General features: G+C 42.2%; 1 protein-coding gene across 1 annotated transcript; it reads right to left on the reverse strand.

Annotated features, from left to right (window-relative positions):
* Positions 1–11,194: 11,194 nt before the first annotated feature.
* On the reverse strand, positions 11,195–101,050 carry GPR139 (G protein-coupled receptor 139). Its single transcript, XM_069735403.1, has 2 exons — positions 100,595–101,050; positions 11,195–15,425 (listed from the first exon to the last, which is right to left on the reverse strand). The coding sequence occupies exons 1-2, from the start codon at positions 100,704–100,706 to the stop codon at positions 14,491–14,493; spliced, it is 1,047 nt and encodes a 348-aa protein (XP_069591504.1). The 5' UTR covers positions 100,707–101,050; the 3' UTR covers positions 11,195–14,490.
* Between the last annotated feature and the right edge of the window lie 43,129 nt (positions 101,051–144,179).

Consider the following 144,179-nt stretch of genomic DNA (forward strand, 5'->3'; position numbering starts at 1 on the left):
CATTAAGTGAGAAAGCAGAGAAGGAATATAACCAGCACAAACATTACAGAAGATTTATTGAAGATCAGATGGAAGATTAATACAGATTGATCAACGATCATCTTCGCTGTAGGCTCAATGTGATGGAGAAGCGAGAAACAGTAATGTTTTTGCACATAGATTCATATTTCCGTAGTCCTCCACCTGCTACAGTATAGTTATGTATGCACATGGTAGCAGGGGACAAAAAAATGTCATCTGCGGCTTGAATGAAGGACAGATTTGCCATATTGCCTAATACATTCTGTTTCGGGGTGGAAGACCCATTACATATCAAAGTGAATTCAAGAACAAGTATATCTTATCATTAGGTCAGGCGAGGTCAAGAAGCAAAGGCAAAAGATATATGAAAAATGGAAATGTCACAGTTTCCTCAACAGTATGTCCATATTTTAGGATATGCAGCATAGCTTTTACTCTCTGAGATGCACCTGCATTGGGAAACGTTTTCGATTGAGATTTTTTTTTGTAAAAAGGAAACAATTTAGGAAACACATTGGTAATTGGAGAGGTGTGCACAACCTCGGCTTTACTTAGTTTTATATTGTATGCTTGGTAAGAAGTAAAGACCTTTGAGTGTAAGATTCCTTCAGTCTGGATGAACAGTGCACTGGAATACGATGCGCCAAATTTATTAAGGGGTATGCAACACCTTTCAACAGGAGATGTTCTCCATGGAGAGGAATAAATACGATTAATTTGCTGGCCATGCTCGGCCACATTCTATCCCGACAAAGCTCTACGCATCCTTCAAAATGTATAAGGAGCTGGTCAAGACTTGTCTAAAGTCGCCAAATGTCACAATTTGCACAATTAATTTTTTTTTTAAGTAGTTTTACTCCAAAATACTCACAAAATTTTCATGACGATTCGGGGCCATAGTGCTTGTCCTACCTAGAAAGCTTCTTGTGTAAGTAAGAATCAGCTGGTGATCAGTTGATCAGTTGAGGAAGCAGCAGATCTATACCTATATTAACCTATATTAGGCATTGTCTGATGCTATGAATGACTCGCTGAGCGATACAGAATGCAAGTTTCTCCTTGCAGCGACTGAGTGGTTCTCATACTCCCGTGAAATTGTCAGACTGTCAGCATCCACAGAAAAGATTCAGTTGGCTAGCCTATCCCGCTACCTAAATTAAAGAAGCACTCACATCAAAATGTTGATCCTCTTAATATATTGCTGTCATCATATTATGTAGCAATATGTACTTACAGCTTCTCATTTTGCCTTTCTACCCACTTAATTCTTCTCTTTTCAATTAGGTCTATGACATCACATGATCAAAAACTGACTAGCTGAAACCTACTAAGCGCTATGTAGAAAGAGAAAGTCGATTTCCCTGGATTATCACTGCAAAAGTCATTGGCAGGGGTAGAATGGAGCAGTTGGGTCAGGAGTTGAAGAGGGAAAAGAGACTTCCTGTTTTTACATAGAGCAGAGGAAAGAGAAGAATAACTGGGTAGAAAGGCAAAATGAGCAATTGTAAGTACACAGTGCTGTATAATATAATGATTGCAATATATTAATAGGATAAAAACTTTGATGGAAGTGCTTCATTAAATGACTAAGACAAAGAGTTTTGTTGGTACCTCCTCTGACCCCCAGCATCCAGTGCTCCTGACTCGATGGTCCTCCTAGCTCCATCCCTGCTCATAGTCCTTATACATAACTCTGATAAAGTGAATGAGGTCCTGTGAAAAATAGGGAGAGCACTATATAACCATAGTAAATGAGTAAATCTTGCTTGGTGAGAAAAGTACAACTTGAATCTTGCTCACCTGGTGTGGTTGTGCAAGGAGGCACAACACTGAGAAACGTTTGCAAGCAAGGGTGATCCTTCGACTGGTATGCTGCCCGCCTGTAATAACATGGGGATGATTTTACTCTCCAAGAAAAAAATTCCTCCATGTGCATGAATGTAAATAAAAATGTTTCAGGGTGCTTCCTTCAGAGGATCCTAAACCAAATTTTGAATTAGAGGGTTATAAAGCCAAAGAACCAAGTATATCTGATGTTGAATCAGATGATATTTTATTGGCTAATCATTTTATTATACACCTGATGAAGGCCTAAAAGGTCGAAATGCGTTGTGTTTTTTTTAAATAAGTTTTTATTGTCTTTTATAAAGTTTTTTATTTGCTGCACATGCTGCGCCCCCACGTAAGGGCAATTGGGTACTCGGTACCGGGTCCTTCAGTTCCCTCAGCTGGGATGTCAAGGTGGCCTGACCTGGACCGTGGCCCTATGAGGGGCGCCCAAATAAAAGGGGGGATTAGTTTGTAGATAACGGTAGTGTTCGTGATGCCACCTGTGGTGTTCGGTCAGGGTGACCGACGCTGCTTAGGGGTCCGCTTGGGTGATGAAATGGCAGCTAGATGGTATACCTTCCCACAGGTGAAGTATATCCCCAGGGCTTCCCAGAAGTGTAGATGGTGATGGTGGATGGTGCAAGGCGCGGTGAATAACGAGGACACAATGGGTGCAGTCTATTTACCTTTACTGAAGGCTTCAGCATCCACAGTCCAGGGTGCCAGATGACAGGGTAGACAGAGTCCGGCCGGTCTGATGGCAATTCCAGAGTCCCTTTATCCAGGTGGAAATCAGTAGCCTTCCCCTTGCGCACAGTAACGTAGTAGGTCCTTACTTGCATTAGCTACCATAAGGTCCTCACTCTTGTTACTCTTATCTCTCTGTCCCTCAGATGGATAGGACAAACCCGTATGATGGTGGTGGCCTGAGGCTATTTTATAGGGACCCTAGCATCGCCCCTCCTCCGCGTTGCCACCTTGTCTGCTTAGGTTCTTAGGTCGGACAGCCAACTTGGAATCGACTGTCCTTCCGGTCTCTGAAGTAAAGCGTAGAGTCTATTACTCCCTCGGTGTTCCGGCCACCGGATCTGCGCTCAGTGGGAGGCAGCCTGCTTCTAGCTGGTCTCCCACTGGTGCTTTACTCCTGTTGCTACGACTTCTGTGCTCACTCACTACGGCACACTTCCTTTCTTGTCCTTTCCTAGGAGGCTGCCGCATGGGTGGCAGGCGCAGCTCCGTGTCCTTCTTTCCCTTTCCTGGGCCGGACCCGGTCTGCTTCTCTCCTCTCCTCCTGGCTCCAACTCCGACTCAAACTGCTCTCACTTCCTAACCAACCCCCAGTTTTACCCAAGTGTGAGGAGTGGCCTAATAGATAGAACCTTTTGCTCCCCCTGGTGGCCGGCATGTGAAGTGTGTGTGGCTGTGATACCTGGCAGGGTGAACTCCTTTGGTGCCATCAGACGTAACATCGCTCCCCCTGGTGGAAGAACGACATCACTGCAACGACCAGGACTCTGGGGCGCTGCACACATAGTCAATAAATATCACACGATTCAACATCAGAGATACTTGGTTCTTTGGCTATATAACCCTCTTATTCCAAATTGCACCCTGAAACATCTTTCTTCACATAACTCTGCTAAAGTTTTATTTCATTCCAAAAGCCACAGACTTCACAGCAAATTGGGATACGATTTGACATAAATCAGCCCAACAAGAAATTTCAACCATTGCAAATGACCTCTTCTGTAATTCTATTTATACATTTAACCACAGTCTACAGCCGGCAGAATTCTTTGGAGACTTTGACCAATTTTTCAGTGACAGTCCTTCAAATGCACCAGCACATGTGGTTGCCTCAGGAGTCTAAAAGAAGTAATGGTGCGGTTATGCCGTTCTACAGAAATAGCTACACATTTCTCATATGAAATATTTGAAAATCCAACGATCTGAAAACAACTATATTGTCAGGATGTTAAATTGAATGCCGTGGGGATTGGAATGATATGTAAGGATTTACTCTCCTGTTAAGACATTGCGATGCTAATTGTTGGGATCCAGTTAACAAGTACATGATATATATATTATGTTCTATGGCAACATGGAGGAAGGGGGACTATATAGCAACACCGGGTTGATAATCGTCCAAAAATTACTAGACTTTCCATAAAAAAGGACCCTTCTTTCCCCCCTATCCATAAAAAAATAAAAGTAATGGGTCCATGAATTGTTTGGAAGCTGGAGAAGCTTGTATAGATTATTATGATATCATTATCATTTTACAGTAAATGCAGCTAAAGTGTTCATAACTGAATTTTTGTTGGACAGACATGTATCCCTTTATTATGGTTTTTCGAATGTATCAGTAGAACATGTTGGCTGTATGTGATTTTTTTGTAAGCTGCCCAGAAAAACTGTAAAATCAAGTTGACAACAATGGAGGAGAAGGAGACCCATGAGGAGGAGAAAACCAGCCCCAGTCCCTTAAATGGAACTTGTCACCGTGTTTTTGCCACCTAATATGAGAGCAGCATAAGGAGACAGAGATCCTGAATCCAGTGATGTGTTACTTACTGATAAAATAACTGATTTATCAGCTATAGATAATCACGAGAGGACTAGTAAACCTACTGCCATGTAGTTCTCCATATTAATGAGCTCTGTATAACTCCGCCTCCATCACTAATTGACAGCTTTTTGCCTATGCATGGTGTACACAGAAATCTGCCAATCAGTGGTGTGGGCGGGGTTATACAGAGCTCAGCATTTAGAGAGCTGCTAAATCTGCCACATAGAAAACAATGATTTTATTAAAACGGCAAAAAGCAACCCAATAAGTGATTAATCTCTGTCATCGGGATCTCTGCCTCTACATCTTGCTGCTATCAGATGGGGTAGCAAAAATCTGGTGAAAGATTCTCTTTAAGTGAGATCATGGACGCTGTATGGATCTCCTCCATTTAATACACACCCTTACAGTATGTCCTACGGCACTTTAGTGAGACGTTTCATAAGTCTACCTTTCCTATCATAGCAATATCTGTCTATTGATCATCTCCTACAGCTCTGCTACCATAGCCAGATGGAGAAGATGGTAAGGATGTTTTCACATTGCACTTTTCTGCACGTTCGTGGATCTGTTTGGGATTGTGTCCGAACCCCCCAGCAAGATGGGGCCATAGACTATAATGATGTTGGCAGATCGAATGTGTGCTCTGAGTTGCATAATTTTGTGGCACATATTCCCTACTGGAGGCGGACACCGAGATATAGTCTACTACATCTGAGTGTCATGGACATGGAGATAAGCGCAATGTGAAAGCATCCTAACATGCTGTGGGCATTGATTAGGGAGACTCATCAATGATAGGACATAGAATAGAAACTGTTAGGTTGGGTATTTAGGCACCTCTTGTCGCTAGGTAAATGGACTTCATTCATCAGCTGTTATTAACCATAACTTTGAGATAAAAATGTTTATAGCTCAGGAGGACACAGTGCGGCCATGCCAGCATGGTGACAGCTTTCTCCCTTCAAGTGATTGTCTAGGATTTATAAAAGCTGGAAATGTGTTCAAATAATAAAATAACCATTACTTAACTACTCAATCTCTCGTTAATCCAGTGTAAGGGACAATACTGGCCGATGGGTGTTTCTGTGACCTTAAACATCGAAGCAAAGGGTACCTGACTGGGTGCGTGTTGTTATCTTATTTATAAGCATCTGCCGATTTAGGTGGCAGGCCAGGACCCAACGAATTCCAGAAGAACGAGACAAGGATAAGAAAATAAACTTTGCTGTACTGGATAAATTTGTAAAACATGAATTCAACTGGTAGCAGGAATTACACTTTGCTAGGTTATCTTCTGTAAAATACAGTGGTACAATCTTGATGGTTAGAACTGGTAGCACACAACTTCTGAAGGACGTTACAGTTGTACGAGTTTCCCTAAACACCTCCATCTTGTCGTTATAAGAATTACACCAGCCAATGTGTGTCGCTGTGACGTCCTACTCACAACCTTTCTTTATGCGTATATAAGCTCTGCTCTTCCACCTGTTGTTCTTTATATAAATGTGTCCCAGCCCGGCCGGTCCCATATTCCTTCACTAAGACCTCTATGTCTGGAAAACACTAAGACTTTCTTTTGTACTCTTTTATCTTTAGGTGCCCATGTGCCTGCCGTAGGAGGAACTTCTGCCACTCTTCAGTTGGTAGCTTTCAGGACTTGCTACCTGAGTACTTCTGACTGTTCTCTCTTCTCTGCTACACACAACCAAGAACTTCGATGGTCAGCAGTATGGAGGCTACTTTATCTTCAGAACTTTCTTACAAATTTCCTAGAAACAGGAACTCAGTTCCTAGTGCCCACCTAACTCCCAAACCATGGGCAGGCATTACAGTGAACCTTGTTGACTCTGAATCTCAAGAAATTACAGCCTACATGAGGATAAACACATAAAACAACATTTCATATTAAATACTATATCAGGAGTCTTTAGAGAGAGTGTTGAGGCATCTTCTCCACTTTTCACCAGTTCTGCCTCTCCTTGCAGCTATTTTTTAAGATCCATCATTGACATGATCTGGGCAGTCAATCACTAGACTCAGGGAGAGGGAGAGGGACGAAGGAGCTTACCACGCTGACAATGTGTAGCTGGAAATTTAGCTCGGAGTTCCTCCTGAGGGTGCCGTTTCCACTGGTGATCACAGGAAAGTAGACAAAACATGGGGAAAGATACCGACACAACCATCCAGGGATAAAATGGATACAGTGCCGGAATCTTTCCTCATTTTTCACACTAATCACTAGAGACGTGTGTTGTACATGCCAACATCACCAATGGGGACCAATGATTGGCTGCAGTGGTCATGTGAAAGACTGATGTGATATTGAATCTGAAGGACCGGTGAGGACAACTTGAGCAGAGGTGCAGCAGGGCTTCGGTTCGATGAGTAATGGCTATTTTAATATTTTAACACATAAACAAATAACAAAATACCAGAAAACCTCTTTCATAAAATCATTTATCCTTGAGAAGAAGCTCAAAAATGTAGAAAAATAATTACTCCTCAGTTTAACGTTACATTCTGCCCATTTTCTCTAAATCTAGCGAGTCCTTTGAAGGATGCTTATCACAGAGTTAGGCGTACAATCTACAGTCATTGAGTAGCCTATTTTCAAAAACTGAAAGACAGAGGGGACTGTAGTCACAAGGCGTCTCATGAGGGTCTGAATTAAAATGTTACAAAACAGAGCAGTTGAACTGAGACTTCTCGAGTGATTTATTTCTTCTTTGTATTAATGTAATTAGAATGCTGAACTTGTTGCCTTATCCCGAGGCGCCCGACACGTGAAAATGCAAACACGATTCCTATAATAAACTTTGGGAACCATGTATGAAATTTGCTTTTGGTTTTGTTGCATACAGCGGAAATCAGAACTTAATTGTTTGCTATAGGCAACAAGAACTTAATATTCATGCCTATCCCATTGTTAATTAAGGGGTTTGTAATGACTTTGTCACTACTAGCCGCAAACATATGGGGTCTCATGACACAATCTGCACTTGCTCTGTATGTTATAGGTTAGGTCCACATTTGCAATCATTTTTATTGTTCCAAAGCGATTAAAAGAAAAGAGTAATCGACAGTGCAATTAGACTTTGTTCAGAATATTCTCCCGTTTTGTGTATACAGCTACTGTCCAGACATACAGTAGGTGTTATCATGGTAACAAACTATAAAAAAGGCAATAAAATAATCTGTGCACATGGATACCACAATAGTGATATTCATTTTGACGGATATCACTTGCTTCCCATGTTATTCAGCGAGACCATGCATGTGTCTGATATTAGACGACTTCATTCTTCAGGTTGGTCCAAAGAAAAAAATCGCAACATGCCCGAGTTAGATCCGATAATTGTCAGATCATACTCAGCCATGAACTTCAATGAGACCGTAGAAACCCGTAGAAACCCTCGGACTATGCCCCAACGTGGCTTTCTCCTGGCCATGGGTGCTCAAATGTTTGGGCATCACTGCACTCCACCTCATCATGACCTTCTTTAATGGTGCACGTTGAGGGGCCTTACAAATTACAAGGGAACGTAACAGTTCCTCAGAGTGGCCAGCGTTGGGGTCATATGTCTCTTGGGACTCTTGATGGTGGGAGGAAGGAGGACCAGGTTGAGGATTCAGAGGCCCAGCCTCTTGGCTACTGAGACTGGGCCATGTGGAAGACTTCGTGGTGCTGCTTGTCAACACACTGGAGTCTTTGTCTGCTATTCAACCCAACATTATTCCCAGATACCATATGTGAGTCAGAAAGGCATGCAGGGATTTTCTCCTTGCTGTTCCTATTTAGTTGTGGCACTTTCCCATCCATTTCAGCTTTTTTCTCAGGCCCCCAGACCTGTTTGTGGGGTCCAGCAGAAAACTGGCTTTCCCATTGACTTGCATTGGATTCATTATTCGGTATGAATACACGGATATTAGAAATTATTCGTACCGCTTTTCCCGAATCCGAATATTTCACTATTCGATCATCACTATGCATTATAAATTTTGCACCATTTTCTTTTTTCAGGCTTTTTGTTTTTTGCACATACGTCTTTAATCTGGTCTGTGGCCATAAAATAGCTGAGAGGAGCCCTTAAAAAGGCAGATAAATAAAGTTAACAGACTGTCGAACAAGCTCACTGACTTATTCTCAGATGGCAGACACTTTCTCTCGTTAGTGCAGTTTTCCTCACACACTGACCAGCACTTCTGTCCATAAAATGGCCGCTGATGGAGGAGCATGTGACCAGACCTGTCCATCAGTCTCCTCCAATTGAAAGAGATCTCATACAGAATCTACTTTTCTATTGGACGATGTTCATGGACAGATCTGGTCACATGTTCCTCCACCAGCAGCCATTGTACGGACTGATGTGCCGGCCAGTTTGTGAGGAAAGCTGCAGTAAAAAGAGAAAGTTGGCCGAGCTCTTTGTCAGAATGAGATCACTGACTCTCAGGTAGTCTTACAGGAAAGTTTGTAACTTTTATGTTTTTTTCTCTGGGATCCTTCAGCTGATTTGTGGTCGCAGACTAAATTAAAAGGGTTGTCTTGGACTTTATCCTTAACGGCCTTTCCTTGGGAAAGATCATCAATGTCTGTGAATCTTAGCTTCCCCAGTGATCAGCTATTGGCAGTGCTCGCGGCTGCTGGAAGTGCTTATTTGTGGAACTTCACAGCACAGCGTCGTCATCCATGTAGTGTTCACAATGTGGAATTACATGTCCGCCCTTGAAAATTGGACAGCACCTAGATGTCATCTGAGTGCAGTCTGATTTTTTCCACACACTCATTGATTTGTATGGCCAAGCTTGGTCTGAGGAAAATATCAGACATGTGCACTGCCTCGTAGAATAACATTGGTCAGAGTGTGATCTGATGATTAGACCTAAAATACAGAGGAGAGGCTATCAATAAAGTTCCGGACAATCTTTTACAGTCATGCGCATGATCCCTTTAGGGCTTGTCCGGGACTTTAAGGCTATATTCACACTTAGCGGTTTTTACCGCGGAACCGCCGCGATTTTGATGCTGCGGGTCCGCAGCAGTTTCCATAGCGTTTACAGTAACATGTAAACCCTATGGAAACCGCAAACCGCTGTGCACATGCTGCGGGAAAAACCGCGCGGGAACGCAGCGGTTTACAACCCGCAGCATGTCACTTCTTTGTGCAGAATCGCTGCGATTCTGCACCCATAGGAATACATTGAACCGCTTACTTCCCGCATGGGGCTGTGCCCACGTTGCGGGAAGTAAGCGGATAATGTGCGGGTGGTACCCGGGGTGGAGGAGAGGAGACTCTCCTCCAGGCCCTGGGAACCATATTTGGGGTTAAAAAATAAAAAATCTGGTTATACTCACCCTCTGATGTCCGGAGCTCCTGGGCGCTGCACGCGGCTGTCCGGTCAGAGTTGCTGTGCGACCAGGACCTGCGGTGACGTCGCGGTCACATGACCGTGACGTCACGAAGGGTCCTTCTCGCACAGCATCTCTGGAACCGGACCGCCGGGTGCAGCGCCGAGGGATCGGGACGTCAGAGGGTGAGTATAACCAATTTTTATTATTTTTAACATTACTATTGATGCTGCATATTGCTGCATATGCAGCATCAATAGTATAGGCGGAAACCCGCAGCGGAAAACGCGGAACAAACCGCGATAAATCTGCAGGGAGAACCGCAGTTGTTTTGCCCTGCAGATTTATCAAATCCGCTGCGGGAAAACCCACAGAGGGATGCCGCAAGGTGTGAACATAGCCTAACATTGAAGACCTAACCTTAGGGCTTGTGAACATGACCATATTTTCAGTCCGAGTGCGATCTGACAAAATATCGGATCGCACTCGCACCAATGTTATTCTATGAAGCAGTACACCTGTCCGATTTTTTCCTCAGACAGTGTCTGTCCAAGGATGGAAATTGCAGCATGTCCGAGTTGCATCAATATTTAGATCGCACTTGGCCATGCAAGTCAATCAGTGATTGGGAAACATCAGACTGCACACGGATTTCCGTGGCCTTAGAGTACGGAGAAGAATTTTTTCCCCATCTGCTCCTTATCCGAGAGAATTAGATCAAACTATGTTCACACTCTCATGAAACTCTGATCAGAGTCTCATTTAGCCCAATTCTCTCGGATAAGAAAAAATATGATTTTGTGACCCTAGCCTTAAAGTTGAATGTGCCAAGAAACAATAAACCTGTAAAAGCCATATAGTACAAAACCCAATTTCAAATTTTTTTTTAATTCAAAATACCTGCATTTAAGGAAAAAAAAATTGTTCCCGAAAGTTGTCCAACCCCCATTAATGGTTTTATGCACTTTTTATGATTTATTCTTTAGAAAAACCTTTTGTATGTTGTACACCTGTTCTATATGGGGTGATAGATCATGGAATATGGTCCCCAAACTTATGTGTAATTTACACATTTGCAAAAAATATATATATTTTTTTGCCCTAGTGTTTCTAAAATAGAATTATTCTATAAAGAAACTTTGAAAATTTTCTTGATTAAAAATTTTCCACTTTTGTGTATGCAGCTCCTTTGCCGGCTCATGTGTTTCCATAGTATCAGACTACAAACAAATCCTGTGTGTAGTCGTATCCCGCAGTAACAATACATGGCTAACTCAACCAGTTCTCATTGAAATCAATGTCCTTATATTTTTAGTCATGCCATGTCCTCTGGAGCAGGGAAGAGTCTCCAAATGATTTACAGATAATATCTGAAGCAGGATCTCCTGTTAATTATAAGGAAATAAAACAACCATTACTCAACGTCTATTATAAAAGTAGATTTTTATTGTAATTCCATACATACTACTAAGCTCACACGATTGAAAACAGGCAACATACTTAAGCCCTAAATTCCCTGAAATTAATAAAAGAGTCTCTAAGGAGAAAGTTTTCAAGCTAAAATCCTCGAAAAAAAAAACAAAAAGTTTAAAACACTTAAATATATTCAATACAAAAAAAGCATTTTATGAAATCTTTAAGAAGAAAGAAAGAGACTTGTCAAGGTTTTTTATAAGATTGCATTCCATCTCGGTAAAATTGCACATCATACATTAACTTTTTTTTTTTTTAACGTTCCTATTTTATACAGAATAAAATTAAAGTGTAGATACATCATTTATAATTACTAGGTTATACGGTTTACAAAACTTGTCGTCAGTGCAGAGATATATTGCACTGAATGTAATAAGTATTTACATCTAGATAACATTCACATTCTCATACCTAAATACGGCCCCTATGACGCTGTCGAATAGCTTATATTCCATCAGTGAAGGGCATGGGTGCGACGATTCGCTTGCACTCATGGTGGGAAATGTTACATACACGTTTGCTGCTGAAGGTGAGATGCCGATGCTATAATTAGGCGATATGTTACTTACATGGGTGGGTATAATTTTTTGCAAAATGTATTATTGCCAGTATTTCAACGCCACTCACAATTTTTATGTGCACTTTCATAGTACCGATGCTCATTGGAAGCAGGCATTTTTATGTCGGTAAGAAAAAAAAAACGAAAACATCAGCTCTCCGGTTTAGGAGGTTTTCCATAAATAGGTGTGGTGCTTGATGACCCTAGTCTAGAAGCATGGAGGAAAAGCGTGGAAGAGGATCCAGCGACAGCAAAAATTAGGTAAGTTAAAGCATCACATTTATTTAGAACATTAAAACCAAGGAAAAAACAAAATCATAATGAATGGGAGAAAAAAAGAGCGAGACACCGGCTCTACACGTTTCGAGTGACAAGTGTCTCTCTCTTTATTCTCATTAATTATGATTTTATTTTTCCCTTGGTTTTAATGAGTTAAAAATGTGATGTTTTATCTTACCTAATTTTTGCTGAATCCCCTTCCACGCTTCTCTCTACATTTTATGTCAGGACATACCAGCTAGAACATGTTTGCCTCTACTAGATGATGTGGACATAAAATTAGTAAAGTGATATGTGACATTCACCTTCACTGGCAGTTTAATAGTCCCCTTATTATCATTTTGCCTTCAGTGCACTGCTGAGTTTGTGTATATACACGTCAGCCAATCAGAAAAGCCAGAGCTTCAGTCAGGAGGCAGAGGACAGCATCCTGAACCAATCATAGCACAGGGGGTGTGTCTCAGACTATTCAGGCTCTCTGTAGGCACTGCAGCTATAAGAGTAGTCACAGATCACAACTCTGCTCTAATGGATGAACTAAAACACAAAGAAGGTGCAAGCTTTCAAGAAAAAAAAAATAATAGCAGCTCTTCCTTATGGATACTGCCTTGCACATCTTGTTTAAACTCACGACTGAACAGTCACTTTTAGAATTGTTAAATTATCTGACATCCACATCAAATACATTACCACTGGCTTTTCAACTACATATCTCAAAGTGCATTTCACTGTTTTGGTTTGCAGCACATATAATGTTCTAAAGCTATAATGCATGTAATAATAACCATTGAAACTTACAGCGCTAATTTGCTCTTCAAGAACTGCCAACAAATAACTAAAATTGGTAAAAAGGTTAAGAATAAACAGAAGTACATTAACGTTGCTATAGGGTTAAAATAAGGCTCCCATAAATATTAAATTAGCAAATTGTGTTGCCCCAAAAGCCATTTGGTTGTAAGTAAAAGAAAAAAAGTGGTTGGTAAAGAGCAAAAGGATGAAAAGAGCTCAAATCAATAATATAAGTGAAAAAAAATAAAGTATAAGGCAGAGTATGCCGACACAGTAAATGTAAGGCCTACATGGTAAAGCCTATAGATTGCACATAAGTTACTGTAAGACCTATAGCACAAGTAAGGCCTATAATATAGCTATAAAGTAAGGCCTATAGCAGTATTTTCCAACCTTTTTTTATGTCTACTCTTCTTTATTTCGTAACAAACAAAAAAAGCAATCATCGATGTATTGTCCATGGATGAGAACCAAAAAGAATTACCGTAAATGTCAAAAATATTTAAAAAAAAAACAAATGCAATGTGCACATATTAAACCTGACTTCCAAAGAAAACAGTACCAGTTAATTGTGGCTGCTCCACTTACAGGGCTATGATCATAGTTAGCCCTTATGCTTCAGCTTATAATAATAATAGTAAAAAAAAATATAATCCTAGAAATACACCTAGAATAGATATTGCAGATTGTTTTCATTGAAAAAAAAGCTCATATTTTGCTCGTTGTGCTTGTGTTTTTGCAATCACTATTAAAGAGAAAGAGATTGATTTTGACCTTACTAAGGCATGTTTAACAACCAGTCGAAATTGTACTGTGTATGCATCAGAGGAAGTAATGAAAAGTGCGGCAACATTAATGGATTGCACTGAAGTAAATGTCCTTCCCCCCCTCCCCCCTTTGTTTTAAATAATACCTTCATGAATAATTCAAGTCGATAAAATGTACAGATGATTGCACTGCTGAATATTTTCTGCAGGTCGTATGCACACATAACTTACATTGGGTATTGTACAGCATAAGTAGCAGGTCAAAGCATTCACAAAACACACTGTCACATCCGACATGTCAACAAAAAGCTGCCAAAAGCAATATACTAAAGCATTAATTATGCTACAGAAACATTCCAGAGGGTTTACAGCATATGTTCTAGTTGCTATATCAGTGTTAACATCTTGTAATGCAAGATCACATAGCTAACTAATATTTCTAATTCCAAATATTCACCTGGTTAGATAGAATAAAGGAAAGTAGCTGTTAACTCTATGGATTTATTGGTTAAACTAAGCACCATCAAGTGTCTTTTCGAGAACTCTCGAGAACGTTGTATTGCACTACTTCATGTAAATGGCATAAATCTAAATAATTATGCAAGCCATCTAACTCCTGTCACTTAATCTACTGGAGTAATGCTGGACTTCAAACATACATTCCACTTAGTGCCCTTAGCCTCGTACTGGATCTCAAGATCACTTCATCCGTCACTCACGCGTTTTCTGCCACGGTGACGTCAAATGATATGGCCTTTGGAAAGCGCCTACGCACTTGAGTGCAAAAAAAAACAATTGTAACAAGCTTTTTCAATCAGCTATATCCTCAAACCAGCAATTACGTCGGCGCGCATCAAGGCGAGACTTTCACCGGTTTACCGTTCTTGTCATACTGATAGACGAACATTTTAATACAGTGAGAATTGGCAGGTGAAATCCAAGGGCTACTAGTTATAGAGAAGTTATAATTTGTATAAAACTGAACCGGCTGTTTCTGGCACTTGAAAAATGCCTTGAGTGTCCCGGCGGCCATTGTGCGAAATCTTTTACTTATAAAACAATAGAGAAAGAAATTAATTGCAGTGTTTAGAAGGGCTAACATGTTGGCGATGTCCGTTACTATGTGTACAAGCCAACTATTGTCTATCGGAGATACATAGAGATGGTAAAGTATCATAATTATTCGTGGTGCCCAAAGGATGGCAAAGATGGAAGTTATCGTAAATAAAATAGCAGTGGTTTTTCCCGTGGAGTATCCTCGAAGTCGAAAGTTGCTTTTCCTACGGAGCTTGTAGACAATGATGGAATTCAGAACAAAGAAAATGGAACATGGAACCAAGTAGACTGTGAAACAATGTATCCAGATTAGGATGTGATGTAGAGATGTGCTTGTGTAATCCTCGGTCCATATGTTGGGCCACCAATAGTAGGGGATGCTAGTCAAAAAGCAAGTGATGTACACACTTACAATGACTTTCCTTGTACGAGCTGGGAAGGAAACAGTATGATATTTCAGAGGGTGGCAAACTGCTATATATCTATCAATGGTTAATGGGACTGTAATCCAAATGGATGTATGGATGGAAGAAAACTCCAAGACTTCAATCAACTTGTTCAGTACTTGAGGCATCTGTTTGTTAAGGATGAAGTCCTCTAAAAGAAAGTCCACAAACACAATGAAGAAAAGTACCATGATGTCCGCTGCAGCCAAGGCCAAGAGATAATTGTAGGAGGACTTTTGTCTTCTGGCCACAAGCTGAGATAAGATGATCACCGTCAGGATATTTGCTGTGGAGATAGAATAGAAGATTTGTTTTAGTTTTATACAAAATTGGAACACATTCAGCTTTCAACACAAAAAAGCCAAAATGGCTCACCACACCTGAAATCAATTCATCAATTCAGGGCGCTCAGCAGCTCGAGCGAATCATATTGATATCAATGAATAGGAAAAGCCGGCACTCCATCCTTCTTGAGAAACTCCATGTCTATTATAAGTTTAGTCCATGTGTTAAGACCATTGAAACACAAATCCTCAAACCCTGACGCGTTTCGGAAAACACTTCCTTGGTCATAGGTTTGAATAAGGAAGTGTTCCTGCGAAACATCTCAGATGTTTGAGGATTTGTGGTTTAGTGGTCTTAGTACATGGATTAAAAAGTTACAATAGACACGGAGTTTCTCAAGAAGGACTGAGTGTTGGCTTTTTCTAATCATTGATATTCAGCTTCCAGTATATGAATCTATAGGATTCCATCTTAGTCATTTCCATACAATTTGGTTATTGAAGCCTGAATCCTGATTTTTTACTTATTGTATTACTACCTACTCAATTATTTTAATGGAAATTTAAACATTTTTATCTATAGGGAATGAGGGTAAAAGCTGATCATGCCATGTGCCTCATTGATGTACAAGAAATAACATATTTGCTTGTTCAAACCTCAATGTTCCGTGCAGTTTTATTCCTGGCTGCCAGCTATATTGATTTCTATTGAAACCTGTAGTGCAGATGTCTCCAATCTTATGTAGGTCATGAGCCACTTTCAAATACAATAGTGTTATTTCACAGTTAGTATTATAACAATATTTATTAACTTTGTATATATAAACATGCAATTATGAAAGTTATTCATCTTGATAGTGATAATGTGCATGTATCTTGTGTTCTAGGAGGAGTAAAACTAGGAGGGTCACTTGCAGAGAATGATCTGGGTGTACTTGTAGATTAAAGACAAAATGACAGCCTGCAAGGTCAATGAGGTGCTTTTAAGGTCAACTTTCCTGGAGTCAAAAGAATAGGGATGAGTGGGGAGCCAGGGGAGCATTGGCATTGAACAGAGACCGGTGGGGAACCAGGGAAGCATTGGCATTGAACAGAAACTGGTGGGGAACTAGGGAAGCATTGGCATTGAACAGAGACCAGTGGGGAACCAGGGAAGCATTGGCATTGAACAGAGACCGGTGGGGAACCAGGGAAACATTGGCATTGAACAGAGACCGGTGGGGAACCAGGGAAACATTGGCATTGAACAGAGACTGGTGGGGAACTAGGGTAGTATTGGCATTGAACAGAGACCGGTGGGGAACCAGGGAAGCATTGGCATTGAACAGAGACCAGTGGGGAACCAGGGAAACATTGGCATTGAACAGAGACTGGTGGGGAACCAGGGAAGCATTGGCATTGAAGTGACATGGAAGTAGTAAAGTATTACTCTTTTTGTTGTTTTAAATGATTACTGTTGATGACCGAATGTGCTGGGATAATGCAGTAGCGGGGACTCGAGCATATTATTCGAGCATGCCGAAGACACTCGATTAGCCCCAGAGCATGCTCTGATAACAACTTATCCCAGCAAGTTTGCTCATCACTGATGATTAATTGTTTTTTTAAAACAAATAAGTTGGAAAGACCTATTAGCAACTACTGATTTAATTTGGCGCCATTTGAAGTACTACTAACATCATGCCAACACTGTAACATTAGACTGCAACAGTATCTGCATCTGTCAACAGATGGCTGAGTCACATACATAGGACCCAGAGACTATTTGTCGGGGAAAAATTTAGTATGAAGGAAAGAGTTGACTTTTTTATCTCTTCCTGGCGCTATATTTTAAGTATATATTTTTTCATTGCTTATTTATTTTTTACTTTTTCCTAACTTTGAATAATTCCTGATCAGATGAATACATTTGCTCATTGGTGCCAGTCGATGATTCAGACAATACGGGCACCGTGAAAAGGCTCTAGTGATGTTGAGCTTAGCTCATTTTACATTTTAACCTTATCCTGGTTGATCACTAGCATGTGGACCTTACTATTAAAATATACCACAATAATAACTTAATGTTAGGCAGTTATACTTAAATCTAATATAAGGTGAATTTTACGCTTGTATCGTATAATACTGTATACCTCTACAACTGTATATAGGACTCCACTATGAAAAATGGTAGGAAGGGCATTATGTATTTCAGACTTTCTTCTAAAGAGGATCTATCAACAGATTAGAAGCAGCCAGTTTTTGCTATTTTTTTTCTGCTGATCCATTTGCATACATATATCTATTTTTATGACATCCTCCATATGGTTCCATAAATATGTTCCTTTTAATTCAGTGCTAATTTTTATGATCGTTACCAAATAGGGGTTGCTCACAGGGTAATAATGCAGAACAGCCTAAAGACATGCTCCCAGAGGATCGAGTTAACAACACCCCCATGGAAAAGACCATAAAAAAACTAGCACTACATGAAAAAGCGCCTCTATCACTGGAAAAAAATTTGGGTTTAAAAATACCCCAAAAGTTGAAAACTCAGGGGAGCAGTGGGAATAAAATAAGAGTAAAACTGGTCATCTCAAATTGGTGATATTTTCTCTCTAAAATGTATAATCTGGGAAAACTTTTCATAAATTGGTGGGATCCATTAAAAACAGGGCAGTACATTTTCATGAAATCACATTCACTTTACTGGAATTGTTACACAATAGATTTTCTTCTATGGCTATGTTCACACGTTGCATTTTTGCCGCGCTTTTTAATTGCTTTTTTTTACGCAAATTCAAAGTAGCTTTTTACAGCATCAGCAAAAGCTACGAGATATCAGAAATCTCATTCACACACTTGTTTTCTCTTCATCACTAAATTGGAGAACTGCTGAGTTTTTTAAATCTGCAGCATGTGAAATTCTTCCTTTGCAGCAATTTTTCACCTATAGAAAACAATGAGAAAGTGAAAAAAATCAGCAAAAATTGCAATTTCGCTGTGTTTTCACTGCTTTTTTTAAGCATTTATGGTAAATAAAACTAATTTTATTAAACATGTTCTGTAGACAAAGCACATATATAATCCACACCCATAAAATGCTTCAAAAGATGTAGCAAAAACGCAGCAAAAAATGCTGTGAGCATGCTGAAAAACAGGCGTTTTGAACGTAGCATTATTCCTTCCAAGGGAGCTGGTTTTGGATGCAGAAAAAAAAAACACAAAAAACATAGCCTTACTGATGCAAGTAATATGGATGATACAAAATTTTCCTATATTAAAAATAAGGCTGAAATATCATTAAAGTGCATAATTCTCCAATGTACCCTGATTAGATGTAATTGGTGGTTTTTTAATGATTTGCCTTTCCTTTTGTTATTATGGATGAGCTGATCGCCACTGGTCTACTGACTCATTAATCAGGGATGGCAAATACTAATAACATTTAAAACTATCTCATTAGTGAAGCTCCTTAAGTTGCATATTAGTTATAGCCTAGTAATGGTTTTAATTACTGACCAACATAGTGATACATATTAGGCTCTCCATAAAAAAACAGAACAGCATTTATACTTAGGGTAAACTGAATATACTTTCATGGCCATGAATGTGGAAATTGTATATGTTATATATAGATATCAGACATCACTATATTACAGGGATGCAAATATCCCCTTCAGAGAGAATGAGAACTGGAACTGTAGGGCCACCTATTGGAAGTAGCAATCCTAGAAGTCAAAAGAATTTAACACATGACTTTTATAAGAAGCCAAACCAGGACACAGACACGTGTTTCAGGGTTTTTGCCCCTCATCAATGCAGAGCGGGAAATCTAGTTGGCTGGGTGAGAGACTTTAAAATGAACCTGTCATGTAAAAAAACACTATTAACCTAGACATGGGGTTAATCTGCAGGTTATTAGTGTTTTAAACCTGCCTGCTGTCTGCACATAGACCCTCACTGCCGGGAGAAAATTAAATGTATTCCTCCAGTTTCAGTTAAGGGTGTGGTGCCGGCACGGGTTCAACCCCCACTCTGTGTATAGAGAGCTGCAGCTGTAACCGCTCCTCTGGCACTGACTGTCAGCAGCTCAACAATAGGGCTGGCTGTCAGTCAGTCCAGATTAACCCCCTTAACTGTTGGTTAATTGCGTTTTTTCATTTGACATGTTCTCTTTAAGAAAGAGCTAAGAGATAAAGTGTTATGTACTTTTTTGTGGAACCACTGTGTCACTATACGGGGGCAACTTGGTGGGGCGTTACTATGTAATAGAGTGCAGGGTTGAGTATGTCACCATGGAACAGACAGACCAACTGTTGGGGGGAATTTATTAACAGGGACAATATTCTCCTCGCAGGGAGAAAACAGTAGAATATGAACTGAAAAGATAACGGTGCAAAATATGGGAGTCAAACAGTGCAACAGAATTAAGCGGGATTTCTTGAGAAAAAGAACACTTATCAGTCTGGTGAGGACTTGCTTGAAGGGTCGTCTTTTCCAACGTAGGCACCGAGAAACAGCGGCACTTGTCGTCCCTCTGTTGTCTCTGTGGGCTGAGTAGTCTCTAGGAGCCCGCTGCCTGGGGTTTCGGTGGTTAATGTGATATGCACAGGCTCTGAATCTTTATCTTTTACAGCACAGCCTATCCCAGGAAAATGATGGTCAGTCTATTATTAAGTCTCTTAACAGGAATCAGGGGCTCTGCACTGATACCGTGGGTACCAGGGGTTACAGTCTCTGCATGGCCACTGCCTCTGCATAGGTGTCAAGGCGCCCCTCTCTAGTCACAGCAGAGTCTGCTTTCATGTACTCACAAGATGCAGTCTTTCTGGGCAATCTCTCTGCATTTGTCCTCTGACTGGGAGCCCTCTCTCCTCCCCGAAGCGCAGCTGAGTCCTGCCCTGACCACTGCTCATGCAGCTCTTCCACTTGCTCGCGCCTTTCCCGCTCTCTGCCCGGCTTCCTTCCTGTCCCAGTCTCTAATTCTGCCCCCCGGGGAACCTGTAGCACAGCTCAATGGTTCCAGGCACGGAGCAGAGAAGGTAACCGCCCCCAGACTCTTCTTGTGTTCCACCTCCTTACAACTAAGCGACCACCTGGTTCTTCACCAGAGCTCTTGATGATGTGGTTAGACTTTAACTCAGGGGGATGTCAGGTGCCACTTCAGGACAGATCCCAGAGCAGTAGCAGCTGCCCCAAAGAGGCAGGGAAGCAGGACCGGTTAGAAACTGGTTAACTAAAGGATGTGTGGCTGGATAGAAAGAACAAGTTCAAGATAGGGTTGCATGGCTGGTAGACAGAACAGGTCCTGGATCAGGAACGTACAGGATAGGTTCAGGGACACAGGGCGAACTTGGTTGCAGGATCACAGGTGCTGTGAGAATAGCGGTACAAGTGAAGATAAGGCGGAGTAGGCTCAAGACTTGGTAAAAGCAAGACAGGCTCAGGAACAGGATTAAGATCTGACAGGATGGACAGAATCAGGTGCAAGCAGGACGGACAGGGAGCACAGGTAAAAAGGACCTTACAACTATGTAGCAGGAATACACACTTATAGCTAAGGTTGCTAAGGCACCTCCCAATAGGGAAGGTGCCTTAAATATCAGACGTCTCTATCAGCTATTGGCTGGGGTAATTTTCAAAAGTGTGCACTATGCTCCTTTAAGCGGCAAGAAAAGTTCTCCCTAAATACACAGCCAGGCGACCTGCTTGTCATGCGCAAGTCCTTGGAGGAAGCAGGAGCAGCATGGCAGTGTATGTGAACACGCCGCCATCCCAGCTAAGAGGAGGAAGGGGACTCGTGCAGGGGTGCTGATGCTGTCCTAACATAAATCTCCAAGTAGAAAGCGTCAAGTCAGCGTAGGGAGACTTGTAGACAATTCAATGATCCACTGGCAATTTAAATATGCAAATAGCCATTTTAGAGAGAATAATGATAAGAGCTCTGGTTCTACCTATTGTAGCTGACAATCCAAAAAGTCAATATTGACCCTTTAACTCCTTTAGGGCTTGAAGATTTTTCATTTTTTTGTGCTTTCCTTTTGCGATGGGGAAATCTTACCCACTAATGGTAGAACATAACTGAGAATCACATTTTATAAGGACCGTAAATCATTTTTAGAAATAGCTTGAAGCTATCAATAAAGCTGTAGGAGCCAGAGGTTGCTATAAGGCACCCTACGGCCCCTCTGAAAAATAAATGGACAGCTACTATATACTGTTTGTCAAGGCTGGTGTCTCTAAGACAGGTTTTGCTTTGTGGTCCAGAAGTTTCAAGTTCTTTTCATACCTCAAAGTCAATAAGAAAATGTAAGATATTTGGTGAATAATTGGACATATTTCCAGTCTTTCTTCTTATTACGTGGTCCATGTTTTATAATCGGAAGGAAAAAAAATCAAATATTATGTTATTTAAAAATAGGAAATTAAATAAAAAATCTATAAAAAAAAAATCACTAGCAAGTTTTTGATTTGTCCTTTTTCCTAAAAATCATATTTTTCAGATTGATTTCTCTTCTCCTTTTTCACTTCTTGACATATTGCTCTTGGAATTTGAAATATTAAAGTCATACAAATACTGGGTGAAGAAAAATCATTGTAGCTCATCATGACTTATTGATCACTGTGCAGTATTTCCTTAAAGTAGTTGACCCTGAATATCGCCTAGCAGCAAACCCTACCAAATTAAAATGTCAGTGATGCCCAGCTGACAAGTTAAGTGTATTGCTCCCTTTACTTATGCCGGCTTCTGTTCAACCTTTTAAATCTAATGCTTCTTTTGAACAAGGTCCAGTCTTCCTTTCCACGTCTGTACTTGCATTAACGACAGTGCGGCGCTCATCTCTGGTTTTAACTTAGGCTGCAAAATGAATATTCCCTCTAATTTTGTTGGACAAGTGAATTGGACAAAGGGGAAAAAATTGTGTATTCTAAAAGCTTTGCATAACCAAGATACGGGATTATTAATTTTGCACTGACATAAATGTGGTCAAAAGTAAAAGCATAAAGGGTTGTTAAAGGGAACCTGTCACCCCGTTTTTTGAGATTGAGCTATAAATACTGTTAAATAGGGCCTGCGCTGTGTGTTCCTATAGTGTATGTAGTGTACCCCGATTCCCCATGTATGCTGAGAAATAACTTACCAAAGTCGCCGTTTTCGCCTGTCAATCAGGCTGGTCAGGTCGGGAGGGCGTGGTGACATCGGTGGTTCTTCCTCAGCTTTACGTTGGTGGCGTAGTGGCGTAGTGGTGAAGACACAGCGCGCGATATGCGCTGTAATCCCTTGCATCGGTGGGGGCGGCCATCTTCCTGGGGCCGCGCGTGCGCAGATCGAGTGCTCTGCTGCACGGGGCTTCAGGAAAATGGCCGCGGGATGCCGCGCGTGCGCATTAGAGATCGCGGCGGCCATTTTCCCAAAGCCGAGTTTGCATCTCGGCTTTGGGAAAATGGCCGCCGCGATCTCTAATGCGCACGCGCGGCATCCCGCGGCCATTTTCCTGAAGCCCCGTGCAGCAGAGCACTCGATCTGCGCACGCGCGGCCCCAGGAAGATGGCCGCCCCCACCGATGCAAGGGATTACAGCGCAGATCGCGCGCTGTGTCTTCACCACTACGCCACTACGCCACCAACGTAAAGCTGAGGAAGAACCACCGATGTCACCACGCCCTCCCGACCTGACCAGCCTGATTGACAGGCGAAAACGGCGACTTTGGTAAGTTATTTCTCAGCATACATGGGGAATCGGGGTACACTACATACACTATAGGAACACACAGCGCAGGCCCTATTTAACAGTATTTATAGCTCAATCTCAAAAAACGGGGTGACAGGTTCCCTTTAAGTAATTGCAGATAATTGTATTATTGCTGAACCACTAATTCCATTATATACAGTATATTCATCCATTGTAGGCTACTGTTGTCTGCATCCGACAGGAAAGCTTCCAGTACATATGACAAACATATCCTTAGGCTACGTGCACACGTTCAGGATTTTTTGCGGTTTTTTTCGTGTTTTTTTGTCCGTTTTCCATGGGAAAAACGCTTAAAAAATGCATACATAAGCATCCCATCATTTTTAATGCATTCTGCAATTTTTGTGCACATGATGCTTGTTTTCTGCAAAAAAAAAAAACGCATCGCGGTAAAAAACGCAGCATGTTCATTAATTTTGCGGATTTTTCCATGTTTTACCCGCTATTTAATGCATTGGGAAGCTCTGGAAAAAACGCGCAAAAAAGTGCAAAAAACGCGTCAAAAACGCATGCGGATTTCTTGCAGAAATTGTCCGGTTTTGTTCAGGAAATTTCTGCAAGAAATCCTGACGTGTGTACATAGCCTCAGGCTCTCACAGATACACTGAATACCATGGGTGGAATAGAACTAAGCAACAGCACGTGTGAAAAAGACTTGGGTATACTAATAGATCACAGACTGCACATGAGTCAACAGTGTGATGCAGCAGCAAAAAAAGCAATCACAGTTCTAGGATGTATAAAGAGTAGCATACAGTCTAGATCACGTGAAGTCATTATCCTCCTCTACTCCAACTTGGTCAGACCTCATCTGAAATACCGTGTCCAAGTCTGGGCACCACATTTTTAAAAAAAGCTCTGTTTACACCTGCATTTTTAGTTCTCTGTTCTGTTTTAGGTTCTGTAAATTATTATGTTCATTCCTTAGTCACCTAATACTTCAAACCTTAAGGGAGAAGTTTGCATGCAAAGACACAAGATAATCCAGTTCACCCTCAAAACGGCTTTCATTTGTTGCTTGACTTAAAGTACAAACATTCCAAACGAGATGTCCTGATGATTTAAAGGGAATCTGTCAAAGGGTTTTTGCTATGTATTCTAAGAGCAACATGATCTAGGGGCAGAGACCCTGATTCTAGTGATGTGTCACTTACTGGTCTGCTTGCTGTCATTTGGATACAATCAATGTGTTCTTCGCTGTAGATCTAGCAGTGCTCAGAATGCTGAGCTCTATGTAACCCCACCCCCACCACTGATTGGCAACTTTCTGTGTACACTGTACATTGACAGAAAGCTGCCAATCAGTGGTGGGGGCAGAGTTACATAAAACAGGAGGCATGAGAAACCTAGTCCTGTAGAGATTACCTCTTGCTGATGAATCACTGATTTTATTGACACAATAACATACAGCCTGGTAAGTGAGACATTACTGGAATCAGGGTCTCTGCCTCTTCATCATGATATTCTCAGATTCCATAGCAAAAACCTGCTGACAGATTCCATTTAATACTCAGTTATATAAATCAAATAATGTTACACAATTTGAATCTCATAGTATGGGTATGTAAATTGGGTTTGTGCTGTATTTTTCCGACCATAAGACGCATCTAAGTTTTAGAGGAGGAAAAAAGTCTGATGGCACTGCGGGGATATCTGCTGCTGGAGGGTCTCAGGTTGTGCAACACTCTGGTATGGGAAGAGCAGATTTGTACAACCTTTGTGGCTCTGCAGCTCTTGCCAGACTACAGCTCAAATAATCACAACCTGTCCAAGCATGATGGGAGTTGTGGTTTGGCTACAGCTACAGGCCTACATAGACAGGTGGCCCTGCAGTGGAATTTAAAAAATGGGGCCCATACAAGTCATGATGACAGTACCTGTCATCATAATTTGTATGAGCCTCCTTCTTTAGATTTTGCGCTAGTGCCATCCTTGCCATGGGCGGTGCTTGCCCACATCCATGCTCCGGCATTCTCCAGTGAAATGACACTGGGGCGGCGAATGTTCAGATTAATCTCCATCAGTTTCCAGCAAAATGGAGCCAAGATCGCAATCTGCTCATGCGCCGCTGCCATTTTACTTGGGACAGCCAGCGGCTTCCTACTCCTGCCTCCTGTGACCCCGCTCCACCACCGCCACCACCACCACAGAGAGCCCGGTAAACTTCATTTGGACTATAAGACTCACCCCCATTTTCTCGCCAAATTTTGGGGAAAAACATGCATCTTATAGTCCGAAATATACAGTATATACATACACTGCTATGTGCAGGAGGTTAATGAATGTGAATTGTGAAGATTGAGATTAGTAGTGAAGAATTTTCCCCAGGTGTCATCACTTCAGCCTTTCTGATGGCAGCCTCGCTTTTCTCGCTCTCTTCGCCCACCTAGGCGTGGGATTGTCCTCTTATTTTTCTACATAAATGAGCTTTGAATTATTGGAGCCCATGCAATGGCTAAGGACAGTGTTATGTCTGAAATGCGTAGGTGGATCTTTTAAAGCCAGTTTCACTGAACCTGAAATTTCAAGCTGTTGAAATAAACATGGTGATCAAGTTTTAATCTTAAAGGGATGGCTTGAAATAAATTTTCATCCTAAATGCATATCTCTTTATAGCCATAATCTAATTTATTTTGTAACATACATTTATTAAAAATTCCTGGACCTTCCCTAACTACATTATCTAACTGTGTTTTTTATTTTACAACTTCCTTTTTTATAACACTTCATTTGAGAATCGCAATGCATGCTGGGAAGCAAAAAAAAGTGTAATCAGGAGGTATTTGAGCCAAATCTGCTATTTTTAATTTTGAATTTTTATCAGATAAGATCCTTTTGCGCTATTTTTCTTCATCATATCTACATCAGGGGACATTGCCGCAGCCTCTGCTCCCTGCCTGAAACAAAGCATCATCATTGACCCTCATATCAGCAGCTGGGCTAGTTCTTGCTCTGTCACTGTGCGATGTGAGACTCAGTAGTAATAAGCTGAAAACACCGCACAGTGTCAGTGCACGATGTAAGGCAAATAACCGGCCTACAAAGACCAGCGTTTCCCCCACTAATGACGTCACTCGCGGGGCGGCGCTGGTCTCTGCACGCTGGGTATTCTTACAATGTGCACTGACAGTGTGCTCTGTTGCTGGCTCAATACTACTGACGTGAGCCAGCGAGAGGGTGCACTGTCATTGTGCACATCGCTTGGAAAGTTATGACATTTTTAATAAAAGTATATTAGAGAATAGATTAGAATATGGCAATAAACAGATAAGCATTTAGGATGAATATGAATGACTGCTAAGTTCAGTGATTGGTTGCCACAGTCAGGTTAATAAAACAGACCAGAGACATCATAAGTATCATTATTTCATAGCATTTCCCATGTTAGGACTAATTTTGCAAAAATCTGAAACTGCTCTTTGAAGCTCATTCCTTTGTATCACCAGTCAAAGTTAAACTATTGGACACTGCACAAGATCATTTTCTATCTACCAGTATATAAATGGCTAATCATGTAATTTGTGCATTGGATTTTAAAAAGACCTTTCACTAGATTTAAAAAAAATATATACTGAGTGCCTCGTCAATTTTTTGCTTCCCCGATTCTGGAACATTTTTTTTTTCTTCTGGGCCCCTCCGTTCCAAAGTTATGCCCCCCTAGTAATAAAAATGAATATGTTCCCTTTAACAACTGGGCATATGCCACAGAAATCCCTATGGGCGTGTTCTTTTTCTCCTTTGACACTGGCCAATCAAAACAGAGCCCCGCCCACAGAAAACTTCTTTGGTATCCACCCCTTTGGTTGAAGGGAAGTTTTGGAACTATACTAATGGGGGGCACAACTTTGGAATAGAGGGACACAAAAGAAAAAAGAGAAACTGTTCCAGAATCAGTGGACCAGTAGCAGTAAGGTCCTTTTGTCTGGGAAAGACTTTTTTTAATGCCTTTTAACTCTGGGTAATAAATGGACATACTGTGTTAGGGACCATCTCTGTCCTAATATTACTTACGGACAGAGATTGTCGCGGTGACAATGTGGCGGTAATGTTTTAATTGGCATGTAGTATTTCGACAGAACATAGACAAGTAGAATTCAATGTTGTGGTGTCAAAATCTTGTTCATTTTTTACGATAAAGGAATCTAAGACTTTTTATTTCCACATCTATACAAGTATATTTCAAAGAACTTGTAAGAACTATTCAGCAGTGCACTTTTTTATTGTACTTGGTGGGGGAAAAATAATAGATTGTCTTGTAAGCCGAAGCACATTAGTTCATGACACTTCTGTGCTTGAAGAACTTTTCGAACGTCCTTTAGATGTTTTTAATATTCTCGCTAAAGCTGCCATTTCTCTTTAAAATGACTTAAATGGCCCATTTAGAACATAGGCACAAGCGTGTAGCAGCTGGACACCCTCAGTAGTTATTAGACTCAACAGGAGAAAGTGGCCAAGAATGACCTTGTTGACTCAGGGGTCCGTCTACTAATGTTTTGGAAGACAGAAAGAAAAGCAACAAAAGCCTAAAAAGCACCAAATCATTGCACAAAGCTTTAGCAAAAGCATCAAATAAAAGGAATCCAACTGAAATAAATTGTAGTTTTTCCTTCTTGTAAGACCTTTGCCCAATTTTTGCCCCCGGGAGACTAATAAGTGTCACAGTGCGTTAAACAAATGCTCTGTTTGTAGCATGCATTAAGGAACAAAACATAGGAAATAATTGAATGTATATGTGGAGCCAATGGCTCCTGCTGGCTGCATTTACTCCAGTGCGGGGGTTTTCTGCTAAATAGTTATATCAGTTTCACATTTGACATATTGTGTCATAACAGCATGGTGTACTCGTCTGGCGGTAATCGCATGCTTACGCTTTGCGAAGGTGTTTTCCCACAGTTGATTAAGAGTCATTGTAATGATTCACCGATAGAATTGATCCCAAATGCCTTCGTAAATTCTCTGCCCGTAGGATGACAGGAAGAGAATGACCATGGGGAAGAATAATGAGTGTCATAACGCACCATTGGGGGACAGAGAGGGTTACAGTCATTTTTTCGGAAATGCCAGTGCCACATTATTTCAGTAGAAAGTACAATAACTAAGTTCTACCTAATACAGCACATAACAAATAGCAGGATAAGAAAATAAATTCAAGCTTTATTCCAACAAGATTAAAAAATTGACATCCCAGAGTACATCCCAAATAATATTGGTTTTCCTTTTCCTACACGTTTCGGACTCAGTCCAGTAACTCTGTATTGTCCATGAATAAGGACTGTCTTAAAAGGAAAAGGAAAAACACAATTTTTGGGGATCTACTTGGGGATGTCAATTTTTTAATCTTATTGGAAAACTTATATTTTTTTTATCGGGAATATGGCTGGAGGATTTCTTACCTTGATCATCATTTTACCATGCCGGGCAACAGTGCCGAGGACTGTGCCAAGGACTGTACCAGCCTCGTAAGATGAGTTGGTTCGTATGCTATATAAACAGGTATTATTAACTGAAGGAATAAAATTGATTATTTGCCTTATTTGGTAGAAAAACTGTAGGGGAACAAAAGCACACAAGACCATTGGGTGATAACCTTTTGGGTACAAAGGTAAATATTGTCTGACAGCTATTCTTCTTATACACAATAATGCTTGGACCATCCTAGTATTCATGTGTTCTTAATAGGGAGAGGGTAATAAGCCACTACTAGGCACCACTTATGGTGGCTTATCTACACCGAAGAACAACAGGATTGGCCATACTAAAATCCAACTCCCTGTCTCCCTTGACACTTGGCATTAATCAGGAGTCAGAAGGTCCTCATACACATTATATGATCAGAGGGTCCAGCATAATTTGGTGGGTTCAAACCCCGAATTCTGGATTTTGAATTTTTTTCTCGTTACACCATTTAGCAATCGGGTTAATTCTTTTTTTGTATTCCTAGATCGGGTGATTCTGAACACGGCAGTACCAAATATGTGTGTTTGTTTAATTTTTATTGTTCAATTTTGAAAGGGGACGAAGGGGGATTATTTGAACTTTAATATATTTTTTATTTTTCTAACACTTTTAAAAACATTTTTTTTTTTACTTTTTGCATGCTTCAATAGTCTCCAAGGGAAGCTGCAGTACTTTGATAACTTCTACTACACACAGGCGATGATCAGATCTCCTATGCATAGTAGAAATGCTCGATTGCTATGAGCGCTGCCTACGGAAGATGCTCAATGCAAACTGGAAATTACAACCACAGAGGTCTGCTGCAGACCTCTGATTGTCATGACGACCCATCGGTGACCGCGATCAAGTGATGGGGTCACCAATGGGCAGGATTAGTGACGAGTTTCCTGCAAACACGAGTTAAATGCCGCTGTCAGAGATTGTCAGCAGCATTAAACTTGTTAACCCATTTACCCCCAAGGGTGGTTTGCACGTTAATGACAGGGCCAATTTGTACAATTCTGACCACTGTCCCTTTATGAGGCTATAACTCTGGAACGCTTCAACGGATCCTGATGATTCTGACATTTTTTTCTCATGACATATTGTACTTCATGATAGTGGTAAAATTTCTTTGATATTACGTGCGTTTATTTGTGAAAAAAACTGAAATTTGGCAAAAAATTTTGCAATTTTCCAACTTTGAATTTTTATGCCCTTAAATCACAGAGATATGTCACACAAAATAATTAATAAGTAACACTACTTACATGTCTACTTTACATCAGCACAATTTTGGAACCAAAATTTTTTTCCGTTAGGGAGTTATAAGGGTTAAAAGTTGACCAGCAATTTCTCGTTTTTACAACACCATTTTTTTTAGGGACCACATCACATTTGAAGTCATTTTGAGGGGTCTATATGATATAAAATACCCGAGTGTGACACCATTCTAAAAACTGCACCCCTCAAGGTGCTCAAAACCATAATCAAGAAGTTTATTAACTCTTCAGGTGTTTCACAGGAGTTTTTGGAATATTTAAAAAAATTAACATTTAACTTTTTTTCACAAAAAATTTACTTCAGCTCTAATTTGTTTTATTCTACCAAGGGTAACAGGAGAAAAGGGACCCCAAAAGTTGTTGTACAATTTGTCCTGAGTACGCCGATACCCCATATGTAGGGGTAAACCACTGTTTGGGTGCATGGCAGAGCTCGGAAGGGATGGAGCGCCGTTTGGAATGCCGTTTGACTTTTCAATGCAAAATTGACTGGAATTGAGATGGGACGCCATGTTGCGTTTGGAGAGCCCCTGATGTGCCTAAACATTGAAACTCCCCACAAGTGACACTATTATGGAAAGTAGACCCCCTAAGGAACTTATCTAGATGTGTGGTGAGCACTTTGACCCACCAAGTGTTTCACAGAAGTTTATAATGCAGAGACGTAAAAATAAAAAATCATATTTTTTCACAAAAATGATGTTTTCACCCCCAATTTTTTATTTTCCCAAGGGTAAGAGAAGAAGTTGGACCCCAAAAGTTGTTGTGAAATTTGTCCTGAGTATGCCAATACCACATATGTGGGGGTAAACCATTGTTTGGGCACATGGCAGAACTCGGAAGGGAAGGAGCGCCGTTTGACTTTTCAATGCAAAAGTGACTGGAATTGAGATGGGGCACCATGTCGCGTTTGGAGAGCCCCTGATGTGCCTAAACATTGAAATCCCCACACAAGTAACACCATTTTGGAAAGTAGACCCCCTAAGGAACTTATCTAAATGTGTTGTGAAAGCTTTGAACTCCCAAGTGTTTCACTACAGTTTATAACGCAGAGCCGTGAAAATAAAAATTCGTTTTTTTACAAAAGTTTATTTTTAGCCCCCAGTTTTGTATCTTCCCAAGGGTAACAAGAGAAACTGGACCACAAAAGTTGTTGTCCAATTGGTCCTGAGTACGCTGATACCCCATATGTGAGGGGGAACCACCATTTGGGTTCATGGCAGAGCTCGGAAGGGAAGGAGCGCCGTTTGGAATGCAGACTTTGATGGAATGGTCAGCAGGCGTCACATTGCATTTGCAGAGCCCCTAATGTACCTAAACAGTAGAAACCCCCCACAAGTGACCACATATTAGAAACTAAACCCCCCAAGGAACTTATCTAGATGTGTTGTGAGAGCTTTGAACCCCTAGTGTTTCACTACAGTTTATAACGCAGAGCCGTGAAAATAAAAATTATTTTTTTTCACAAAAATGTATTTCCAGCCCTCAGTTTTGTATTTTCCCAAGGGTAACAGGAGAAACTGGACCACAAAAGTTGTTGTCCAATTTATTCTGAGTACGCTGATACCCCATACGTGGAAGGCAACCATCGTTTGGGTGCATGTCAGAGCTCGGAAGGGAAGGAGCGCCGTTTGGAATACAGACTTGGATGGAATGATCGTCAGGCGTCACATTGCGTTTGCAGAGCCCCTAATGTACCTAAACAGTAGAACCCCCCCCCCAATTGACCCCATATTGGAAACTAGACCCCCAAGGTACTTATCTAAATGTGTTGTGAGAGCTTTGAACCCCCAAGTGTTTCACTACAGTTTATAATGCAGAGTCGTGAAAATAAAAATTCTTGTCTTTCAGAAAAATTTATTTTTAGCCCGCAGTTTTGTATTTTCCCAAGGGTAACAGGAGAAAGTGGACCACAAAAGTTGTTGTCCAATTTGTCCTGAGTACGCTAATACCCCATATGTGGGGGTAAACCACCGTTTGGGTGCATGGCAGAGCTCGGAAGGGAAGGAGCGCCGTTTGGAATGCAGACTTAGATGAATTGGTCTGCAGGCATCACATTCCATTTGCAGAGCTCCTGATATTCCTAGACAGTAGAAACCCCCCACAAGTGACCCCATATTGGAAACTAGACCCCCCTAACAAACTTATCTAGATGTGTTGTGAGAGCTTTGAACCCCCAAGTGTTTCACTACAGTTTATAACGCAAAGCCGTGAAAATAAAAAATATTTTTTTGCCCACAAAAATGTTTTTTTAGCCCCCCAAATTTTTATTTTTCCAAGGGAAACCACAGAAATTGGACCCCAAAAGTAGTCCAATTTGTCCTGAGTATGCTGATACCCCATATGTTGGGGTAAACCCCTGTTTGGGTGCACGGGAGAGCTCGTAAGGGAAGGAGCACTGTTTTACTTTTCCAACGCAGAATTGGCTGGAATTGAGATCGGACGCCATGTCGCGTTTGGAGCGCCCTTGATGTGCATAAACAGTGGAAACCCCCAATTCTAACTGAAACCCTAACCCAAACACACCCCTAACCCAAAAACACCCCTAACCCTAATCCCAACTCTAACCATAACCCTAACCACACCCCTAACCCAAACATGCCCCTAACCCTAATCCCAACCACACCCCTAACCCCAAGTACACCCCTAAATCCAACTCATCCCTAACCCTAATCCCAACCCTAACCACACCCCTAAATCCAACACACCCCAAACACTAATCCCAACCATAACCCTAACCACTCCCCTAATCCTGACACACCCCTAACCCTAATCCCAACCGTAAATGTAATCCAAACCCTAACCCTAACTTTAGCCCCAACCCTAACCCTAACTTTAGCCCCAACCCTAACTGTAGCCCTAACCCCAACCCCAGCTCCAACCCTAACCCTACCCTAGCCCTAACCCTAGCCCCAACCCTAACCCTAGTCCTAACCCTAGCCCTAACCCTAGTCCTAACCCTACCCCTAGCCCCAACCTTAACCCTAGCCCTAACCCTAACCCCAATCCTAACCCTAGCCCCAACTCTAACCCCAATCCTAACCCCAACCCTAGCCCCAACCCTAGCCCCAAACCTAACCCCAATCCTAGCGCTAACCCTAGCTCTAACCATAGCCCTAACCCTAATGGGAAAATGGAAATATATACATTTTTAAATTTTATTATTTTTCCCTAACTAAGGGGGTGATGAAGGGGGTTTGATTTACTTTGATTGCAGGTTTTTTAACGGATTTTTATGATTGGCAGCTGTCACACACCAAAAGACGCTTTTTATTGCAAAAAATAGTTTTTGCGTCTCCACAATTTGAGAGCTATAATTTTTCCATACTTGTTTTTTGCGGAACGAGTTGACGTTTTTATTGATACCATTTTTGGGCATGTGACATTTTTTGATCGCTTTTTATTCCGATTTTTGTGAGGCAGAATGACCAAAAACCAGCTATTCAAGAATTTCATTTGGGGGGGTGTTTATACCGTTCCGCGTTTTGTAAAATGGATAAAGCAGTTTTATTCTTCGGGTCAGTACGATTACAGCGATACCTCATTTATATTATTTTTTATGTTTTGGCGCTTTTATACGATAAAAACTATTTTATATAAAAAATAATTATTTTTGCATCGCTTTATTCTGAGGGCTATAACTTTTCTATTTTTTCACTGATGATGCTGTGTGGTGGCTCTTTTTTTGCGGAACAAGATGACGTTTTCAGCGGTACCATGGTTTTTTATATCCGTATTTTTGATCGCATGTTATTCCACTTTTTGTTTGGCAGTATGATAATAAAGCATTCTTTTTTGCCTCGTTTTTTTTTTACGGTGTTCACTAAAGGGGTTAACTAGTGGGACAGTTTTATAGGTCGGGTCAATACGGGCGCGGCGATACTAAATATGTGTACCTTAATTTTTTTTTACTTAGATAAAGAAATGTATTTATGGGAACAATATATATATTTTTTCTTTATTTAGGAATTTTATTTTTTTTTAAGCGTCTGAATATTTTTTTGTTAGACTATAACATTGCCCCGGGGGGGGGGGGGGGGGAAGGGGGACATCATGTTGCTCCGAGGGTCTCAGGGAAGCACGCAGGGAGCCCCCTCCCTGCGCGATGCTTCCCTATACCGCCGGAAGACTACGATCATGTATGATTGCGGTGTTCTGGGGGTTAATGTGCCAGGAGCGGTCCGTGACCGATCCTGGCACATAGTGACGGATGTCAGCTGCGATAAGCCTCGCTCCCTCTGTGAGTACGGCCGATCGCATATAACGTACTATCCCGTCGAGACGGGATAGTACGTTATATGTCAAAAAGGGGTTAACAGCTTTGAGTGGATCGCAATTCCACCCACACATGTCACCTACGCATGTCAGATGTATAGATAAGCTATTATGTGCCTGGAAAGGTGAGCCCGCACCAAACGGGGAGTCTGACGTGTGCGTACTATTATGGCACATGTTGGAAAGGGGTTAATATCTTGCAGTTATCATATTCTACAGCTCTGCATTTTTCCGGTGAAAAAGCCAATGTGTAGTTAGATAAATAGGCATGTTGACTGTTTCAGGCCACGTTTATTACCAAAATCAGTGACTGGAACTTCTGTTTTTTCTTCCATGTTTCCTCTTTGTTCCGTAATTAAGAATCCTAATCCATGCCTAGGTGCCGACGCGGCTCGCAAAGGACTTCAGACCAAACATGAACTTCTTTTTGTTTCAAGTTAGAGTTTTTGAGGAACATTATAGCATGGGATAATTGTTCAATTCTTATAGACTTGGTTTACGGCTAAATAGCCGTCGCGGTTGGTTGACTGTTAGGGTATTTTCGGTATAGTTGAGTATAGACTATTCCTCTGAGTTCATTGAAGTCACATCGGGACTGGGAAGGGATATTTGGGGGATAGAGGTAATTGATTGTAAGATTATAAACTGTTGTGCTGTACCGCAGGTGAGCCCGTACGTTACACTCATGTAATTGTCCCAAGGTGTTAACAGGTAACAGATGGCCGGCTTAGACAGGCACGCCAGTAGGTAGATTTATAGAAAGTATGGTAGGTACAGATTGGGTGCCATGCTCTACAGCACAAGGGTCTCAGCTTCCTGTCTGAATGTCTGTATAATGTTTTGAATGTTTTCTATTTTCTGGTTGAGTCACCCACATAACTAATTAAAATAATTAGAGTGAGTGAACTGTGTAGGAGTCGGTATTTTCGCCCGTGACTTTGCTGAATCCTGAGGAACACACCCCGGTACACGACTTACAGTATGTCCACCCATTTTAGGATGTTTCCATCAATCATTTAATTTCCTCCTGAACTTCTGTTTCCATATCAAACTCTAGTGGTCACGTTTCAGCTTTTGAGGAGGATGAGGAGGCCCCCATGGACATCAAACAGACATTCCCACTTTCCCTACTTCTCTTCTAATGAAATATTATATTGATGAAATTAATTATTTAGAGAAAAAAAATAAGCAACACGAAAGAAAAAAAAAAGAAAAGAAAAAAACGCAAGGAAATTCTACGTATCCTGCACTTCCTGATCCAAAGATAAGTATAGTAAACGCATTGCGTAAAAATCTGAAGAGACATTCGCTTTTGCAATAAAATCAGTTCTAAATGTAAAAGATGATGAAAGAAAAGTCATCCTATGTTATGGATCATCCTGCGTTCTCACACATTAATAATGTTATTTTAGGCTGTTGCTGCACATTTTTGTCTTATGATTGACCATTTTAAAAGCTGTAATTCATTTTTTATCTATTTACAGCTCCGATTTTATGTGTCTGTGACTTTACTATACACTCGAAAGTACGCTGTCCATCATGTTTTATTTCTCTTTTGACATCATTGTCTTTTGTCAAGTTGGTAATTGTACGCCATGAAAGTTTATTTTCAGATGCTTAACCCTTCGTCATGCGCACCTCTGAGTTCAGGCGCAGTGCGCGTGACGGGAACAGGTTATAAAACCACCTATAATGTCTAATTATCTCAATTTCTCTAAAACTAATCATAAAGATGTATTTAAAGAGAGTACACAAAATTAGATGACAAAAATAACATTTAATAGCTATAAACAAGTTAAAACAAAAAAGTACCAAATTTGTCAACTACTGCCAAATAGTCTCCAGTTTTCATCTCCATGAAATTGCATTGATTTCAATTTGAAACTGGGTAATGCTTCATGTTCCTGGTGGTGGCGCTACAGGGAAATTGAGCACTTCCTGCCAGCTTTCATCACAGATTACCGCTGATCACTTGACGCTCCAGCAATAAGAAACACAGTGGTAAATGTATCATAAGGTATCCCTTGTAGCAAGAAGATATTGTCCAAAATGGAGAACTTTTCATAAAATGCCTCAATATGTTAATTTGCTGCTATATTTTAGGAATTGTCTTCAATTCATAATCATTTCTGAGTCTGACAGCCTTGTTGTCCAAGATGATTTTTTTACTCAGTGGATCACGTGGTGTTCAATTTGCGGGCAAGCTGTCAAGTGCAACGAGATACAGATATAAAATGAATGGGAATTCTATCATTTACAGAGAGAGGCTCTTGTAAACTTTCACAATCTCAAGAGGGTAATTAAACTGAGGCTTGGAGAAAATCACTGGAAGCATTTCTAGAAAGTGGAATGACCTTCTTCTTCCCATCTACTTAACAACTGAACACAATAAGCTGGAAATTGTAAGCCGTGAGATACAGATGCTTTTGACACTGTTGCTGTACAGTCATTTCCTTGAATACTAAAGCAGCTGTAAACAGGTGTGTAGATGCAACGGCGCAGAAGATGAAAATACAGTCGTAACTTCACCAAAGACTATTTATTAATCTAACACAACAGTTTAAGAGATTAGGCGATTATATATATATTGTGAGGTCACTGGTAAAATATTGGAGGGGATATATGTGTCACTGAGGATGTTAGCTTCAGTGATACGAACCTGGAAAAATGCTTCACACACTATGTGCTGAGAGGGGATAATCGGCCATATTAATGGCTGGGTTTTTGTGAACAGCTGAAGATTTGGTGGGATGCTGTTTACCATATCTCCACCCCACGGTGTCATCCAGAAGGTAAATACGCAGCCTTTTGATTTATTCAGTGTTCAGTGTGTTTGGAGACTAGATCTCCCGAGCTGTGCTCGTGTTAAAGAGAACTGAACCTTACATTTTTATTCCCTGAGCGAGCAGATCCCCGCAGCCACACAGACTGTACTGTATACTATTTTGTTTTTCCCGTTATGCTAGAAGGGTTGTGTTTATTTACTGAACTTTGCACTGGTTTATGCAGTATGCTTTATTAAATCAGCTGAAAACTTAAATGGAAAGCATTCCTGTGACTACCTTTTTGAGCCGCTGAGTGAACCAATCTACCACTTTATATATACTACATACACCGTGTTCCAAATTATTATGCAAATTGGATTTACGTGTCATAAAGATTTAATTGTTTTGTTTTTCAAATAAACTCGTGGATGGTGTTGTGTCTCAGGGCTCAATGGATCACTGAAATAAATCTTAAACACATGTGATAATTAGTTTTCCAGGTGATTCTAATGAAAGGAAAACTACTCAAAAATTATGTTCCACATTATTAAGCAGGCCACAGTTTTCAAGTAACATAGGAAATATAAAGGATCTCTCAGCTGCTGAAAAGCATCAAATAGTGCAATGCCTTGGTCAAGGGATGAAAACATTAGATATTTCCCGAAAACTTAAGCGTGATCATCATACCGTGAAGAGATTTGCGGCTGAATCTGAGCACAGACGTGTTCGTGCTGTTAAAGGCAGAATGAGGAAGGTTTCTGCCAGGCAAGTTCATCGCATTAAGAGAGCAGCTGCTAAAAAGCCATTACAAACAAGCAAACAGATATTTGAAGCTGCTGGCGTCTCTGTAGTCCCTCAAACCTCAAGGTGTAGGATCCTTCAAAGGCTTGCTGTGGTGCATAAACCTACTATTCGGCCACCCCTAATCAGTGTTCACAAGCAGAAACGGTTGCAGTGGGCCCATGAAGACTAATTTTCAATCAGTCTTGTTTACCGATGAGTGTCGAGCAACCCTTGATGTTCCAAATAGATGGAGTAGTGGATGGTTGGTGGATGGCCACCATGTCCCAACAAGGCTGTGACATCATGTTTTGGGCCGGAATCATGGGGAAACAGCTGGTAGGGCCCTGAAGGTGTGAAAATGACCTCTGCAAAGTATATAAAGTTTCTGACTGACAACTTTCTTTTCTGCTTGTGGTTACTTAAAGGGAATTTGTCAGTAGGATCAACACTCCAAAGCCATTTATATGGGTACGAGGGTCATAAAAAGTTCAATAAAATGATGCCTTGATATCTGCAATCCAATTTCTTATTCCAGAAAAATTCTCACTTTTCTTAATATGTAAATGAGCTGTTAACATATGACATAGATCTCCATGAGAATCTGCCTCCAGAGTCTATTTTAAATGAAAGAGGGCATTATCAGTGAGACATGCAATGACTGACAGTCTGCTCTTCTGATCTACATGTCTAACACTGGTAATCCCCCTTTAATTTAAAATAGACTCTGGAGAGAGATTCTGAATGAGATCTATGTCCCGCTCATAGATCTTAACAGCTTATTTACAGATTAGGAAATATGTGGACTTCTTTAGAATATGACATTGAATCATAGATATCAAGGTATCATTTTGCTCAACCTTCTGGGACCTGCATGCTCATTTTTTGCGTTTTTTGCCGCTGCGTGTTAACGCATATAAAAGTATGAGTTTTTTTTCTATATTTAACATTAAAAACCCATGCGTTTATTTTGTACGCATTTGACGATGCATGCGTCGTTTCTATGCTTGCGTTTTGTTGCGGAATTGCAACATGTAGTAATTTCTAGAGGCGTTTTTTTGCCGCAAAAAACATATTGCTGTCTATGTAAACGCATGCGTTTTAAGCACATGCATTTGGTTGCGTTTTTAAACGCATGCATTTCAATAGAGAAAAACAAGTCTACACACTGATAAGCCACCCCCCACCATCAAGGTGATAAAGGGATCCAAACCCTAACCCTAACCCTAGGGATCCAAACCCTAACCCTAACCCTAGGGATCCAAACCCTAACCCTAACCCTACCCCTAACCCTAACCCTAACCCTATGTATCCAAACACTAACCCTAACCCTAGGGATCCAAACCCTAACCCTAACCCTAGCCATTTCTATTTCTAGTGGGTTTTCTAGTTGATTTTTATGATTGGCAGCTGTCACACACTAAATACGCTTTTTATTCCCAAAAATATTTTTTGCATTACCACATTTTGAGAGCTACAATTTTTCCATATTTTGGTCCACAGAGTCATGTCACACGCCCTCTGTAGTCCCATTGGCGGTGTCTGGATCTTGATTTTTCTCTTGTGAAATTTCTCATCATGCGTATCAAAAACGCAAACGCAGGAAAAAACGCATAAAAACGTGGCTTTTTTTACCGCATGTGAAAACGCATGCGTCTAAAGAACGCAGTGTTTGTACGCGTTTACTTGCGTTTTTTTCACCACCTGCGGATGCGTTTTAAACGCTGCGTTTTTAAACGCAAATGTGAAACTAGCCTTAGCTGGGTTTATTCTACAGTCAGATTACATTTAAGTTACAGCAGCTGGAGCTTTTTACCTGCTGTTGTAACTTAAAAAAAAATCTGAATGTCGGCAGACCCTTGTGTTCTCTTACATAATTTCCCCCCCCAAAATTTAAAGTTTAAGATTAGACTACTAAATTATTATAAATACAAACTCGCACAGAAATATAGACTCACCATCAAAGTCAACATACATTTTTTTGGGAATAAAAAAAGTTTTATCTGCCAAAACTTTTTTTTTTTTTTTACTGTCAAATAAATTTCACTGTGGAATTGAGAAGTCACTTTTGTGGCATTTCCAATAAATGGACTCTTATCTATTGGTAAATCTTCTTTTTAACTAAAATGTTCTTCGCGTCCAGAAAAGCTGAGTCATATTTTTCGTTGATTGTTGGAGTGGAAGATGGATGTTATTTTTACATGGCCTTAAGGACAGCGTGACTGCAAGTGAAATAAGCTCCGGATTCACCTGATTTCTCCATGGCTTGAGACTTATCCTAATCATCTCACTGGACACGATTCATCTAAATGATGCAGGGCACAGATGGAAGTGGATCGAATACATTGAACCTCATGTTTAGAAAATTCTAAATTTATGAAAAAGAAGTCTAAGGTTGAAAAAGAAGTTAGTAAAAAGTGTACTTGTTTAGATCTTAATGTATATTTGTAATTTTAGATGGCTTTTTAAAAAAAAGCTTTCATGTGTGTACATTAGGAATAACATTAGGTTTAGTGGTTATATAACTTGTATCGTGAATTTTTCACCAGTTTTTCTTCTGTACATCTAATGTTCAGCTGTCTCTGAGCTAGTGGATAGAGACTAGCTACTTTATTATCTCCAATACACAGTACACCGAGACATGAGGGATTTCTGCTACAGCACTACTGAGCAGTGCAGGGTCCAACACTGGGGTGTGATAAAACACTTACAAGAAAGCGGCATCACTATCAATCTGCTTCTCTCACTCTTCTCCTCCGTATTTCTTCCCCCTTACCTCACCTTAAACTTTAATAGACAGCTGTAATCTGATCCCTTAGTCATCTGTAAACCTATAGAAAGGGCAATCAAAATAAATGCCCCCCGAGGAAGCAACACTTGCGAAACGCGCGTCGGGGCCTTCTTTTCCACGCATGGCAGCAGCAGGTTGGTGTATTTTGCGTTTGATGTTCCCCATCTCTTCCCCATCTGCTATTTTGGCTAGCATAACTTGAGCTCGGTTTTTCTTACACATGTATATGGGACCTCCCGGGATTTTATTTAACATATATTTGTATTGAGCCATTAGGGGTGGGTCATTACATAACGCCTGCATTTGACACTTTTCTATATGGCAATTTATTCTCTGAACCTCCCTGCTGTTCGCTAATTATTCTGGAGCCTTCTCTCTTGTGTAGTTGCCCACCTACTGGTATTAGTATACTCTACGATCAGATTGAATGTTGGGCTAACATTTTTACCTATTTGCAACATTCTTATATGATCTTATACATATATATATATATATATATGGTTTTTTGTATATTTATTATCGCTGATTTGCTCCTTATCTGATAGCTGTATTTGTGCGTGGCACTAGGTTTGCCTCTCCTCTTTCCATTTGCATCTTATTTACTTGGTTTTTATTGTTGTACTTATTTGTAACATTTTAGAGTTGTCTCAATAAAGTTGTTAGTTTTAGCTCTTGTGTCCATCTTCTTTTGGTTTTCCCTTAGTCATCTGGCAATATGTCATGTTTTAAGACGGATATTAGCAGTAATTCTGAATAAATGATGATGGGGCAAAAAAAGAAGTGACTCATAAATAGGGAATCAAACATATTTCTGTAATAAGATATAAAGTTTTTTTTTTATATTTGTTTGTACTATTGAGGTCCAAGGGGTAACGTCTCTCCTTGTGGAGAGTGACATGCCTTCCATGCCAGTGTAAGGAGACTAATAGGCGATGCAGTTCTCCTCTAGGAAATTAATTATTTGAATTCCTTCTTCAGAGAGGAAGAAGCACTTAAACTCGAATCCTAAAAGTCAATATCGAAACTTTAATGAGTCTTACTACATGACTTGGGATAAAAGCCAAACATGAATCTATATTTGCAGACACATGTTTCAGGGTTTTGCCCCTCCTCAGTGCAAATAAGAGATCTGATTTGGCTGGACGGGAGGCCTCTGACTGAAGTTTAAGGGGTAGCATCTCTCCTTGGAAAGTGACAAGCTTGACATGCCAGTGTAAGGAGACTTTTAGGCCAGGCAATGCTTGTACTATTGACTAATTATCTTTCCTGGCAAGCCTAACTTACTAACCACTTGTATTTGCTAAAAAATTATAATTTTGGATCAACTTTCCTTAGAATCCTGCAATTGTTCTCTTCCATTGTTCTTCCTTCTAAATATTTATGTTTAAATTGACAACTGGTTGTTTTCATTCACTTGACAATTGGGCGTGTCCCTCTCTCTGTGTCAGCACTACTTCAGATTGTTTAGTGACACATGCCAAATTGATAAAACTCAATTGTCAATGTATTCATAATTTTCTAGAACAACAAAAAGGAGAAATGATAGAACATAGATTATGAGAAAAGAAGAAAATTAAGTGGCACTCGCCACTCACTATCATTTTGTGCTTTCCTATTGTAAGATCACATGGGAATACAGAGTACAGACAGACTGGGCATCGGCTGTTTCGCATCTACTTACGCTTCATCTGGCCCTCATCTTGCCAGATGAAGCATAATTAGATGCGAAACAACTGTAACCCAGTCTGTGTATCTTCAGTCTGTATTCTCATGGGAACTTTGGATGAAAAGCATAAAATATTACAGCGGTGGTGAGTGCCACTTATTTTTTTTCCTTTCCTGTCATTTTTGAAGATTTTATTGTTGCACAGGTGAGCGCCACCATGTTTGGTGTTCTCTTTTTACCCGCATTACATACTCCAGTGGTTTATATCTTTTGAACCAATAGAGCATAGTGTTAAAAGGAAAAATGCTTCAGAATTGTTTTTTTCATGGGAATTACTATTTATTTATTTATTTATTTTTACTAAGTAAGACATGTCAGAAGAGGTGACAGGTCCACTTTAAACTATTCCCTTATAATATTTGACTCCATTAAAAAAAAAAAGATAGAGAAGATGCTTTATAAACAACTCAGCTATTCGTATGGATTGGAAGCCGTTATTATTTGCGTTTCCATGCTTTTATAAGCGCAATCAATATTTCTGTGCATAGACCAATGTTTCAGCGGTATTAAACATGGCCGTGTTTCTGCCCATTACTTTCAGGAACTGCGGTTAATGCATCCTGTGAGCACATAAATATGCAGCGATAGTGAAATAAGGAGGACACGGGGAAGGTCACCCAGTCTATACAACCAGATAAAATGGACTGTCATGCTCTACTTAGAGGAGCAGAACTGCAATGAAGAATCATTATAGAACAAATTCCATCAGCGCTACTTACTGAACTAGGAATGAGACAGGCACATTTCAACTCTTCATAATCTATTATTTGATCATTTAATCTGAGATTGAAATTTTGTCTGATCCAAATCAAAAGAAGACAATGTAGAATTCTTGAAGGAGTAGGTATGTGGTTAACATGGCCAACCCCTTCTTCACTGAAGTAGTCCCCCTTGTAAAATGAGAATAACAGATAGTCCCCTCCTATACTAGCACCGTTCCTTTGATATCTATGATGGCTGCTTTCTCGCTTCTCTTGGATGAAGGTCGAGAAAGAGGAAGAAGTAGGAGAACAGCAGCACAATAGCGAGTCCTGATGAAGCCCAGTCTTGGCGAAACGCGCATGCACTATATAGGGTTTCCGTTGCCGCATACAGTTTGTTTTCTAGGCATACGCTTACATCGGTTTACATTGCCATAGGATTTGTTCTTATACATTTTTATTGAGCATATTATTAGGAATTTAGTCTATATCTTTTCATGCGTATTCTCTGCCAGTGTTTTCTATATTAGGTTGATTTATATGTTTCTTGTGTGATTCATATATACTCTAACATTGGAGGGGTTTTTCTTGCCTCTTACATCAGTGATTTGGGGTTTGATCATGGATCATTACTACCATCTATAGTTTCTGATGTTTGGCTTTTAGTCTGACCTACTACTATGTATTTACTTGTATATTCACTTTTCCTATTTAACTGTTATATGTTTGTTTTCCAATATTTTCTTCATTTTTTTTCCATTATTGGGTACCTTACTTCTACTGCTGTCATTGTCCCAATTGGAAAATTATTTAGGTTTTATAAAATATTGGCCCACTGAATGGCTGGAGGGCTCACGTGGCATAACAATGTCATGGCATCGGGAGACTGGCACCGACATCACTGGAATGGCAAATATGTACCTGTTATTTTTATTTTATATGAGTGACTACGTCCTGTACAAAGGGGGGTGTCCAGGTAGTAAACGACTGCTATATATCCTCTCTTTATGGATGCATTTCTATAAATCACCTGAGTCCTGATGGGTGGCACCAACGCAAGAGAAGTGTTCACATTTTTATTTTTGATATTGCTAAAAATTGGTTGCAAAAACTTCATTGGTTCTTAGGCTTTAATACATATAATAGTGAAGTATTTCTCCAGAATGATTGCACAATTATATAATCCACTTATCTGTAATACAGCTGCTCCTTGATAACAGGGAGGTTGAGGTCTCGCCAGGCCTAAGCTCAAGTTTCTGAGTATTTTAATAATCTATATTTCCAAAACACAAGCTACAGTACTTTTTTTTAAGGTTATGGCTATGAAAATTATGGGAGGAAATGTGCACCATTATCTGAATTTCTGACAGTTTTCCACATAGGAAAACACTTTTAAAAAAGGAAAAAAACATTGATTAATAATATTGGAGTAACCTTGAAACCACCATTGGATGATTGAGGAACCCAAATATCTAAATAGAAGATAGGACATTATAGAGAACCACTATTCATACGATTAACCAAAATTAAGGATTTTTAAATTTTTTTACAAGGAGTGCAACTATTGTTTAAAAAGGTTTGACATGTTATATTTACATGTCAGAAGTTTGGATCAGTGGAATGTGACTCACCGAGAAACCCCCACAAATTGGTAAAATGTAGAAGCAGAAGTGTTCAGCTGAGTGCTCTCCTCCTCCATATCTGAGAGGCTTTACTTGTACAGAATTATAGATAGTGTACAGACCTTTTAGGAATCGACATACCTCTTGCTGTGCTTTTTGAAGAGAGATGAGCAGAAATGATAGGATGCATTATTACAGGAAGGGGCCAGGATGAGGGACAATATTACAGGAAGGGGCCAGGATGCGGCACAATATTACAGGAAGGGGCCAGGGTGAGGGACACTATTACTGGAAGGGGCCAGGATGAGGTACAATATTACAGGAAGGGGCCAGGATGAGGGACACTATTACTGGAAGGGGCCAGGATGAGGGACAATATTACTGGAAGGGGCCAGTATGAAGGACAACATTACTGGAAGGGGCCAGTATGAGGGACAATATTACTGGAAGGGGCCAGGATGTGAGACAATATTACTGGAAGGGGCCAGAATGAGGGACAATATTACTGGAAAGGGCCAGGATGAGGGACAATATTACTGGAAGGGGCCAGGATGAGGGACAATATTACTGGAAAGGGCCAGGATGAGGGACAATATTGCTGGAAGGGGCCAGTATGAGGGACAATATTACTGGAAGGGGCCAGGATGAGGGACAATATTACAGGAAGGTACCAGGTTGAGGGACAATATACAGGAAGGGGCCAGGATGAGGGACAATATACAGGAAGGGGCCAGGATGAGGGACAATATTACAGAAATGGGCCAGGATGAGGCACAATATTACAGGAAGGGGCTAGGATGAGGGACAATATTACAGGAAGGGGCCAGGGTGAGGTACAATATTACAGGAAGGGGCTAGGATGTGAGACAATATTACTGGAAGGGGCCAGAATGAGGGACAATATTACTGGAAGGGGCCAGGATGAGGGACAATATTACTGGAAGGGGCCAGGATGAGGTACAATATTACTGGAAGGGGCCAGTATGAGGGACAATATTACTGGAAGGGGCCAGGATGAGGGACAATATTACATGTTGTGAATTCTGTTATCGAACTCCCTCCTGTGGTCATGAATGGTACTTCGGCGAGTTCTGTCCATGGACTCCCTCTGGTGGCTGTGTGTGGAGCTGCTGCTTCTGAGGTTCCTTCCACAGGTGACGTAGTTTATTCTTTGGCTGGCTGCTTTATTTAACTCCACTCAGATCGTTACTCCATGCCAGCTGTCAATGTTCTTGTACTGGTTCAGTTCGCTCTTGGATCTTTCTGGTGACCTGTCTACTCCAGCAGAAGCTAAGTCCCTGCTAGTTAATTATTTGTTCATTGTTTCCTTGTCCAGCTTGCTATCATGATTTTGTCTTGCTAGCTGGAAGCTCTGGGATGCAGAGTGGCACCTCCGCACCGTGAGTCGGTGCGGAGGTCTTTTTGCACACTCTGCGTGGTCTTTTTGTAGTTTTTTGTGCTGACCGCAAAGATACCTTTCCTATCCTCAGTCTGTTTAGTAAGTCTGGCCTCCCTTTGCTGAAACCTGTTTCATTTCTGTGTTTGTGACTTCATCTTAACTCACAGTCAATATATGTGGGGGGCAGCCTTTTCCTTTGGGGAATTTCTCTGAGGCAATGTAGGCTTTATTTTCTTTCTCTAGGGCTAGTTAGCTCTTAGGCTGTGAAGAGGCGTCTAGGCAGAGTTAGGTACGCTCCACGGCTATTTCTAGTTGTGTGATAGGATTAGGGGTTGCGGTCAGTAGAGCTCCCACTTCCCAGAGCTTGTCCTGTGTGAGTTTAACCATCAGGTCGTTCCGGGTTCTCCTAACCACCAGGTCCATAACAGTACAGCTGGCCCAAAGTATTAATGCATCTCAATAGAGGGATAAGAGAAGTTCTGAGACCATATTTTTTTCTCTGCAGTGTGTTTTGTCTTTCTTTTCCCCTTAACCTCTGGGTGGTTCAGGACACAGGTGTAGATATGGACATTCAAGGTCTGTCCTCTTGTGTGGATCATCTCACTGCAAGGGTACAAAACATTCAAGATTTTGTGGTTCAGAATCCGATGTTAGAGCCTAGAATTCCAATTCCTGATTTGTTTTCTGGGGATAGATCTAAGTTCCTGAATTTCAAAAATAATTGTAAACTGTTTCTAGCTTTGAAACCCCACTCCTCTGGTGACCCCGTTCAACAAGTAAAAATCATTATTTCTTTGTTGCGTGGTGACCCTCAAGACTGGGCATTTTCCCTTGCGCCAGGAGATCCTGCATTGCGTCATGTAGATGCGTTTTTTCTGGCGCTTGGATTGCTTTATGATGAACCAAACTCAGTGGATCAGGCAGAGAAAATCTTGCTGGCTTTGTGTCAGGGTCAGGATGAAGCGGAGGTGTATTGTCAGAAGTTTAGAAAGTGGTCTGTGCTTACTCAGTGGAATGAGTGTGCCCTGGCGGCAATTTTCAGAAAGGGTCTTTCTGAAGCCCTTAAGGATGTCATGGTGGGATTTCCCACGCCTGCTGGTCTGAATGAGTCTATGTCCTTGGCCATTCAGATCGATCGGCGCTTGCGTGAGCGCAAAGCTGTGCACCATTTGGCGGTATTCTCTGAGCATAGGCCTGAGCCTATGCAATGTGATAGGACTTTGACCAGAGCTGAACGGCAAGAACACAGACGTCGGAATGGGCTGTGTTTTTACTGTGGTGATTCCACTCATGCTATATCCGATTGTCCTAAGCGCACTAAGCGGTTCGCTAGGTCTGCCACCATTGGTACGGTACAGTCTAAATTTCTTTTGTCCGTTACTCTGATTTGCTCTTTGTCGTTCCTATTCTGTTATGGCATTTGTGGATTCAGGCGCTGCCCTGAATTTGATGGACTTGGAGTTTGCCAGGCGCTGTGGTTTTTTCTTGGAGCCCTTGCAGTATCCTATTCCATTGAGAGGAATTGATGCTACGCCTTTGGCCAAGAATAAGCCTCAGTACTGGACTCAATTGACCATGTGCATGGCTCCTGCACATCAGGAGGATATTCGCTTTTTGGTGTTGCATAATCTGCATGATGTGGTCGTTTTGGGGTTGCCATGGCTACAGGTCCATAATCCAGTATTGGATTGGAAATCTATGTCTGTGTCCGGCTGGGGTTGTCAGGGGGTACATGGTGATGTTCCATTGCTGTCAATTTCGCCTTCCACTCCTTCTGAAGTCCCTGAGTTTTTGTCAGATTACTGGGATGTATTTGATGAGCCCAAATCCGGTGCCCTACCTCCTCATAGGGATTGCGATTGTGCTATTAATTTGATTCCTGGTAGTAAGTTTCCTAAGGGCCGACTGTTTAATTTATCTGTGCCAGAGCACGCCGCTATGCAGAGTTATATAAAGGAATCCTTGGAGAAAGGTCTTATTCGCCCGTCGTCATCACCGTTGGGAGCAGGGTTCTTTTTTGTGGCCAAGAAGGATGGTTCTTTGAGACCTTGTATTGATTACCGCCTTCTTAATAAGATCACAGTCAAATTTCAGTACCCTTTGCCGCTGCTGTCTGATTTGTTTGCTCGGATTAAGAGGGCTAGTTGGTTCACCAAGATAGATCTTTGAGGGGCGTATAATCTTGTGCGAATTAAACAGGGCGATGAATGGAAAACAGCATTTAATACGCCCAAGGGCCATTTTGAGTACCTGGTTATGCCATTCGGGCTTTCTAATGCTCCATCTGTGTTTCAGTCCTTTATGCATGACATCTTCCGAGAGTAGCTGGATAGATTCATGATTGTATATTTGGATGATATTCTGGTCTTTTCGGATGATTGGGAGTCTCATGTGAAGCAGGTCAGAATGGTGTTCCAGGTCCTTCGTGCGAATTCCTTGTTTGTGAAGGGGTCAAAATGTCTCTTTGGAGTTCAGAAGGTTTCATTTTTGGGTTTCATTTTTTCCCCTTCTACTATCGAGATGGACCCTGTTAAAGTTCAGGCCATTTATGATTGGACTCAGCCGACATCTGTGAAGAGCCTGCAGAAGTTCCTGGGTTTTGCTAATTTTTACCGTCGCTTCATCGCTAATTTTTCTAGTGTTGCTAAACCGTTGACTGATTTGACCAAGAAAGGTGCTGATGTGGTCAATTGGTCCTCTGCGGCTGTAGAGGCTTTTCAGGAGTTGAAGCGTCGTTTTTCTTCTGCCCCTGTGTTGTGCCAGCCAGATGTTTCGCTCCCGTTTCAGGTCGAGGTTGATGCTTCTGAGATTGGAGCAGGGGCTGTTTTGTCGCAAAGAAGTTCTGATGGCTCAGTGATGAAACCATGTGCCTTCTTTTCTAGAAAATTCTCGCCTGCTGAGCGCAATTATGATGTTGGCAATCGAGAGTTGTTGGCCATGAAGTGGGCATTCGAGGAGTGGCGACATTGGCTTGAAGGAGCCAAGCATCGCGTGGTGGTCTTGACGGATCACAAGAATTTGAATTATCTCGAGTCTGCCAAACGGTTGAATCCTAGACAGGCTCGATGGTCGCTGTTTTTCTCCCGTTTTGATTTTGTGGTTTCGTACCTTCCGGGCTCTAAGAATGTGAAGGCTGATGCCCTGTCAAGGAGTTTTGTGTCTGACTCTCCGGGTGTTCCTGAGCCAGCGGGTATTCTCAAAGAGGGGGTAATTTTGTCTGCCATCTCCCCTGATTTGCGGCTGGTGCTGCAGAAGTTTCAGGCTGATAGACCTGACCGTTGTCCAGCGGAGAAACTGTTTTCCCTGATAGATGGACTAGTAGAGTTATCTCTGAGGTTCATTGTTCGGTGTTGGCGGGTCATCCTGGAATCTTTGGTACCAGAGATTTGGTGGCTAGATCCTTTTGGTGGCCTTCTTTGTCACGGGATGTGCGTTCTTTTGTGCAGTCCTGTGGGACTTGTGCTCGGGCTAAGCCCTGCTGTTCTCGTGCCAGTGGGTTGCTTTTGCCCTTGCCGGTCCCGAAGAGGCCCTGGACGCATATTTCCATGGATTTTATTTCAGATCTCCATGTCTCTCAAAGGATGTCGTCATTTCGGTGGTTTGTGATCGCTTCTCTAAGATGATTTGGTACCCTTGTCTAAATTGCCTTCCTCCTCTGATTTGGTGCCATTGTTTTTCCAGCATATGATTCGTTTGCATGGCATTCCGGAGAACATCGTCTCGGACAGAGGTTCCCAGTTTGTTTCGAGGTTTTGGCGGTCCTTTTGTGCTAAGATGGGCATTGATTTGTCTTTTTCTTCGGCTTTCCATCCTCAGACAAATGGCCAAACCGAACGAACTAATCAGACTTTGGAAACATATCTGAGATGCTTTGTTTCTGCTGATCAGGATGATTGGGTGTCCTTCTTGCCTTTGGCTGAGTTCGCCCTTAATAATCGGGCCAGCTCGGCTACTTTGGTTTCGCCTTTTTTCTGTAATTCTGGTTTCCATCCTCGTTTCTCTTCAGGGCAGGTTGAGCCTTCGGACTGTCCTGGTGTGGATACTGTGGTGGACAGGTTGCAGCAGATTTGGACTCAAGTGGTGGACAATTTGACATTGTCCCAGGAGAAGGCTCAACGTTTCGCTAACCGCCGGTGCTGTGTTGGTCCCCGACTTCGTGTTGGGGATTTGGTTTGGTTGTTGTCTCGTTATGTTCCTATGAAGGTTTCCTCTCCTAAGTTTAAACCTCGTTTCATTGGTCCGTATAAGATTTCTGAAGTTCTCAATCCTGTGTCATTTCGTTTGGCCCTTCCAGCTTCTTTTGCCATCCATAATGTGTTCCATAGGTCGTTATTGCGGATATACGTGGCGCCTATGGTTCCCTCCGTTGATCCTCCTGCCCCGGTGTTGGTCGAGGGGGAGTTGGAGTATGTGGTGGAGAAGATTTTGAATTCTCGTATTTCGAGACGGAAACTTCAGTACCTGGTCAAGTGGAAGGGTTATGGTCAGGAAGATAATTCCTGGGCTTTTGCCTCTGATGTTCATGCTGCCGATCTAGTTCATGCCTTTCATTTGGCTCGTCCTGATCGGCCTGGGGGCTCTGGTGAGGGTTCGGTGACCCCTCCTCAAGGGGGGGTACTGTTGTGAATTCTGTTATCGAACTCCCTCCTGTGGTCTTGAATGGTACTTCGGCGAGTTCTGTCCATGGACTCCCTCTGGTGGCTGTGAGTGGAGCTGCTGCTTCTGAGGTTCCTTCCACAGGTGACGTAGTTTATTCTTTGGCTGGCTGCTCTATTTAACTCCACTCAGATCGTTACTCCATGCCAGCTGTCAATGTTCTTGTACTGGTTCAGTTCGCTCTTGGATCTTTCTGGTGACCTGTCTACTCCAGCAGAAGCTAAGTCCCTGCTAGTTAATTATTTGTTCATTGTTTCCTTGTCCAGCTTGCTATCATGATTTTGTCTTGCTAGCTGGAAGCTCTGGGATGCAGAGTGGCACCTCCGCACCGTGAGTCGGTGCGGAGGTCTTTTTGCACACTCTGCGTGGTCTTTTTGTAGTTTTTTGTGCTGACCGCAAAGATACCTTTCCTATCCTCAGTCTGTTTAGTAAGTCTGGCCTCCCTTTGCTGAAACCTGTTTCATTTCTGTGTTTGTGACTTCATCTTAACTTACAGTCAATATATGTGGGGGGCTGCCTTTTCCTTTGGGGAATTTCTCTGAGGCAATGTAGGCTTTATTTTCTTTCTAGGGCTAGTTAGCTCTTAGGCTGTGAAGAGGCGTCTAGGCAATGTTAGGTACGCTCCATGGCTATTTCTAGTTGTGTGATAGGATTAGGGGTTGCGGTCAGCAGAGCTCCCACTTCCCAGAGCTTGTCCTGTGTGAGTTTAACCATCAGGTCGTTCCGGGTGCTCCTAACCACCAGTTTCATAACAATTACAGGAAGGGGCCAGGGTGAGGGACAATATTACTGGAAGGGGCCAGGATGAGGTACAATATTACAGGAAGGGGCCAGGATGAGGGACAATATTACAGGAAGGGGCCAGGATGAAGGGCATTATTACCTGACAAAGGAAATTATTACAGGATAGGGGACATTATTACTGCAAGGGGCCCAGAGTGGAGGAGAAACTACAGAAAAAGGAACATTATTACAGGGTAGGGAACATTATTTCAGGAAGGTGCCAGGATTGGGGACATTATTACAGGAATGGGCTAGGATGAGGGATATTACAGGACAAAAGACATTAGTACAATATGTAGGACATACAGGAAAAGGCCTGAGGATTGGGGACATAATTGCAAGAAAAGGTCCAGGATGAGAGACAAATTAGAGAATGGGGAACATTATTACATGATGGTAAACATTACTACAGGCTGGGGGACTTTATTGCAGGATAAGGGGCCAGGATGGAAGACATTTTTACAGTGGTCCATAGATCTGACCAACATGCTGGTGGGGGACCTGGTCCAAATTCGATGTTGGCAGAATACACCGATATCAACAAGTTTGGTGGTCAAAAGCTTAATATGCATGGGAGCCTTGGCAGAAGATTGCCGGCCGGGGGAGGTAAGGATCTAGATTGTCTGATTTCAGACAGCTGATCCTTTTGTTGTTCTAGAGATAAGATGCCAGATATGACTAGTAGCAGATCTTTCATAAAGAACACTAGAGCACTGGAATGGACGACATAAGAGATGGCCGAGATGTCTGCTGCCCGAATGATGGTTTGGCTGACAGCCATTTAAAGTGTATGTGGGGCTTAAAGGGAATCTGCCATATGGTTTTTGTAATGTAATTGGAAGACAGCATGAGACAAAAACACAGATTTCAGTGATGCCTCTCTTATCAAGCTTTGTCCCGTTGTTTACTTGCAATGATTGCTTTAGCACCAGGAGGCTATCATTGTTTGGGCACAGCAGTTTGTGAGTCCAAATCCAACTCTGCCCTTTTCTGTGATAAGCAGCCCATTGTCTATAGACATTGTATATAGAGAGCCTGGTGTGGGCGGGGTTAGCTTGCTCAGCTGTGCTGCAGTGTTAAATCTAAAAACTCTGATTGCGTCAGAACGGCGGCACCCAGTAAACTAAGTAATACATCTTTGGATTCAGGTTCTCTTTCCTTACATTATGCTGCTCTCAGATAAGGTAGCAAAAACCTGTTGACAGATTCCCTTTAAGAGTAGATGAATGGTGTACAATTTATAGAAATTTTTTATAATTTCTGTTAGAAGAATCGGGAAGAGCTGATCAGACAGAGAGAAGTAAAGCACTCAGTGAAGATCTTCTACCACCTCATTTTAGCTACCAGTGGCGTTTCAGATTTGTCTTCTGATATGTCTCTATGATAGATCAGCAAAAATTATGCTAGAATGTGGCAATCTGCAGTCTTATTTTGACTTCAACAATACCTACCTAGCTAGACTTCATAAAATTTCAATCTCAAGATCGATCAAGATTGATTGAAGAACAGAGTCTCCGTAGCTGTCACTGCTCCATCACCAGCAGACGCCGCGATGCTAGTAAGGTCAGCGCCTTATGATACATGTCACAATAAAGCCTCCTAATGAAGCTCACGGCACATTTCCATTAACCCATCTCACCGCCCTACCTTAATGTTGCAACATCTCCCTCCAAAAAACATTTTCGGGTACTTACATCCGCAATAAACCATTTTTATCCTTCAGCTACAATATCATATATATATATTTTTAGGCTGTAAAGTAAGATCGAATCCTTTTCAGATTAAGATCAAGGTAAAAGATTTTTCCAACCGCTGCTTGCAATGAAGTCAGATGGATGACCTTTTCAATGGCAAATATATAAGACAGCCAGACAGGAATGATGTCTTCGTTAGAATCTGGAAACCACAAATTGAACATTACAGAATGGGAGCTAAGTAACTAGGTGCTGAGGAGAGATATGAGGCCATTTATTAGCCTATTTATGGAGCATCCCTCGCAGCAGAAACCGTGGACTACAGCTGTATAATGATATGCTGATTTATTTTTCCCACAAAGCTGAATTGACATTAACGTGACTTATCTCATAAGTGATGACCTCCTTTTTCATGCGTATTTGACAACCCTGGTGTCCAGGAGATAAAAGTACATGTAATATATGTTCTACAGAAAGTAATACAGTATAGGCAGCATGGAAAGTCATTAGACCGTGGCCATAACTTCTTGGGTAGAAGGGATCTCTGATATCAGCAGGGGAGAGGCTGAAAACCTCAATTAAAGGGAATGCCCTTTCTAACTCTGCAAGTGGTGACATCAGTAAGCTTATCGCAGTTGACAGGTCGCCTCACACAGAGGTTACATGATAACAGCTGCCTGTGACCAGCGGTAACCTAAAATACATCATCGTTCGTCACTGCAGCCGCGTTCTCATGCTACTGTGAGTGTGTTCCAGTAGCCACACTGAGAGGTCACATTACTGATGTCACCGCTAAGCATGGATGTAGCAGAGTCAGGGATCGTCGTTGAATGTGGGATGGATATTACGACGGAACACTTTGGATTATTTTTTATGGTAATAAATGGGACAAAGAGGGTTGATGAGTGACTTTTACAATTAAAGAACTTTTCTTTGTGTGTATTTATTACTTTTGACTACAAGGTCAGTAATGAGGGTGACTTATAGACGCCTCTCAATTACTAATCCCTGGGGTTGATGCCAGCTGACATTACAAAGCTTTTCAAAAAACCTGATCTGCACATCCAAACATAGACACAGTGTGAACAGGTGCTGAACCCAGAGTCGCCAACTCGTATATATTTAAGTAAATAGGGCAGCACACTGCAGCGCCAAAACATGCAAACTTGAAAACACAAAATTTGAACTGCATTACTGCACTGAAAATATGAAAAATGAGAGCTTTTAGCGCATAAAAATGGCCAATTTTATGTGTACCTCGTAGCCACGATAAGGCATCTCTCTTATACGAGGCCCTACGCTTGACCTACCTCTCTGAGAATAAACGTCTCCATCTGAATGGGTACATGTGAAACCTCTCCTTGGACTCAAATTCAATACCCCTCCACAGTGAGAGAGAATTTGAGTCCAAGGAGAGGTTTCACATGTACCCATTCAGATGGAGACGTTTATTCTCAGAGAGGTAGGTCAAGCGTAGGGCCTCGTATAAGAGAGATGCCTTATCGTGGCTACGAGGTACACATAAAATTGGCCATTTTTATGCGCTAAAAGCTCTCATTTTTCATATTTTCAGTGCAGTAATGCAGTTCAAATTTTGTGTTTTCAAGTTTGCATGTTTTGGCGCTGCAGTGTGCTGCCCTATTTACTTAAATATATACGAGTTGGCGACTCTGGGTTCAGCACCTGTTCACACTGTGTCTATGTTTGGATGTGCAGATCAGGTTTTTTGAAATGTATTCTCTAGCCTTCTGATCGTGCACTCCCCGCCTCCTAGCTTCAGGTGTTTTAATTATAATAGGTCCAATACCCCTCCACAGTGAGAGAGAATTTGAGTCCAAGGAGAGGTTTCACATGTACCCATTCAGATGGAGACGTTTATTCTCAGAGAGGTAGGTCAAGCGTAGGGCCTCGTATAAGAGAGATGCCTTATCGTGGCTACGAGGTACACATAAAATTGGCCATTTTTATGCGCTAAAAGCTCTCATTTTTCATATTTTCAGTGCAGTAATGCAGTTCAAATTTTGTGTTTTCAAGTTTGCATGTTTTGGCGCTGCAGTGTGCTGCCCTATTTACTTAGACATTACAAAGCTGACATCAACCCCCAAACTTCTACCCTGCTTGCCAACGCACCAGGACAGAGTAGGTGTATCTTATGCATGGGCCATTTCTGGAACAGTCTGAGAGCTGATTTTATTAGTCTGGGAAGGGGCCAATATCCATGGCTTTTTCCCAGCATGTTAAGATGAGCCTGAAGCTGTCTGTTTAGCCTTTGCTGGTTATTGATAAATAGGGGGGACCCAAGTAATTTTTGGGGGGCCAGTAAAGGCTATGCAGACAGCTGTAAGCTTTGAGCTTTGATGTTAATAGACTGGGAACCTTTATTGATATTGGCCCCTTCCCAGAATAATAACACCAGCTCTCAGATGTCTGCTTTTCCTCAGCTGGCTATAAAAAATAAGGGGGACCAACACAGTTTTTTAAATTCATTTATTTATTTCATGCGCACTATTCAGATGGCGGGTGCTGACTACAACTTTCATCAGTGTCGCCTGGTATCGCTGATTGCAGTGAGACCAGGCTCGTATGGCGATAGTTGTAGTCAGCAACCGGTGACGCTACCTGTACTGCTTTCCCCAGCTGCTGGAGCTTGTAATTCAAGGACATGTGATGGTCGTCATCCATGTGTCATCAGTGTACACATATGCGGCACGCATTTTGTCCGTGGTGCCAGAAGAAAAAGGATGTCTGCAGGTTTTTCACATGGACACATGGTCTATGTGAAAAACCTGACATGTGCGCACCACCATTGAATACAATGGGTGTGCGTGTGTCCATGTTTGAGATCCATAAAAACGGACCTTATACAGACCTAAAAAAAAGGACATGTGAAGGGGGCCTGAGAAGAATTACTACGTATAGATCAATTATTATTTGATGCCTGGCTTAGAGTCCTAGGTGTTGAATTTTACAGAAAATAAATTAAAAAAAAAGGAAAATTTCTGGTCCAGCTCCAAGTTTAATGTGTAATTAACTCCTTACATCATAATGATGCTCAGAACCATATGGAAGCATCTGTTTGAAGTTTTAACATATGCATTAATTATGAAGATCTACAGATGGCTGGTTTTCCATGCAGATTTAGTCTAAGCGTAGTTTTCTAGCAACTACGGATAGATTTCAACAGGTAGACGATAATCATCATCACTAAGTCATATCTATCTAATGGAGAAAAGAAAAAATAACTTGCCAGCTTAGGTTCTTAAAGTGCAAACTCAGACTCTACTGCTCCATATGTTATTGATAAAAAGATGTTTCTAACAATCCTAAAATGTGTATAATAATACATTAATATATATTTTTTATAATGATAACAACAATAATTTTATATTATTTTATAAATAAATTAACAGCAATAGGGGAAATGTTTGTTAAAAAGACTTTATGAAAATATCTGATAAAATGTTTCCTTCTGTTTTCCTTCACGAGGCCAGCGAGCTAACAATCTTGTTGCCTATTGCTACCATTATATGGAGCTCCAAGCTTAAACATTTAAAGGAGTTGTCCACAACTGGCCATTCCCTACTAATTCATTTCAGTAACCCACAAAAAATAAAAGCAGTGGCTACTCACGTTTTGCAGTGGCACCATCCCAGTGAGGTTGGCACTGCTGTTTTTGATGGCTGACGTGACATTGCTCATTGTTGTGTCATGGGACCGCTGCAGACAGTCAGTGGATGTTGGCCTTGATGGAATATTGATGAGCTGCAGCAGTTCAGAGTCCACTGATTGGGTGCAGTAGTCATGTGACACAACGATGTCAAGCCAACCTTGCTGGAACAGTGCCATTGGGGGTGGGAGTAGGCGATGTTTTTATTTTCTGAGGCGCACTGGACAACACCTTTAAGCAGGTTCTATTAAACCAAATCCTAGCTGTATAAAGTAACTGTGAGTTTCTCCAAATGGTGATTCAATTTTTAGATTTCATGTTAAATGTTTTTTGTGTCTTTTTTTTTTAATCTTAGGCTGTGTTCCGATGTGTCCATCCATATATCAAAGCCTCCTGATGATCCGTGAAGGTGAAACGCGTAGAGGAGTACTATGACATCTTCAGAATGATGAGTATTGTTCCTTGACGATACGGTAGAGCAGTGAGCTCTACCGTATCGTCATCTATGTACACTGACAGACAAATGCGGTTATAGCTATATTGGCTATACTGAATAATTGTATGGTACTTTATGCAATGACTATAAATGAGGCTGCTATCTCTGTGCAAGATTGTTAAACCTTTGGCTATTGATTAGGGTGGCCTCTGAATAATAATTTTCATACCATGATGATCTGTATTAGATTTGCATAACTATTGGTCTGCTAATATATCTTTATTGTACATAGATAGGCTGCTGTACCATCTATTATTTAGTCAGTGCATCTATCTATTTCTGCCGTGCTTGGTATATTATATCAAGCTGATTATTAGGCATTTTTGTGCCATCCTCCATAGCTACCCATAGGGAATCCAAGGGATAGCCGACATGGAGTGGGGGCGCCATTTCCGCTGTACAGTAGGGTGCCAACCCCCACAGTAAGGCAGGAACTGAGCTTAGGGAGCAGTGTAGCAAGGATTTTTTGTTCACTTTTAGCACTTTATTTTGCACTGTTTTGCACTTTGTATGTCTGTGTCTCTCACCCTATCATAACAAATACAATTTTTTGTGCCTTATCTACCATTAGGCAGTATTGGCTACTGATATCTGTCTACTCAATTATTTCCTGTTGTATATCTGTGAGCCAAAATGTGACACATATTTAGGGCAGTAACAGGAGATTTAGGGTGAGCCGCCGTTGAGTGGGGGCGCCAATCTCGATTGTGTCTAGGGTGCCAACCTCCACTGATAGGTAGTAGGTACTAAGGGTCCCCTTGATAGGGTATATCCAGAGAGCACGGTTGTGTGTTGTGTTATGGTTGTGTTTATGGTTTTAACCAATAAAAGCATTGTTTTATATAGTTAATTAAGGATTATAGGTTATTTGGTTGTACTTTGATTCTCTCTGACCTATAGTAGTATTGAATTTCGGTTTGTTCCGATGTCCATGAATCAAATATATGTTCAATGAATGTTTTTTACAAATTGAAGATGTACCCATTATAATCTATGGACCTGTTCTCATATGTCCGCTCATCTCTACGTCAGTCAGTCAAGCTGCACCTGCCACTGCTCTTCTCTATGTCAGCCGGTGCAACTGCACCTTTCAGTGCTCATCTGTACATCAGCCGGTCCCGTCTACAGCCGTGGTTCCAGTGTTCTTACAGCACTTGCCTACATCTATCATACCTTCCTTCGGGCTGTTCCAGCTACCTGTCCCTAGGGGGTCAGCTGCCATCTACCCAAGGTCAGTCCTTGTGTAGCACCTTCTCTACCTGAGTCGCCAGCCAGGGCCTAGGGGTACTCGGTGCTGGGTCCGGTCGTCGTTAAAGGGGTGGTCACGGTGGGAGTGACCCGGTCCGTGGCCCTGGGCACCCAAGTAAAAGGAATAGTTTTTAAAGGGAGTTGTAAAGCAGTAATAGTTTGTGAGGTGACCAACCCTGTTTAAAGGGGTCCTCTGGGGGTGATGGTGCTGCATCAAAGATGGTGTCCCTTCCCACAGGTGAAGCGGGATCCCCAGGGCTCCCGGTATGCTGGGCAGGGATGCTGTGGTGAATGCTGGCAAATAAAAGGAGGACACAGGGTTGTAACGTCTTTACCTGGTTTACTGGTTGAATCAGGCCACAGTCCATTAACCAGCAACAGGTGGTGATGTGCTCCGGCCGGCCTGGAGGTAATGGTGGATCCCTCTCCCAGGTGAGGTCCGTAAGCTTTCCTGCTTGCGCTCATATGTGAGGTTCTTTCTGCCTGTGGCTCTCTGACAAAGTCCTCTCTCCCCTGTCCTGGGACAGTTACCCGTATGATGGGCAGTGCGAGCCTTTCTATAGGGTCTCTATGACGACCTGGGCTCTTCGTGTACTACTGCACCTTCAGGTGTGGGTGTGGGCAAATTACATAAAATCCTTTGCCCTAGGGTTCTGCTGTGCGACCTAGAGGTCAGCACAACCTCAGGCTCCCAGGGCCCAGTTTCTGCGCTTCAGCTCAGATTGTGCCCGTTCACAGTTCCCCTCTAAGCCCTTTCCTTCTCCTTTGCTCCTTTCCTCAGATGCTCACTACATTCCAACCCTTCAGGTTATCTTCCATTTCTGGAGCTGCAGCTCTCACGTGGCTGCACGGCCCCACTCTCTGCTCTCATTCCTCTCTCCTCCACTATCTCTGAACAACTGTCTAACTCCTCCTCCAGACCAGAATATATCTATCTGGGGGCAGCTCCCTTGAATCCGGGTTCAGAGGTCCCCCTTCTGGCCTGAATTCAGAATGTGTTGCATATAGGTGCTTACCTGGTAAAGGAAATCCTCCTTGCCTCCAAGCATAACACTACCCTCCCCGAAGGGAAGGCAACATCACTGTAACAACCGGTTACCAGGGGTGTTACACACCTCCTTTGTCTCGCCTCCGATCACAGTGTGATATGATGTTACGTATCTGAGGTCAGATTAGGTGAGGCTCCTAGTTACACCCCTCCAGATGTTTCTTGGACCTGGTATAGTGGCTCCAACACCCAGCCGTTACAATGTGCTGTCTGTTTTTTAACATTGCAATGGATAGGAGGAAAAAAATCAATGATGAAACACCAATGGCAAAAACTGACACAAAGACCAAACACTGATGAAAATTGGACTGTTGCTTGCTTTCGAGAAAAATACTAGAAACCGATAATGCTCTTTATAAATATATGTCTTTAAGCCCTAAGAGTGTCTCAAATGTGACATCACTGGAGGATGGCCCTGCAGTCACTTCCCTGTAGCCTCTATCACCCCTCCTAGAACAGGACATCATCAGGGGGTGGCGCTGTAGGCACTTATCACAATATCTGTCACCGCTGTCCCCAGATGATGTCCTGTTTCAGGGATACTGTGCATAGATGGTGTGGTGCAGTAAAAGGAGTAGTGCTGGACAGAAGATATATTTCTCCCGGCAGGATAAGATTTGGCCTGGTTTTTCCCTAAGGATGAGGACCTGCAGTGATGTCACGATCACGTTACCAGCCCATGTGATAGGTACCTCATCTGTGGGTGAGGTTATAGTATGTAATGAAGGTTTTTTTGTTTGGCACATGTTCTGTGTGAGGAGCTAGGCTGGAGTGAGCCTGATCTGTTTTTTTTCTTGGATCACACATGCTGCAAAGTTCCTGACCAGACTCATAGCAACCCTGGGAATGGCACCTGGCGGACGCCGCAGACCTGGCAGCCGCTTAGTTAAGTCCGTCCCATGCAAGGGTGAGTCTGAGACCAGTGGTTCTCCAAGCTGGAGTATGTTTGAGTTTTTTCTTATTTTCTGCTGCCTACTATTTAAAGTGTTGATAAACCACTGAAGTTTAGACTGAAAGCCTGTGTGTTGCCTCATCACTGCAGCCCTGCCACTGCCTACCAGAGCAAATATCTACAATGGCCACGGGTCACTTAATCTGCTTTAGGGCGGTGATAGAAGCTGTGGGTCAGCCCTGCTGTCACTCATTCTGCTTCAATCACCCTGATGACGTCTTATTTTAGATAAATACATAGCGGTATCAGAGCGCAGGGAAAGTGGTGGCGGCTACGGTTGAGCAAAACGGATCGGACAAATTCAAAAATCACCGACTTTCGGCAAAGTCGGGTTTCATGAAACCCGACCCGATCCTAGTGTGGGATCGGCCATGAGGTCGACGATCTTCGCGCCAAAATCGCGTTTCGTATGACTCTTTCAGCGCCATTTTTCAGCCAATGAAGGAGGACGCAGAGTGTGGGCAGCGTGATGACATAGGTCTCAGTGCCCACCATCTTAGAGAAGGGCATGACAGTGATTGGCTTGCTTTCTGCGGCGTCACAGGGGCTATAAAGGGGCGTGCACGCCGACCGCCATCTTACTTCTGCCGATCTTAGCATAGGGAGAGGTTGCCGCAGCTTCATCAGAAGAAGGGATATAGTTAGGGAGGGAAGATTAACCCCTAAACTGCTTGTGCTGTAGCGATTTCCACTGTCCAACACCACCATTTGTTTGCAGGGACAGTGGAGGCTAGATTTTGGTGCATCAGCTCTGTGGCTTATTAGGCTGCCTTATAAGGCTCCCTGATAGCTGCATTGCTGTTTGCACGCCGCTGTGCAAGCCAACTGCTTTTTTAAAAGCAAAAATCCTGTTGCTCCTTTCTGCACAGTTATCTTGTTTATTTGTCCACACTTTTGTGTGCAGCAGTCCTTTTTATTGCTGCCATACTTGTCCTTAGATCATTGTAGGGAGATTGAAATTGTTCTACAGTCCTTGTATTTTTTCATATATCTTCCAGCCACTTTCTGCCACTGCATCGATTCAAAGTGACAGGACACAGCATTTGTGCAGTATGGTTACAAACTACTTTTCCTCCCTTATCGATGTTCTCCCTCACAGGTCATTCCTCTTTGATTACTGAGCATCTAAAATAGACACCTGGCCTGAATTGGCAGAATATGCATCACAGGAGCTCGCTTGCCCTGCTTCTAGTGTGCTATCAGAAAGAGTCTTCAGTGCTGCTGGTTCAATACTGACCGAAAAAAGGACACGTCTGGCTACCCAGAATATTGATGATCTAACCTTCATTAAAATGAACCAATCATGGATTTCAAATTATTTTGCCCCACCTTTCCCTGCTGACACGTAGCTTGCCTGAAAAATGTCTTGCTTTTGGCCTCCTCTTACTGACTTCTCCAATTCCTCCATTTGCAGCTGCTGAATATCCACCATAGGCCATTTTTATACCTCCCTAAATGGGCTGACTGCCCCCACAGGGCCGTGGTCACCACCTGGTGCAAGCACCCGTGCGAGTGCCGTTTGCCTGGACAGGTTGGTGTGCACACTTTTGGGCGACGGCACTGGCACAGGGTCCCTCATAGTACAATGAAGTGTCTCTGACGGTGGTGGTGCACAACCAACGTCAGACACACCGTCGTAATATGAGGGGCCCTGTGCCAGTACCGCCGCCCACGAGAGTCTAAGAAAGTCGCTCAACTCTAGTGGCGGTGGAGCAGGGAGAGGTAAGTATTTCAACTTTGAAAGTGCTGTGATCCTGAGCAAGCAGGGGGGGCCCACTCGTTGGCACTTGGCACTGGCACAGGGCACCTCATAGTACGGCGGTGTGTTTGATGGCGAGTGGCGCCTCCCACTGACAGAGACACTTTTGGGTACTATGAGGGGCCCTGTGCCAGTGATGTCACCAACGAGTATGCCCCCCCCCACCTGATAGAGGAACCTGCACTTTCATCTGCACCTTCCACTTTGTCCCCGTGTAAGGTGATACAGTATGCGGGAAGGGGAACCTGACTTTCAGCAGGGTCAGATTCAGGCTGTGTAGAGTGCAAGGGGAATGTAGTGGTCTGGGTCAATGTACCAGCAGACTCATCTAGCAGTGGCTGGGCAATGGGCAGGATGAGGAGGAAACACAGATATAGGCCCAAAGAATTATTATTATTATTATTTATTGTTATAGCGCCATTTATTCCATGGCGCTTTACATGTGAGGAGGGGTATACATAATAAAAACAAGTACAATAATCTTAAACGATACAAGTCATAACTGGTACAGGAGGAATGAGGACCCTGCCCGCGAAGGCTCACAATCTACAAGGGATGGGTGAGAATACAGTAGGTGAGGATAGAGCTGGTCATGCAGTGGTTTGGGCGATCGGTGGTTACTGCAGGTTGTAGGCTTGTCGGAAGAGGTGGGTCTTCAGGTTCTTTTTGAAGGTTTCGATGGTAGGCGAGAGTCTGATATGTTGTGGTAGAGGGTTCCAGAGTAGGGGTGATGCGCGAGAGAAATCTTGTATGCGATTGTGGGAAGAGGAGATAAGAGGGGAGTAGAGAAGGAGATCTTGTGAGGATTGGAGGTTGCGGGTAGGTAAGTATAAAGTAGGCTAAATGCAGTTCAAAATTGGTAACAGGACTAACCAGGGGGCATTGCTTTGTTCAGTGGAGGACAACTGTAATGAGTGGCGCAGACTCGGTTAGTAGGCTCAAATACAAAAGTAGGCTGAAAGCAGTTCAAAATTGGTAACAGGACTAAACAGGCGGCATAGCTTGGTACTGGGGTGGGCTCCTCTGCTGAGTAGCAGACAGTGGTAGTAGGCGCAAAGTATTAACTGGTCTAAATGGAGGCCAGGGCCCCTGTATATTTTAACTATCATCTATCATTTTAACAAATTTTATTGGCAGTGCCATTGAAGGATTTATCAGCACAGACTACACAGTGGTGGAGCAGGGAGAGGTAAGTATTGCAAGTGGTAGAGCAATGTTCGAGCTGGGGGGGGGACACTTGCTCCAGGTGTTGACCACGGTCCTGTGGGGGGAGTCAGCCCATTTAGGGAGGTATAAAAATGGCCTATGGTGGACATTCAGCAGCTGCAAATGGAGGAATTGGAGAACTCAGTAAGAGGAGGCCAAAAGCAAGATATTTTTCAGGCAAGCTACGTGTCAGCAGGGGAAGGTGGGGCAAAATAATTTGAAATCCATGATTGATTCATTTTAATGAAGGTTAGATCATCAACGTTGTGGGTAGCCAGACGTGTCCTTTTTTCGGACAGCAGCGTACAAACAGCAATGCAGCTATCAGGGAGCCTTATAAAGCAGCCTAATAAGCTACAGAGCTGATGCACAAAAATCTAGCCTCCACTGTCCCTGCAAACAAATGGTGGTGTTGAACAGTGGAAATCGCTACAGCACAAGCAGTTTTGGGGTTAATCTTCCCTCCCTAACTATATCCCTTCTTCTGATGAAGCTGCGGCAACCTCTCCCTATGCTAAGATCGGCAGAACTAAGATGGCGGTCGGCGTGCACGCCCCTTTATAGCCCCTGTGACGCCGCAGAAAGCAAGCCAATCACTGTAATGCCCTTCTCTAAGATGGTGGGCACTGAGACCTATGTCATCACGCTGCCCACACTCTGCGTCCTTTTTCATTTGCTGAAAAATGGCGTTGAAAGCGTCATACGAAACGCGACTTTGGCGCGAAGATCGCCGACCTCATGGCCGATCCCACACTAAGATCGGGTCGAGTTTCATGAAACCCGACTTTGCCGAAAGTCGGCGATTTTTTAATTTGTCCGATCCGTTTCGCTCAACCCTAGTGGCGGCCATTGAATGTGCGGGAGATGGGGAGTGAAGTTTAACAGCAGCCAGATAAAATGCCAATGTCAGTCACTGAAGCTGCGATGAACCGTGAAGTCATCAAGGGATGTCGGTGACAGAAGTTGTGGTAAATGATGTCAGCGCCACCCCTTAGGACATTCTGTTTTGAGGTAAGAGTGGGGTTAGAAGCTGCAGAGAAGTGACTTCCATCCTCCTGTGACATCCCGTTTGAGACTACTCTCAAATGTAACATCACAGGAAGCAAAGAAAAAAAATGTTGGATTAGCTTTCTAGGGAGAATGGTACAGGTTTTTATGAGAAAGGACAGCTATGCAGATAAAAGGAGATACTCCAGCACTACATCCCTCTGACCATAGCAGTGACGCTGCCGACCTGTTTGATGGTCATCATGCCACTGTTCATGGACGCTCGTTGAGTTATATTCCTGGACTTGAATGACTTTGATAACCAAGCGTAATGTCCTTGAATTGCTCAGTCAGATGAGTTATGGCGGTTCCACGTATCCCTAGACTCCTAGCTACTTGTTTTCTACTGTACAGAAAAGCTTTGCTCTGGGATTTGTCATCATATTGATTTTAACATTAGTCAATATATATTTGCCTGTGAAGCGGCTCCGACATTCAGCGCTGCATATCGAAGAGACAGGAATCCAGTGTTGTGTTTGAGTCGAAACCACTTTATAAAATGATATTTCATCTGTGTCACCTAACAACTGCTTGAAGAACCACTAGATATGACAGGCAAGATGATCTGATATCAAAGGACGTCTCGCTGTCTATGTATTTTCTATATCAGCAAATTGCAAAAGAGTATGCGGTATTATTTTTTTTCCGTCACTTGTCTTCTATAGACTCAAAGAAAATAGAGTGAATGTCCCGGCGGGATTGTCTATTGGATGTGTGCGTAAGGGTTGCATAATAAGGAGGGATGTTTATTGACCACGGTCGGGATTTGATTATTGATTTTGGACAATTCTAGTCTCCATTCATTACTTGCATAATTATTATGAAGGTCATAGAGGTGGCCCAGCTCAGAGTACCACCTCTTCATATTGGCTGTGTAATACTGCACAGGGTGCCCTGCAACATCAGTGAAGCAGCAACTGATTGGTTAACCATGACAACTACTCCACCTTTTTTTGCACCAGTTTCGGTAAATCCACTCTCATCTCCTCCCCACTCATTTATTTGACAGTGATCACTGGAATCACATTCCTAAATTTAATCGTGAGACATTTTCTGCAATTTTCAACACATAAAAAAAGAAACTAAAATGCGCGCTACCGTAAAACATTTTAAATTGACAGTCCGCTAGAGCTCTGATTAAATCTGGACTATGGCCCAACTGATCACCTTGTATATGGAGAAAAAACTATTCTAAGGACGTGTTCAAAATATACACACATTTAAAGGGAACCAGTCTGTAGGTTTTAAGGCACCAAGCTAACATTATCTATGTAAACTCCCTATCATGAATGTGTTGCATCCTGCTGAGACTTTTGGGGTATCAGGGATCAGAAGGTCGCCGCGATTGGCGGATTGCAGATTCTCTTTGGAGTCCGCTTGATGTTTAACTTAAGTAGATCAGAATGATTTTTTCTATGGCTCTAATCTCGCTGCTGTATCTTGATGCCACTCCCTTCCATTATTTAAACTCACTCCTAGCTCTCTCCTGTGCCGGTTATAGGTTTTCTATGCTGACCTCCCAGGAGAACTTGTTCCTGTTTAAGCTGTGGAGTTCCAGTTGTGGTTTGACTTATCCCTGTTTGTCTCCCTCTCTGTGTTTCTTTACTTTAGTAGTAAGACTAGTGTCTTGCGGCCTTACTTACTAGTTGGGGCTAGCCAGGACTTAGGCACGTGGTCGCTCAAGGGGTGAAGGACCCATCTAGGGGCTACAGGGAGCACAGAATACAATCTCAGTTGAGTGTTTAGGTGTCTCCCCCCTCCTGTTTCCCTATAATCAGGGCACCCTTTACCTTCTTACCCTCCATTGCGCCATACGCCACTGGGCATTGGCTCTGGCGTGACACTGTGTAATGTTGATGACGTCCATATCTTTGATTTCTAAGTTGGTGCCTCCATTTCATAGAAGTTCATAGGTGAATTTTCATGTAAATGAGATGCAAGTGCTAGGGGTTTGGCCTGCACTTACAGTTCTCCAGCCTCTCTCCCTCTTTCCCCACCTGCGGCCAACCTCCTGTCAGTGACCAAACCCACCCATGATCTCATGAAAGCTCATTTATTCCTGTGGTGCAGCATTCAGAGTAAGGTCCTGATGACATTAAAGAGCAAGAGTATGGATCTGTGCATGTGCTACCCCTTTGGATCTCAAGTGGGGAACCAGGTCACAGAAAAAAAAAGTGACCCGTTAGACACGGACATTAGGCAGTTGGTGGGCAGGGAAAGAAGGAGGGAGGCCAGAAAACTGCAAGTGCAGGGTCAAGCCCACCGAACTCGCGGATGACTTGCATGAAAATTTGCCAATGGATTTCTATAAAAACGAGGTAAGGACTTATAAAACACAGGTGTGGACTTCATCAGCGTTACAGGGACTTTACATAGATGTCTTTAGTTTGGGTCTTAAAACCTGCTGACAGTTTCCCTTTAAGTTAAAGAAAGGAAAAATGCCATATTAATGCCATATACATTAATGCTTATTGGACAAATCTGGAAAACACATGAAAAAGGTCACACTTAATTTACAGCCAATACATGGTTACAGCATGCCAAAAAATGCTACACAAATGTATGTAAAACCATACTAAAGAATTTTTTCCAATATATTTTGGCAAGTATTGAGGCTATACTGTGCCTGAAATTGTGATTGTGTGAAAGCTATTTGCAGTCATGGCAGATGATCCTGAAGCAATTGGTTAATTATAATAGGTTGTTACTAATGAGAGGCTTAAAAATGAAGGACCCATAGAAACTCTACAGTAGTCCATCCATTGTATTAACATTTTACTACAGACGGTGAAGAAGACTTGGTAATTATAGTAATTATGTCTAGTTCAGTTGTGATATTGTAGCTTATTATTATTAAACCTACCAGCACATAAATACAGTGCCTTGCGAAAGTATTCGGCCCCCTGGAACTTTACAACCTTTTCCCACATATCATGCTTCAAACATAAAGATACCAAATGTAAATTTTTGGTGAGGAATCAACAACAAGTGGAACACAATTGTGAAGTTGAACGAAATTTATTGGTTATTTTAATTTTTTGTGGAAATTCAAAAACTGAAAAGTGGGGCGTGCGATATTATTCGGCCCCTTTACTTTCAGTGCAGTAAACTCACTCCAGAAGTTCATTGTGGATCTCTGAATGATCCAATGTTGTCCTAAATGCCTAATGATGATAAATATAATCCACCTGTGTGTAATCAAGTCTCCGTATAAATGCGCCTGCTCTGTGATAGTCTCAGGGTTCTGTCTGAAGCACAGAGAGCATCATGAAGACCAAGGAACACAACAGGCAGGTCCGTGATACTGTTGTGGAGAAGTCTAAAGCCGGATTTGGATACAAAATGATTTCCAAAACTTTAAACATCCCAAGGAGCACTGTGCAAGTCATCATACTGAAATGGAAGGAGTATCACACCACTGCAAATCTACCAAGACCCGGCCGTCCCTCTAAACTTTCATCTCAAACAAGGAGAAGACTGATCAGAGATGCAGCCAAGAGACCCATGATCACTCTGGATGAACTGCAGAGATCTACAGCTGAGGTGGGACAGTCTGTCCATAGGACAACAATCAGTCGTACACTGCACAAATCTGGCCTTCATGAAAGAGTGGCAAGAAGAAAACCATTTCTCAAAGATATCCATAAAAAGTGTTGTTTAAAGTTTGCAACAAGCCACCTGGGAGACACCAAACATGTGGAAGAAGGTGCTCTGGTCTGATGAAACCAAAATCGAACTTTTTGGCGACAATGCCAAACGATATGTTTGGCGTAAAGGCAACACAGCTCATCACCCTGAACACACCATCCCCACTGTCAAACATGGTGGTGGCAGCATCATGGTTTGGGCCTGTTTTTCTTCAACAGGGAGAGGGAAGATGGTTAAAATTGATGGGAAGATGGACGGAGCCAAATACAGGACCATTCTTGAAGAAAACCTGTTGGAGTCTGTAAAAGACCTGAGACTGGGACGGAGATTTTTCTTCCAAAAAGACAATGATCCCAAACATAAAGCAAAATCTACAATGGAATGGTTCACAAATAAACATATCCAGGTGTTAGAATGGCCAAGCCAAAGTCCAGACCTCAATCCAATCGAGAATCTGTAGAAAGAGCTGAAAACTGCTGTTCACAAACGATCTTCATCAAACCTCACTGAGCTCGAGCTGTTTGCCAAGGAAGAATTGGCAAGAATTTCAGTCTCTCGATGTACAAAACTAATAGAGACATTCCCCAAGCGACTTGTAATCACTGCAAATGGCGGCGCAACAAAGTATTAAGTTAAAGGAGCCGAATAATATTGCACGCGCCACTTTCAGTTTTTGATTTTCCACAAACATTTAAAATAACCAATACATTTCGTTCAACTTCACAATTGTGTTCCACTTGTTGTTGATTCTTCACCAGATATTTACATTTGGTATTTTTATGTTTAAAGCATGAAATGTGGGAAAAGGTTGAAAAGTTCCAGGGGGCCGAATACTTTCGCAAGGCGCTGTATGTAAAAACCCCATTTGCTATGTTCCCAGAGTAGTAGCTAGATTCCAGTGGGAACATCGCAAATATTGTTTTTGCATATTTTCAACTTCAAGGCTAAGATCACACATAGCAATTTTCTTTGGCATTTATGATTTTTTTTTAACTAAAAATTATCTTATTTTAAATTGAATCTGTCACCAAGGTTTTGCTCTCCCATCATGGAGCAGCACTATGTAGGGGCTGAGACCCTGATTCCAGAAATGCATCACTTACTGGGCTGCTTGCTGTAGTTTTTATTAAATCCCTGTTTTCTCTACCAGTTGTCAGAATGCTGATCTGTATATAAACCCGCCCACACTACTGATTGACAGCTTTCTGTGTGCACTGTGATAGGCAGATAGCTGCCAATCATTGGAGGGGGTGGGGTTGGACTATATGGCGGCAGGTTTACTAGTTGTGAGTGCTCTTGTCCGCTGGTTCGGCTATCTTTAGAAAGACCACATGGACCAGGCCTGATCTCACTGAACGCCTGCACTCTTTCCCCGTGGGCAGAACACTAGTCAGACAACAAAGGGTGAGGGTAAAACAGTGTGAAAATAATTTAGTGAACCACCAACAAACAATAACATATAGAACAGTCCCAGCAAATACCAAGGATGGTGCAAATTGCAAAGTCTCATCCTTCCGCTGATTCCGCAGGATTAGAGCAGCTGCGACTTCGGGACTTCCAGGGCCGACTACCCCCACCAGTAGCACCCTACTTTTGGCACCCACGAATAGGAAGCGATGACAAGCTTAGGAAGTTGACTGACAGCAGTGAGGTTTGTAGCCAGGTGACCTGATTGTCCCAACCTGGATTCTTCAAGATGTCTCTGAGGGTTCAGCGATGGTCATTAGAGCAGATCTGTGTTCTTCCAGCTGAGGCCGTGGTCCCCTAAGCTGACATCTTGTAGAATGTTCCAGGTTGCGGTTTTGTAAAGTCTCTCTGATTCTACTTGCAGAACGATAGAAATTCCTCTTTCTACCCACATCTGTGGCTCAGGTCCTCATCCACAGGTCAGGGAGGAGGTGGGATGAGTTTAACACTCATTGTTTCAGTATTTAATCAATCTGCATAGTTCGTCCTCTGTTTTACAGGTCAACAGACTAGCTAGCCTGGTACAATGTGTAATCAACATATTATCAAGCATCTATTGCACCATGACCCGGCGGCCCTGCCCTCCAGAGATAGCAGACAATAAGTTACAACAACCATCAACTCAAGTGTCAACATTCAGACAATAAGACAATAGTCTATGTTTCTTGACAAACGGAAGAAAGACACACATAAATTCCTGTCTCTGGGCCTACTGAATTTATGTCAGGCATAATTAAGAAGAAACGCTGTCCCATCAAACTAGTCCTATAGTAATAATCTCCTGGTGATAAAACATTGATTGTATTGAAACTATGGTAAGCAGCACAGTAAGTGATACATTGCTGGAATCAGCGTCTCTGTTCCTTTATCATGCTTCTCTCAGATTAGGTGACAAAAATTTGGTGAGAACTTCTCTTTAAAAAATAAAAGCAATTTCTTGAAAAATTTAAATAAACAGTGTTTTTTATGCTTTTGATTTTTTTGTGTGTTTTTTGTGTGTTTTTTTTTTCAAAATGCAGCATGCACTGGATATTGTGTGCTTATTCAGACTTTATGACAAAAGAACCATTAAAACACAGGTTAAAAGTATGAAATGCAACAAAAGATGATTGCAAAAAAAAGTCCAAAAATGTTTGAAGCTCATGATAGTTTTAGTGCCTATAGGTCCCATAACCTGAACTGAATGTATGCCTATGAAGCTGTCAGGTTCGGGTCAGGAGACCATTGGAAGTGAGCAGATCATGTGAGACAGATCATGCCTAACAATGTTAAAAACAGGCACGGATACATGGATGGCGTCTGTCTGTGATCTTCACGGACCCATAGACTAGAGGGTGCGGTCACCCCAGGCTCCGCACTCAGAGGGGCCTATCCAGAGCTCTAAACTGTATCGGCATTTGACAATACAGTTTAACTCTGCAGTGGAGAAGGAAGAGATGGTCTACCTGTACTACCAGTCCATGCTTAAATTGAAAAACATGGAGATGTAAAGACAAGGCAGGGCAGCAAGATTTTGCTATCATGCCGGAGTCTGTGTGCCGCGGCGCGATGCCATCACATGGTTTGTCCGCCCACGACTTGGTCCTGTCTGTCAGGAATCCATGATTAGGTGAGTATCAGATGTTTTTATATTTTATTTTAATAGTGATCGTGTGGGACTACTGGGGATCATCGACACAGTGTAGGGGACTACTTGTGGCCATCCATACAGTGTGGGGGAGCTACTGGAGGCCATCTATATAGTGTGGAGGTGCTACAGGAAGCCATCCATACAGTGGGGGGGCTACTGAATTACTGGAGGTCATCCATATAGTACGTGGGGACTACTGGCGGCCATCCATGCAGTGTGGGGGACAACAGGAGGCCATTCATATAGTGGGGGGCAACATCAGGGCATTATTAACATTAGAAGTCCCAGAAATTTCGAGCTCCAAAGGTTCCAAAGGTAGAAATGTTAAATGACCCCTCTCTGGGACTTCTAGTGTTAAAAGTTAAGTGGGCACTTAAGAATCATAATTGCTATAGTGGCACTGTTTTCTAGAGCATTTTTACAGCATAATATTAGTGTTAATCTTTGTACAGAGATTTTCAGTAACAGCGTAGTCATCTCCTGAGGTTCCTCTATACCTATGATTAGGGTCCGCCACCGTAGTTGTGCCCACAGTTGCCAGGTTAGGTACCTGCTCAAATGTTTCAACCCTCCCAAGCTGAACTCCTCTGCTCCCACCCACTCTACCTTCCTTGTTTTAGTCCTCCCTACCCTAGTTACCAATCCAATCCCCTAAAATCCTATGAGTAAGTGCAGAGACACAATGCCGTATTTCTCCTGCGATAATCGCATCGATAATCGCATCACACTGCATGGACTGGCCGTCACCTCTCCTGACCCGAGCATGACAGCATGATGGATTACTATACAGCTGTCAAGCTCAGGTCAGGAGAGCCGACAGCCAGTAGGAGTTTTACGTCGCGATTCTCGCAGGAGAAATACAGCAGTCTATCACTGTCCTAATTGTGAGAATTCTATAGGCTGGTATAATGTGAGATTGGCAGTGAGTGACAGAGATTCTTCTCCTGGATCTGGTGCACTCGGGATGGATAGTGCCTAGCCAACTCACTGATGGATCAACGCTGCAAACAGTTGAGAATTCCAAGAAGAAGCCTCATCACCCTCCTTCCCTCCCTGTAGACTCAGATGTGTTGAACATATTGTATCCCCTCGGTGTCCACCCACCTGCTGCCTGAGCAATGAAGATTTTTTTTAACATGTGATTTTTATCAGCCCGTCACAACTTGCCACCCTAGGCAAGGGACCTCCAATGCCTAGTGGCAAATATGGCATTATTGCAGATTTTTTACAGGACAATCAGGTTACTCTGGAGTAGATTTAGTTCACAGAATATTTTTCATTGTGTTTCATTAAAAAAAATGCATCATTATCACACATCACTGTAATAGAGTCAGCCGTCAGCGTGGTCACATTCAGAAGTTTTTATTGTTTTTTTGTAAGAGAACTTCAGAGGAAAAGAAAGGTCGCCCGGGGATGGTAATACTTTATCAGGACGAATATTTGAATAATAATTTTACTATGTGTTTGTGACTACGACGTTCTGGGAAAAAAAGAAACTGAATTATTCTTAAATCTCAAGGGGGAACAATCATAATATTATGTTTGCCCGCAGCATAACAGGTAGGAAAAGGCATTGTTCTTAAGGACAAGTTCATAAATGTGGGAAGGTGATAGAGGTAAAAGAATGAAGTGGAAAAAAAATCACCATTAGCACGTATTAGTCTATGTATTAGTCGTATTAGTATCAATTGATGGTTGTAAAATGTGTGCTTTAATTGTACCTGTTTCCCAATTTATTTCCCCCAATTGCTCCCAATGGTGCCCAATTTAAAGAAGTAATGCAATTTTTATTTACAGAAAAAATAATAATAATAATAAAAAAAAAAAACAACAAAACAAAGAGTAATCCCTTTCTCTATTTCCTGGTTTTGCAGCACCGAGTCTTCGGTGGTACTCAAAAATTGTGCTGATGTAAAGTAGACATGTGGGAAATGTTATTTATTAACTATTTTTGCGTGACATAATTCTCTGATTTAAAGGCACAAAAATAAAAAGTTTGAAAATTGCAAAATTTTTCAAATTTTTGCCAAATTTGTTTTTTTTTTTCACAAATAAAGGCAAGTAATATCGAACAATTTTTACTACTAACATGAAGTACAATATGTCACAAAAAAACATTCTCAGAATCAGTGGGATCAGTTGAAGCGTTCCAGGGTTATTACCGCATAAGGTGACAGTGGTCAGAATTGAAAAATTTGGCTTGGTCGTTAAGGGGTTAATAAATTGGCTTGGTCACTAAGGAGTTAATAAGAACACCTGAAAAGGACCAAAACACCATAAACACTATGGCCCTTATTCTTCTAAAAAAGTGATGTGAAAGTTTTGAAAAACTGCAAAGTGTGGGCGCAACTCCGAATTGTGCGAAAATGTTGCAACTTTTTGAGATTTGAAGCCAATTTTTCCCAGCTTCATGGAAGTGGATGGAGATGGGGTGGGACAGGGGCGCATCAGGGGGCATGATGACACAGTTTGCCTAATTCATGACTAGCTGTGGTGTTACATCGGAAATCTCCCCCCAGTCCCTGACTGGAGTAAGGCTAGGTTCACATTGCGTTAGTGGGTATCCGCTAATGGAATCCGTTACATAGCGCCACTAACGCAATGTAACGGATCCATTAGCGCACCCATTGACCGCAATGTAACTAACGCATCCCTAACGCATGCCATTTTTGGCATGCGTTAGCGATGTTCCGTTATTTTGTGACAGACCTCGAATGCTGCTTGCAGCGTTTTTGGGTCCGTTCTCGCGTATGCTCTAAACGGACTGCACTAATGCAATGTGAACCTAGCCTAAGGCTTCTGTTGTAGTGCACAGAGGCACATACCACTCACCAGACACTCAAGGTTGAAGAAGAAGCGTACAGGAGCAACTAAATCTATAATGCACCCTCATCAAGATAATCACCGGTCTTGGTGAATAGGGGCCTATATATTCATAATGTTTTGGTCCACTTTGGGTGTTTTAAAGGGATCCTGTCACCCCAAAAATCGAAGGTGAGCTAAACCCACCAGCATCAGGGGCTTATCTACAGCATTCTGTAATGCTGTAGATAAGCCCCCGATGTATCCTGAAATATGAGAAAAAAAGGTTAGATTATACTCACCCAGGAGCGGTCCGGGGCCTCCCATCTTCTTACGATGATGTGCTCTTCTTGTCTTCACGCTGCGGCTCCGGCGCAGGCGTACTTTGTCTGCCCTGTTGAGGGCAGAGCAAATTACTGCAGTGCGCAGGCGCCGGGAAAGGTCAGAGAGGCCCAGCGCCTGCACTCTGCAGTACTTTGCTCTGCCCTCAACAGGGCAGACAAAGTACGCCTGCACCGGAACCGCAGCGTGACTACAAGAAAAGGACGTCACCGTAAGAAGATGGGAGGCCCCGGACTGGACCGCGACGCCTATCGGACCGGACCGCAGCGGGACCGCCCCTGGGTGAGTATAATCTAACCTCTTTTTCTCATCTTTCAGGATACACCGGGGGCTTATCTACAGCATTACAGAATGCATTCCAGAATGCTGTACATAAGCCCCTGATGCCGGTGGACTTAGTTCACCTTCGATTTTGGGGGTGACAGGTTCCCTTTAAGTATATTTCAATAAAAAAGTCAACTTTTAAAGAGGTTATTTTAATTTTTCTAATCTTTTATTTGATTCTTTGGATACCCTCATATGCAATACCTATTTTTTATTTGATTTGTTTTCGTCTCATTCTATCCAGTATATATACTTTGCAAAAATAGAAAGAAAATCTTCAATATTTCTTATCTGCTAGAACGAAACTTATCAGAGTTTTGTTGTTAAGTTTCTTTTACTGTCACAGAAAGTGCTGTAACATTTACCCTCCAGCCACTGATAAGAGGAAAGAGATATGAAATTGGTAAATTGCTTAAAATGAAACTCAGAATGTCAGATGTTACTGTAAAATGTTGACAGTGATGGTTTGAAGTAAATCATGGTGGGAATGCTCCAAGCATGTAATGAGACATGGCCGATATTGTCCATTCAGTCTGGATGAGATTTGATATAATAAATAATTCTGGACAGGGGGAATTGTAAGCCCATTCTGATGCACTGGAATATGGTTGTACAGGAACTAGTGCTGTGTGGCAGACCCAGATCTGGCCAATCTAAAGGTACCGTTACACTAAACGACTTACCAATGATCACGACCAACGATACGACCTGGCCGTGATCATTGGTAAGTCGTTGTGTGGTCGCTGGGGAGCTGTCACACAGACAGCTCTCTCCAGCGACCAACGATCAGGGGAAAGACTTCGGCATCGTTGAAACTGTCTTCAACGATGCCGAAGTTCCTGGGTAACCAGGGTAAACATCGGGTTACTAAGCGCAGGGCCGCGCTTAGTAACCCGATATTTACCCTGGTTACCATTGTAAAAGTTAAAAAAAACAAAAAAAACTACATACTCACATTCCGATGTCTGTCACATCCCCCGGCGTCAGCTTCCCTGCACTGACTGTCAGCGCTGGCCGTAAAGCAGAGCACAGCGGTGACGTCACCGCTGTGCTCTGCTTTACGGCCAGCGCTAACACAGTCAGTGCGGGAAGCTGACGCCGGGGGACGTGACAGACATCAGAATGTGAGTATGTACTGTTTTTTTTTTATTAAACTTTTACAATGGTAACCAGGGTAAATATCAGGTTACTAAGCGCGGCCCTGCGCTTAGTAACCCGATATTTACCCTGGTTACCAGTGAACACATTACTAGATCGGCGTCACACACGCTGATCCAGCGACGACAGCGGGTGATCAGCGACCAAAAAATGGTCCTGATCATTCCCAGCGACCAACGATCTCCCAGCAGGGGCCTGATCGTTGGTCACTGTCACACATAACGGGATCGTTAGCGGGATCGTTGCTACGTCACAAAAAGCGTGACGTTGCAACGATATCGTTAACTAAATCATTATGTGTCGTACCTTAAGAGTTGAACAAGATTCACAGGACCCTGACACAACGGTCTCATCAGCAGACTGTGGCCACTAGACCAGACCTCTTTCTACCTGATACTTCCACAGCACTTTTTCTGATGACTGCACCATTGTCATGCTGTAACTTAATAACATTTTGGTGGCCTACTAATCAGATGAGTTGCATGAGATGCCACAGTCTGATAGAGAAAGGTTTGTAAAGCTTTAGTATGGCAATTAAAGACAGCACATGCAGAGCAGCCAATCAACAGGTTTTTCCTGTGTGGGCACTTCCAGCCCCATCACAGTCATGTAAAGTATTATCATGGCTGTGATTGGCCAGTGCACTGTGTAAAATAAAAATAAATTTAAAAAAAGACGTGGTGTCTCCTCTATTTTTGATAACAAGTGCAGGTAAAACCAACACCTGCGGCTGCAGCCCTCAGCTATCAGCTTTATCTTGGCTGGTTGTCAAAAATAGAGCTATCACCACGTCGTGTTTTTTACATTATTTTAACAATTAAAGAAAATTGTGTGTGCCCCCCATTTTTTATGACCAGCAAAACTAAAGCAAACAGCTGGGGACTGGTATTCTCCACCTGGGAAGGCCCATGGATATTTGGCCGTCCCTAGCCTAAAAATAGTAGTCCACAGCAACCTCCGAGACATCGCAACCATCAGATGCACCAATTCTGCTTTGCCCTGGTGCATTGGCAAGTGGGGTAATATTTTGGGGTTGAAGTCAGCTTTATAATGTCAGCTGACATTAAGCCCAAGGATTAGTAAAGAAAGAGGAGTCTATCAGATGCCCCCATTACTAACCCCGTGGTAAAAATTAATAAAGACATACACAGAAAAAAAGTCTTTTAACTGAGCAAAACACTCCCTGACAAATCCCCAAAATAAAAGTAAAAACATCAAAGTAATCCTCACCTTTAATGCTAGTAGTCCATAAAGTCCCATAACAAACACCAACTCTGCTACATTTGGTTGCATTACTGAGCGGTGACATCGGTAATGTGACCGCTCAGCCGGGCAGCCAGATCACTGTGAGCTGAGCGTGAAAACGCCGCTGCGTACTGCTGGCCGCTGCGTACTGCTGGCCGCGACGTCATTAGAGTTACTATCGGTCATAAGCTGCTGCGTTCTCACTCTCAGGTCAGTATGATCTGGCTGTCTCGCTGAGCAGTCACATTACTGATGTCACCACTCAGCACTGCAAACAGATGTAGCAGAGTTGATGTTCATCGAGGAACATAATCATTATGGATTAACGGCAGACAGCTTTGGAATTACTTTTATTTTTTTATTTTTATGTTTAATAATTGGGAAAAAGAGGGTATTCCGGAGTGTTTATTTCAATTAAAGACCTTTTTTTCTGTGTGTGTCTTTATTATTTTTTTATTACAGGGTTAGTAATGAGGGTGTCTCTCCATTACTAACTCCAGGGCTTGATGTCAGCTGACATTACAAAGCTGACATTAACCCCAGGGGCAAGCCAGGGAAAACAGGAAGTGGTGGGCAAAGCACCAGAATTAGCACAACTAAGGGATGCGTGATTTCTGGGGCCGCAGAGGACTGACGTTCTTAGCCTGGGAGGGGGCCAATACCCATGGCCTTTTCATACACTACGATACACTTTATTGATCCTGGGGGGGAATTTCCCAGTCTATTAATTTCAGTCCCCAGCTGTCTGCTTTAGCTTAGCTGATTATTATAGGTAAAAATAAGACTCTAATATTATACAATCTCTTGGATTAAAAACAGACACTCCTTCTACCACTCATGTTTGCACTAATTATTTGTTACAGAAAGTAATCATCTTGAGTATTGTCATCCTAACACTTATACCTGAAAATAACATATCTAGGTTTGACCATCATATTATCAGAACTTAATGATGCATATTAAAGAAGCACTTCTCCTCCTCCTCCTGCTCCTCCCATCAAAGTTTTTATAGGCTTAATACAATGCAATCATCATATTATAGAGCACAGTGTACTTCCAATTGCTCATTTTGCCTTTCTACACATTTAATTCTTCTCTTTCTCTTTTCTCTGCTCTATGTAGAAACAGGAAGCCTCTTTTCCCTGCATTAGCCATTCCCTTTTTCGACTCTTGACCCAGCTGCTCCTTCCTCCCCACTGCCAGGGACTTTTGCAGTGATGACTCATGCAGGGGAAATTGACCTCCTGTTTCTACATAGAGCTTAAAAGGATTCAGCTAGTCTGTTTTCAATCACGTGATGACATAAACCTAATGGAAAAGAGAATAATAACTAGGTAGAAAGGCAAAATGAGTAATTGTAAGTACACTGTGCTATATAATATGTTGACTGTACTATAGTAAGAGGATAGGAATTTTGATGGGAGTGCTTTTCGTTAATTAATACTGAAGGTTGTAGCTGTATGTTGGCATAAGTAGCATTTGCTATTATTCTATGGCCTCAAATAGAAATGAAAACTGATCTTTAATGGTTGAACCATCAGACGGCTCTGTCATATGTGCCCTACTCTGCTGTAACATCAGCTCCCGATAAGGTAAGATTTACAAATTCTGACAATAACTGAAGTTTGTTTCCTAAGGATCAAATTGGAAAACACTTTGTTCTTCTCAGTAACTCTTAGAAGATGTCTCTAACCTTTGGATGTTTCAATCATTCTGCCATTTACATCTTTTCTAGTACTGTGTAACACATCTTGTTTTCTGGCTGAGTCTGGATGCGTCATCGATAGAAATGCCTATCACTGCCGATGCCTGTATATTGCATAATTGGTATATGCTGAGAATATGATTCTATATGTCACGTGTTCTTACAAGTGCCAAATCCTGGTGACCAAAAGCCTCTGCCATTAAAGAAGGTCTCCTCCTCTTCCCATCAAAGTGTTTATCCTCTTAATACATTGCCGTTGTCATATTATATAGCATTGTGTACTTACAATTGCTCATTTTGCCTTTCTACCCAAACAATTCTTCTCTTTTCCATTAGGTCTATGACATCACATGATTAAAAACTGATTAGCTGAATCCTTCTAAGCTCTATGTAGAAACAGGAGGTTAATTTTCTTTGCATGAGTCATTACTATAAATATCCCTGGCAGGGAGCGGAGCAGCTGGGTCAGGAGTTGAAGAGGAGATGACCCATGCAGGGAAATGAGACTTCCTGTTTCTACATTCAGAAATGAGAATAATTAAGTGGGTAGAAAGTCAAAATGAGCAATTGTAAGTGCGCAGTGCTATATAATGTGGTGATTGCAACAAGAACGTAAAAACTTTGATGGCTGTGCTTCTTTAACCATAAGTTTGTCTTGCATAATCTTATCATAAATTTCATATATATCTGGTGATATCGGAAGGGGGAGAAGGCATGATAATATCACATGCTGATTCTGTTATTGTGACTAAGACCCCACTGATATATGCCATCACCCTGCAAAATGATAGGATTAGTGTAATCGCAATCAAAACTCTTTTATTTTCCCACATCTATGTGTCAGGAGTCCCATAATTCCTGCTTATTTGCTCTTCTCTTAGATTTTGTTGTGAGAGTATTAATCTTAATACAAATGTCTGCTATCTGTGTTAAAAACCCGACTCTGGATAAAATTTAAAGGTACGAGTCAACTCAAGCTTAAAGAGATTGTCCGGCCTTAGGCTACAATTGTGCAGTCCCTCTATGTGACTGCAGACTTGTGAATCTTCACATCGTGCGCACTATGCGCTATGTGTACTCACCGACAGTGGTGCTTGTGACCACAAGTATACGCTTTGCATACTTCCCGCCTCATCCTTACTAGACTGTATCCATCTCAATTCACTTGCATTAAACAAAGCAGCGTCCATCTAGTCATCGTGATTGTATGCAAATCCGATACTTGCAGTCACGCGTCTGCCGATCGGGGCGATGGCACCTGAGGATCCTCACAACATACATTGCGGTTGCATAGAGTGACTGCAGACTAATAGCTTAACACCGGACAACCCTTTTAATCAATTCAGAGCCCATTTGAAAATAATCACAACCTTTACTTAGATCAGGGGTCCCCAACCTGTAGCTCGGGAGCCACATGTGGCTCGCGGTCCCATGAATTGTGGCTCGTGCCTGTCTGCCAGCTTGGTGCATTAGCTCCAGATTTAGTAAACTGGTATGAAGAGCACATCTCAAAATGGTGAACTTTGTGAGCAGCTATGCAGAGAAGAGCAGATCTGGGTACTCATCTACTGGTCTTGGGGGTTTAGAGATAATTTAAGTATGGTATGCCGGAGACAGGATGATACTACCGGTCAGAGGAGGTGCTTGAAGCTGGATGTGACTGTGTTGGGAGTGTGTGATAGGAGAATGCTGAATGGGGGTTTGGTGGGAACCCCTGGATCTTGGTATACTGCTCCGGGGTGAATTGTGTAGAAAAGCTTTGGTTATCATTATACCCGTTATGGTGGCTTTGGTTGCCACTACTGTGAGGTGAGACAGGAGCTGGATGTGGCTCACGACCCTCTTGCAGAGTTAAATGTGGCTCTCGAGGTCAGAAAGGTTGGGGACCACTGACTTAGATCATGCAGCCACCGCTAGTGTTGGCCCTACCACACCCGGTGGTTGACGTGCCACTGTTGTGTCATGTGACCACTGCAGGCAATCAACAGCTGTCATCAAACATCAGCTCTCGCAAAACAGTAAAGACTGTAGCCTGTCAGCGCCCAGCTGATTGACTGCAGCAGTCACTTGACACAGCAATGTCTTGTCACACACCTGGAATAGTAGCGTTGATGTCGCTAGAATGGCGCTGTGGAATGTATTGGGGTAAAAAGTAATATAGAGTTGAGTGGCATATTGCCAGCCACAAAATGACCACTGATGGTTGCCATAAAAAAAATTCATGTTGTCATATGCAGCATTTTCTCTTTTTTAAATGACAACTGGTCCAGCATGTTTAGGAGACACTTGGCCCAATAGTCACTTTTTTATATTGTGAGTTATTTGCATTTTTTTATTTCATTACATTTGGTGGTGTTAAATAATTTTTAAACAATCTCAGACAACCTCTTTACAGGGTTTATCTTATGTTCTACCTTCAGGAGTATACCAAATTCCTGCATGTTAGGGATGTGGTGTGCTCCTAATGATTGACAGTTCGGACCTGTGGAATGTCCCAAACTGTGTGCTCCTCCACGTTCCACGTTGTCCGCAGCATTGGAAGAGTACCCTTGCACTGAAGCCTGGTGGATCCATCAACACGCAAACTATACAGCAAACATCTTGTAAGCCCTGAGCTCCTTACGTATCCCACACTGCACAGGAAACCTTAGTGGCAAGCAGTAAACCATAGAATTAACAATCACTTTGTTCTTGAGAAGAAAAAGGTTTTTTAACACTAGGTAAAGTGAAAAGGTGTTTGATTTTACAAACATTTTGCAATTTTACCCAATTTTGAAGCTGAATAAACCTCTTTAAATTCTATCCCTACTAATGAATCAGATCTTCCTAGCTCAAGATCTCAAAATCTGCCCATCCAAGGTGACCAAAGGCAGCGCCATTTTCCAATAATTTGTATGTCCTTACCCTCATTAATCACAATAGCAGTACACCAGCAGAGATCAAGCATCAATTAGCACAGGGGTGGTCAGCCATGGTGAGCATGGACCAAATATAGAAGTGCAAGAACATCTCAGTCACCATCAAACAATGCCTGATCACTTCTTTTATGTCTCCAATTGTGACACACGCCTGCGAAATGCAGAAACTCATGAAAGCAGGCAGAAGAAAAAAAATTACGACTTTGAGCTGTGGAACTGGAGAAGACTTTCTTGAATCTCTTGGACAGCTGGGATCATGAACAAATATGTTCTTGATTATATAAACCAAAAATTGTCCTGGAAGTCAAGATCTCGAGACAGAAGCTAACCTTTTTTGGACTTGTGATGAGTGCAAAGTCATTAGAATAGGAGATGCTACTTGGAAAGGTCGGAGGTAAGAGTAAACAGTGGAGACCAAAGACCCGTTGGCTGGATACCATTAAGAATGACACCACAAAGAACATCAAGCAAATTTAAGAAGCTTTGGAAAACAAGGAAGCGTGGCAAGAGCTGACTTTTAGAGTATCCACAGGTCGGACATGATGGAAGGGATTGAATCAGAAACTCGTGATTATCTGCTGATCCAGAAAAAGAAAGAAATGTCCAGCTTCACCGAGTCCGTAAAAAAGCTTTTTCTTTATTAAAAAACTTTGAACATGGAGGATACAGACTTCAGCACAACCATATGGGCAAGAATCTCAACGCGTTTCTGGAGACTAGGCTTCTTTTTCTGGATCTTGCACGCCTGGACACAGCGGGTCCGTGCTCCCGAGGTTTGGTTGCTGAATCACGGGTGAGCTGGTTTATGTTCCTTCTTACTAATTATCTGCTGATCCCTAATGTGGTAAGTTCTATGATTAAAACCAGGTGGTTGATTGCCCATTATCAGTGACGCTGCTACCATGAGGCGATTTGAGCTCTTTGGCTCAGGCGGCAGAAGAGAGGGGGCGGCAGATTCTGTAGTATTATACTCTCCTACTCCCGGCGCGGTCCCTGGAGGTCCCTGCTTCTTCCAGTGCTGCAGATTCTTCCTGCACTGAGCGGTCACATGGTACCGCTCATTACAGAAATGAATATGCGGCTCCACCTCCCATAGGGGTGGAGCCGCATATTCATTTCTGTACTAAGCGGTACCATGTGACCGCTCAGTGGAGGAAGAAGATGCAGCGGTGGAAGATTTACCTCTCCTCGTTCCAGTGCGGCTCCATCTTCAGCGTCCTCTGGCAGTGACGCTCAGGTCAGAGGGCGCGGTGACGTAGTCAGTGCGCGCCCTCTGCTGAACGTCAGTGCCAAAGACGGAGCCGCACGAGGAGCAGGTAAATATTGCCAGTGCTGGGGTCCTGAGCGAAGAGAGGTGAGTATGTGATTTTTTTTATCGCAGCAAAAGCAAATGGGGCAAGTGGCTATACGGAGCATCTTATGGGGCCATAACTCTTGTGCAGCACTATAAGGGGCAAGTGGCTGTGCAGAGCATCTTATGGGGCCATAACACTTGTGCAGCACTATAAGGGGCAAGTGGCTGTGCGGAGCATCTTATGGGGCCGTAACACTTGTGCAGCACTATAAGGGGCAAGTGGCTGTGCGGAGCATCTTATGGGGCCATAACACTTGTGCAGCACTATATGGGACAAGTGACTGTATGGAGCATCTTATGGGGCCATAACACTTGTGCAGCATTATAAGGGGCAAGTGGCTGTAAGGAGCATCTTATGGGGCCATAACACTTGTGCAGCACTATAAGGGGCAAGTGACTGTACGGAGCATCTTATGCGGCCATAACACTTGTGCAGCACTATAAGGGGCAAGTGGCTGTGCGGAGCATCTTATGGGGCCATAACACTTGTGCAGCACTATATAGGGCAAATATCTCTATGGAGCATCTTATGGGGCCATAACGCTTGTGCAGCACTATAAGGGGCAAGTGGCTGTGCGGAGCATCTTATGGGGCCATAACACTTGTGCAGCACTATAAGGGGCAAGTGGCTGTGCGGAACATCTTATGGGGCCATAACACTTGTGCAGCACTATATGGAACAAGTGACTGTATGGAGCATCTTATGGGGCCATAACACTTGTGCAGCATTATAAGGGGCAAGTGGCTGTAAGGAGCATCTTATGGGGCCATAACACTTGTGCAGCACTATAAGGGGCAAGTGACTGTACGGAGCATCTTATGCGGCCATAACACTTGTGCAGCACTATAAGGGGCAAGTGGCTGGGCGGAGCATCTTATGGGGCCATAACACTTGTGCAGCACTATATAGGGCAAATATCTCTATGGAGCATCTTATGGGGCCATAACGCTTGTGCAGCACTATAAGGGGCAAGTGGCTGTGCGGAGCATCTTATGGGGCCATAACACTTGTGCAGCACTATAAGGGGCAAGTGGCTGTGCGGAGCATCTTATGGGGCCATAACACTTGTGCAGCACTATAAGGGGCAAGTGGCTGTGCAGAGCATCTTATGGGGCCATAACACTTGTGCAGCACTATAAGGGGCAAGTGACTGTACGGAGCATCTTATGGGGCCATAACACTTGTGCAGCACTATAAGGGGCAAGTGACTGTACGGAGCATCTTATGGGGCCATAACACTTGTGCAGCACTATAAGGGGCAAGTGGCTGTGCGGAGCATCTTATGGGGCCATAACACTTGTGCAGCACTATAAGGGGCAAGTGACTGTACGGAGCATCTTATGGGGCCATAACACTTGTGCAGCACTATAAGGGGCAAGTGACTGTACGGAGCATCTTATGGGGCCATAACGCTTGTGCAGCACTATATAGGGCAAATATCTCTATGGAGCATCTTATGGGGCCATAACGCTTGTGCAGCATTATATAGGGCAAATATCTCTATGGAGCATCTTATGGGGTCCTTATTACCCTTTATGCAGGATTATATGGGACATATTTTAATATGGAGCATCTAATGTGGCCCATCAAACTTTATGGAGCATTATACGGGGCTCCTGATTCAATATGGATATTCAAAAACACTTAAACTACTGATGTCTCAATTAATTTTACTTTTATTGGTATCTATTTACTTTTGAAATTTACCAGTAGCTGCTGCATTTCCCACCCTAGGCTTATACTCAAGTCAATAAGTTTTCCCAGTTTTTTGTGGCAAAATTAGGGGGGTCGGCTTATACTACTCGGGTCGGCTTATACTCGAGTATATACGGTAACTGGAATTGCGCTGCTAGTTTTTTTTTATTTTTTTATAAAACTCCGGGGTCAAGTGCCTGCCCCCCCTCCTACCTCCCTCCTTCCCGCCCCCCCTCCAGCAGGGACTGTGTGGGGGGGGAGGGCGCCATTTTTCCGTTCGCCTCAGGCAGCAGAGAGGCTAGGTTCACCCCTGCCCATTATAGTAATGCTTAGTAAAAATCCAAAGGTTTTCTGTGCACCACTGGATAGTACTCAATATCGTGAAGTTATTTGACCTTTGAAGTGATGACTTTAAAGGTGAAAAGTTACCTAATATAAAAGCCCTTAGTACATGGCCAGATTCCAAGCCACAAAATAGAAATAATAGGGCCCCATAAAAAAAACTCCAGGTGTGGTAGTTTAGAACTCTACAACTTGTATGAATCTGCAGTATGGCTGTATTCACGACCCCTATTTCTATATGTTACACACCTGTCCGAGATATCCCAAGCTCTACTCCCTTCCCCTGGGTCAGCTGCCTTTTGTTTCGCTCCACATCGGATTTTGCAGGTTGTCCAGCATGGATCCATGACATCATCTCCCTAGACCTATTTAAGTCCAATTGACACACTCGCCTGTCTCTTAGGATTGAGACTCTAGTGTTCCTTGTTTGGTATGCTACATTATCTGTCTCAACTCGTTTCTATTCCTGCTGGGTTCCACTCCACCTGTCCAAGTTTCCCGATTTTCCAGTTAGTCCTAGCCCCCACGATTGCACCTGTCCTCTAGAAGCTGCACCAATGCCTGAGGTTCATGTGCCCATGTAGACAAGAGGCTTAGCTGATCCTCCTCACCTGGTGAGCCCTTACATTATATGGATTTCACTATTTAGGGCCTTGAGATGTTAAACATTATAGTGGTGACCTGTGTAGATGTAGTGAATAGACTAGATAGTATAGGTATTGTAATTATTGGATTGGATTTCTTTACAGGGAATGCAGTATGCATATTGTGGGAAACATAATTGCATCAATTATTCACATTTATTTTTCTTTTATGTTTATGCCAGAGACCTAATATACTCAAAGGTTATTCCCATGAATGGCGATAATATAGTGTGATAACATCACAAACATTTGGAGAAGAGATTATTGTATGCTTAATTAAGACTACTTATTCCATCGCAACTAATAATCTTTTGTTTAAGCTTTAAAGCGTACCTTCACTTTCAACAGAAAAATGTTTATATTGTGGAACTCTGGATTATAATCATTTTTGTACGACCATACAACGCTCGCTCCCAAAGTGAAGATGGTAGATGAAAGTGATGAGCCGAATATTGCCTAGCTCAATGATACTCACCGTACAGACTTCGGGTGCAGTAGTGTAGCTACTGGGGGGAAGACACCCCAGGTGCCTCACTCGGAGGAGCGTACCCGGAGTGACCACCACCCTTTACTATATCAGCAATATCTAGCCAAGCTTTATGGTAGTGCAGGGAGACATGATCTCCCTGTACTACCGCTCTCAGTTTTGCAGACCGCCGGTTGCTTTAAAGGGAATCTGTCACCCCAAAAATTGTGTATGAGCTAAGGCCACCGGCATCAGGAGCTTATCTACAGCATTCTGTAATGCTGTAGATAAGTCCCCGATGTATCCTGAAAGGTAAGAAAACAGGTTAGATTATACTTACCCAGGGGCGGTCCTGCTGCGGTCCAGTCCGATGGGCATCGCGGTCCGGGTCCAGCACCTCCCATCTTCATACGATGACGTCTTCTTCTTGTCTTCCTGCCGCAGCGCCGATGTACTTTGTCTGCCCTGTTGAGGGCAGAGCAAAGTACTGCAATGCGCAGGCACCAGGAACGGTCAGAGAGGCCCGGCGCCTGCGCACTGCAGTACTTTGCTCTGCCCTCAACAGGACAAACAAAGTACACCGGAGCTGCGGCAGGAAGACAAGAAGAGGACGTCATCATTTGAAGATAGGAGGTGCAGGGCCAGGACCGCGTTGCCCATCGGACCCAAAAGAACTGGGACCGCACCTGGGTGAGTATAATGTAACCTGTTTTTCTTACCTTTTAGGTTACATCGGGGGCTTATCTACAGCATTACAGAATACTTTAGATTAGCCCATGATGCCGGTGGCCTTAGCTCATATACGATTTTGGGGGTGACAGGTTCCCTTTAAGCCTGAAGTCCACAGAACTGCAGATCTTTGGACACAGACGAAATATTGGAATGGAAGGAAAACACAATTTGCAGATTGGAGCCATCACATCCCTCATCTTGCAAGTATTGCAGCATAGCCAAGTCCTTGTGTAGGGTCACTATTTGCAAGCTGCTGATTTGAAGACACGTTTCTATTACTTTCACAAAGCCTGAGTGACTACAGATAGCCACCAAGCTGATTTCACACCAGTGATCAATGGCAACCAGGGAGCAGCGTTAAACACTATCTCATTAAATAAGATCCCTGACATTGAAGGCGCCTAACAAAACCCCTCCAGATTGTCATCATTACACAACATGTACATTTTCCAAATTAACGTCTTCTGTGTTATTACTCCGAAAACCCTTTTCTGCAAGTTTACAATGATATATCGCAATCAGCTAATTGCATTAATGGCTGAGAGCTGAGTATATGAGCACATGTATCTTATGGATAACACTTGTCAGTGTACATCCAAAGAGTATCAATGACACCGCTTGGGTTACATCAATTATCTGCCCTTCCAAGCTCTCATTTTATCACTAACATGTCCCACTGCAAGCCCCAGATTAAAAAGCTTTCAGGATTTTATTTTGTATGGGTCAGCAAAATTCAACACATGTAATCTTGGCATTGTACATATTGGTTCATACTGTAAAATAATTGCTTTGGTCATTTGATCACCCTCATGTGCAATAAATTGCAAGAAATAGATATGAAGTCTTTTAACATTAGATGTTTCACCATCTGTGTCTATAATTTAGTGTCTGTCTATCTATCTACAGTGGGGGAAATAAGTATTTGATCCCTTGCTGATTTTGTAAGTTTGCCCACTGACAAAGACACGAACAGTCTATAATTTTAAGGGTAGGTTAATTTTAACATTGAGAGATAGAATATCAAAAATAAAATCCAGAAAATCATATTGTATAAATTATATAAATTTATTTGCATTTTGCAGTGATAAATAAGTATTTGATCCCTCTGGCAACCAAGACTTAATACTTGGTGGCAAAACCCTTGTTGGCAAGCACAGCAGTCAGACGTTTTTTGTAGTTGATGATGAGGTTTGCACACATGTCAGGAGGAATTTTGGCCCACTCTTCTTTGCAAATCATCTCTAAATCATTAAGATTTTGAGGCTGTTGCTTGGCAACTCGGAACTTCAACTCCATCCATAAGTTTTCTATGGGATTACGGTCTTGAGACTGGCTAGGCTACTCCATGACCTTAAGGTGCTTCTTTTTGAGCCACTACTTTGTTGCCTTGTCTGTATGTTTTGGGTCATTGTCTTGCAGGAAGACCCAGCCATGACCCATTTTTAATGTCCTGGCAGAGGGAAGGAGGTTGTCACTCAGGATTTTACAGTACATGGCTCCATTCATTCTCCCATTGAAGTGGTGAAGTAGTCATCTGCCCTGAGCAGAGAAACACCCCCAAAATATTATGGTTCCACCTCCATGCTTGACAGTGGGGATGGTGTTCTTTGGTTCATAGGCAGCATCTCTCTTCCTCCAAACACGATAAATTGACTTAATGCCAAAGACCTCAATTTTTGTCTCATTGGACCACAGCACTTTTTCCCATTAACTCACAGAATCATCCAGGTGTTCATTGGCAAACTTTAGATGGGCCTGCACATGTTCCTTCTTGAGCAGGGGGACCTTGAGGGCACTGCAGGATATTAAACCTTAACGACACAATGTGCTACCAATGGTTTTCTTGGTGACTGCGGTCCCAGCTGCCTTGAGATCTTTAACAATTTCCCCCATGTAGTTTTAGGCTGATCTCTCACCTTCCTTATGACCAAGGATACCCCACAAGGTGAGATTTTGCATGGTGCCCTAGATCGATGTCGATTGACAGTGATTTTGTATTTCTCCCATTTTCTTACTATTGCACCAACAGTTGTCGCTTTCTCAACAAGCATCTTACTTATGATTGTGTAGCCCATTCCAGCTTTGTGCAGGTCTATGATCTTGTCCCTGACATCCTTATGAAGCTCTTTGGTCTTGCCCATGTTGTAGAGGTCTGACTGATTAATTAAGTCTGTGGACAGGAGTCTTTTATAAAGGTGACTATGTAAGACAGCTGTCTTTACTGCAGGTAACGAGTTGATTAGGAGCATCTAACTGGTCTGTAGGAGCCAGAACTCTTAATGGTTGGTAGGGGATCAAATACTTATTTCTCACTGCAAAATGCAAATAAATTTATATAATTTATACAATGTGATTTTCTGGACTTTATTTTTGATATTCTATCTCTCAATGTTAAAACTAACCTGCCCTTAAAATTATAGACTGTTCGTGTCTTTCTCAGTGGGCAAACTTACAAAATCAGCAAGGGATCAAATACTTATTTCCCCAACTGTATCTATCTATTATCTATTTATCTATCTATCTATCTATCATCTACCTACCTATCTGGCTATCTCTATCATCTATCTATCTATCATCCATCTATCTATTTATCTATTATCTATAATCTATCTATCTATTATATATCTATTTATCTATATATATTATCTATTTATCTATTATCTATCATCTATCTACCGTATACACTCGAGTATAAGCCGAGATTTTCAGACCACTTTTTTTGGCTGAAAGTCCCCCTCTCGGCCAATACTCGAGTCATACCCGGGGGTCGGCAGGGGAGGGGGAGCGGGGGCTGTCTAATTATACTCACCTGCTCCTGGCGCGGTCCCTGCAGGTCCCTGCTTCCCCTGCACTGCAGCTTCTTCCTGTAGTGAGCGGTCACATGGTACCGCTCATTACAGTAATGAATATGCGGCTCCACCTCCCATAGGGGTGGAGCCGCATATTCATTACTGTAATGAGCGGTAACGGTGACCGCTCACTACAGGAAGAAAATGCGGCACCGGGGAACAGACGTGCAGTGACAGCGCCAGGAGCAGGTAAGTATGATGGGGGCAGGGCGCGATATTCACCTGCTTCTCGCTCCACCGTCAGCGCCGCTGTGTCTTCCGCAGTGACACTCAGGTCACAGGGCGCGATGACGCGATTAGTGCGCGCCGCCCTCTTCCTGAACGTCGGTGCAGAGGATGGGAAGACACAACGGTGGTCAACAGTGGAACGGGAAAGGTGACTATAGCAAGTGCCGGGGGCCGGAGAGGTGAGTATGTAATTTTTTAATTTTTTTAATCGCAGCAACAGCATATGGGGCAAATATCTGTATGGAGCATCTTATGTGGCCATGTGCAGCATTATATGGGGCAAATATCTGTATGGGGCATCTGTATGGGGCCATGTGCAGCATGATATGGGGACAAATATCTGTATGGAGCATCTTATGGGGCCACGTGCAGCATTACATGGGGCAAATATCTGTATGGGGCATCTGTATGGGGCCATGTGCAGCATGATATGGGGCAAATATCTGTATGGGGCATCTGTATGGCGCCATGTGCAGCATGATATGGGGGAAAATATCTGTATGGAACATCTTATGTGGCCATGTGCAGCATTATATGGGGCAAATATCTGTATGGAACATCTTATGGGGCCATGTGCAGCATTACATGGGGCAAATATCTGTATGGGGCATCTTATCTGGCCATGTGCTGCACTATATGGGGCAGTTATCTGTATGGAGCATCTTATGGGGCCATGTGCAGCATTACATGGGGCAAATATCTGTATGGGGCATCTTATCTGGCCATGTGCTGCACTATATGGGGCAAATATCTGTATTGAGCATCTTATGGGGCCATGTGCAGCATTACATGGGGCAAATATCTGTATGGGGCATCTTATCTGGCCATGTGCTGCACTATATGGGGCAGTTATCTGTATGGAGCATCTTATGGGGCCATAATTACACTTGTGGAGCATTATACGGGGCAAATGTATGTATGGAGCATCTTATGGGGTCATAATCAGCATTATATGGGGCATATTTTAATATGGAGCATCTTATGGAGTCCATCATAAACTGTATGGAGCATTATATGGGGCTCCTGATTCCGTATGGATATTGAAAAACACTTAAACTACTGATGTCTCAATTAATTTTACTTTTATTGGTATCTATTTTTATTTTTGACATTTACCGGTAGCTGCTGCATTTCCCACCCTAGGCTTATACTCGAGCCATTAAGTTTTCCCAGTTTTTTGTGGCAAAATTAGGGGGGTCGGCTTATACTCAAGTATATACGGTATCTATTACCTATTTATCTATTATCTATAATCTATCTATGATCTATCTATCTAACTACACACGTGGCCAAAATTGTTGGTACTCGTTTAATGACAGAAAAACCCACAATGGTCACAGAAATAATTTGAATCTGACAAAAGTAATAATAAATAAAAAATCTATGAAAATTAACAAATGAAAGTCAGACATTGCTTTTCAACCATGCTACCACAGAATAAAAAATAAATAAAACTCATGAAATAGCCCTGGACAGAAATTATGGTACCCTTAACTTAATATTTTGTTGCACAACCTTTTGAGGCAATCACTGTAATCAAACGATTCCTGTAACTGTCAATGAGACTTCTGCTCCTCTTGCCAGGTTTTTTGACCCACTCCTCAAGAGGAAACTGCTCCAGTTGTCTCGTGTTTGATGGTTGCCTTTTGCACATGGTATGTTTCAGCTCTTTCCAAAGATGCTCAATAGGATTTAGGTCAGGGTTCATGGAAGGCCTCTTCAGAATAGTCCAATGTTTTCCTCTTAGCCATTCTTGGGTGTTTTTAGCTGTGTGTTTTGGGTCATTATCCTGTTGCAAGACCCATGACCTGCGACTGAGACCAAGCTTTCTGACACTGGGCAACACATTTCTCTCTAGAATCCTTTGATAGTCTTGAGATTTCATTGTACCCTGCAAATAGTCTCTTCAGAGAGGAAGAGGACTAGAACTCTAGTGCCACCTATTGGAAGTAGCAATCCTAAAAGTCAATGTCAACCCTTTAATGAGCCTTGTCACATAACTTAGGATAAAAGCCAAGCAAGAATGTCAATTTGCAGACACTGTGTTTCGGGGTACTGCCCCTCGTCAGTGCAAAGTATGAGATCTGGTTTGGCTATGTGAGAGGCGTCTGACCGTGATCCAAGTAGTAACATTTCTCCTTGTGGAGAGTACCCTGCACATGTTTTAGACACCCTGTGCCAGATGCAGCAAAGCAGCCCTAGAACATAACAGAGCCTCCTCCATGTTTCACAGTTGGAACTGTGTTCTTTTCTTGATATGTTTCATTTTTCCATCTGTGAACATAGAGCCGATGTGCCTTGCCAAAAAGTTCCATTTTTGTCTTATCTGTCCATAGGACATTCTCCCAGAAGCTTTGTGGCTTGTCAAGATGAAGTTTGGCAAATTCCAGTCTGGCTTTTTTATGATTTTTTTTAGCAATGGTGTCCTCCTTGGTCGTCTCCTAAGAAGTCCACTTTGGCTCAGACAACGACAAATGGTGCGATCTGACACTGATGTTTCTGGAGCTTGAAGTTCACCTTTAATCTGTTTAGAAGTTTTTCTGGGCTCTTTTGTTACCATTCGTGTTAGCCGTCTCTTTGATTTGTCATTAATTTTCGTCCTGCGGCCACATCCAGGGAGGTTGGCTACAGTCCCATGGATCTTACATTTCTGAATAATATGTGCAACTGTAGTCACAGGAACATCAAGCTGCTTGGAGATGCTCTTATAACTTTTACCTTTAACATATTTGTCTATAATTTTCTTTATAATCTCCTGAGACAACTCTTTCCTTCGCTTCCTCTGGTCAATGTTGAGTGTGAGACGTTTTGGTCCAAAATTGTGGACCTTTCTTGAGAAACGTCGTCATATGGGCAATTAAACTGCACTTGATTTGATCCAACACCATTGTGCTGCTTCCATTTTTCCAGATCGATCTATCTATCTATCTATCTATCTATCTATCTATCTATCTATCTATCTATCTATCTATCTATCTATCTACCATTCCACCACAACAAGCTGTACCCATCATGACATCCTGATGGGTACACCATGTTGTGTCTTTTATGCTTTTTTGATCATAATAGCGGTAATTAAGTACCCTATGTTATTTATAAGTACTATTACTATTTACTTATTTATTTGTTGTAGGATACATGCTCATTTTTGTTTTTTCTTGGGTTTTGCCTGTTTAGTGGACATAATTTGAATGTTCTCTTACATTTTGCATGTATACCAGCTTATGGTCCGGCTCATTTCTTTGGTTTTGCATTTTTTCTTTTTGGCATACTTTTTTTTACATGACTATAACCTAGTAGTTTAACAGGGGTGTGTAGATATTTCATACCCATTGTATTTATATATGAATATTAGAAATGAGAAAAATCTTTAGCAATTTTAATTTGCCAGATTTGCTGAATTTAAAATTGATTCTAAGCAAATCGATTGGTGGCGAAGCTGAAATACCTGGTCCCCAACTAGGGTTAAAAGAGGAGGAGTCGGATCCTCATTAGGTTTATTAGGATTGGAATGCCCTTTCCCCTATCAATGTTTTCTTGTTTGTCTTGTGCCAACATTGGACTTTTCCACAACTTTGGGTGCAGAAATGTTGTGGATTTGCTTTGCCTAAATTCACATGCTGAGGAATTTAAAATAAGCAGCGTTGGTCAATTTCCGCTATAGATTTTTTTTTTCTGAAGCGTGTGGAAGAGATTTAATATAAACTGATTTGCGTCACTGGTACTGTAATATGCAGCAGATTTTCAAAGTAGAAAAATCTAGATGGGAAATCATCAGGGTTTCTGACCCATGTGTATTTTACCTTTAGACTCCATTTACATGATGGGTGCACACAATTTAACCACATTGTGTGAATAAACCATAAGTTTCTGTTCACACTCATGGCTTCCTTTTAAATTATGGCATCTAGAATACTGGCAAATCTAGATTATCCATTGTTAATAGTATTCATCGTAGTTGCCTCAGGGTTTCAGTATTTTCTAAGTGCACGAAATACAGAAGGAAATCTCAACAGACCTCAATAATGCAAATGAATACAAAACAATTACAACCTAAAATCAGGCACTGAACTATTCTGAATGGAGGTATCCTGAATAAATGAATTGGCTTGGGTCTAAATAAAGATAATAAGGGGCTAAAAGGTTATAATAATATAAAGTTGGTGGGTCATCATGACGGACTTCTCTCTCTCATCTGACCTATTTGAAGTTTCATTATGTACTTCTTTCTTAATTGCTTTGATTAGAAATGTATGTGGAGTAATTAAAAAGTCCCCCTGTGTTACTAGCTAGAGAGGAGCGGATCTTTTGAAATTCAAATCTGCAGAATTTTCCCCCAAATTTTCAATTGTGGGGAGTAAATTTGCTCAAATCTGACTACTGGAAAGTAGAAATTGCTCAATAAATAGACTTGGTGATGAGGAGAGAAAGTGAAAACTTTGCTAACCATAAAAGCTTACACTCTGCAGTAGAGAAGGAGAGGAACCACTGACCATAAGAGCTTACACTCTACAGGAGAGAGAGGACCTCACTGACCATAAGAGCTTACACTCTACAGGAGAGAGAGAGGCCTCACTGATCATAAGAGCTTACACTCTACAGGAGAGAGAGAGGGCCCCACTGACCATAAGAGCTTACACTCTACAGGAGAGAGAGAGGAGCCCACTGACCATAAGAGCTTACACTCTACAGGAGAGAGAGGACCCTACTGACCATAAGAGCTTACACTCTACAGGAGAGAGAGAGGACCCCACTGACCATAAGAGCTTACACTCTACAGGAGAGAGAGAGAGAGGGCCTCACTGACCATAAGAGCTTACACTCTACAGGAGAGAGAGGACCCCACTGATCATAAGAGCTTACACTCTACAGGAGAGAGAGAGGGCCTCACTGACCATAAGAGCTTACACTCTACAGGAGAGAGAGAGGGCCTCACTGACCATAAGAGCTTACACTCTACAGGAGAGAGAGGACCCTACTGACCATAAGAGCTTACACTCTACAGGAGAGAGAAACGACCCCACTGACCATAAGAGCTTACACTCTACAGGAGAGAGAGGACCCAATGACCATAAGAGCTTACACTCTACAGGAGAGAGAGGACCCAATGACCACAAGAGCTTACACTCTACAGGAGAGAGAGGACCCAATGAGCACAAGAGCTTACACTCTACAGAAGAGAGAGGACCCAATGACCATAAGAGCTTACACTCTACAGGAGAGAGAGGACCCAATGACCATAAGAGCTTACACTCTACAGGAGAGAGAGGACCCAATGACCACAAGAGCTTACACTCTACAGGAGAGAGAGGACCCCGCTGATCATAAGAGCTTACACTCTACAGGAGAGAGAGAGGGCCTCACTGACCATAAGAGCTTACACTCTACAGGAGAGAGAGGGGACCCTACTGACCATAAGAGCTTACACTCTACAGGAGAGAGAAACGACCCCACTGACCATAAGAGCTTACACTCTACAGGAGAGAGAGAAGACCTCACTGACCATAAGAGCTTACACTCTACAGGAGAGAGAGGACCCAATGACCACAAGAGCTTACACTCTACAGGAGAGAGAGGACCCCGCTGACCATAAGAGCTTACACTGTACAGGAGAGAGAGAGAGAGGGCCTCACTGACCATAAGAGCTTACACTCTACAGGAGAGAGAGAGGACCCCACTGACCATAAGAGCTTACACTCTACAGGAGAGAGAGGGCCTCACTGACCATAAGAGCTTACACTCTACAGGAGAGAGAGGGCCTCACTGATCATAAGAGCTTACACTCTACAGGAGAGAGAGGACCCCGCTGACCATAAGAGCTTACACTGTACAGGAGAGAGAGAGAGAGGGCCTCACTGACCATAAGAGCTTACACTCTACAGGAGAGAGAGAGGACCCCACTGACCATAAGAGCTTACACTCTACAGGAGAGAGAGGGCCTCACTGACAATAAGAGCTTACACTCTACAGGAGAGAGAGGGCCTCACTGATCATAAGAGCTTACACTCTACAGGAGAGAGAGGACCCCGCTGACCATAAGAGCTTACACTGTACAGGAGAGAGAGAGAGAGGGCCTCACTGACCATAAGAGCTTACACTCTACAGGAGAGAGAGAGAGGACCCCACTGACCATAAGAGCTTACACTCTACAGGAGAGAGAGGGCCTCACTGATCATAAGAGCTTACACTCTACAGGAGAGAGAGGAGACCGATGATCATAAGAGCTTACACTCTACAGGAGAGAGAGGGCCTCACTGATCATAAGAGCTTACACTCTACAGGAGAGAGAGGACCCCGCTGACCATAAGAGCTTACACTCTACAGGAGAGAGAGAGGACCCCACTGACCATAAGAGCTTACACTCTACAGGAGAGAGAGGGCCTCACTGATCATAAGAGCTTACACTGTACAGGAGAAAGAGGAGCCCACTGACCATAAGAGCTTACACTCTACAGGAGAGAGAGGACCCCACTGACCATAAGAGCTTACACTCTACAGGAGAGAGAGGAGACCGCTGATCATAAGAGCTTACACTCTACAGGAGAGAGAGGGCCTCACTGACCATAAGAGCTTACACTCTACAGGAGAGAGAGAAGACCTCACTGACCATAAGAGCTTTCAATCAATATGACAGAGAAAGTGAGTACCTCCCTCACTACAAGAGCTTACATTCTACTGGAGAGAGACTTACCCAGTGATTCAGGAGATGGAGAGTGACTGTGCTCCACTGGGAATGGCTGATCTGTGATGGCCCAGGTACTGGTCACCACTGTACAAGGTATGATAATCTGTAAGATGTCCTAGCTGCAGTGTATTATGGGTGGGCATGTACGCCACTACAAAATGACATTTTCTCACTCTGATGCATATGCATTATGGGAAATAGTGCCTGGAACTTTTTTTTGCGAACCATGAATCGAATCTCAAGATCAAAAATTCAACTCGCACAATCAATCCGCTAATCTCTACTATTATATATATTATTTAACAGATGTATAAGCAGCTGTTGCAGAACAACACTTACAGTATTTGCTTTGCATGTGGCTTATTCAAAGTGAATGAGAATGGCTGTGTTTTGCAAATAGTGTAGAGTGCAGAGTCTGGTTAAGTTACCGTCACACTAAGCGACGCTGCAGCGATACCGACAACGATCCGGATCGCTGCAGCGTCGCTGTTTGGTCACTGGAGAGCTGTCACACAGACCGCTCTCCAGCGACCAACGATGCCGGTAACCAGGGTAAACATCGGGTAACTAAGCGCAGGGCCGCGCTTAGTTACCCGATGTTTACCCTGGTTACCAGCGAAGACATCGCTGAATCGGTGTCACACACACCGATTCAGCGATGTCTGCGGGGAGTCCAGCGACGAAACAAAGTTCTGGACTTTCTTCCCCGACCAGCGACAGCACAGCAGGAGCCTGATCGCTGCTGCCTGTCACACTGGACGATATCGCTAGCCAGGACGCTGCAACGTCACGGATCGCTAGCGATATCGTCTAGTGTTACGGTACCATTAGGCTATTAATGAAACATTGGGTAGAATTGTCACTGAATGTGGCTCTAGAACAAAGTGTCTGACCCTCCATAGTTTGACTCCCTAAACTTTTACTTGCATGTTCAGGAATTCTTTCCTCTAGAGGACGGCGTTGCTTAGTTGTGTAAAAGATATGAAGATGCAATTTCTGTATTATAAACATGGTCTGTTTTGATATTTGCAATGCGCCCCCTGAATATACCAGGTTGGGTTTTACATTTAAAACACATCTATCCTTTCAAATAAAGCCTGTAAAAAACCAAGAAGCTGTTGTCCTCATCTTTCCGAGCTTGTTGCAGATGTCGATATAATACGCCCAGAAAATATTTTGATTCACATGTTGTTCATTCTTTTTGAGTGGAGTTTTTCTTCATTCTGCCGTATGTTCAGAAACTTTCTTTCCTTCAAGTCTAAGCATGCATTACTCCTACTATTTTCCAATGGTTTGCCGGTGTCGAACTGAAAACCTGCGTCTCTGTTATGTTTTTATGCAGCTTGACAGACAGGAGAGCAAGAGCAAAGAGAGAAAGACCCACTCCAATTTCTTGTAATCCAACTCTGCTTCTCTGCTGCTAAAGTAAAATTAAACTTGACAACAGGCAGTGGACAGAAAATTAGAACAGTGACACCACAATGGCCAACTCTTTGTAGCGTAAGACTACAACATTTTTTATGTAACGTGAATTCCAGACTGTTTACTACATTGTCTATGATATGAGATTGCTTGAAAATGCAGTGACCATACATCAGAGATAGGAAATAGAAAGAAAAATATCAGTAATGGATAAATATGAAATCTCACACTGAGAACTTTCAGTGTCAAGAACTAAAACTACACATGGATAGAACTAACCAGGCAGTAGAGTCAAAGTAACCAGATATTTTACATACAGTAACGTCCTTCATATCGCAGATCGCAAGCCAATAGTTTAAACAATAATAAAAGATGCATAATCGTGAATAATAAAAGGGTTAACTGAAAAAAATTCCCCTCCCATAACCTTTAAAGGACTTAAACAACTCTTTTGCATCTACTGTACCATTAGTTAGTCATCTACTCCAATCACACTAGGCCTGCATGGTGTATGAAGATTTAATACTTATGTTTTCTTATACAGAACCTAGAGCTTTGCAGACATTATCATCACTGTCCACAATGGGGGTTCACAATACAAATTTCCTATCAGTACGTCTTTGTGGTGTGGTAGGAAACTAGAGAAAACCCATGCCAAAAGGAGAAGTGGGAGGAATCCAGAGCAAACCCATGTCAAAATGAGAACTCTTTCCAGATGTTATCCTTGGTGGGATTTGAACCCAATTCTCTAGTACAGTAGGGGAAGAGTGCTGAGAGCTGAGTCACCTTGTTGCTCCTATCAACCCCAGATACCATGTTGTACCACCTCCTGAAGACCATAGAAGAAAGGCCCATATTCCTGTAGACATGAAGGGTACAAATACCCCTTAGGTGACTGTGAAGCATGAATGCAATTACATGGTTATTGCGTCAAGTCTTTTTTGTCTGGAAAGAGCCAAGAGAAATCCAAGGCACAAACCCATGTGAGTAGTCATAATTGACCTGACTAGTCCATCTAATTTCCTCAAGATTTTGGAGTCTAATGACTGAATCCCTGAGCAAAACATAACTAAGTAGATTACTGAGATAGGGATAAACTTCAGGCACTGTGTGTGAAATTATCAAGATACTGTAAAACACGAGTGAGTACAAGGCAATCAGGAGCTTGCTCGTTGTAGATTGTCTGCTTATATTACTTCTCTGTAGGATCTCTGCAAAACGTATCAAGGATGGTGTTTTCTTGATTCATGTCCATAATCTCTTACAGGGCAAGGAAGCAGAAAATTGAACAGAGTAACGTGTGGGGCTTGATATTTAATCTTGATGTCATGGCAGGTACAGAAAATCATTTAACCCAATAATACTTCAAGATATTAACGTAAACTGTAATAACAACATCTCGACTCCAGATCCCCACTGTTCTCCTAGAGCTCTTATCTTTTACATTTAGATGCATAAAATGAATAGATATTGCACAGTATTGATTGATAATTATGCCTATCGTGTATTATTGGTTCCCACCTGTGACTACTGGGGCCTCAACATGTGGCACCCAACTGGCGGTAACTCCTTATACTATTTTTACCAGGGATATCATAGTGGAACTTAACCATATCACTGAAAATGATCAAACTAACTGTGTTTTTGCACCTCAGGAGAAATACTAATGTTCTATTAGTAAAGAACTTTTATGACCTACTGGTTGGGTTTCTGTTGCCAAGGATGTCCTAGTGTTACTAAGGATATCACTGAAAATGATCAAAACTATCAAAATGATCAAACTATCTGTTATTTTGCAATTCGGGAAAAACACCCTGACCCATAATATTTTACTCATGAAAAACTTTTATGACCTATTAGATGGATTTGTGAAGTTAGGCAACTAAGTTGAATTTAATAACTTGAAGAGTGGTCAGATCTCCACCAAAACTGCAGTTGGGCACCCTTTGATCAAGACTTGGTGGTGGTTGCTTCTTGCTATGTTGAGAAACCCCTTTTAAGACTCATTTTCCAGAATCCTTAATACCTCCCAGATAAAAAGTTGCATTTAATATCTTGACGAGTGACCAGATCTCCACCAAAACTGGTTGATGGGGAACCCCTTGTTCCAGACTTGATGGTGGTGGATGCTTCCTATATCGAGAAACCCCTCTAAAGGCTCATTTTTAAAAATCCTTTCTACCTCACAGATAAAAACACATAAACAACAAAAAAAAATTATCCAATCAAATCTGAAAAATGGTAGATGATGGATACTTGTGCGAAAAATTTCATGAAACGAATGATCTCTTTTTTGCATTTTTTTTCTACAACCTCCTGTAGATGCAGATGTTCCTTGCAGATATTATCTATCACAGCTCGAAGAGTTACTATGGCTCTGAACCGTACGCACCAGAGAATTTTTTTCTCTCCGAATAATTAAAATATAAAAAATATGCCCCTTACCTGGTAATCCTAGACAAAGCAAGAGACTGTAGTAGATAACGGGTACATATCCCAATCCACAGCCATACTTGTGAGACAGGAGAGAGCTGTTGTAGATATGATTGTGCTCCATTTACTTGCTTTTTTTTTCAAGGTTTCTTGGATTCTGTTCTTTCAAAGCATAAGTGAAAGAATCAGAAAGATGCCGGTCCCCCCCTTCCTAAAGAGAGCTGCACATCCAGCAGGCAGCTTTGTCCTTCAGAGCATCCCTATATCCCAGGACTCTCTCCACCTGCTGCTCAATGTAATAATTAAGAGAAAGTGCAGTGGTGCTGCTGCAAGCTGCATGCTTCTTCACACCCGGGAGGAAAGAGCTGAGCTGTCCTTAGGAAGACCAATTTATAGAGTGAATTGTGGATGAGCGAGCAGTTCTGTGTGGTGGATATGAACATCAGTGGGGGAGAAGAGAACGTGTGTGTGTGCGCGCGCTGTCAGAAGAAAGGCAGGAAAGAAGCCACCTCTGCACCAGTTGGAGAACAACTAGGTTCAAGTGGTGATAATGAATTTTCATGCCACCATCCCCCACTCATCTGTTCGCTGCTACTCAGAAATTTATGTCTGTAATTATTATAATATTCCCATGCCGCTGGAAATCAAATTAATTGGAAAATAACGCAACCTTGTTTTAATAATATACGACGCATCAATAATTAATTTTCTTATTATGTATGTACATTATCAATACTGGAGATTGAATGTGGATAATGTTAATATTCACCCGGTAATTTTAGGTAAATAATGGACAGTGTACTGAAAATGACATTATTTTTATGTATTTTTGAAACATTTATATTCGCAGTAAAAATAAATCTGTAATCTAACGGAATGGAATGAGAAATAAATAACGAGTGCTGCACTCGTTGTGCTTGAGATTATTTTTAGTTTATTTTTTAATTTTCAAGAAATTATTTCTCTCTTCTATTTTGGCAAGAAAAGGTCATGCTTTTTAGCCAACATATTCCACAGTTTTGCACAAAAATTGACCTCTTACACATCATTTTCTAACCTCTTTTTTCTAGTTTAGATACACAAAAGAACAGAAGATCAATTGCTAAAGAAAAAACTAACCTCTTAGTGATTATTTGGAATTTAGGAGGAAACTGGTACCTTGATGTAAACATGAACGCAACCTACATGATTTACGTAGATGTTGCCCTGTATGGTTTAGACTTTAGAGCCCATAACCGCATCACTGCCCGGAAACAATGATACCCAATGAGCGACTATGACTTTTGACAATCTGGAGCATTTGCTAGTCTAAATTTTAGATGGTTTTCCCACAATATTGCTTAAGGTACACCAACATATTTCAAAGTGCTGTACAAAAATGAGCACCATCACGCTTGGTCTATAACCCGCTCTACCCTTATCGATATTGAGGTCGGCTGACACAAGTTAAGGCTTTAATGCTAGAGATATGACCATCCCGATTGGGTCACCTTGTCGCGGTAGTACGACTTTTATGCTTTTTTGATCAAAATAGCGTCAACTAAGTACCTAATGTTATTAATAAGTTCTATTACTATCATTATTTATGTATTACAGGGTATTTTCTCATTTTGTTATTTATTTATCTTGGGTTTTTGTCTGAAGCGGCCGCAGTGTGAAAGTGCTCCTACACAGTGCACATATAACAACCTATGCGCCCGCTAATTTCTTTGGTTTTGCCATCACATACCCTCACAATGGGGCACCTAATTTATTTTCTACAATTTAGATAAAGGTCAATTATTTTCATAGGAAACCAGTTGACTTCTTTATAAATTTTTGGAGCGTGAAATGAAAGTGTGGCTCCCACATGTCAACATGTTGAGGATATACAAAGCTCATGTAGATAATACCCTGTTTAGAATGGGACCTAGGACCCCAGTGCTGCAAGGAAAAAACAATAGCCAATAAGCTACTGTACCATTGGACAAACCAGAGCTTTTGCTAGTCTTCCATTAAGCTTGTATCTCCACTATAGCAAGTCTCTACATACGTTGTTGCATCTTCATCATTGAGAGATTGACTCGTAACACACCCTTCCATTGTCCACCCAAAGTTTTCCCTGCAGGAAACTGAGCCACTACAACACAGTCCAACTAAGCTCTTGTACAATGGGTGTCTGAGAATGCCGCTACGCCGAAGAAATGCTGAAAGGACCTCTCATTGTCAAGATTAGCTGAGTACCAGATGGCGGATGCCCCTTAAACAGAATGCTATGGCATTTCCTTATGATATATTATAGCTACAGATGAGCGGGTTAACAAGGATATTAACTCGAAATTCAATTTCAGGAGAGCAACTTCAAAAATTTAATGTCGTTTTTATACTCCAGGGTCTCTACAGACTTCATAGGATTATACTGTAAGTGTAATATATAAAGAATAAAAAAAATACTACTAACCTTACCGCTCACCTCTCTGGCCCCTTTGCTCCTCACCGTCCTTCATCCGGTCTGAAATCCTTGAGGCTCTCATTCCGGGACTTCTGGCTTTGTTGAGGCCAGGGAGGGTTGTGCACAAGTGCACGAAAGATCATGACGCACGCCGTGACTTCATGACTCCATGACCTTACGTAGCAGTGATCTGAAGATGTGGCGAGGACCGGACAGGTGTCAAGGAGGATTTTTAAAAAAATTCTTATCATTATGATGGCTTTTTGTGGTTTAGAAAAAATGGTGGCCAGCAGCTGCCATTTGGCTGAATCCTTAAGAAGCCAAATTGGAACCAAATTGGACATGTCTCCGATATTTTCCGCTGACCACTTGGCCCGAGAAAAAAAAAACAGACATGTGAATGGCCCCATAAACTATCATAGGTGCAAGTGCTATCCGTGAAAATGCCGATAGCACCCATACATAAAAAAACAGATGTAGACCATGCATGGGTTTAGTCCAGTAGAATGGGAGCTGTTGATAATTAGCACCTTTCTCAACATTTAAAAAATGTTACTATGTGTAATGTGAATTTTATGGTTGCAAAGTATTTTATAAAACAAGGTTACCGCTTCCGCGTTGTATGTAGAAAACAGAAAATCCACCGTAATGAAGGAGAAAAAGTGATCCGCACCGCTAGAACCACTATAGCCTAGTTGGCCAGCTCGGTGTTTAAAACTGCTGCAGACATGTAACCTGAGACGTCCGGTGCTCACCAAGAAAAAATACTTTAAGTCCAAGTATGTAAAAAGCAGAGGTGGCACTCACCAGTCTTGAAAATCCATGTTTTATTGAAGAAAAACAAACGGTTAAAACATCTTCAACGGAAAGATGGGAGATGAAGTATGTGAGTTGGAATTCACTCGCATACTCCATCTCCCATTCTCCCATTGAAGATGTTTTAACCATTCGTTTTTCTTCAATAAAGCATGGATTTTCAAGACTGGTGAGTGCCACCTCTGCTTTCTACATATTTGGACGTAGAAAACAGATAATGCTGAATTTTCTAACATGATATCTCTTATTAATTATGAAAATTTGCAACATATTATGACCATGTCTCATTTTCATGCAATGTTGGAAAGCATATTGTTTCCTCTATAGTATACCCCTGAGAAAGAATGTTTGTATAACACACTAAGCAGACTATTGAAATATTCTGTAATAAATATCTAAATTAATATGCATTACAGATACATTCTGGCTGCTCACCAAGCAGTTAACCATATATTTATACCCAGCTTACAGGCATGAATTCTTAATACATAGGGAACATGCAGGCAACATTTATCTGAGTTGGAATATAGAGTTTACTCTGTAATTTTTCAGAGGAAATATGAATAAATGCAAACTGTGTGCGGGTGATAGAAAATGGTAAATCAGTAAATTTCATAAATGTTTTTTAGATCAAATTTGCACCAATGGGCTGCATGGGTAATAGTGTTGTTGATTTGGCTTAGAGCAGGAAGGAGATGCTATGGATAAAGTGAGGATTGCCAAAAACATCTCTCCCTAAGCTTTAAGAGGACTCTTAAGAAGTCTCTAGCTAGTAGAGATCTTGGAGTCAGCTTGCAGGACCAGGTCAAGTTGGGAATTTGAATTTGATTGTTAAAGTTGGAAGGGACCTCCAGGGTCATCGTGTCCAACCCCCTGCGCTCAATGCAGGATTTACTAAACCATCTCAGACAGATGTCTGTCCAGCCGCTGTTTGAAGACTTCGATTGAAGGGGAACTCACCAATTCTCATGGCAGCCTGTTCCACTCATTGATCACCCTCACTGACAAAAAAAGTTTTTTCTAATATCTAATCTGTATCCTCTCCCTTTCGGTTTTATTCCGTTGCTTCTCATGTTTCCATGTGCAAATGGAAGTCCATGTTCTTCAGCTGTCTGATAGGAGCCCTGTGAATCGCCGCTTGCCTGGCCTGGAGCAATATCATTGTTGCAGTGTGTGCCAGGCCATTTCCCCGCTAGAGCTAAGGCGCCTAGGATTAGCTACTGCTTATAGGCATATGCCCATCAGGAAGTCAGTGCTTTGAAATCTGATTTTAATTATATCAAGAACAGAATATTTATGAAGCATGAATTCCCCAATGAAAGAAAGATTAGCATACAAATGCTATATATACTGAGGGGAGCAAGCCTTAAAAATGAGGATATGTTATTTTTAAGCCTAAGTCTAACCTTCTCCTACAGATGGTCTTCATACCAGTATCTCCCACAGGTGGTCTTCATGCCAGCATCTAATCAAGTTGCTACAACCATAAGTTGGAGTCTAATCTTTAGTTGTTCAAAACACCTTTTCCCATGTGCTAACAGTGAACACATGCTTCTTTTGTTGTCACATACTGTACATAACACATATTTTACAATTGCACCCAACACATTTCTACTCTACCATTCAAATGTCAAGGAGAATGGCTTTTCCCACATTTCTCCTCACTCTGCTCAGGATTGGGTAAGAAACTTTCAGAACTTTGAGAACCTTGAGAATTTGAGAAGCTGATAATTTTATGAAGTATAATGATTATCTTTAGTGGGTTAACTAGTTTCTGATGGGCCCCAATGCAAAATTTGGACCTGGCCCCCTCCCACACATGTTCGTCAGATTTATGGACCCTTGTAGCATTCTAAGTCCTGTAAAGACATACCGCCCATTCCCCTTAAGGTTCAAGATGTACACTACCATTCAAAAGTTTAGGGTCACTTAGAAATTTCTAACAACCATCACTCCAGTGTTCTTATGGTACTTTGAGTTTGCTAACTGTGTAAGAAGGCTAATGGATGGTTAGAATACCCTTGAAAACCCTTGTGCAAGTATGTTAGCACAGCTGAAAACTGTTTGGCTGATTAGAGAACCTATAAACCTGACCTTCCTTTGAGCTAGTTGAGAATCTGGAGCATTACATTTGTTGGTTCCAATAAACTCTCAAAATGGCCAGAAAAAAAGAACTTTCATGTGAAACTCAACAGTCTATCCTTGTTCTTAGAAATAAAGGCTATTCCATGTGAGAAACTGCCAAGAATTGGAAGATTTTCTACAACAGTGTGTACTATTCCCTTCAGGGAGAGCACAAACAGGCTCTAACCAGAGAAGGAAGAGAAGTGGGAGGCCCCGCTGCACTACTGAGCAACAAGATAAGTACATTAGAGTCTGCTCAACTGGCAGCTTCATTAAATAGTACTTCACAAAACGCCAGTGTCAATGTCTACAGTGAAGAGGTGACTCTGGGATGCTGGCCTTCAGGGCAGAGTGGCAAAGAAAAAGCCATATCTGAGACTAAAAAAAAATAAGCAAAATAGTGGAGGCCAACCACAATATTTATACAAGCCAAGGGTGCCCAAAAATATTAATGTAAATAGCAAAGTAAGGGGACCTAAAACATAACATTTATTATACTAATTAAAATGACATAACCCAACATACATAGACAAACATGTAAAATACCAACAGTTGGTCAGACAGTTATCCAAGAAAAAAATCACAAAGACAAAACGGTACTTAAAGCAGAAAAAGAACAAAATTATAAAAAACTGCTTTTCCTGCTAGCATGTCCCTACCCAGGGCTCCAGAAACACAGCTGAAGGTGGGTATATACAATAATGCTGCTTTTTGTACCTATGTGCTTTTGCTCAGAAGTATGACCTCAAAACAATATCATCAACTGCATCTGCAAAAGTCACAAACAGTGCACCACATAGTATGGAACAATCTCACCCGTTCCTGAAGAAGCCATACACAGGGGGCACGCCACCACTCAGTCATTCAGGAGGTTTCAGAAAGTTTAGTATAACCCTCCATAGACCATCTCTTGCTCAGGACCACCTCCCTACGCGTTTCGTTCCGAGAAAAGGAACTCATCAGGGGATCTGAAGGTCAGGTAGCGGTCTGTATGATGGAATACTCAGCCATCAATACTTTCTCTCCTGGGTGGAAACTACAGCGACATCTCTCAGATCTCAAGCTATTATGTCCTCTCATTAATGACCTGCTGAGCTATCACCAATCAGCAAACAGCATCCGGCGCTCAGCAGGTGTGGATTAATTAGTTACTCTTAACGCATGAGGCCCGAGGCTTACCGCCCACATGTGACACGTACACACTCAATGGCCACATGTTTCTGGCTCAGATTTATCGATGATGTTTTTGTGATTTGGAGAGGGACGGGAGAGTCTTTTTCGGAATTTGTTGGCCAACTGAATAAAAACACTCTGGGACTAACCTTTACCTTTGAATGGGATCCTTTGAAGCTTCCTTTTTTGGATGTATTAATTGAGAGATTGCCAGATGGCACGTTGGGCACCAGCATCCACAGAAAATCCACCGCCACAAATTCCCATCTAAGATGGGAAAGTGGACACCCAATCGCCTTGAAAAAAGGTATCCCTAAAGGCCAATACATGAGAACTCGTAGGAACTGTTCTAGTAACAACAACTTTGTTAGACAGGCACATGACCTACGGAATCGGTTTCAGGAAAGGGGATACCCGGATCGGGTTCTAAAGCTGGCCTACAATGAGGTGAAGAAGAAAGAGAGATCTGAGTTACTTGCACCAGCTCCAGCTAGAACGGATATCTACTCGGGCTTACGCTTTATAACCACGTTTAATAATGGTGCCAATCACCTAAGACAAATTCTTAATAAACATTGGTCAGTTTTAAGAATGGATCAGGATATTGGGACATTATTGCCACCACTACCTCAGATTACATTTCAGAGAGGGAGATCCATCAAAGATAGGCTGGTACACAGTCATTTTTCAGAGCCCCCACAAAAGTCCTGGCTTACTTCCAATATAGTAGGTTGCTTTAGATGTAGTGGATGTGTGGCGTGCAAAAACATTGAGGTTGGCAGTTTTTTCTTTTCTACAAACAACCTTGAGAAGTTTGAAATTAGGTCTTTCATTAATTGTAGAAGTGAAGGAGTTATATATAGGGCAATCTGTAATTGCAATCTTATATATGTTGGTAAGACAATCAGAGAATTGAGAAGGAGGGTAGGAGAGCATTTGAGGGACATAGTGAAAAAAAGAGACACCCCTCTAGCAAGACATATAAATTCGGTCCATGGGGGAGATTTGACGGCTGTCAAGTTCATGGGCATGGAAAAGGTCCCTAAACCTGTACGGGGTGGCGATTGGGATAAAGTGATCCTTCAACACGAAACCAGATGGATATACAAAATGGGATCAATCTACCCTGCAGGACTTAATGAACAACTTTCCTTTACCTCTCTTCTCTAAAAGAGTGAGGGTGTAATAGGGTTTTATAGTGAGGGTGAGCCGCCGACGAGTGGGGGCGCCACTGCGCAGGTCTAGGGTGCCAACCTCCGCGGTTAGGTAGGGTGTATGTAGAACAGGAAACAGCGTGAGGGTACCCATAAGCTGCTTTATTTACAACTATTTTACCCTTCTTTCTTCTTTTTTCATGTGGCGGTGGAGATTCTGTTGGAGATTGGTGCCGTATTTTTGAACAGAATTTTTGAATTGAATATTTCCCCCCCCCTCCCCCCTTTTTTTGCTCTCCCTTCTCCCTTTTTTCTTCCCCCCCCCCCCCCCCTTTTCCTTTTAGGTTTGTGTTTGTCTGTTTATGTGGTAATTAGGATCCAGCCATAATGCTTTTCAACAGCGCTTGAATATATCAATCGCTTTTCTTGGGCGCTGTGGCCTATTCTTTGAAGGGCCCGCGATGCCAAGATTCTTGGACATAACCATGTTAATGTCCCACAATGACTGTATCAACCTTATATTGATGCAGATAATTCTAGTGGATTAAGTGGTATATTGGAATGCTCTTTTTGTTTAAAATATAATAGGTTGGATACCATTTTTATTATTGCAACAGAATGAGTTGTTTCCATTTAATAGGGATGGCGAGCGCACAGAGAGTTACAGGAGGGGGGACACAAGTATTGCGGTCCTGTTCTCGTACAGCACTGTATGGGGTGAGGTAACATCTCATCTATATATGTGGTGTGTTTTCACCGTCACACTACATGAGCATATGCATTGGCCCCCCAGATAGGAGGGGTTCTAATTATATCTGCGGTACTTTTTTCATGCCGCTAGTGCATGCGCAGTGGCTTGTACGGTGTGTGTGAGTGATAGATGATAAAATAATGTAATAATATAGTATAAAGAGCATTTTCTTTCTTTTGCCTGCTGTTTTCAAATTGGAAGATAGGTTCATTGGGCAACTCCTCTGATTTCCTTTGCCAATGGTTGTCGTACAATATTTGAGCTATAGGGAATCACTAACTCATGGGGGTGAGGATGCTATAAACTTAGAAATATGATGAAGAAGTACATGTAATGGATTTCTATTTTTGTACATTACTGTGATCATTAGTCCCTCATGTACTTTTTAATAGGGAAGAGAACTTGTACATTGAGCAGCATCACATTTCCCTAAATCATTGACTCTACGAGACTTCCCAGGATACAATTTATGACAATGGAGAGATGATAATGTACCATGTGAAGCACCGATGTTTCCCAATAGATGTGTTTCTGCATGCATGCCGTGTTAAATGGCTCCACTTCTTCAGCTGCTGTGTTAAGCTTTTCACTGAAAATCTTATTATTAAAGTGGCTGCTCTTTTGTGGCAATGTATTTCTGGTTTTGGAGAAGTAGAAAGAAATAGCACATATTCCAAAGACATAATATCCTAGACAATAACTAAGATAAATAGATATATTATAAGCTTATTAAATTATAAAATTAACATTACATATTAATTATTAGTATATTTATTATTTATTTTTGTTTTATTAAATTATAAACTCACCCACTCTCACCCACAAAGCGCTCCACGGTTCAGCACCACCCAACATCTCCTCCCTCGTCTCAGTCTACCACCCTACCTGTGCCCTCCATTCTACTAATGACCTAAGACTAACATACGCAATAATCTGAACCTCCCAATCTCATCTCCAAAACATCTCACGCGCTGCACCAATTATTTGGAATGTGCTACCCGGTAGAGTTGAGCGACCTTGACCTTTTTAGAGTCGAGCCGGGTTTCGCGAAACCCGACTATCTCAAAAGTCGGGTCGAGTGAAATCGGCCGATTATGACGTAAAGTCGGGATCGACCGAAACACGAAACCCAATGCAAGTCAATGGGGCAGCATAGTCGGCAGTGAGTGGGGGCCAGGAAAACACCTAGAGTGCCCATTTTAATGTCAAAACATCCATTCTTCTTAATGAAGCTTGTCAAGCGTAATTTACCTTATAATACTTGGAAGGCATTTGAAATTGGGGGTCATTTGGCTAAAGTTGTGGTGGGTAGGACTGGTTCAAGTAATTAGTGGGCCCAGGAAATCTGGACCACGTCACGGCAGTGGAGCAGGGAGAGGTAAGTATTTCAACTTTGCAAGTGCTGTAACATAGTAACATAGTAACATAGTTAGTAAGGCCGAAAAAAGACATTTGTCCATCCAGTTCAGCCTATATTCCATCATAATAAATCCCCAGATCTACGTCCTTCTACAGAACCTAATTGTATGATACAATATTGTTCTGCTCCAGGAAGACATCCAGGCCTCTCTTGAACCCCTCGACTGAGTTCGCCATCACCACCTCCTCAGGCAAGCAATTCCAGATTCTCACTGCCCTAACAGTAAAGAATCCTCTTCTATGTTGGTGGAAAAACCTTCTCTCCTCCAGACGCAAAGAATGCCCCCTTGTGCCCGTCACCTTCCTTGGTATAAACAGATCCTCAGCGAGATATTTGTATTGTCCCCTTATATACTTATACATGGTTATTAGATCGCCCCTCAGTCGTCTTTTTTCTAGACTAAATAATCCTAATTTCGCTAATCTATCTGGGTATTGTAGTTTTCCCATCCCCTTTATTAATTTTGTTGCCCTCCTTTGTACTCTCTCTAGTTCCATTATATCCTTCCTGAGCACCGGTGCCCAAAACTGGACACAGTACTCCATGTGCGGTCTAACTAGGGATTTGTACAGAGGCAGTATAATGCTCTCATCATGTGTATCCAGACCTCTTTTAATGCACCCCATGATCCTGTTTGCCTTGGCAGCTGCTGCCTGGCACTGGCTGCTCCAGGTAAGTTTATCATTAACTAGGATCCCCAAGTCCTTCTCCCTGTCAGATTTACCCAGTGGTTTCCCATTCAGTGTGTAATGGTGACATTGATTCCTTCTTCCCATGTGTATAACCTTACATTTATCATTGTTAAACCTCATCTGCCACCTTTCAGCCCAAGTTTCCAACTTATCCAGATCCATCTGTAGCAGAATATTATCTTCTCTTGTATTAACTGCTTTACATAGTTTTGTATCATCTGCAAATATCGATATTTTACTGTGTAAACCTTCTACCAGATCATTAATGAATATGTTGAAGAGAACAGGTCCCAATACTGACCCCTGCGGTACCCCACTGGTCACAGCGACCCAGTTAGAGACTATACCATTTATAACCACCCTCTGCTTTCTATCACTAAGCCAGTTACTAACCCATTTACACACATTTTCCCCCAGACCAAGCATTCTCATTTTGTGTACCAACCTCTTGTGCGGCACGGTATCAAACGCTTTGGAAAAATCGAGATATACCACGTCCAATGACTCACCGTGGTCCAGTCTATAGCTTACCTCTTCATAAAAACTGATTAGATTGGTTTGACAGGAGCGATTTCTCATAAACCCATGCTGATATGGAGTTAAACAGTTATTCTCATTGAGATAATCCAGAATAACATCCCTCAGAAACCCTTCAAATATTTTACCAACAATAGAGGTTAGACTTACTGGCCTATAATTTCCATGTTCACTTTTAGAGCCGTTTTTGAATATTGGCACCACATTTGCTATGCGCCAATCCTGTGGAACAGACCCTGTCTCTATAGAGTCCCTAAAAATAAGAAATAATGGTTTATCTATTACATTACTTAGTTCTCTTAGTACTCGTGGGTGTATGCCATCCGGACCCGGAGATTTATCTATTTTAATCTTATTTAGCCGGTTTCGCACCTCTTCTTGGGTTAGATTGGTGACTAGTGTTGAGCGATACCGTCCGATACTTGAAAGTATCGGTATCGGATAGTATCGGCCGATACCCGAAAAATATCGGATATCGCCGATACCGATATCTGATACCAATACAAGTCAATGGGACATCAAGTACCGGAATGTATCCTCATGGATCCCAGGGTCTGAAGGAGAGGAAACTCTCCTTCAGGCCCTGGGATCCATATTAAAGTGTAAAATAAAGAATTAAAATAAAAAATATTGTTATATTCACCTCTCCGGCGGCCCCTGGACATCAGCGGGAGGATCCGGCGTCCGGCACGGCTTCTTTCTTCAAAATGCGCGCCTTTAGGACCTGTGGAATGACGTCCCGGCTTCTGATTGGTCGCGTGCCGCCCATGTGACCGCCACGCGACCAATCAGAAGCCGCGACGTCATTCCTCAGGTCCTAAAAGGCGCTCATTCTAGGACTTTAGCTGAGGAATGACGTCGCGGCTTCTGATTGGTCGCGTGGCGGTCACATGGGCGGCACGCGACCAATCAGAAGCCGGGACGTCATACCACAGGTCCTAAAGGCGCGCATTTTGAAGAAAGAAGCCGTGCCGGACGCCGGTTCCTCGCGCAGATGTCCAGGGGCCGCCGGAGAGGTGAATATAACAATATTTTTTATTTTAATTCTTTATTTTACACTTCCGATACCGATACCCGATATCACAAAAATATCGGATCTCGGTATCGGAATTCCGATACCGCAAGTATCGGCCGATACCCGATACTTGCGGTATCGGAATGCTCAACACTATTGGTGACCCTTAATATAGGGTTTTCATTGTTTCTTGGGATTTCACCTAGCATTTCATTTTCCACCGTGAATACCGTGGAGAAGAAGGTGTTTAATATGTTAGCTTTTTCCTCGTCATCTACAACCATTCTTTCCTCACTATTTTTTAAGGGGCCTACATTTTCAGTTTTTATTCTTTTACTATTGATATAGTTGAAGAACAGTTTGGGATTAGTTTTACTCTCCTTAGCAATGTGCTTCTCTGTTTCCTTTTTGGCAGCTTTAATTAGTTTTTTAGATAAAGTATTTTTCTCCCTATAGTTTTTTAGAGCTTCAATGGTGCCATCCTGCTTTAGTAGTGCAAATGCTTTCTTTTTACTGTTAATTGCCTGTCTTACTTCTTTGTTTAGCCACATTGGGTTTTTCCTATTTCTAGTCCTTTTATTCCCACAAGGTATAAACCGCTTACACTGCCTGTGAACCTGAGCAAGCAGGGGGGGCCCACTCGTTGGCATTGGCACTGGCACAGGGCCCCTCAAAGTACAGCTGTGTGTTTGCACGGCGGGGGCGCCTCCCACCGGCAGCAACACTTTTGCGTACTATGAGAGGCCCTGTGCCAGTGACGTCGCCAACTAGTATTCCTCCCCCCCACCTGATGAAGGAACCTGCACTTTCATCTGCACCTTCCTCTTTGTCCCCGTGTAAGGTGGTATGGTATGCGGGAAGAGCAACCTGACTTTCAGCAGGGTCACAATGTTGTTGTGTAGCGTGCACGGGGAATGTTGCGTTATGGGTCAATGTACCAGCAGACTCATCTATCACTGGCTGGGCAATGGGCAGGATGAGGAGGAAACACAGATATAGGCCCAAAGAATAAAGTTGGATAAATGCAGTTCAAAATTGGTAACACAGGAATAACCAGGGGGCATTGCAGTGGAGGACAACTGGAATGAGAGGCTGACACAGAGAGTAGGCCCAAATCAGTAAGTAGTCGAAATGCAGTTCAAAATTGGCAACCGTAGTAAACAGGCGGCACAGCTTTGTTCAGTGGAGGAGAACAGCAAGGAGTGGCAGACACCGATAGTAGGCCCCAACCCAACTAGTAGGCAAAATGCAGTCTAACATTAACAACTACTTAACGAGCGCCTGAAAACGGAATTTCAGGACAGGAAACCAGGAGAACAGCAAGGAGTGGCAGACACCGATAGTAGGCCCCAAACCAACTAGTACGCCAAATGCAGTTGTTCCGTTTAACCACAATTTAATGAGAGCCTGAAGATAGAAGTTCAGGAAAGGCAACCTGGAGAACACCTTGGAGTGGAACACACCATCTCTCTACACCCCATACCCAATTTGTAGGCCTAATGCAGTGTAGTTTCCAAGAACTACTAAACGAGAGCCGGAAGATCGAAGCTCAGGAAAGGCAACCTGGAGAACACCTTGGAGTGGAACACACCATCTCTCTACACCCCATACCCAATTTGTAGGCCTAATGCAGTGTAGTTTCCAACAACTACTAAACGAGAGCATGAAGATCGAAGCATTGGCGAGGAAACCTGGGGAACACCTTGGAGTGGAACACACCATCTCTCTACACCCCATACCCAATTTGTAGGCCTAATGCAGTGTAGTTTCCAAGAACTACTAAACGAGAGCCGGAAGATCGAAGCTCAGGAAAGGCAACCTGGAAAACACCTTGGAGTGGAACACACCATCTCTCTACACCCCATACCCAATTTGTAGGCCTAATGCAGCGTAGTTTCCAACAACTACTAAACGAGAGCATGATGATCGAAGCATTGGCGAGGAAACCTGGGGAACACCTTGGAGTGGAACACACCATCTCTCTACAGTGGAACACACCATCTCTCTACACCCCATACCCAATTTGTAGGCCTAATGCAGCGTAGTTTCCAACAACTACTAAACGAGAGCCGGAAGATCGAAGCTCAGGAAAGGCAACCTGGGGAACACCTTGGAGTGGAACACACCATCTCTCTACACCCCATACCCAATTTGTAGGCCCAATGCAGCGTAGTTTCCAACAACTACTAAACGAGAGCCGGAAGATCGAAGCTCAGGAAAGGCAACCTGGGGAACACCTTGGAGTGTAACAAACCCTCTCTCTACACCACGGAAGGGCTGATTCTTAGGAAGGAAGGCTGTCGGAAAGAAGCAGGGCGCGTCCGAGGGTGATTATATTCTTATTAGGTATATACTCACCCTCGGACGCGCCCTGCTTCTTTATTTGTAATGAATGTTTATTTGCAATGTGGTTTTGACTTACTCTATTTTTTTGGTAAATAATGATTCTATTATTTTCATTGTTTTGCATCTTCTTGGCAATAATATAAAGAAGACGCGACAGGACAACACTCGGTGGATGCCATATCTGTGTTTAAAATTGAAAAAACCTTTCAGTTAACTACTTGCAGGAGAAAGTTATTGTAGCTGGTGGCCATTTTTAGTACTGTACCAGATTTTTGTTGTATGTGTTTGTTTTTAATGTTAAAATGTCTGCATTTGATATCTCTCCAGTATTTTCTTTTTTATAAGCAAAATACTTATTTTTATATTTTCTGATGTTGGTTCCAGGGGTACATGGGCAGCAGTGGTGTGGTCAGTGGAGGCCTAGTGGAAGGAGTGACCGCAGACAGGCATCGAAGGCCTAAAATAATAACACATGGCTGTAGGCAATTTTAAATTGGTTCCAGGGGTACACGGGCAGCAGTGGTGTGGTCAGTGGAGGCCTAGTGGAAGGAGTGACCGCAGACAGGCATCGAAGGCCTAAAATAATAACACATGGCTGTAGGCAATTCTAAATTGGTTACAGGGGTACACGGGCAGCAGTGCCCTGGTCAGTGTAGTAGTAGTTGAAAGAATGGACCGCAGACAGGCATCGAAGGCCTAAAATAAAAAAATTGGGCTGGCTGTAGGCAATTTTAAATTGGTTCCAGGGGTACACGGGCAGCAGTGGTGTGGTCAGTGGAGGCCTAGTGGAAGGAGTGACCGCAGACAGGCATCGAAGGCCTAAAATAATAACACATGGCTGTAGGCAATTTTAAATTGGTTCCAGGGGTACACGGGCAGCAGTGGTGTGGTCAGTGGAGGCCTAGTGGAAGGAGTGACCGCAGACAGGCATCGAAGGCCTAAAATAATAACACATGGCTGTAGGCAATTTTAAATTGGTTCCAGGGGTACACGGGCAGCAGTGCCCTGGTCAGTGTAGTAGTAGTTGAAAGAATGGACCGCAGACAGGCATCGAAGGCCTAAAATAAAAAAATTGGGCTGGCTGTAGGCAATTTTAAATTGGTTCCAGGGGTACACGGGCAGCAGTGGTGTGGTCAGTGGAGGCCTAGTGGAAGGAGTGACCGCAGACAGGCATCGAAGGCCTAAAATAATAACACATGGCTGTAGGCAATTTTAAATTGGTTCCAGGGGTACACGGGCAGCAGTGGTGTGGTCAGTGGAGGCCTAGTGGAAGGAGTGACCGCAGACAGGCATCGAAAGCCTAAAATAATAACACATGGCTGTAGGCAATTTTAAATTGGTTCCAGGGGTACACGGGCAGCAGTGGTGTGGTCAGTGGAGGCCTAGTGGAAGGAGTGACCGCAGACAGGCATCGAAGGCCTAAAATAATAACACATGGCTGTAGGCAATTTTAAATTGGTTCCAGGGGTACACGGGCAGCAGTGGTGTGGTCAGTGGAGGCCTAGTGGAAGTAGTGACCGCAGACAGGCATCGAAGGCCTAAAATAATAACACATGGCTGTAGGCAATTTTAAATTGGTTCCAGGGGTACATGGGCAGCAGTGGTGTGGTCAGTGGAGGCCTAGTGGAAGGAGTGACCGCAGACAGGCATCGAAGGCCTAAAATAATAACACATGGCTATAGGCAATTTTAAATTGGTTCCAGGGGTACACGGGCAGCAGTGCCCTGGTCAGTGTAGTAGTAGTTGAAAGAATGGACCGCAGACAGGCATCGAAGGCCTAAAATAAAAAAATTGGGCTGGCTGTAGGCAATTTTAAATTGGTTCCAGGGGTACACGGGCAGCAGTGGTGTGGTCAGTGGAGGCCTAGTGGAAGGAGTGACCGCAGACAGGCATCGAAGGCCTAAAATAATAACACATGGCTGTAGGCAATTTTAAATTGGTTCCAGGGGTACACGGGCAGCAGTGGTGTGGTCAGTGGAGGCCTAGTGGAAGGAGTGACTGCAGACAGGCATCGAAGGCCTAAAATAATAACACATGGCTGTAGGCAATTTTAAATTGGTTCCAGGGGTACACGGGCAGCAGTGGTGTGGTCAGTGGAGGCCTAGTGGAAGGAGTGACCGCAGACAGGCATCGAAGGCCTAAAATAATAACACATGGCTGTAGGCAATTTTAAATTGGTTCCAGGGGTACACGGGCAGCAGTGCCCTGGTCAGTGTAGTAGTAGTTGAAAGAATGGACCGCAGACAGGCATCGAAGGCCTAAAATAAAAAAATTGGGCTGGCTGTAGGCAATTTTAAATTGGTTCCAGGGGTACACGGGCAGCAGTGGTGTGGTCAGTGGAGGCCTAGTGGAAGGAGTGACCGCAGACAGGCATCGAAGGCCTAAAATAATAACACATGGCTGTAGGCAATTTTAAATTGGTTCCAGGGGTACACGGGCAGCAGTGGTGTGGTCAGTGGAGGCCTAGTGGAAGGAGTGACCGCAGACAGGCATCGAAGGCCTAAAATAATAACACATGGCTGTAGGCAATTTTAAATTGGTTCCAGGGGTACACGGGCAGCAGTGGTGTGGTCAGTGGAGGCCTAGTGGAAGGAGTGACCGCAGACAGGCATCGAAGGCCTAAAATAATAACACATGGCTGTAGGCAATTCTAAATTGGTTCCAGGGGTACACGGGCAGCAGTGGTGTGGTCAGTGGAGGCCTAGTGGAAGGAGTGACCGCAGACAGGCATCGAAGGCCTAAAATAATAACACATGGCTGTAGGCAATTTTAAATTGGTTCCAGGGGTACACGGGCAGCAGTGGTGTGGTCAGTGGAGGCCTAGTGGAAGGAGTGACCACAGACAGGCATCGAAGGCCTAACATAACAAAAATGTCAATACAATGGTATTGTCAGTGGCAGGCATTGAAGGATGTCAGCGCATAGACTAAACATTGGTGGAGCTGTGAGATAATTTTGCAAGTGGTAGAGCACTGTTTGAGCTGGGGTGGGGGGAAACTGTCTTGTGGCCGGCGGTACAGGCCCAGGGCCCCTCATATTACAACGGTGTGTCTGACGTTGGGTGCGCACCACCACCGCCAGAGACACTTTATTGTACTAGGAGGGACCCAGTGGCAGTGCCGTCGACCAAAAGCGGGCTCACCCACCTCTTCAGACAAACTGCACTCTCACGGGTGCTGTCGCCAAGTGTCGATACCACGGCCCCGTGTGGGGAGTTTGGCCATTTAGTGAGGTGTAAACATGTCGTATGCTGGACAATCAGGTGCAGAAAATTACGAGATTGGAAAAGGCATTCAGAATAGTCCACAGGCAAGACCTTTTCATAGGAAAGCTAGGTGTCAGCCGGGCAAGGTGGGGCAAAAGATTTCGAAATCCAGTTGTGGTTCATTTTAATGAAGGTTAGATCATCTACATTTTGGGTAGCCAGACGAGTCCTTTTTTCTGTTAGTATTGAACCTGCAGCACTGAATACTCTTTCTGATAGGACACTAGCTGCCGGGCAAGCAAGCTCCTGCAATGCATATTCTGCCAATTCTGGCCAGGTGTCTAATTTTGATGCCCAGTAATCAAATGGGAATGACGGTTGAGGGAGAACATCGATAAGGGATGAAAAATAGTTTGTAACCATACTGGACAAATGTTGTCTCCTGTCACTTTGAATTGATGCTGCAGTACCTGTCCTGTCTGCGGTCATAGCAAAATCACTCCACAACCTGGTCAGAAAACCCCTCTGGCCAACGCCACTTCTGATTTCTGCCCCTCTAATTCCTCTGGTCTGCTGGCCCCTGCAGCTCGTGTGAGAACGATCACGGGCGCTGTGTGCAGGGAATGCCAGAAGCAAACGGTCAACAAGAGTTGATTGTTTGGTTGCTAATATTAGTTCCAAGTTCTCATGTGGCATTATATTTTGCAATTTGCCTTTATAGCGAGGATCAAGGAGGCAGGCCAACCAGTAATCGTCATCATTCATCATTTTAGTTATGCGTGTGTCCCTTTTGAGGATACGTAAGGCATAATCCGCCATGTGGGCCAAAGTTCCAGTTCTCAAATCTGCGGTTGTGCTTGGTTGAGGGGCAGTTTCAGGCAAATCAACGTCACTTGTGTCCCTCAAAAAACCAGAACTCGGCCTTGCCGCGCCACCAATTTCCAGTGGCCCCGGAAAAGCTTCCTCATTAAAAATATAATCATCCCCATCATCCTCCTCGTCCTCCTCCTCCTCTTCGCCCGCTACCTCGTCCTGTACACTGCCCTGGCCAGACAATGGCTGACTGTCATCAAGGCTTTCCTCTTCCTCAGCTGCAGACGCCTGATCTTTTATGTGCGTCAAACTTTGCATCAGCAGACGCATTAGGGGGATGCTCATGCTTATTATGGCGTTGTCTGCACTAACCAGCCGTGTGCATTCCTCAAAACACTGAAGGACTTGACACATGTCTTGAATCTTCGACCACTGCACACCTGACAACTCCATGTCTGCCATCCTACTGCCTGCCCGTGTATGTGTATCCTCCCACAAAAACATAACAGCCCGCCTCTGTTCACACAGTCTCTGAAGCATGTGCAGTGTTGAGTTCCACCTTGTTGCAACGTCTATGATTAGGCGATGCTGGGGAAGGTTCAAAGAACGCTGATAGGTCTGCATACGGCTGGAGTGTACGGGCGAACGGCGGATATGTGAGCAAAGTCCACGCACTTTGAGGAGCAGGTCGGATAACCCCGGATAACTTTTCAGGAAGCACTGCACCACCAGGTTTAAGGTGTGAGCCAGGCAAGGAATGTGTTTCAGTTGGGAAAGGGAGATGGCAGCCATGAAATTCCTTCCGTTATCACTCACTACCTTGCCTGCCTCAAGATCTACAGTGCCCAGCCACGACTGCGTTTCTTTCTGCAAGAACTCGGACAGAACTTCCGCGGTGTGTCTGTTGTCGCCCAAACACTTCATAGCCAATACAGCCTGCTGACGTTTGCCAGTAGCTGCCCCATAATGGGAGACCTGGTGTGCAACAGTGGCAGCTGCGGATGGAGTGGTTGTGCGACTGCGGTCTGTGGACGAGCTCTCGCTTCTGCAGGAGGACGAAGAGGAGGAGGAGGGGGTGCGAACGGCTACAGCCAATTGTTTCCTAGACCGTGGGCTAGGCAGAACTGTCCCAAACTTGCTGTCCCCTGTGGACCCTGCATCCACCACATTTACCCAGTGTGCCGTGATGGACACGTAACGTCCCTGGCCATGCCTACTGGTCCATGCATCTGTTGTCAGGTGCACCTTTGTGCTCACAGATTGCCTGAGTGCATGGACGATGCGCTCTTTAACATGCTGGTGGAGGGCTGGGATGGCTTTTCTGGAAAAAAAGTGTCGACTGGGTAGCTCGTAGCGTGGTACAGCGTAGTCCATCAGGGCTTTGAAAGCTTCGCTTTCAACTAACCGGTAGGGCATCATCTCTAACGAGATTAGTCTAGCTATGTGTGCGTTCAAACCCTGTGTACGCGGATGCGAGGCTAAGTACTTCCTTTTTCTAACCATAGTCTCATATAGGGTGAGCTGGACTGGAGAGCTGGAGATCGTGGAACTAGCGGGGGTGCCGGTGGACATGGCAGACTGAGAGACGGTGGGAGATGGTATTGTTGCCACCGGTGCCCTAGATGCAGTGTTTCCTACTACGAAACTGGTGATTCCCTGACCCTGACGGCTTTGGCCTGGCAAAGAAACCTGCACAGATACTGCAGGTGGTGCGGAAAATGGTGGCCCTACACTGCCGGAAGGGATGTTGCGTTGCTGACTAGCTTCATTGGCCGAGGGTGCTACAACCTTAAGGGACGTTTGGTAGTTAGTCCAGGCTTGCAAATGCATGGTGGTTAAATGTCTATGCATGCAACTTGTATTGAGACTTTTCAGATTCTGTCCTCTGCTTAAGGTAGTTGAACATTTTTGACAGATGACTTTGCGCTGATCAATTGGATGTTGTTTAAAAAAATGCCAGACTGCACTCTTTCTAGCATCGGATACCTTTTCAGGCATTGCAGACTGAGCTTTAACCGGATGGCCACGCTGTCCTCCAACAGGTTTTAGCTTTGCCACGCGTTTTGGGCAAGATACGGGCCCGGCAGATGGAACCTGTTGCGATGTTGATGCCTGCTGCGGCCCCTCCTCCTCCGCTTCAGAACTGCTGCCGCCTGCACCCTGTTCCCCCAATGGCTGCCAATCGGGGTCAAGAACTGGGTCATCTATTACCTCTTCTTGTAGCTCGTGTGCAACTTCGTCTGTGTCACCGTGTCGGTCGGTGGTATAGCGTTCGTGATGGGGCAACATAGTCTCATCAGGGTCTGATTCTTGATCAGCACCCTGCGAGGGCAATGTTGTGGTCTGAGTCAAAGGACCAGCATAGTAGTCTGGCTGTGGCTGTGCATCAGTGCACTCCATGTCAGATTCAACTTGTAATGGGCATGGACTGTTAACTGCTTCACTTTCTAAACCAGGGACGGTATGTGTAAAGAGCTCCATGGAGTAACCCGTTGTGTCGCCTGCTGCATTCTTCTCTGTTGTTGTTTTTGCTGAAGAGGACAAGGAAGCGACTTGTCCCTGACCGTGAACATCCACTAACGACGCGCTGCTTTGACATTTACCAGTTTCACGAGAGGAGGCAAAAGAGCTAGAGGCTGAGTCAGCAAGATAAGCCAAAACTTGCTCTTGCTGCTCCGGCTTTAAAAGCGGTTTTCCTACTCCCAGAAAAGGGAGCGTTCGAGGCCTTGTGTAGCCAGACGACGAACCTGGCTCCACAGCTCCAGACTTAGGTGCAATATTTTTTTTCCCACGACCAGCTGATGCTCCACCACTACCACTACCCTCATTACCAGCTGACAATGAACGCCCCCGGCCACGACCTCTTCCACCATACTTCCTCATTGTTTTAAAAACGTAAACAAACTAACGGTATTTGTTGCTGTCACACAAATTACACGGTGAGCTATAACTTCAGTATGATTTAGCTACCCCTTTACAGGTGAGTGAGACCACAACGAAAATCAGGCACAATGTTACACACTCTGTTGTTGGTGGCAACAAATGAGAGAGATGCCACACACGCAGGACTGTCACTGAAGCACAAATGTAAATATTAATCTCCCACTGATTTGATTTTTTTTTTTTTTTTCAGGGAGACTTTAGGAAAAAAAAAAAATAGAATAAAATGATTTTTTCAGGAAGAATTTAGAAACCAAAGAAAATAAAATGATTTTTTCAGGGAGAATTTAGAAAACAAATAAAACAAAAAAAGGCTTTCTATGGCCCACTGAGTGAGAGATGACGCACACAGGAGTCAGGAGTGGCACACAAGCCCAGAGGCCAATATTTATCTCCCACTGATTGATGTAGTGATTTTTTCAGGTAGATTTTGGAACCCAAATCAAGCTAAAAAAAATAATAGGCTTTCTATGGCCCACAATTGGAGAGAGAGAGAGAGAGAGATGGCACACCCAGGAGTCAAGACTGACACACAAGCAGAAAGGGCAATATTAATCTCCCACTGATTTTTTTTTTTTTTTTTTTTTTTTCAGGGAGACTTTAGGAAAAAAAAAATAGAATAAAATGATTTTTTTCAGGAAGAATTTAGAAACCAAATAAAATAAAATGATTTTTTCAGGGAGAATTTAGAAAACAAATAAAACAAAAAAAGGCTTTCTATGGCCCACTGAGTGAGAGATGACGCACACAGGAGTCAGGAGTGGCACACAAGCCCAGAGGCCAATATTTATCTCCCACTGATTGATGTAGTGATTTTTTCAGGTAGATTTTGGAACCCAAATCAAGCTAAAAAAATAATAGGCTTTCTATGGCCCACAATTGGAGAGAGAGAGAGAGATGGCACACCCAGGAGTCAAGACTGGCACACAAGCAGAAAGGGCAATATTAATCTCCCACTGATTTGTTTTTTTTTTTGTTTTTTTTTCAGGGAGACTTTAGGAAAAAAAAAATAGAATAAAATGATTTTTTCAGGAAGAATTTAGAAACCAAATAAAATAAAATGATTTTTTCAGGGAGAATTTAGAAAACAAATAAAACAAAAAAAGGCTTTCTATGGCCCACTGAGTGAGAGATGACGCACACAGGAGTCAGGAGTGGCACACAAGCCCAGAGGCCAATATTTATCTCCCACTGATTGATGTAGTGATTTTTTCAGGTAGATTTTGGAACCCAAATCAAGCTAAAAAAATAATAGGCTTTCTATGGCCCACAATTGGAGAGAGAGAGAGAGATGGCACACCCAGGAGTCAAGACTGGCACACAAGCAGAAAGGGCAATATTAATCTCCCACTGATTTGGTTTTTTTTTTTTTTTTTCAGGGAGACTTTAGGAAAAATAAAATATAATAAAATGATTTTTTCAGGAAGAATTTAGAAACCAAATAAAATAAAATGATTTTTTCAGGGAGAATTTAGAAAACAAATAAAACAAAAAAAGGCTTTCTATGGCCCACTGAGTGAGAGATGACGCACACAGGAGTCAGGAGTGGCACACAAGCCCAGAGGCCAATATTTATCTCCCACTGATTGATGTAGTGATTTTTTCAGGTAGATTTTGGAACCCAAATCAAGCTAAACAAATAATAGGCTTTCTATGGCCCACAATTGGAGAGAGAGAGAGAGAGAGAGATGGCACACCCAGGAGTCAAGACTGGCACACAAGCAGAAAGGGCAATATTAATCTCCCACTGATTTGGTTTTTTTTTTTTTTTTTTCAGGGAGACTTTAGGAAAAAAAAAAATAGAATAAAATGATTTTTTCAGGAAGAATTTAGAAACCAAATAAAATAAAATGATTTTTTCAGGGAGAATTTAGAAAACAAATAAAACAAAAAAAGGCTTTCTATGGCCCACTGAGTGAGAGATGACGCACACAGGAGTCAGGAGTGGCACACAAGCCCAGAGGCCAATATTTATCTCCCACTGATTGATGTAGTGATTTTTTCAGGTAGATTTTGGAACCCAAATCAAGCTAAAAAAAATAATAGGCTTTCTATGGCCCACAATTGGAGAGAGAGAGAGAGAGAGATGGCACACCCAGGAGTCAAGACTGACACACAAGCAGAAAGGGCAATATTAATCTCCCACTGATTTTTTTTTTTTTTTTTTCAGGGAGACTTTAGGAAAAAAAAAATAGAATAAAATGATTTTTTCAGGAAGAATTTAGAAACCAAATAAAATAAAATGATTTTTTCAGGGAGAATTTAGAAAACAAATAAAACAAAAAAAGGCTTTCTATGGCCCACTGAGTGAGAGATGACGCACACAGGAGTCAGGAGTGGCACACAAGCCCAGAGGCCAATATTTATCTCCCACTGATTGATGTAGTGATTTTTTCAGGTAGATTTTGGAACCCAAATCAAGCTAAAAAAATAATAGGCTTTCTATGGCCCACAATTGGAGAGAGAGAGAGAGATGGCACACCCAGGAGTCAAGACTGGCACACAAGCAGAAAGGGCAATATTAATCTCCCACTGATTTGGTTTTTTTATTTTTTTTTTCAGGGAGACTTTAGGAAAAATAAAATAGAATAAAATGATTTTTTCAGGAAGAATTTAGAAACCAAATAAAATAAAATGATTTTTTCAGGGAGAATTTAGAAAACAAATAAAACAAAAAAAGGCTTTCTATGGCCCACTGAGTGAGAGATGACGCACACAGGAGTCAGGAGTGGCACACAAGCCCAGAGGCCAATATTTATCTCCCACTGATTGATGTAGTGATTTTTTCAGGTAGATTTTGGAACCCAAATCAAGCTAAAAAAATAATAGGCTTTCTATGGCCCACAATTGGAGAGAGAGAGAGAGATGGCACACCCAGGAGTCAAGACTGGCACACAAGCAGAAAGGGCAATATTAATCTCCCACTGATTTGTTTTTTTTTTTGTTTTTTTTTCAGGGAGACTTTAGGAAAAAAAAAATAGAATAAAATGATTTTTTCAGGAAGAATTTAGAAACCAAATAAAATAAAATGATTTTTTCAGGGAGAATTTAGAAAACAAATAAAACAAAAAAAGGCTTTCTATGGCCCACTGAGTGAGAGATGACGCACACAGGAGTCAGGAGTGGCACACAAGCCCAGAGGCCAATATTTATCTCCCACTGATTGATGTAGTGATTTTTTCAGGTAGATTTTGGAACCCAAATCAAGCTAAAAAAATAATAGGCTTTCTATGGCCCACAATTGGAGAGAGAGAGAGAGATGGCACACCCAGGAGTCAAGACTGGCACACAAGCAGAAAGGGCAATATTAATCTCCCACTGATTTGGTTTTTTTTTTTTTTTTTCAGGGAGACTTTAGGAAAAATAAAATAGAATAAAATGATTTTTTCAGGAAGAATTTAGAAACCAAATAAAATAAAATGATTTTTTCAGGGAGAATTTAGAAAACAAATAAAACAAAAAAAGGCTTTCTATGGCCCACTGAGTGAGAGATGACGCACACAGGAGTCAGGAGTGGCACACAAGCCCAGAGGCCAATATTTATCTCCCACTGATTGATGTAGTGATTTTTTCAGGTAGATTTTGGAACCCAAATCAAGCTAAACAAATAATAGACTTTCTATGGCCCACAATTGGAGAGAGAGAGAGAGAGAGAGAGATGGCACACCCAGGAGTCAAGACTGGCACACAAGCAGAAAGGGCAATATTAATCTCCCACTGATTTGTTTTTTTTTTTGTTTTTTTTCAGGGAGACTTTAGGAAAAAAAAAATAGAATAAAATGATTTTTTCAGGAAGAATTTAGAAACCAAATAAAATAAAATGATTTTTTCAGGGAGAATTTAGAAAACAAATAAAACAAAAAAAGGCTTTCTATGGCCCACTGAGTGAGAGATGATGCACACAGGAGTCAGGAGTGGCACACAAGCCCAGAGGCCAATATTTATCTCCCACTGATTGATGTAGTGATTTTTTCAGGTAGATTTTGGAACCCAAATCAAGCTAAAAAAAATAATAGGCTTTCTATGGCCCACAATTGGAGAGAGAGAGAGAGAGAGATGGCACACCCAGGAGTCAAGACTGACACACAAGTAGAAAGGGCAATATTAATCTCCCACTGATTTTTTTTTTTTTTTTTTCAGGGAGACTTTAGGAAAAAAAAAATAGAATAAAATGATTTTTTCAGGAAGAATTTAGAAACCAAAGAAAATAAAATGATTTTTTCAGGGAGAATTTAGAAAACAAATAAAACAAAAAAAGGCTTTCTATGGCCCACTGAGTGAGAGATGACGCACACAGGAGTCAGGAGTGGCACACAAGCCCAGAGGCCAATATTTATCTCCCACTGATTGATGTAGTGATTTTTTCAGGTAGATTTTGGAACCCAAATCAAGCTATAAAAATAATAGGCTTTCTATGGCCCACAATTGGAGAGAGAGAGAGAGATGGCACACCCAGGAGTCAAGACTGGCACACAAGCAGAAAGGGCAATATTAATCTCCCACTGATTTGTTTTTGTTTTTTTGTTTTTTTTCAGGGAGACTTTAGGAAAAAAAAATAGAATAAAATGATTTTTTCAGGAAGAATTTAGAAACCAAATAAAATAAAATGATTTTTTCAGGGAGAATTTAGAAAACAAATAAAACAAAAAAAGGCTTTCTATGGCCCACTGAGTGAGAGATGACGCACACAGGAGTCAGGAGTGGCACACAAGCCCAGAGGCCAATATTTATCTCCCACTGATTGATGTAGTGATTTTTTCAGGTAGATTTTGGAACCCAAATCAAGCTAAAAAAATAATAGGCTTTCTATGGCCCACAATTGGAGAGAGAGAGAGAGATGGCACACCCAGGAGTCAAGACTGGCACACAAGCAGAAAGGGCAATATTAATCTCCCACTGATTTGGTTTTTTTTTTTTTTTTTTCAGGGAGACTTTAGGAAAAAAAAAATAGAATAAAATGATTTTTTCAGGAAGAATTTAGAAACCAAATAAAATAAAATGATTTTTTCAGGGAGAATTTAGAAAACAAATAAAACAAAAAAAGGCTTTCTATGGCCCACTGAGTGAGAGATGACGCACACAGGAGTCAGGAGTGGCACACAAGCCCAGAGGCCAATATTTATCTCCCACTGATTGATGTAGTGATTTTTTCAGGTAGATTTTGGAACCCAAATCAAGCTAAAAAAATAATAGGCTTTCTATGGCCCACAATTGGAGAGAGAGATGGCACACCCAGGAGTCAAGACTGGCACACAAGCAGAAAGGGCAATATTAATCTCCCACTGATTTGTTTTTTTTTTGTTTTTTTTCAGGGAGACTTTAGGAAAAAAAAAATAGAATAAAATGATTTTTTCAGGACGAATTTAGAAACCAAATAAAATAAAATGATTTTTTCAGGGAGAATTTAGAAAACAAATAAAACAAAAAAAGGCTTTCTATGGCCCACTGAGTGAGAGATGACGCACACAGGAGTCAGGAGTGGCACACAAACCCAGAGGCCAATATTTATCTCCCACTGATTGATGTAGTGATTTTTTCAGGTAGATTTTGGAACCCAAATCAAGCTAAAAAAAAATAGGCTTTCTATGGCCCACAATTGGAGAGAGAGAGAGAGAGAGATGGCACACCCAGGAGTCAAGACTGGCACACAAGCAGAAAGGGCAATATTAATCTCCCACTGATTTGTTTTTTTGTTTTGTTTTTTTTCAGGGAGACTTTAGGAAAAAAAAAAATAGAATAAAATGATTTTTTCAGGAAGAATTTAGAAACCAAATAAAATAAAATGATTTTTTCAGGGAGAATTTAGAAAACATTTAAAACAAAAAAAAGCTTTCTATGGCCCACTGAGTGAGAGATGACGCACACAGTCAGGAGTGGCACACAAGCCCAGAGGCCAATATTTATCTCCCACTTTTTTTTTTTTGTTCCAGGGAAAATTTATAAACCCAATAAAAAAAATAATAAATAGGCTTTCTATGGCCCACTATCTGAGAGACAGAGAGAGATGGCACGCTTAGGACTGGCACACAAGCCCAAAGGCCAATATTAATCTCCCTTTTTTTTTGTAAGGGAGAATTTATAAAACCAAAAAAAAATAAATAAATAGGCTTACTATGGCCCACTATTTGTGAGAGAGATAGCACGCTCAGGACTGGCACACAAGCCCAAAGGCCAATATTAATCTCCCACTGATTGATTTATTGATTTTTTCAGGTAGAATTTAGAACCCAAATAAAGCAAAAAAAAAAAAATGGGCTTTCTATGGCCCACTGAGTGAGTGATGATGCACACAGGAGTCAGGAGTGGCACACAAGCCCTGAGGCCAATATTTTTCTCCCACTGATTGATGTAGTGATTTTTTCAGGTAGATTTTAGAACCAAAATCAAGCAAAAAAATAAATAGGCTTTCTATGGCCCACTGAGTGAGAGATGACACAGACAGGGATGGCACTCTAGCAGAAATGCCAATCTTAATCTCCCACAAAAAAAAAAAAAAAAACAGGGCGTGTCCTTCAATTACTATCTCCCTGCAGTAATCTCAGCCAGGTATGGCAGGCAGCAATAAGGAGTGGACTGATGCACAAATTAAATAAAAAGTGTGTACAAACCAAAAAGATAGCTGTGCAGAAAGGAAGGAACAAGAGGATTTGTGCTTTGAAAAAAGCAGTTGGTTTGCACAGCGGCGTACACACAGCAATGCAGCTATCAGGGAGCCTTCTAGGGCAGCCCAATGAGCTACAGCGCTGAGGAAAAAAAAAAAAAATGTAGCTTCCACTGTCCCTGCACACCGAAGGTGGTGTTGGGCAGTGGAAATCGCTACAGCACAAGCGGTTTGGTGGTTAATGGACCCTGCCTAACGCTATCCCTGCTTCTGACGAAGCGGCAGCAACCTCTCCCTAAGCTCAGATCAGCAGCAGTAACATGGCGGTCGGCGGGAACGCCCCTTTATAGCCCCTGTGACGCCGCAGACAGCAAGCCAATCACTGCAATGCCCTTCTCTAAGATGGTGGGGACCAGGACCTATGTCATCACGCTGCCCACACTCTGCGTTTACCTTCATTGGCTGAGAAATGGCGCTTTTCGCGTCATTGAAACGCGATTTTGGCGCGAAAGTCGCGTACCGCATGGCCGACCCCGCACAGGGGTCGGATCGGGTTTCATGAAACCCGACTTTGCCAAAAGTCGGCGACTTTTGAAAATGAACGACCCGTTTCGCTCAACCCTACTACCCGGTAGTCATCTGTAAAGGTAATTTTAACATTTGAGTACCCTATCTGGGCATGTGATGTGTGACATGGTAAGTCACATTCTGTTTAATTTATGGAGGAGGGACTGTGATATGCCACCAAGCCTACGCAGACAATGCCAGAACGGCCAAATTTAGAAGGAAGAGGTTCTCCGATTCTTCCTGTATTAGGCATAAAGGAGGGCCTCTTACACATTTTATTAAAATTGTTAGGTAGTGGGACTCCTAGATTCATAAAGCTTATGCACTAAGTGCAAGGGCTGCCAAAAATTAAAAAGAGGGACTGAAATACACAGTGGAAGATATGTAAAGGGAGGCTTCAGAAAACATTTTTTCCCACTTTTAAGGAATGGGACTCCTAGACTGGTAAAGCCTATGCACTAGTGCAAGGGCTGAAAAACATTTACCCCAGGGGGTATACATATATAGATATGTAAAAGAATTGTGGAGGTAGGGCTTATGCACATCCTCTATAAATTACGAAGGTGGGCATCATACACGCCATGGAAAAATAAAGAGTGAGGGATGCCTGATGACCCTCTAAAAATTATGAGCGAGGGCCGCATGATGACCCTGTAAAAATTTGGAACGAGGGTCGCATGATGACCTTGTAAAAATTTGGAGCAAGGGATGCATGATGACCCTCTAAGAATTTGCAGTGAGAGTCGCATAATGACCATGCAAAATGCTTTATCGGCATACAAGAAATTTTTTTTTATCATTATAGTGTTTTTTTCCTACTTTTAATTGTTTTGTAATTTTTTTGCATTTTATTTGTACTGTATTTATTTTTTAATGTATCAAAGGGTTTCTCTCAGCTGTAGAAACAAGCAACTTTGCAATTTACCACTTGTTAAAATGCCTATCCATTCTCAATTTTTCTTTTGCAGTTTATTTCTCGTTGCGTAGATAAGGGGCCAGTCAACGTCGGTGCTTTTGTGTTCCTCTGATGCTGCAGCGTAAAGCTGCTTCTGCTTGCAGGATAGGAGAGTGCACAGTTCATCTTCAGGAGCGCACTTACCCCTGGCAAGCAGAAACCTGGGAGGCAGAGGAGCGGTGTGCTCCTGAAGAAAGAACCTTAGACGAGAGGAGGAGCTGCAGCTTGTCCACTTATTGCAAGTTTTTGGACATATTTGTGCCTTTTCTAAGCATGTCTCAATAAGGTGAGATGTTCCGCTAAGGCTATTATCACACATCAGTTTTTGTTTTCAGGCTAAATCCGGCAAATTTGTAAAAAAAAAAAAAATGGATCCGGCGGAAATTGTGAAAAACTGATGCTCCGAATCCGTATTTTAGTTGGATCCGGCCTTCTTTAATGCGCATGGATTCTTGCCTTCCCGCTTCAGGGAGAGAGAGAGAGACCAGAATGGAAAATCTGCATGATTTGTATGGAAAATACTTTCAAAACTGGATCTGGGCGCTGGATTCATTGTTTCACACCTCCATTTCATGTGTTTTTGGCAGCTTCCGTCACTGTGCGGTTTTTTCGCCGGACAAAAAAACGCTGCTGTGGACATTTTCTCCGTCCGCCGGAAACGACTATTTGGACGGATCCGGAAAAAACTGATGAAACGTGTGGCCATCAGGCACAATCCGGCGCTAACACAACTCTATCTGAAAAAAACAGATCCGGCGTAAAAAAAAAAACGGATCCGTTTTTTCCAAAAATTGCCGGATTGTGCCTGAAACAAAAAGCCTGATGTGTGAAAGTAGCCTTAGTCTCAGGGTCACTTTATTTATCCCAGACCTCTAAACCATGGAGTCACTTTTTTGCCTTTTTCTTTTAGATTCTCTATGCAAACTATCAGTATAGAATCAGAGATCTTCCATTAACAATCATTTCATTTACCAATAATTACAATTTGAATTTTTAAGGGCTCCATAGTTTAGAAAACTGAATTTTAGAAGGTTAACTCGAGATTTCTGAGTTATGGAAGTCCCCTGTGCAGGGTCTTTATCTTGTGGCTTTAGCGGAGAGCGGTTACAAACATCGTCTTTCACTGTGGAGGACCCATCATGTTGTGTAATACAAAGAAATCCCATTAAATACTATTTTTTTTAAATGTCTCAGACTACTTTAAAATAATAAATGAACTGATACTTACCTATCTCCATATCCCTCTGGTCCCATTTTATGCCTCCTTAGGCAAATACCTGCTGAGGTCAACCTGCATAATCAAGGGGGGACACAAGTGAACACCAGAATGAAACATACTGGGGATCAAAGAGGGTGAGTATCATTTATTTTTTATTTTAAGCAAGACTTAGGCTGGGTAAGCTTCATTTTATCACTTACTCGGTCTCCACTGGTCTCTGCTTCTGAAATGGATGAAAACTATTTTAAAAATAAGTTATTATTCTAAATCAGCCTATTTCAAGCCAGAATTTTACCTGATGGATTTTTTTGGGGAAAAGGATTCCCATTAGGGCAATACTAGAATCAGTTTATTGTCAAGGGTCCGTTTTAACAAGCAGCAATTGTCCAAAGCAAACTGCTCCTAAAGAGATGTTGCCATCATTAAGGACATCTACAATGAGTTTTCACATAGCTATGTTTCTCAGTTGCAAAATATATATGGATTTGGTGCCTGGTTCTAAGTTGTAAGAAATATGGATGGATTTGGTACCTGGTTTTCACTTATAAAATATGGATGGATTTGGTACCTTCTTCTCAGTTGTAAGAAATATGGATGGATTTGGTACCTGATTCTCACTTGTAAAATATGGATTGATTTGGTACCTGGTTCTCAGTTCTAAAATATGGATATATTTGGTAACTGGTTCTTACTTGTAAAATATGGATGTATTTGGTACCTGATTCTCAGTTATAAATTATGGATGGATTTGATAACTGGTTCTCACTTGTAAATTATGTATATATTTGGTAACTGGTTCTCACTTATAATATATGGATGGATTTGGTAACTGGTTCTCACTTTTAAAAAATATGGATTGATGTGGTAACTGGTTCTCACTTGTAAAATATAGGTGGTTTTGGTACCTGGTTCTCCCTTGTAAAATATGAATGGATTTGGTAACTGGATCTCACTTATAAAATATGGATGGATTTGGTAACTGGTTCTCACTTGTAAAAAATATGGATTGATGTGGTAACTGGTTCTCACTTGTAAAATATAGGTGGTTTTGGTACCTGGTTCTCCCTTGTAAAATATGGATGGATTTGGTAACTGGTTCTCAGTTGTAAAATATGGATGGATTTGGTAACTGGTTCTCAGTTGTAAAATATGGCTGGATTTGGTAACTGGTTCTCACTTATAAAATATGGCTAGATTTGGTAACTGGTTCTCATTTGTAAATTATGGATGGATTTGGTAACCGGTTCTCCCTTGTAAAATATGGATCGATTTGGTAACTGGTTCTCCCTTGTAAAATATGGATGGATTTGGTAATTGCTTCTCAGTTGTAAAATATGGATGATTTGGTAACTGGTGCTTACTTGTAAAATATGGATGGATTTGGTACCTGGTTCTCATTTGTAAAATATGGATGGATTTGGTAACTGGTTCTCACTTGTAAATATGGATGGATTTGGTAACTGGCTCTCATTTGTAAAATCTGGATGGATTCGGTAACTGGTTCTCATTTGTAAAATATGGATGGATTTGGTACCTGGTTCTGACTTGTAATGTATGCATGGATTTGGTACCTTGTATTACATTTTATCTATAATACACCCTGTATGTTGGGATGTAGGAGTGAAATATTATAATACTTTTGAACCTCACTTCTTATTTAACAGTTCAGCGAAGTAATATTTTATTCTTGAATGTTTCAACATGAATTTTTAATAGAATTATACTTTAAATTTCAATATTTTAGCTCAAGGGCCACAACGAGGCCAGAGCAAACAAAATAATGATATATCTAAAATCTAATAACTTTTTATCTGATTTCCATCAATGTTACAATTTGTTGATTGAAACATTGCTGTGTGCAACACCAAAGAATTAAGCCAAGTATTGAGTTTCAATGTATCCAGTAATTATAGTAATATATCATTGCTCCTAGCACAGTATAATACAGTCACTAAATGGTCTTCCGTGAAGCTGGTGGAAAACGAGAATTTAAAATATAGATCACATCAGTGATATTGAGGATAATGTTTTGTAGGAGAAAAGTAGCCATGGCCTTTGTAGAAATGCTGGTGAATGGAAGGTCAAAGAGGGAATTGAATAAAGTAACTCAACCCAAAAGTAAAAAATAATGACTGACGGTAGGATAGATAAACCTCATTAATTCTGCCATACCCAATAGATGGCTGTTGGTTGAACGATGGTTCAGCTGATCGTTCGGCTCACGGCTACCTTGGCCATCTCTCCCCTACGAGGTGGCATTTGGTCTGCCTAGCGCTCTTGTGTCATTGTGAGACATCTCTGGCGGTGGCTCGCCTCATGGAGAACGAAAGGATCGGCAGTCTAACATCAGACATGCCGGATCCTTAACTCACCCAACATAAAGATGTCTGGGATTCATCCGTCATTAAGGTAATGTATATGGGGGGCTTAACAGTCACAGAGCTCAGCTCCCCTTGACATTGCCAAAGACTTTGAAACACAGCAGGAAACCTGCAAAATCGGGTGCTCCATTTAAAAGATAAGCAAGTTAATCTCTTTATGGCCCAATACGATGCTCCAGCAATGAGAAATCCTGTTTTGAAGTCCTGAATTTATGTATCTGGAAGTGCATTGGGGCGTGAAAATGCACTTACAGCTCCCCAGCCTTACTCTGTTTTTCCTGTCTTGCACCATTTGCCTCTGGTTGGCTGATAGGTCATTGGTTCAATTACACGACAGGGAATACTGTATAAGGCTGAGTAGCTGTAAGTGCATTGACACGCCCCAGTGCACTTCCAGACACATATATACTGAACTTTAGAACATAATTTTTTGAAGCATTACTGTGGGGTGAAACGGGATAGGGTTTTGGGGCATACAAGCTTTTGACAGATCTCCATAACTCATTCATGCCATGCATTGGATAGAGGGAGGTTTTTAGACGCAGTGATATCTTTTTATGTTTCAAACTAGCATACAGTTTGGTAGTGCTTCATAATTGATTGATATACCTCAATATATTTCTGCAACTCTGCTGCATGCACCATCTCTGGCCACATTCAGAGTGGTAAACTTCTGAATAGTTTTGTATGGCAGAAATTCCACAATGCATCTTGTCCAACTCATGGCATGTCCAAACACCTCTCTAATCACTTACGCCACCTCATGGCTAACTTGCATGCACACTAATATTGACCTCAAAGAATAGGTTAGAACCACTACAAGGAGCGTCTCTCGCTCGAGAGGATGCAAAACGTTCATGCATTTGACAGACCACCCATTGATTTCAAAGGGCATTATGTAATGCTCTATTTTCCCTGTGATGGAGCCACAAGGGAACTATTCCTTATGGTTCAACCAATGGTCAGTTTATTTTTTGAAGGCCTTTTAGGTCAAACTCAAAAACAGCTTCTTTACGGAAATTCTCCAAGAATGAATTATTTGACAGGGTCATTTTATTACAAACAGCAGGTGGTCCTCGCCACATGTCAGAATTGGTTGAATCAGTCTGAAGAAACTCCACTCCTGAAACCTGTGTCTCAACTGACAGAGGAGCTGTATCATAAACATACGTACCTCTGTGAGCCGAGGAGACAGGTTATGATAGGAGAAGAAATAAATATTCTAATCTGCTGACTACACATGGAAGACTGGAGGCTGGAGAAAATATCCTTTGTCATTTGAGGAAAATAATTATTTTGTCTCATGTCACAGCTTTTTTTCCCACAGCTCACTAGTATTTATGTTTATGATACACCTCTTCTGTCGTTGAGACGCACAATATCACAAGCAGTTTTTATTTAGACTGCTGCAACCCATCCTCAAATGTGATTGGGACTAGGACATAACTGTAGCAATTTTATCACAATCTAGGAGAACCAGAAATGACCAGAAATGGTTAGAATAAGCTTCTTAACATTCATTGTTTCAGCATTGTGAGTGAGAGCTTTACTAGATTAGGATTTTATCCGAATTTGTAAAGAAAAGTTTCATAGTAGCTTTCCAATCTGGTGAGAACTTTCTTGCCTTCCAGTGTAAACCTTCTTGGCTACAAATACATTAGAAAGTATTGATCACAGCAGAGAGATGTCCACACTATCGCCACTTCTCATGGTTTCTGGTGATGGCAGTTTATACCCTATGAGCAGCTTCTGCATTCTGGCATTTTCTATTTTCTTAGCCTAAAATAAACCGCTTGTCACGTTGCTTCTTCTACATGGAACAATATCTTTTTTAATAGAAGTTTACAAAGTAAATGTGATCCCCAGTCCTAATTTATTGTCTTAACTCCCCGAACAGTGCACAAACAGAAACCTTCATTCATGTCACAGCGTAATAAGTAGCAGCTCAGAATTGAAGCGTTCTTCCTCTGTTCACATCAGGAGAACATTGACATTTTATGTTCTGAGAATCTATGCGCACTTTCAACTTTTTTTTAATAAAAAATCTAGACGCTTATTCAAATAACCATGATGAATACAGCTGCCATGCAGACACATGTATATCCATGGTTACAGTGCACAATTATACCCTGTGTAACCTGATCCTACAGTCATCTGCCATGCAGACATATGTATATCCATGGTTACAGTGCACAATTTTACCCTATGTAACCTGATCTTACAGTCAACTGCCATGCAGGCATATGTGTATCCATGGTTACAGTGCACAATTATACCCTGTGTAACCTGATCCTACAGTCATCTGCCATGCAGACATATGTGTATCCATGGTTACAGTGCACAATTTTACCCTATGTAACCTGATCTTACAGTCAACTGCCATGCAGGCATATGTGTATCCATGGTTACAGTGCACAATTATACCCTGTGTAACCTGATCCTACAGTCATCTGCCATGCAGGCATATGTGTATCTATGGTTACAGTGCACAATTATACCCTGTGTAACCTGATCCTACAGTCATCTGCCATGCAGGCATATGTGTATCCATGGTTACAGTGCACAATTATACCCTGTGTAACCTGATCCTACAGTCATCTGCCATGCAGGCATATGTGTATCTATGGTTACAGTGCACAATTATACCCTGTGTAACCTGATCCTACAGTCATCTGCCATGCAGGCATATGTGTATCCATGGTTACAGTGCACAATTATACCCTGTGTAACCTGATCCTACAGTCATCTGCCATGCAGGCATATGTGTATCCATGGTTACAGTGCACAATTATACCCTGTGTAACCTGATCCTACAGTCATCTGCCATGCAGACATATGTATATCCATGGTTACAGTGCACAATTATACCCTGTGTAACCTGATCTTACAGTCAACTGCCATGCAGACACATGTATATCCATGGTTACCGTGCACAATTATACCCTGTGTAACCTGATCCTACAGTCATCTGTCATGCAGGCATATGTGTATCCATGGTTACAGTGCACAATTATACCCTGTGTAACCTGATCCTACAGTCATCTGCCATGCAGGCATATGTGTATCCATGGTTACAGTGCACAATCATACCCTGTGTAACCTGATCCTACAGTCATCTGCCATGCAGACATATGTGTATCCATGGTAACAGTGCACAATTATACCCTGTGTAACCTGATCCTACAGTCATCTGCGATGCAGGCATATGTGTATCCATGGTTACAGTGCACAATTATACCCTGTGTAACCTGATCCTACAGTCATCTGCGATGCAGGCATATGTGTATCCATGGTTACAGTACACAACTATACCCTGTGTAACCTGATCCTACAGTCATCTGCCATGCAGACATATGTGTATTGTAGTGCAGCGGTGTCAACACTGTGCAGTGATGAGGCAGTGACCCAGCAAAGTTCAAAACAAAACATGTTTAATGTCCAAACTCAGACAGTGTACAGAACACGGTATCTTCCAAATCGCAGCCGGGAAATAAAACAGTACATAAATGAGTCCGGTTGTCGAGGGTGACTGCACCATCGTATCACACTGTGGGGTGCCAGGAGTTTGCTCTGCTAGGCTCTGTGTTCCCTCACACAGGCTGAGCTTTGGCAGAGCCGTCTGCTCTGCTCACTGCAAACGCCACACTGACACATCCAACCCTCTGCAGCAAGGGTTTTTACAAGCAGCCTGTGGCCTTAGGCCACATGGATAACCCGACCCGGGGAGGAAATGGACTGTCCCACTACCTTCCCATTTCAAAAATAAAAGCCCATGACAAGTTTTCCGAAATCTGCCCAAAGCCAACACTCACTTTTATTCTGCATTGCAATCACAGCTATGCCTGTGACTGCAATGCACTCCCAGGGCCTCAATATGCTTGTGTGCACATCCTGGGGGACACATAGCGACCCTCGCATATGACCCTGGTCACTGCCTCACAGTATCCATGGTTACGGTACAAAATTATACCCTGTGTAACCTGACCATACAGTCATCTGTCTGCCACGAAGACTTATGTGTATCCATGGTTATAGTACACAATTCTACCCTGTGCAACCTGATCCTACAGTCATCTGCCATGCAGACATATGTGTATCCATGGTTATAGTACACAATTATACCCTGTGTAACCTGATCCTACAGTCATCTGCCATGCAGACATATGTGTATCCATGGTTATAGTACACAATTATACCCTGTGTAACCTGATCCTACAGTCATCTGCCATGCAGACATATGTGTATCCATGGTTATAGTACACAATTATACCCTGTGTAACCTGATCCTACAGTCATCTGCCATGCAGACATATAAGTATCCATGGTTACAGTACACAATTACAGTATACCCTGTGTAACCTGATCCTACAGTCATCTGCCATGCAGACATATAAGTATCCATGGTTACAGTACACAATTACAGTATACCCTGTGTAACCTGATCCTACAGTCATCTGCCATGCAGACATATGTGTATCCATGGTTGCAGTACACAATTATACCGTGTAACCTGATTCTACAGTCATCTGCCATGCAGACATATGTGTATCCATGGTTGCAGTACACAATTATACCCTGTGTAACCTAATCCTACAGTCATCTGCCATGCAGACATATGAGTATCCATGGTTACAGTACACAATTATACCCTGTGTAACCTAATCCTACAGTCATCTGCCATGCAGACATATGAGTATCCATGGTTGCAGTACACAATTATACCCTGTGTAACCTGATCCTACAGTCAGCTGCCATGTAGACATGTGTATCCATGGTTGCAGTACACAATTATACCCTGTGTAACCTGATCCTACAGTCATCTGCCATGCAGACATAGGTGTATCCATGGTTATAGTACACAATTATACCCTGTGTAACCTGATCCTACAGTCATCTGCCATGCAGACATATAAGTATCCATGGTTACAGTACACAATTACAGTATACCCTGTGTAACCTGATCCTACAGTCATCTGCCATGCAGACATATAAGTATCCATGGTTACAGTACACAATTACAGTATACCCTGTGTAACCTGATCCTACAGTCATCTGCCATGCAGGCATATGTGTATCCATGGTTACAGAACACAATTATACCCTGTGTAACCTGATCCTACAGTCATCTGCCATGCAGACATGTGTATCCATGGTTACAGAACACAATTATACCCTGTGTAACCTGATCCTACAATTTTAAGTCCCTTCTGTCTACTTCCTTTTCTACAGTGTGAAAGTAAGTAAGCAGAGGGGGCGTAGACTGTTACCACAGAGACACACAGATCGATATAGGAGCTGTGGAAAAAGGGTATAGCGCCCTCCAGAGTCAGATTTTCTCTGGGGTCTCGGTTGCCGGGGGTAGCCGAGACCCCAGAGAACGAACATGATTCAGGTTGATATTTACTGACCCCCGGGTTGCGATCACCGGTAATTAACAGTTTACCGGCAGTCGAAAAAAAAAACCCCACGATTTCCCATTTAATTTCTCTGTCCTCCGATGTGATTGCAAACAGAGGACAGAGAAATGGGGTCCCCGATCGCCCCCCGATACTCACCCGTCTCCCCCGATGGTCCTCGTGGCTCCTGATGGGCGCTGCCAACTTTTTCCGGGAAAAAAATGGCGGGCGCATGCACAGTGAACCCACCAGCTTGCACCCGGCAGATCTTTGGGGTCTCGGCTGCCGTGTGCATTTGGGGTATCGGCGTACTCAGGACAAATTGCTCAACAATTTTTGGGGTCTAATTTCTCCTGTTACCCTTGTGAAAAGAAAAATTTGGGGGTGAAAAGATCATTTTTGTAGAAAAAAATAGATTTTTTATTTTCACGGCTCTACGTTATAAACTTCTGTGAAGCACCTGTGGGTTTAAAGTGCTCACCACACAGCTAGACAAGTTCCTTAAAGGGTCTAGTTTCCAAAATGGGGTCACTTGTAGGGAGTTTCCACTGTTTAGGCACATCAGGGGCTCTCTAAACGCGACATGGCATCCGATCTCAATTCCAGCCAATTCTGCATTGAAAAAGTCAAACGGCGCTCCTTCCCTTCCTAGCTCTGCGGTGCGCCCAAACAGCAGTTTACCCCCACATATGGGGTATCGAAATACTCAAACGAAATTGCACAACAATTTTCGTGGTCTAATTTCTCCTGTAACCCTTGTAAAAATAAGAATTTGTGGGCGAAAAGATCATTTTTGTGCAAAAAATGCGATTTTTTTTTATTTTCACGGCTCTACGTTATTAACTTCTGTGAAGCACTTGGGGGTTCAAAGTGCTCACCACACATCTAAATAAGTTCCTTAAAGGGTCTAGTTTCCAAAATGGGGTCACTTGTTGGGGTTTCCACTGTTTAGGCACATCAGGGGCTCTCTAAACGCAACATGGCGTCCGATCTCAATTCCAGCCAATTCTGCATTGAAAAAGTCAAACGGTGCTCCTTCACTTCCAAGCTCTGCTGTGCGCCCAAACAGGGGTTTACCCCCACATATGGGGTATCGGCGTATTCAGGAGAAATTGCACAACAAATTTTGTGGTTCATTTTCTCTTTTTACACTTGTGAAAATAAAAATAAATTGGTTCTGAAGTAAAATGTTTGCAAAAAGAAGTTAAATGTTCATTTTTTCCTTCCACATTGCTTCAGTTGCTGTGAAGAACGTCAAGGGTTAATAAACTTCTTGAATGTGGTTTTGAGAACCTTGAGGGGTGTAGTTTTTAGAATGGTTCAAGATTGGGTATTTCCTGTCATGTACACCCCTCAAAGTGACTTTAAATGTGAGCTGTCCCAAAAACAATGGTTTTGTAAATTTTGTTGTAAAAATGAGAAATCACTAAAGGCAACAGGTTTCTGCTAATAACCAAGAAAAATTATCTTTCACAATTGGTGCAGAATCCAACCAGAGGAGCAGCACTTTTAGACCTAATACTATCTAATAGACCTGACAGAATAACAAATCTGCAGGTGGTCGGGCATTTAGGAAATAGCGACCACAATATTGTGCAGTTTCACCTGTCTTTCACTAGGGGGACTTGTCAGGGAGTCACAAAAACATTGAACTTTAGGAAGGCAAAGTTTGACCAGCTTAGAGATGCCCTTAATCTGGTAGACTGGGACAATATCCTCAGAAATGAGAATACAGATAATAAATGGGAAATGTTTAAGAACATCCTAAATAGGCAGTGTAAGCGGTTTATACCTTGTGGGAATAAAAGGACTAGAAATAGGAAAAACCCAATGTGGCTAAACAAAGAAGTAAGACAGGCAATTAACAGTAAAAAGAAAGCATTTGCACTACTAAAGCAGGATGGCACCATTGAAGCTCTAAAAAACTATAGGGAGAAAAATACTTTATCTAAAAAACTAATTAAAGCTGCCAAAAAGGAAACAGAGAAGCACATTGCTAAGGAGAGTAAAACTAATCCCAAACTGTTCTTCAACTATATCAATAGTAAAAGAATAAAAACTGAAAATGTAGGCCCCTTAAAAAATAGTGAGGAAAGAATGGTTGTAGATGACGAGGAAAAAGCTAACATATTAAACACCTTCTTCTCCACGGTATTCACGGTGGAAAATGAAATGCTAGGTGAAATCCCAAGAAACAATGAAAACCCTATATTAAGGGTCACCAATCTAACCCAAGAAGAGGTGCGAAACCGGCTAAATAAGATTAAAATAGATAAATCTCCGGGTCCGGATGGCATACACCCACGAGTACTAAGAGAACTAAGTAATGTAATAGATAAACCATTATTTCTTATTTTTAGTGACTCTATAGCGACAGGGTCTGTTCCGCAGGACTGGCGCATAGCAAATGTGGTGCCAATATTCAAAAAGGGCTCTAAAAGTGAACCTGGAAATTATAGGCCAGTAAGTCTAACCTCTATTGTTGGTAAAATATTTGAAGGGTTTCTGAGGGATGTTATTCTGGATTATCTCAATGAGAATAACTGTTTAACTCCATATCAGCATGGGTTTATGAGAAATCGCTCCTGTCAAACTAATCTAATCAGTTTTTATGAAGAGGTAAGCTATAGGCTGGACCACGGTGAGTCATTGGACGTGGTATATCTCGATTTTTCCAAAGCGTTTGATACCGTGCCGCACAAGAGGTTGGTACACAAAATGAGAATGCTTGGTCTGGGGGAAAATGTGTGTAAATGGGTTAGTAACTGGCTTAGTGATAGAAAGCAGAGGGTGGTTATAAATGGTATAGTCTCTAACTGGGTCGCTGTGACCAGTGGGGTACCGCAGGGGTCAGTATTGGGACCTGTTCTCTTCAACATATTCATTAATGATCTGGTAGAAGGTTTACACAGTAAAATATCGATATTTGCAGATGATACAAAACTATGTAAAGCAGTTAATACAAGAGAAGATAGTATTCTGCTACAGATGGATCTGGATAAGTTGGAAACTTGGGCTGAAAGGTGGCAGATGAGGTTTAACAATGATAAATGTAAGGTTATACACATGGGAAGAGGGAATCAATATCACCATTACACACTGAACGGGAAACCACTGGGTAAATCTGACAGGGAGAAGGACTTGGGGATCCAACTTGGGGATCAAACTTACCTGGAGCAGCCAGTGCCAGGCAGCAGCTGCCAAGGCAAACAGGATCATGGGGTGCATTAAAAGAGGTCTGGATACACATGATGAGAGCATTATACTGCCTCTGTACAAATCCCTAGTTAGACCGCACATGGAGTACTGTGTCCAGTTTTGGGCACCGGTGCTCAGGAAGGATATAATGGAACTAGAGAGAGTACAAAGGAGGGCAACAAAATTAATAAAGGGGATGGGAGAACTACAATACCCAGATAGATTAGCGAAATTAGGATTATTTAGTCTAGAAAAAAGACGACTGAGGGGCGATCTAATAACCATGTATAAGTATATAAGGGGACAATACAAATATCTCGCTGAGGATCTGTTTATACCAAGGAAGGTGACGGGCACAAGGGGGCATTCTTTGCGTCTGGAGGAGAGAAGGTTTTTCCACCAACACAGAAGAGGATTCTTTACTGTTAGGGCAGTGAGAATCTGGAATTGCTTGCCTGAGGAGGTGGTGATGGCGAACTCAGTCGAGGGGTTCAAGAGAGGCCTGGATGTCTTCCTGGAGCAGAACAATATTGTATCATACAATTATTAGGTTCTGTAGAAGGACGTAGATCTGAGTATTTATTATGATGGAATATAGGCTGAACTGGATGGACAAATGTCTTTTTTCGGCCTTACTAACTATGTTACTATGTTACTGGTCAACTTTTAACCCTTATAACTTCCTAACAAAAAAAATGTTGTTTCCAAAATTGTGCTGATGTAAAGTAGACATGTGGGAAATGTTATTTATTAACTATTTTGTGTGACATATCTCTCTGATTTAAGGGCATAAAAATGCAAAGTTTGAAAATTGCAAAATTTTAAAAATTTTCGCCATATTTCTGTTTTTTTCATAAGTAATCGCAAGTAATATCGAAGAAGTGTTACAATTATCATGAAGTACAATATGTCATGAAAAAATAATCTCAGAATCAACGGCATCTGTTAAAGCGTTCCAGAGTTATAACCTCATAAAGTGACAGTGGTCAGAATTGTAAAAATTGGCCTGGTCATTAAGTACCAAATTGGCTGTGTCACTAAGGCCGGCTTCACACTCAGCGTATGAAAATACGGTCCGTATATTACGGCCGTAATACGCTGAAATGTCCCGAAAATAGTGGTCCGTAGCTCCTCCGTAGGCAGGGTGTGTCAGCGTTTTTTGCGCATGGCATCCTCCGTATGTAATCCGTATGGCATCCGTACTGCGTGGTTTTCTCGCAGGCTTGCAAAACCAACATACCGCTATAGAAATGATCCATGTGTCCCAAAAAGAAAAATATATATATATATACTGTCTATATATATATATATATATATATATATGTCATTAGACACATATATGTATATATATTAATATTTATTCCAGCGCTATACAGCTTGAAAGCCGGTAATTCAATTACCGGCTTTTTCTTTCTCCTTCCTAAAAGCCGACATGATTTGAGACATGGTTTACATACAGTAAACCATGTCTTCTCTCCATTTTTTTTGCAGATTCCACACTACTAATGTCAGTAGAGTGTATCTGCAAAATTTGGCCGTTCTAGCTCTTAAAATAAAGGGTTAAATGGCGGAAAAAATTGGCGTGGGCTCCCGCGCAATTTTCTCCGCCAGAGTAGTAAAGCCAGTGACTGAGGGCAGATATTAATAGCCTGGAGAGGGTCCATGGTTATTGGCCCCCCCCTGGCTAAAAATATCTGCCCCCAGCCACCCCAGAAAAGGCACATCTGGAAGATGCGCCTATTCTGGCACTTGGCCACTCTCTTCCCATTCCCGTGTAGCGGTGGGATATGGGGTAATGAAGGGTTAATGCCACCTTGCTATTGTAAGGTGACATTAAGCCTAATTAATAATGGAGAGGCGTCA

This window comes from Ranitomeya imitator, chromosome 7, assembly GCF_032444005.1.
Source record: "Ranitomeya imitator isolate aRanImi1 chromosome 7, aRanImi1.pri, whole genome shotgun sequence".
Taxonomy (NCBI): Eukaryota; Metazoa; Chordata; class Amphibia; order Anura; family Dendrobatidae; genus Ranitomeya; species Ranitomeya imitator.

Bases quoted from the DNA above. Each gene is read 5' to 3' on its own strand.
- GPR139 (XM_069735403.1), bottom strand. From the start codon at position 100,706: ATGGAGCACAATCATATCTACAACAGCTCTCTCCTGTCTCACAAGTAT. The intron at 15,426-100,594 runs GTAAGGGGCATA...CTATCTCCACAG, and splicing joins GCTTTGTCTAGGATTACCAG to CAAATATCCTGACGGTGATC.